The sequence below is a fragment of the Anolis sagrei genome, chromosome 7, assembly GCF_037176765.1.
Source record: "Anolis sagrei isolate rAnoSag1 chromosome 7, rAnoSag1.mat, whole genome shotgun sequence".
NCBI classification, from domain to species: Eukaryota; Metazoa; Chordata; class Lepidosauria; order Squamata; family Dactyloidae; genus Anolis; species Anolis sagrei.
In genome coordinates this window covers 43,471,379-43,597,811 of record NC_090027.1, presented here as the reverse complement: position 1 = coordinate 43,597,811, position 126,433 = coordinate 43,471,379, and the positions used below count along the sequence as shown (strand labels likewise).

General features: G+C 50.1%; 6 protein-coding genes across 9 annotated transcripts; 1 reads left to right on the top strand and 5 right to left on the bottom strand.

Annotated features, from left to right (window-relative positions):
* Positions 1–19,324: 19,324 nt before the first annotated feature.
* Positions 19,325–35,834, bottom strand: ARCN1 (archain 1). Its single transcript, XM_060787100.2, has 10 exons — positions 35,723–35,834; positions 31,256–31,519; positions 29,443–29,622; positions 29,109–29,314; positions 26,955–27,119; positions 26,651–26,816; positions 24,496–24,643; positions 24,283–24,391; positions 22,340–22,544; positions 19,325–20,274 (listed from the first exon to the last, which is right to left on the bottom strand). The coding sequence occupies exons 1-10, from the start codon at positions 35,723–35,725 to the stop codon at positions 20,185–20,187; spliced, it is 1,536 nt and encodes a 511-aa protein (XP_060643083.1). The 5' UTR covers positions 35,726–35,834; the 3' UTR covers positions 19,325–20,184.
* Positions 35,835–35,975: 141 nt separating this feature from the next.
* Positions 35,976–44,719, top strand: IFT46 (intraflagellar transport 46). The gene is made up of 11 exons (XM_060787502.2): positions 35,976–36,182; positions 39,020–39,111; positions 40,213–40,337; positions 40,830–40,904; positions 40,995–41,088; positions 41,939–42,067; positions 42,208–42,326; positions 42,417–42,483; positions 43,735–43,795; positions 44,215–44,300; positions 44,399–44,719. The coding sequence occupies exons 1-11, from the start codon at positions 36,035–36,037 to the stop codon at positions 44,492–44,494; spliced, it is 1,092 nt and encodes a 363-aa protein (XP_060643485.2). The 5' UTR covers positions 35,976–36,034; the 3' UTR covers positions 44,495–44,719.
* A 1,724-nt stretch (positions 44,720–46,443) lies between these two features.
* Positions 46,444–54,203, bottom strand: TMEM25 (transmembrane protein 25). Its single transcript, XM_060787563.2, has 8 exons — positions 54,071–54,203; positions 51,686–51,973; positions 48,932–49,231; positions 48,581–48,712; positions 48,458–48,494; positions 48,134–48,234; positions 47,985–48,056; positions 46,444–46,975 (listed from the first exon to the last, which is right to left on the bottom strand). Exons 1-8 carry the CDS (start codon positions 54,117–54,119, stop codon positions 46,902–46,904), a joined length of 1,053 nt encoding a protein of 350 aa, XP_060643546.2. The 5' UTR covers positions 54,120–54,203; the 3' UTR covers positions 46,444–46,901.
* A 2,760-nt stretch (positions 54,204–56,963) lies between these two features.
* On the bottom strand, positions 56,964–60,429 carry TTC36 (tetratricopeptide repeat domain 36). 2 transcript variants are annotated; one of them, XM_060787614.2, is made up of 3 exons: positions 60,256–60,429; positions 58,242–58,433; positions 56,964–57,303 (listed from the first exon to the last, which is right to left on the bottom strand). In XM_060787614.2, exons 1-3 carry the CDS (start codon positions 60,356–60,358, stop codon positions 56,984–56,986), a joined length of 615 nt encoding a protein of 204 aa, XP_060643597.2. In that variant the 5' UTR covers positions 60,359–60,429; the 3' UTR covers positions 56,964–56,983. The 2 variants fall into 2 exon arrangements, with proteins under 2 accessions (XP_060643597.2, XP_060643598.2); XM_060787615.2 differs by having other exon boundaries at positions 58,242–58,430; positions 60,256–60,423.
* A 10,265-nt stretch (positions 60,430–70,694) lies between these two features.
* Positions 70,695–74,033, bottom strand: LOC137097522 (histone-lysine N-methyltransferase 2B-like). Its single transcript, XM_067470829.1, has 4 exons — positions 73,898–74,033; positions 73,625–73,708; positions 71,816–71,945; positions 70,695–71,705 (listed from the first exon to the last, which is right to left on the bottom strand). Exons 1-4 carry the CDS (start codon positions 73,987–73,989, stop codon positions 71,430–71,432), a joined length of 582 nt encoding a protein of 193 aa, XP_067326930.1. The 5' UTR covers positions 73,990–74,033; the 3' UTR covers positions 70,695–71,429.
* An 18-nt stretch (positions 74,034–74,051) lies between these two features.
* KMT2A (lysine methyltransferase 2A) lies at positions 74,052–124,133 on the bottom strand. 3 transcript variants are annotated; one of them, XM_067470826.1, is made up of 32 exons: positions 123,742–124,133; positions 109,459–109,528; positions 106,592–109,335; positions 106,303–106,480; positions 105,967–106,201; positions 105,132–105,196; positions 103,373–103,750; positions 101,866–101,939; positions 101,646–101,780; positions 101,437–101,550; positions 101,068–101,217; positions 100,829–100,924; positions 98,562–98,682; positions 98,238–98,351; positions 97,957–98,141; positions 94,990–95,163; positions 94,781–94,891; positions 92,855–92,928; positions 92,426–92,619; positions 90,628–90,734; positions 90,367–90,504; positions 87,549–87,707; positions 87,349–87,466; positions 87,181–87,259; positions 84,732–84,892; positions 84,418–84,582; positions 78,337–82,441; positions 76,919–76,987; positions 76,615–76,679; positions 76,333–76,524; positions 76,054–76,128; positions 74,052–74,529 (listed from the first exon to the last, which is right to left on the bottom strand). In XM_067470826.1, the coding sequence occupies exons 1-32, from the start codon at positions 124,078–124,080 to the stop codon at positions 74,303–74,305; spliced, it is 11,211 nt and encodes a 3,736-aa protein (XP_067326927.1). In that variant the 5' UTR covers positions 124,081–124,133; the 3' UTR covers positions 74,052–74,302. The 3 variants fall into 3 exon arrangements, with proteins under 3 accessions (XP_067326927.1, XP_067326928.1, XP_067326929.1); XM_067470827.1 differs by having other exon boundaries at positions 101,071–101,217; positions 123,742–124,132; XM_067470828.1 differs by lacking the exon at positions 123,742–124,133 and adding an exon at positions 115,105–115,425.
* Positions 124,134–126,433: the final 2,300 nt, after the last annotated feature.

Here is a 126,433-nt window from a genome sequence, read left to right as displayed (position 1 = left end):
AGTACCTATTGACCTACTCACATTTGCTTGTTTTTGAACTGCTAGGTTGGCAGAAGCTGGGGCTAACATTGGGAGCTCACCCCACTCCCAAGGCAGTACCTATTGATCTACTCATATTTGTATGTTTTCAAACTACTAGGCTGGCAGTAGCTGGAGCTAACAGCGGGAGCTCGCCCCACTCCCAAGGCAGTACCTATTGATCTACTCACATTTGCATGTTTTCAAACTGCTAGACTGGCAGAATCTGGGGCTAACATTGGGAGCTCACCTCACTCGCAAGGCAGTACCTATTGATCTACTCACATTTACTTGTTTTTGAACTGCTAGGTTGGCAGAAACTGGGGCTAACACTGGGAGCTCACCCCACTCCCAAGGCAGTACCTATTGACCCACTCACATTTGCTTGTTTTCGAACTGCTAGGTTGGCAGGAGCTGGGGCTAAAATTGGGAGCTCACCTCACTCCCAAGGCAGTACCAATTGATCTACTCACATTTGCATGTTTTCGAACTGCTAGGTTGGCAGGAGCTAGGGCTAACAGTGGAAGCTCACCCCACTCCCCGGATTCGAACCTGCAATCTTTCAGTCAGTAAGTTCAGCAGCTCGGTGCTTTAACCCACCGTGCTACTGATCGAAAATCAAATTCTATCTAGTATGATATAATTTAATAAACTCCCAATGCATTGGGGATGTGTCTTTTAAATCCCCAAATTCCAAATGTACTCTGAGAGGAAGACAGCCTGGGCTGCAGGCGGGCATTGCAAGTAAAAACCAAGGTTACAACAACATCTATTATAGAACTCCAATATGCTGATGATAATGTTGTCTGTGCCTATTCAGAAGACCTACAAGCCACTTGAAATGCCTTCACAGAAGCATACGAGAAGCTCAGCCTCTCATTGAACATTGAAAAAACCAAAGTGCTCTTCCAGCAGTCACCAGCCAATCCCTCTCCAATGTCAGAAATACAGCTTAATGGTGTAATGCTAGAAAATGTGGACCATTTCCACTACCTTGGCAGCCACCTCTCCACCAAAGTCAACATTGACACTGAAATACAACACTGCCTGAGCTCTGCAAGTGCAGCATTTTTCCAAATGAAGCAGAGAGTGTTTGAGGATTGGGACATCCGTAGAGAGAACAAGGTGCTTGTTTGAAAAGCTATTGTCCTCCCAACCCTGCTATACGCCTGCAAGACATGGACTGTCTACAGACATCAACAGTAAGACTGAAATACAACACCGCCTGAGCTCTGCGACTGTAGCATTTTTCCAAATGAAGCACATAGCGTTTGAGGACCAGGACATCCGTAGGGAGACCAAGGGGCTTGTTTAAAAAGCTATTGTCCTCCAAACCCTGCTCTATGCCTGTGAAACGTGGACTGTCTACAGACATCAGCAGTAAGGCTGAAATACAACACTGCCTGAGCTCTGCGACTGTAGCATTTTTCCAAATGAAGCAGAGAGTGTTTGAGGACCGGGACATCCGTAGGAAGACCAAGGGGCTTGTTTATAAAGCTATTGTTCTCCCAACCCAGCTAAACGCCTGCGAGTCATGGACTGTCTACAGACATCAGCAGTAAGACTGAAATACAACACCGCCTGAGCTCTGCAAGTGCAGCATTTTCCAGAATGAAGCAGAGAGTGTTTGAGGACTGGAACATCCGTAGGGAGACCAAGGTGCTTGTCTATAAAGCTATTGTCCTCCCAACTCTGCTCTACTCCTGTGAGACGTGGACTGTCTACAGACATCAACAGTAAGACTGAAATTCAACACTGCCTGAGCTCTGCAAGTAGAGTATTTTTCCAAATGAAGCAGAGAGTGTTTGAGGACCAGGACATCTGTAGGGAGACCAAGGGGCTTGTTTATAAAGCCATTGCCCTTCCAACCCTGCTCTATGCCTGTGAAACGTGGACTGTCTACAGATATCAACAGTAAGACTGAAATACAACACCGCCTGAGCTCTGCAAGTGCAGCATTTTTCCAAATGAAGCAGAGAGTGTTTGAGGATCAGGACATCCGTAGGGAGACTAAGGGACTTGTCTATAAAGCTATTGTCCTCCCAACCCTGCTCTACTCCTGCGAGACGTGGACTGTCTACAGATGTCACACTCAATTCCTGGAACGATTCCATCAGCGCTGCCTCTGAAAAATCTCTTGAGAAGACAGGCAGAAAAATGTCAGCGTGCTGGAAGAAGCAAAGACCACCAGCACTGAAGCGATGGTCCTCCGCCACCAACTCCGCTGGACCAGCCACTTTGTCCGGATGCCTGACCATCGTCTCCCAAAGCAGTTGCTCTACTCCGCACTCAAGAACGGAAAACGGAATGTTGGAGGACAGGAAAAGAGATTGAAAGACGGGCTCAAAGCCAACCTTAAAAACTCTGGCATAGATACTGAGAACTGGAAAGCCCTGGCCCTTGACCACTCCACTTGGAGGTCAGCTGTGACCAGCAGTGCTGCGGAATTAAAAGAGGCACAAATGGAGGGTGAAAGGAAGAAACGTGCCAATTCCTACCAGCTGTTAGGAATTGTGGCAGTTGGAGTCCAAAACACAACCTCTGGGGATGCCTGCCCTAGATGTGGGCGAAACATCAGGAGAGAATGCTTCTGGAACACAGAATCATAGAATCATAGAATCAAAGAGTTGGAAGAGACCTCCTGGGCCATCCAGTCCAACCCCATTCTGCCAAGAAGCAGGAATATTGCATTCAAATCAGCCCTGACAGATGGCCATCCAGCCTCTGTTTCAAAGCTTCCAAAGAAGGAGCCTCCACCACACTCCCTCCGGGGCAGAGAGTTCCACTGCTGAACGGCTCTCACAATCAGGAAGTTCTTCCTCATGTTCATGGCCAGATAGTCTGGAAAACTCACAGCAACCATAGTGATTCTTCTGGCTCCTCCTTGGTCCCATCCATGCCCCTCACTTCTTGAAGATAGAAACCCCTTCTAAGTGGGGGTTGAAGGGGGGGGGGTCTCTCCTTCTCTCATTTCCTCCCTCCCTCTTTAGGGTTCACTCCTGCAACCGAAGACCCCAAAGGGACCCCCCCCCCCCTCTTTGGCAGGAGGAAGCAGGTGATAGAGACCCCAGAGGAAAGCTCATCGGCCAGGCAAAGAGGGGCTTCCTTCCCTTGGCAGGTGGATGGGGCTCCTTCTCTCCCCCCCCCCCATCCCTCCATCCCTCCCTCCTTCCAAGGCCCCCACCGAGCAGGGGACGGGACAGGACGGACTGCGGGGAGAACTATGCCCGGAATGCCAGGAATGTGCCACGTCCCGGGAGGAGGAAGAAGGAGGGAAGGAAGGAAGGAGGGAAAGAGAGAAGGAGGGATGGGAGGAAGGAAGAGAGGGAAGAAGGAAGGAAAGAAGGAAGGAAGGAAGGAAGGAAGGAAGGAAGGAAGGAAGGAGGTGGGAGGGAGGGAAAGAAGACAAGAAGACAGAAAGAAGGAAGGGAAGAAAGATGGAAGGAAGGAAAGAAGGAGGAAAGGATAAAAGAAAGAAAGAAATATGGAATGAAGGAGAAAGGAAAGAGGGAGAGAGGGGGGAGGTAAGAAGGAAGAAAAGAAGGAAGGATAGAAAGAAAGAAGGAGGGATGGGAGGAAGGGAGGGAGGGAAGAAGGAAAGAAAGAAGGAAGGAAGGGGATGGGAGGGAGAGAAAGAAGAAAAGAAGACAGAAAGAAGGAAGGAAAGAATAAAGGAAAGAAGGAGGAAAGTATGAAAAGAAAGAAAGAAATATGGAATGAAGGAGAAAGGAAAGAGGGAAGGAGGGAGAGAGGGGGGAGGTAAGAAGGAAGAAAAGAAGGAAGGATGGAAAGAAGGGTGGAAGGAAGGGATGGGAGGAAGGAGAGAGGGAGAGAAGAAGGAGGAAGGAAGCAAGGAAAGAAAGAAGGAAGGAAGGAAAGAGGGAGGGAAGGATGGAAAGAAAGAAAGAAAGAAAGAAAGAGGGAGGGAGGGAGGGAAGGAAGGATGGAAGGAAAGAGTGAAGGAAGGAGAGAGGGGGAGAGGGAAGAAGGAAGGAAGGATGAAAAGAAGAAAGGGGGAGGGAATAAGGAGGGAGAAAAGAAGGGAAGAAGACAGGAAAGAAAGAGGGGCGGAAAAAAGACAGAAAGAAGGAAGGAGGGAGAGATGGAAAAAATGGAAGAGAGGGGAAAGGAAGGAAGGAAGGAAGGAAGGAAGAAGGAAAAAAGAAGGAAGGGTGAAAAGAAAGAGGGAGAGCGGGAGGAAAGAAGGAAGGGAAGAGGAAAAGAAAGAAAGAGGGAGTGAAGGAAAGAATGAAAGAAGGAGGGAGTGAAGGGAAGTGAAAGAGGGAAGGAGTGAAGGAAAGGAAGGAAGGAGGGGGAGAGGGAGGGAAGGAAGGAGAGAAGGGGAAAAGGAAGGAAAGAGGGAAGGATGGAAAGAAAGGGAGGGAGGGAGGAGGGAGAAAAGAGAAGAAGGAAGGAAAGCTGGAAGTAAAGCGAAATGGAAAGAGGGAGAAAGGCAGGGAAGGGGGGAGGAAAGAGGGAAGGAAGGAAGGAAGGCAAGAAGGGGGAAAGGAAGGGTGGGAAGAAGGGAAGAAGGAAGGAAAGAGGGAAGGAAAGATAGGAGAGAAGGCAGATGCCGAAGATGCCTCTCCTCCGGCAGACAGCCGCCTTCAGGTGCCACCCGGGGACAGGGACGTGGACAGGGACAGGTGGGGTGGGGAGGGGAGGGAAGGAGGAGCTCTCGTGGCCCCTTCTCTTGGGGGGGGGGAATACCTGCCAATGCCCCGCGCTCCGTCCCCACTTGCCTTCCTTCCGAGCGGCGCCGGGAAGAAAAAGAAGAAGGGGATGATGAAGAAGAAGAAGTGTGGGGCGGAGGAGAGCCGCCCGCCCTTGGCCGGGGCCTGAGGCCAGGCGGAGGAGGAGCAGGAGCAGCAGCCCCGCCCACCGGACAGCCCCCCTCTCCCCGTCCCTGGAAAAGGGGGCGGGGCTCCGTGGCATTGTGGCCACTCTTTGGCGACCCGGGGAGAGAGATCAATAAGACAGGTGCAAAAGGAAAACATTGACTCCTAGCACGACTATGCTGGCTTGGATTGCATTGGTTGAGACTCTATCACAAGCCTGGGCCAACTTGGGCTTCCTTCTAGATGCTTTGGACTCCAATTCCCACCATTCCTCACAGTCTCAGGCTCTTTCCTGTTGGCCTCATGGGTGTCCTGGATTTGCAGCCTCAGTCCCTTTCCTTTTCCCCCTCAGCAGTCTTGGTCCCTTTCCTTTCCCCCCTCAGCAGCCTCGGTCCTTCGTTTCTCCCCTTAGCAGCCTCAGTCCCTTTCCTTTTCCCTCTCGGCAGCCTCGGTCCCTTTACTTTTCTCCTCGGCAGCCTCGGTCTCTTTCCTTTTCTCCGACAGCCTTGGTCCCTTTCCTTTCCCCCCTCGGCAGCCTCGGTCCCTTTACTTTTCCCTCTCGGCAGCCTCGGTCCCTTTACTTTTCCCTCTCGGCAGCCTCGGTCTCTTTCCTTTTCTCGGACAGCCTTGGTCCCTTTCCTTTCCCCCCTCGGCAGCCTCGGTCCCTTTACTTTTCCCTCTCGGCAGCCTCGGTCCCTTTACTTTTCCCTCTCGGCAGCCTCGGTCTCTTTCCTTTTCTCCGACAGCCTTGGTCCCTTTCCTTTCCCCCCTCGGCAGCCTCAGTCCCTTTCCTTTTCCCTCTCGGCAGCCTCGGTCCCTTTACTTTTCTCCTCGGCAGCCTCGGTCTCTTTCCTTTTCTCCGACAGCCTTGGTCCCTTTCCTTTCCCCCCTCGGCAGCCTCGGTCCCTTTACTTTTCTCCTCGGCAGCCTCGGTCTCTTTCCTTTTCCCTCTCGGCAGCCTCGGTCTCTTTCCTTTTCTCCAACAGCCTCAGTCCCTTTCTTTTCCCCCTCGGCAGCCTCAGTCCCTTTCCTTTTCCCTCTCGGGAGCCTCGGTCCCTTTCGTTTCTCCCCTTAGCAGCCTCAGTCCCTTTACTTTTCTCCTCGGCAGCCTCGGTCTCTTTCCTTTTCTCCCTCTTCTCCCTCGACAGCCTCAGTCCCTTTCCTTTCCCCCCTCGGCAGCCTCGGTCTCTTTCCTTTTCTCCCTCGACAGCCTCGGTCCCTTTCCTTTCCCCCCTCAGCAGCCTCAGTCTCTTTCGTTTCCCCCTCCACAGCCTCAGTCCCTTTCCTTTTCTCCCTCGACACCCTCGGTCCCTTTCCTTTCCCCCCTTCACAGCCTCAGTTCCTTTCCTTTCCTTCCTTGGCAGCCTGTGGGAGTTGGAGTCCAATACACCTGGAAGGAGGGCCCAAGTTTGCCCATACCTGCTGTAAACCCAATCCAGGGGACCCATGAGGCCAGAGGCCACACTCCACAGTCAGTCAAAAGAAAGGGGCCTGAGGCTGTGAGGAATGGTGGGAGTTAGAGTCCAAAGCACCTGGATGGAAGGCCCAAATTGGTCCATGCTTGCTCTATGAGGTATTCATTGAGAAACTAGAGCAAAATGTGCAAAGGCAGGATGTCATAGAAAACCCATCGAAAATGGTTTGGAATGCCTCATCATTTAAGGCGCCTTGCTCCTCTGTGACCCCCCACCCTACCCCACCCCCACCCAGAGGGTTTGGTGTTTTCCAGACCACTGGCCATCTGGGTCGCCTCGTGCCGGAGGCCTTCCAGGCCGCCAAAGCCCTCCTGACTCCGAGACGGGCGCCCCAAAGCAGACCAGAAAAGCCCTCCGGCTTCCCTTGACCCAGATACCATCCCAAAAGCCATCTGTTATTTACACGCCGTGTCAGCCTTGAGTGGTGGCCCTCTAACCAGGCAAGGCCATCGTTCCAGGCAAAGCCAAAGAGAGGTGTGCTCAGGATCATCAAGTTTGCAGACAACACCAAATGGGGAGGGAGAGCCAATAGTCCAGAGGACAGGAGCAGGATTCAAAACAATCTTGACAGATTAGAGGGATGATTGGCTAAAACTAACAAAATGAAGTTCAACAGGGACAAATGCAAGAGACTCCACTTTGGCAGGAAAAACGAAATGCGAAGAGACAGAATGGGGAATGCCTTGCTCGAGAGCAGTATGTGTGAAAAAGATTTTGGAGTCCTCATGGACAGCAAGTTAAACATGAGCCAGGAATGTGATGTGGCGGCAAAAAAAGCCAATGGGATTTTGGCCTGCATCAAGAGGAGCAGAGTGTCTAGATCCAGGGAAGTCCTGCTCCCCATGCTCGATTCCGCTTTGGTTACACCACTTTACCTGGAATATTGTGTCCAATTCTGGGCACCACAATTCAAGAGAGATCTTGACAAGCTGGAATGTATCCAGAGGAGGGCGACTCAAAGGATCCAGGGTCTGGAGAACAAGCCCTATGAGGAGCGGCTTAAGGAGCTGGGCATGCTTAGCCTGAAGAAGAGAAGGCTGAGAGGAGATATGATAGCCATGTATCAATATGTGAGAGGAAGCCACAGGGAGGAGGAGGGAGCAAGCTTGTTTTCTGCTTCCTTGGAGACTAGGATGCAATGGAACAATGGCTTCAAACTACAAGAGAGGAGATTCCATCTGAACACAAGGAAGAACTTCCTGACTGTGAGAGCCGTTCAGCAGTGGAACTCTCTGCCCCGGAGTGTGGTGGAGGCTCCTTCTTTGGAAGCTTTTCAACAGAGGCTGGATGGCCATTTTTCAGGGGTGCTTTGAATGCAATATTCCTGCTTCTTGGCAGAATGGGGTTGGACTAGATGGCCCAGGAGGTCTCTTCCAACTCTTTGATTCTAGGATTCTATGATTTAAGGTTTGCTGGAGGGAAGCTTTGCCATGGCTTGGGTGCCTCCCCGGCCTTATGAATCGGTGCCTGTCCCTTCCCAGAAGGATCTTCTCCCTCCCTGGGCCAGAACTAGGCAGAGCCACATCCACCTGGCACTCTTCACATGAGCAGGCGCCCGCTTCTCCCAGCCAAGGAACAGCCTGGCCGCGCTCCCAATCCCACGCAGGCCGTTTTCCAGCGGAAAGAAATGCGTCCCGTCACCTTGCTATAATGGGACATGACCTCACCCAAAGCGGATGTGTGTGTGTGCGGAGGGCGTCCACTGGCTGCTCTCCCCCTCCATGCGCCTTTTGCTGTGGAAGGAGAAGCCACACCGTCCAGCATCTTTGGAAGAGAAGTCTGAGAGGAGATATGATAGCCATGTATAAATATGTGAGAGGAAGCCACAGGGAGGAGGAGGGAGAAAGCTTGTTTTCTGCTTCCTTGGAGACTAGGACGCAATGGAACAATGGCTTCAAACTACAAGAGAGGAGATTCCATCTGAACATGAAGAAGAACTTCCTGATTGTGAGAGCCGTTCAGCAGTGGAACTCTCTGCCCCAGAGTGTGGTGGAGGCTCCTTCTTTGGAAGCTTTTAAACAGAGGCTGGATGGCCATCTGTCAGGAGTGATTTGAATGCAATATTCCTTCTTCTTGGCAGAATGGGGTTGGACTGGATGGCCCATGACTGTTAGAACCGTTCAGCAGTGGAACTCTCTGCCCCGGAGGGAGTGTGGTGGAGGCTCCTTCTTTGGAAGCTTTGAAACAGAGGCTGGATGGCCATCTGTCAGGGGTGCTTTGAATGCAATGTTCCTGCTTCTGGGCAGAATGGGGTTGGACTGGATGGCCCATGACTGTGAGAGAGAGTTCCACTGCTGAACGGCTCCCACAGTCAGGAAGTTCTTCCTCATGTTCAGGTGGAATCTCCTCTCTTGTAGTTTGAAGCCATTGCTCCATTGCGTCCTAGTCTCCAGGGAAGCAGAAAGGAAGCTTGCTCCCTCCTCCTCCCTGTGGCTTCCTCTCACATATTTATACATGGCTCTCATGGCTCCTCTCAGCCTTCTCTTCTTCAGGCTAAACATGCCCAGCTCCTTAAGCCGCTCCTCATAGGGCTTGTTCTCCAGACCCTTGATCTGCTCCCTCCTCCCTGTGGCTTCCTCTCACATATTTATGCATGGCTATCATATCTCCTCTCAGCCTTCTCTTCTTCAGGCTAAACATGCCCAGCTCCTTAAGCCGCTCCTCATAGGGCTTGTTCTCCAGACCCTTGATCTGCTCCCTCCTCCCTGTGGCTTCCTCTCACATATTTATGCATGGCTATCATATCTCCTCTCAGCCTTCTCTTCTTCAGGCTAAACATGCCCAGCTCCTTAAGCCGCTCCTCATAGGGCTTGTTCTCCAGACCCGATCTGCTCCCTCCTCCCTGTGGCTTCCTCTCACATATTTATGCATGGCTATCATATCTCCTCTCAGCCTTCTCTTCTTCAGGCTAAACATGCCCAGCTCCTTAAGCCGCTCCTCATAGGGCTTGTTCTCCAGACCCGATCTGCTCCCTCCTCCCTGTGGCTTCCTCTCACATATTTATACATGGCTATCATATCCCCTCTCGGCCTTCTCTTCTTCAGGCTAAACATGCCCAGCTCCTTAAGCCGCTCCTCATAGGGCTTGTTCTCCAGACCCTTGATCTGCTCCCTCCTCCCTGTGGCTTCCTCTCACACATTTATACATGGCTATCATATCTCCTCTCAGCCTTCTCTTCGTCAGGCTGAACATGCCCAGCTCCTTAAGCCGCTCCTCATAGGGCTTGTTCTCCAGACCCTTGATCATTTTAGTCGCCCTCCTCTGGACACATTCCAGCTTGTCAAATGTGGCCCTCTTAATTGGCCTCCCTTTGCCATGATGCCCTTGGGTGCCATGATGCCCCCCCCCCCCCACCCCACCCTGGCGAATTGACACCAAATTTGGACACAAGACACCTAACAACCCAATATATGTCCTTCACTCAAAAAATTGATTTTGTCTTTTGGGAGTTGTAGTTGCTGGGATTTATAGTTCACCAACAATCAAAGAACTTTCTGAACCCCACCAACAATGGAATTGAACCAAACTTGGCACACAGTTCTCCCATGACCAACAGAAAATATTGGAAGGGTTTGGTGGGCAGTGTCCTTTGGTTTTGGAATTGTAGTTCACCTACATCCAGAGATCACCGTGGACTCAAACAATGATGGATCTGGACCAAACTCTGCACGAATACTCAATATGCCCAAATGTGAACACTGGTGGAGTTTGGGGGGGGGGGGGGGAAGACCTTCACATTTGAGAGTTGTAGTTGATGGGATTTATAGTTCACCTACAATCAAAGAGCATTCTGAACTCCACCAACGATGGAATTGAACCAAACTTGGCACACAGACCTCCCATGACCAACAGAAAATATTGGAAGGGTTTGCTGGGCAGTGTCCTTTGGTTTTGGAGTTGTAGTTCACCTACATCCAGAGATCACTGTGGACTCAAACAATGACGGATCTGGACCAAACTCTACACAAACACTCAATATGCCCAAATGTGAACACTGGTGGAGTTTGGGGAAAATAGAATCTTGATATCCCAGCAACTACAACTCCCAAATCTTGACATTTGGGAGTTGTAGTTGCTAGGATTTCTAGTTCACCTACAATCTAAGAGCATTCTGAACCCCACCAATGATGGAATTGAACCAAACTTGGCACACATTTCTCCCATGAGCAACAGAAAATACTGGAAGGGTTTGGTGGGCAGTGTCCTTTGGTTTTGGAGTTGTAGTTCACCTACATCCAGAGATCACTGTGGACTCAAACAATGATGGATCTGGACCAAACCCTACACAAACACTCAATATGCCCAAATGTGAACACTGGTGGAGTTTGGGAAAAATAGAATCTTGACATTTGGGAGTTGTAGTTGCTGAGATTTCTAGTTCACCTACAATCAAAGAGCTTTCTGAACCCCACCAATGATGGAACTGAACCAAACTTGGCACACAGAACTCCCATGAGCAACAGTAAATACTGGAAGGGTGTGGTGGGCAGTGTCCTTTGGTTTTGGAGTTGTAGTTCACCTACATCCAGAGAGCACTGTGGACTCAAAAAATGATGGATCTGGACCAAACTCGGCACGAATACTCAATATGCCCAAAAGTGAACACTGGTGGAGTTTGGGGAAAATAGAATCTTGATATCCCAGCAACTACAACTCCCAAATCTTGACATTTGGGAGTTGTAGTTGCTAGGATTTCTAGTTCACCTACAATCAAAGAGCATTCTGAACCCCACCAACGATGGAATTGAACCAAACTTGGCACACAGACCTCCCATGACCAACAGAAAATACTGGAAGGGTTTGCTGGGCTGTGTCCTTTTGTTTTGGAATTGTAGTTCACCTACATCCAGAGAGCACTGTGGACTCAAACAATGATGGATCTGGACCAAACTTGCCATATTCCCAGCTTAAGTGGCTGGGAGGGAAAAGGAAGGGGCCAGAGGCTGTTAGGAATGGTGGGAGTTGAAGTCCAAAACATCTGGAAGCCTGAAGTTGGCCCAAGCCTCGTCTGAATGCAGTGCTTCCTCTGGCTGCTCTTCCCTTTCCTGGAAGAGGAACCAAGGACGCAACGGCCTTGTCCCATCTTCTCTGGTTTGGAAAGGAGTCACGGGGACACAGCTGCGCGGCCGCTTTGGGAACGTCAAAGGAGCGCTGATGGGCTCCAGATGTTGCGTCCGGTTGTGGGAAAAGGGGAAAGGCTAGGCTAGGCTGAACCTCTGCCCGGTCCTTGTGGGATCCCTGCTACTTCCGGGGACCAGATCCAGGCTTCAAGGCACTTGCTTCACCAGCAGGTAGGCACCAAACAGATGCCACAAAATGTTCTGTCCCTGGTATGAAAGTACGAGGGTTGAATGAAAAGTAATGCCTCCACCTTCGTAACTCCTCAACAGATGGCAGTACTGGTATGTGGCAGGTACTAGCTTGTTCTGTAGACTCTCCTCTACAGTTCCATTTTGGTGGGAAGCCTTAGCAGAAAAAGTAATGCCTCCACCTTCGTGACTCCTCAACAGATGGCAGTACTGGTATGTGGCATGTACTAGCTTGCTCTGTAGACTCTCCTCTACAGTTCCATCTTGGCAGGAAGCCTTAACAGAAAAAGTAATGCCTCCACCTTCGTAACTCCTCAACAGATGGCAGTACTGGTATGTGGCAGGTACTAGCTTGTTCAGTAGACTCTCCTCTACAGTTCCATTTTGGTGGGAAGCCTTAGCAGAAAAAGTAATGCCTCCACCTTCATAACTCCTCAACAGATGGCAGTACTGGTATGCAGGGGCGGCCCGTCCATTACTCGAAGTAAGCGGTGGCGGAATACTTTTTTTGCCAGGGGGCGCTGTTCTGTCCTTAGGCCACGCCTCCTCCTGCAGGCCCCATGCGCCCTCCACAGCCTTCTTCTAATGGAGAAGCGCAGGCCCCGCCCCCTAGGCGAGAGGGAAGTCCTCCCTCCCTCCACGTGCTGCCAGGAGGCAGCCATCCATCCAGGCTCTTTCTTTCGCTTTCGCTTTCCTTCCCTGCTGCAGCTGAGCCTGGACCCCTCTCAGGGCAGCAAGGAGGCCTGGTCAAAAGGTACTGCAAATGTCATCTTCTGTACATGCCTCCCCCAAACCCCTCTAGTATTTGGTAATAATGGAAGTCCTATATGCCAAGCTTGGTTCAATTCTATTGTTGGTGGAGCTCAGAATGTTCTTTGGTGCTTGGTAAACTGCAATTCCCAAATGTCAGGGTCTATTTTTCCCAACCCCCTCTCCAGTATTTTCTGTTAGTCATGAAAGTCCTGTATGCCAAGTTTGGTTCAGTTCTATTATTGGTGGAGTTCAGAATGCTCTTTGGTGCTTGGTGAAGCATTCTCACCTGATGTTTCACCCACATCTATGGCAGGCATCCTCAAGAGGCTGTGAGGTCTGTTTGTAACTAGGCAAGTGGGGTTTGTATATCTGTGGAATGTCCAGGGTGGGAAAAAGAACTCATGTCTGCTTGAGGTAAGTGTGAATGTTGCAATTGGTCATCTTGATGAGTATTTAATGGCCTTGCAGCTTCGAAGCCGAGCTAGTTGCTGCCCAGGAATCCTTTGTTGGGAGCGGTTAACTGGCCCTGATTGCTTCATGTCAGGAATTCCCCCCCTTTTTTAGTGTTGCTCTTTATTTATTGTTCTGATTTTAGAGGGTTATTTTAGAGGGTACTGGTAGCCAGATTTTGGGCGAGGGGCGAGCGAGGCATTCTCTCCTGACGTTTTGCCTGCATCTATGGCAAGCAGCATCCTCAGAGGTAGTGAAGTCTATATTTATAAGGATTTATATTTATGTGGAATAATGACCAGGGTGGGACAAAGGACTCTTGTCTGCTGGAGCGAGGTGTGAATGTTTCAACTGACCACCTTGATAAGCATTTGATGGCCTGGCAGTGCCTGGAGCAATCTTTTGTTGAGAGGTGATTAGATGTCCCTGATTGGGTTGTTGTAGGTTTTTTCAGGCCATATGGCCATGGCCTAGAGGCATTTTCTCCTGACTTTTCGCCTGCATCTATGGCGAGCGAGAGGGGCGAGCGAGGCATTCTCTCCTGACGTTTTGCCTGCATCTATGGCAAGCAGCATCCTCAGAGGTAGTGAAGTCTATATTTATAAGGGTTTATATTTATGTGGAATAATGACCAGGGTGGGACAAAGGACTCTTGTCTGCTGGAGCGAGGTGTGAATGTTTCAACTGACCACCTTGATAAGCATTTGATGGCCTGGCAGTGCCTGGAGCAATCTTTTGTTGAGAGGTGATTAGATGTCCCTGATTGGGTTGTTGTAGGTTTTTTCAGGCCATATGGCCATGGCCTAGAGGCATTTTCTCCTGACTTTTCGCCTGCATCTATGGCGAGCGAGAGGGGTGAGCGAGGCATTCTCTCCTGACGTTTTGCCTGCATCTATGGCAAGCAGCATCCTCAGAGGTAGTGAAGTCTATATTTATAAGGGTTTATATTTATGTGGAATAATGACCAGGGTGGGACAAAGGACTCTTGTCTGCTGGAGCGAGGTGTGAATGTTTCAACTGACCACCTTGATAAGCATTTGATGGCCTGGCAGTGCCTGGAGCAATCTTTTGTTGAGAGGTGATTAGATGTCCCTGATTGGGTTGTTGTAGGTTTTTTCAGGCCATATGGCCATGGCCTAGAGGCATTTTCTCCTGACTTTTCGCCTGCATCTATGGCGAGCGAGAGGGGCGAGCGAGGCATTCTCTCCTGACGTTTTGCCTGCATCTATGGCAAGCAGCATCCTCAGAGGTAGTGAAGTCTATATTTATAAGGGTTTATATTTATGTGGAATAATGACCAGGGTGGGACAAAGGACTCTTGTCTGCTGGAGCGAGGTGTGAATGTTTCAACTGACCACCTTGATTAGCATTTGATGGCCTGGCAGTGCCTGGAGCAATCTTTTGTTGAGAGGTGATTACAGATGTCCCTGATTGGGTTGTTGTAGGTTTTTTCAGGCCATATGGCCATGGCCTAGAGGCATTTTCTCCTGACTTTTCGCCTGCATCTATGGCGAGTGAGAGGGGGCGAGCGAGCGGCGAGCGAGAGGGGCGAGCGAGCGGCGAGCGAGAGGGGCGAGCGAGGCATTCTCTCCTGACGTTTTGCCTGCATCTATGGCAAGCATCCTGTACTAGTGAGGTCTGTTGGAAGTAGGAAAAAGGGTTTATATATTTATGTGGAATAATAACCAGGGTGGGACAAAGGACTCTTGTCTGCTGGAGCGAGGTGTGAATGTTTCAACTGACCACCTTGATTAGAGGGCCCGCCAGAGTGAGTGCCTGCCTTCCCTCCTTAATAATAATTTTAATTTCTCCTCCCTATTCTACTAAATTAATAATTAAATTTAAAAAATATTGAAAAAATATTGAAAAAAAAGGGCGCCATCTTTACAAAATGTTTTGTAAATATTTACGAAATTTCGTAAATACCGAACTTTTTTTTTGGAAAATTTTGTAATTATTTTAAATATCGAAACAAAAAAAACCCCCAATTACAAAATGATTTTAGAAACAAATTTTTGCGTTGTTACCCAGGCCTAATAGATAGATAGATAGATAGATAGATAGATAGATAGATAGATAGATAGATAGATAGTGATTGGTTTTGGGGGGGGGGGGGGGCGCCAAAATACTGTTTGCTTACCATTGAAAATTACCTAGGGCCGCCTCTGCTGGTATGTGGCAGGCACTGGTTTGTTCAGTAGACTCTCCTCTACAGTTCCATTTTGGCAGGAAGCCTTAGCAGAAAAAGGAATGCCTCCACCTTCGTAACTCCTCAACAGATGGCAGTACTGGTATGTGGCAGTAGACTCTCCTATACACTTCCATTTTGGCGGGAAGCCTTAGCATTGAACGGTTGTGTTGTTAAAGTGCAAAGTATGGAACCCTCCACAGATGGTCGGTCAGTGCGACTTAAGCAACGTATGTGGCAGGTACTGGCTTGTTCAGTAGACTCTCCTCTACAGTTCCATTTTGGCGGGAAGCCTTAGCATTGAACAGTTGTGTTGTTAAAGTGCAAAGTATGGAACCCTGCACAGACGCTTGGTCAATGCAACCGAATCAACGTATGCGGCATGTACTGGCTTGTTCAGTAGACTCTCCTCTACAGTTCCATTTTGGCAGGAAGCCTTAGCATTGACGGTTGTGTTGTTAAAGTGCAAAGTATGGAACCCTGCGCAGACAGTCGGTCAATGTACCTTAAGCAATGTATGCGGCAGGTACTGGCTTGTTCAGTAGACTCTCCTCTACAGTTCCATTTTGGCAGGAAGCCTTCACATTGAACGGTTGTATTGTTAAAGTGCAAACTATGGAACCCTGCACAGACAGTCGGTCAATGCGACTTAAGCAATGTGCAGTCATTGAAGGTGTCACCCAAAGAAGATTCATCAGAGAATGCAAGCTGTTTATGATGATTGATGTGAGTACTGTGCATCGTTGGGTGAGTAAGTTTAAAGATGGTGGGTATTGACCTTGAATTGTAGTTCACCTACTCAAACAATGATGGATCTGGACCAAACTTGGCACGAATAGTCAATATGCCCAAATGTAAAGACTGGCGAAGTTTGGGGAAAATAGACCTTGACATTTGGGAGTTGTGGTTGCTGGGATTTATAGATCACTTACAATCATATGAGCATTCTGAACTCCACCAATGATGGAATTGAACCAAACTTAGCACACAGAACTCCCATGAACAAGAGAAAATAATGGAAAGGTTTGGTGGGCATTGACCTTGAGTTTGGGAGTTGTAGTTCACCTATATCCAGAGATCACTGTGGACTCAAACAATGATAGATCTGGACCAAACTCTACAAGAATACTCAATATGTCCAAATGTGACATATTGAGTATTCTCAATATGGTGGAGCTTGAGGGAAATAGAATCTTGACATTTGGGAGTTGTGGTTGCTGGGATTTATAGTTCACCTACAATCACAGAGCATTCTGAACCCCACCAATGATAGAATTGGGCCAAACCTCCCACACAGAACCCCCATGTGGGCCACAGCCAGGGGTGGCGCAACTATTACGCAAAGTAAGCATTTGCAGTAGAGTTGATTTTGCCCAGGGGCGTTCTTGAGGCGCTCTTGGGGGAAAATAGACCTTGACATATGCGAGTTGTAGTTGCTGGGATGTATAGTTCACCTAGAATCATAGAATCCTAGAATCAAAGAGTTGGAAGAGACCTCCTGGGCCATCATCCAGTCCAACCCCATTCTGCCAAGAAGCAGGAATATTGCATTCAAATCACCCTCGACAGATGGCCGTCCAGCCTCTGTTTAAAAGCTTCCAAAGAAGGAGCCTCCACCACACTCCGGGAAGGCAGAGAGTTCCACTGCTGAACGGCTCTCACAGTCAGGAAGTTCTTCCTCATGTTCAGATGGATTCTCCTCTCTTGTAGTTTGAAGCCATTGTTCCATTGTGTCCTAGTCTCCAAGGAAGCAGAAAACAAGCTTGCTCCCTGTGGCTCCCTCTCACATATTTATACATGGCTATCATATCTCCTCTCAGCCTTCTCTTCTTCAGGCTAAACATGCCCAGCTCCTTAAGCCGCTCCTCATAGGGCTTGTCCTCCAGACCCTTGATCTGCTCCCTCCTCCCTGTGGCTTGCTCTCACATATTTATACATGGCCCTCATCATATCTCCTCTCAGCCTTCTCTTCTTCAGGCTAAACATGCCCAGGTCCTTAAGCCGCTCCTCATAGGGCTTGTTCTCCAGACCTAAAATCAAAGAGCATTCTGAACTCCACCAATGATGGAATTGAACCAAATGTGGCACACAGAACTCCCACGATGAACAGAAAATATATATCAGTGAATTGTTTGGGGGGGGGGGGGGCACCAAAATACTGTTTGCTTACCGTTGAAAATTACCTAGGGCTGCCTCAGCAATGTGTGGCAGGGGTTGGCTAGTATGGTAAATAAATAAATAAAATAAATTTATAGCTCACCTACAATCCAAGAGGTGAACCCCACTGATAAAATTGGGACAAACCTCCTAGACAGAACCCCCACGTCTTGAAGGCAGCCTCCCTCCAGCCTGGCATGCTCTCCCTCGCACACCATGCTGCCATGCGCTGAGCTTTCTCCCCTCCGTGCTTGGAGTCTCAGGCTGACCAATCACAGTGGAGGAGGATTCGCGGATGACTCCTCTTTTACCTTCTCTCATGCTGACCTTTCCCAGCCTTTCTGCAGTCCGTCCCTTCCTCATCCTGTTACCAAGCCAAGGTGCAACTCCAACTGGAAAGCCCAGGAGGGGATTTCCGCTCCGGTGTAAACACAAGATGTGCCCAGACCTGCAATGGGGGCTCCCAGCCTCACCTGCATTTGAAGACGCATCACTCCTGATGCCCCGGGGCATTACTCAAGCCTGTGACAGCAGTAGGGGAGACAGCCCTGGCCACTGCAGGCTACGGGATTGCTCAGATGGGGGCAAGGTTCACATCCCCCAAACTGGTGGGTCTGTTCCCAGCTACCAAATTCATAATGCATGGCTTCTCCAAGTGACCCGAAAACGAATGCTGGGTCCTTCTCCAGAGAGGCTGTTGCTGCTCAGCCTGAGTGGGCGCACATTTCCAGCCAGCGCAAAGGGAAGACGGGCCACTTGAATAAGGGAAGTGGGGCAGCCCCATAACAATCTCCTCGAAAGCAACAACTGAAGCAGGCCAGCTTTGCAGCTGCCTCATATCCATAGGCTGAGACCTCTGGGGAACAGAGTAAAGACAGCCATAGATTGCTTGATGTGGGCTGGTGCCCCCCCCCCCCAGGCCATCTTATAGATCTCACTTCTTATAGAAAAAAGCTGTGAGAAATATTAAATATTTACTAGGTATTTTTGATTACAAAAGTGTGAGTCAAGCACTGAAAGTTAGCAGGCCGAAGCCTGTTAGTCAGCGGGCGAAAGCTAGTGTCCTGAGGAGTGTGAGGGAAACCTCTGTGTGAGAGAAGCCTCGTGTGAGAAAGCTCCAGTGTGAAGGCTGCTGTGTCGTCCTGAGGAGTGAGGTAAACCTCTGTGTGAGAGAAGCCTTGTGTGAGAAAGCTCCAGTGTCATCCTTAGGACTGAGGTAAACGTCTGTGAGAGAAGCCTAGAGTGAGAAAGCTCCAGTGTGAAGGCTGCTGTGTCGTCCTGAGGACTGTGAGGTAAACCTCTGTGTGAGAGAAGTCTCATTTGAGAAAGCTCCAGTGTCGTCCTTAGGAGTGTGAGGTAAACCTTTGTGAGAGAAGCTTCGTGTGAGAAAGCTCCAGTGTGAAGGCTGCTGTGTTGTCCTGGGGAGTGTGAGGTAAACCTCTGTGTGAGAAGCCTCGTGTGAGAAAGCTCGTGTGAAGGCTGCCGTGTTATCCGGAGGAGGGTGAGGTAAACCTCTGTGTGAGAAGCCTCGTGTGAGAAAGCTCCAGTGTGAAGGCTGCTGTGTTGTCCTGAGGAGTGTGAGGTAAACTTTTGTGTGAGAAAAGCGTCATGTGAGAAAGCTCCAGTGTGAAGGCTGCTGTGTCGTCCTGAGGAGTGCGAAGTAAACCTCTGTGTGAGAAGCCTCGTGTGAGAAAGCTCCAGTGCGAAGGCTGCTGTGTTGTCCTGAGGAGTGTGAAGTAAACCTCTGTGTGAGAAAAGCATCATGTGAGAAAGCTCCATTGTGAAAGCTGCTGTGTATAAAACTACTGTGTATTTGTTTATTTGTGTTATGGAAGCTTAGTTCTTGTAAATAGTGCAACCATATTATTTTACTACAAAAATGCCTCCAAAGAAAGAGATAACCTTGGTCTGCGTGTCGTATGTTCTTTTTATCACTTTTTGTGCTCCTGCTTCTGGGTCACGCTGCAGCTAATAAGCTACTCTGATGTATATTTATGAGTAGGGTCTTTTGTGAATAAGCCCTCTCGCCCAACAAGAGCCCCCTTTGCGCTGGTGTTGCCAGCCCAACCTCCCTCCCCAATGAAGGAAACCAGCCCCCCCCCCCTTCCCGTCCTCGAGCCATGGACCGCTCCGTGCTTCTCCTTGCAGAATATTCTTTATTGGATTCAGGGGCAGGGACTCTCTCTCTGTGTGTACACTGGAATGTGTTATAAGGCCTAAACGCATTATTTGACAGGGTTACAAAATCTCCTTTAAATATCACCCCCACCCCCAAAGAAACAAGACCCCCTAAATTTGATGGTGGAACTATGCTTTTTAAAAATTCAGACAGACAGCTGGATCAGTAAGATTCACGGAGGCTACTCTCTGGGGCTGAGCGAGACCCCTTTTCCCCTTCCCCTTCCCCATCCCAGGACACTTTGGAAAGAGTCACTTGAGCAGCCAGGCAACGCGGGAGGAGAGGCCGGGACCCCCTTAGCCGGGGCACCAATGGGCCAGTGCCAAGCGTCACCGGCTGGCCCCTTCCCAGAATTATGGGGGGATCAGGTATGGGGCAATTTGGAGAGGACAAGGGAAGGGGGCCCTCAGAAGGTGGTGCCAGGATATCCCCACCACACCCACACACCCACCCACAAGAGCTCCATGGCACCCAGAAGAGGAGTGCCACTGCCCAGCGCTGGAAAGGGCCAGTTGCCACGTTGGTGCTTGCCGCAATCCCACACTAGCCAGTGAGGAGGGGGCCCTGGAGTTGGGGGCTGCTGGGAATGGAAGCACAGGAGGAGTGGGCTCAAGGATGGAGGAGGAAGGGAGGAAGGGGCAGAAGGGGCCGCGCCAGAGGAGCAAGCAGTCTCTCCCTGCCCTTGAGGCTGTGCCCTCGAGGAGGTCAGTGGGCAAAGCAACAGCTCCGTGTCTCCTGACAACGTGGAAAAGCCGCAGCCTGTCTCCCCCAACCCTGAAAGACTCCAGTCTTGGTCGCTCCTTCCCGGTGGCGAGGGCTACAGGATCTCGTACTTGTCCACCAGGAAAGTGGTCTCCGTGGAGAACCTCACGGGGCTGTTCCCATCCACCTGGGTCACTTTGGTAACCTGAGAGAGAGAGAGAGAGAGAGAGAGAGATGGGGGGGGGGATAAAGGTCAGCCAGGGAAGGCACTCCTCTCCCTACGGAAAGGGGGGGAATAATAATAATAATAATAATAATAATAATAATAAACCTTTATTTAAACCCCGCTACCATCTCCCGAAGGACTCGGTGCGGCTTACAAGAGGCCGAGCCCAAATACATCATTACACAACAACAACAACAACAATATAACAATAAATGAACTCAAAAACAAAACAATAATAACAAAGCAATACACATTTAACCAAACACCACGACGCGTTAAAACCTATGGCAGGGTCAAATGTAATGATTAAAATTGTTAAATATGCTGGGAATGACCAGGTAAAAAGGATAGGTATTTGGAGGGGAATGGGGCGTGCAGACATTCTGGATCTCTAGTAAAGTGCATTTGGGGACATATTGCTTGGAGTTTCTTTATTCTGGGAAGGCACACTGGAACAACCAGGTTTTCAAGCTCCTGGTATCCTTAGAGAGAGTTCCAGAGTCGAGGGGCCACCACCGAGAAGGCCCTGCCCTTTGCCTGTTGGAATTCAACCCCACACTGCCCAAGTCTCAAGTCCTCAACAAGGAGCAGTTAGTTAGTTAGTTTAGTATATTTATTTATTGTATTTGTATACTACCTTTCTCAGCCCGCAAGTACAGACCAGTGTTTCTCAACCTAGGGGTTGGGGCCTCGGGGGGGGGGGGGTCGCGACGGGGCTGTCAATTGGGTTTCCAAAGACTATCAGAAAACATGGTATTTTCTCTTGGTCATGGGATTTCTGTGTGGGAAGTCTGGCCCAATTCTATCATTGGAGGGGTTCAGAATGCTCTTTGATTGTAGGTGAACTATAAATCTCATCAACTACTGCTCCAAAATGTCAAGGTCTATGTCAGGTTTTCCAATTGTAATGTAATATAGCTGAGTTAATAGGCTAATAGGCTTCTATTGGAAATGCTGAGTCATGTATTAACTGTATATAGGGAATCATATGGGGAATGTGTTCTGGCCTAGTCCAAATGAGTGTTAATGATGCAAACCTGGGTTTGAGTTAAGTCAATGAGTTGGGAACCAATCAGAGATTGCTATGTGTAAATGTACAGAATTGTATATAAGGAAGTCCTGTACAGTGTATTCTTTCTCCTTGTGCTGTGATGCTGTTTGCCGAAGGCTCTGTGTAATTGATTAAAAGAACCTGTCTGCTAAGACAAGATATAACCGTGTGCTGTGGTAAGTTTGTGGTGTCATCTAGATTGGGGGGTAAAGCAATGGTAAAACTGACAATGGTCGGGCATGTGCTCAAGTGTCTGTAAAAGAGTTCCAGGGTGACTGCAGGCTGTGGGAGCAGTTGACTGAAAATACTGTGCAGGAAGAAGCTACTGGAAAGCACTGAAGTTGTGCAACTGATCTGCTGCTGAATTGTGAGATAAAACACGATAGTCTATTTTCCCCAAGCTTCAGCAGTGTTCACATTTGGGCATATTAAATATATGTGCCAAGTTTGGTCCAGATCCATCATTGTTTGAGTCCACAGTGCTCTCTGGATGTGGGTGAACTACAACTCCTAAACTCAAGGTCAATGCCCACCAAACCCTTTTAGTGTTTTCTGTTGGTCGTGGGAGTTCTGCGTGCCAAGTCTGGTTCAATTCCATCATTGATGGGAGTTCAGAATGCTCTATGACTGTAGGTGAACTATAAATCTCAGCAACTACAACTCCTTTCAAAATCAACCCCCCCCCCCAACCCTACCAGTATTCAAATTTGAGTCTATCGGGTATTTGTGCCAAATGTGGTCCAGTGAATAAAAATACATCCTGCATAATCAGATATTTACATGACGATTCAGAAGAGAAGTAAAATGACAGTTATGAAGTCGCAATGAAAGTAATGGTTCTGGGTGGGGGTCACCACAACATGAGGAACTGTATTAAGGGGTTGCGACATTAGGAAGGTTGAGAACCACTGGGTTTCCCTTCTTCCTGTCTCCTGAATGGTTTTGGGATGCCCTGCTGTAGATTCCTGGGCAGTTCCCCCTGCCCTTGCCCACCTGGATGTTGCAGTAGTTCTTCTTGGAGACGAAGGAGACGTGGACGGGGAAGAAGTCGTTGGGCTGCCCGGCGATGCTGAACTCCAGGCTGCCGCTCTTGGTTTTGGCATCGATGACCGGCAAGCACCACTCCAGCAGGTTCCTCCGCCCGTCGTGGCGGTACTCCCCGTCAATCTCCCCGATCACAGGGGCGCCCACCCCCGGCCTAGGCAGACAAACAGGAAGGCGGGCGGGCGGTCAGCACCACATTCCCTCCACCTCCCCATCTCTTACACACAAAACACATTCAAAACACAAGGCTAGAGATGGGAATTGAGATAGTTTGGGATGATACACATCAGACCTTTGTTATTGTTCTCATGTCACTGCTATTATACATTTAAAGAGCCAATATACGGAATAAGTTTTAATATTTATATTGGAAAGTGCTTATTGTATTTGTATAATATTTAATATGGGTCCCCCACTGGAGCAGCGGATTAAACCGCTGAACTGCTGAACTTGCTGACTGAAAGGTCAGTGGTTCGAATCTGGGGAGTGAGGTGAGCTCCTGTTGTTAGTCCCAGCTTCTGCCAATCGAGCAATTTATTTATTTATTACTATGCGTCCCATGCCATGCATTGCTGTGGCCTAGTCTGTATATATGTTTTGTGTGTGTGTGTATAACTCTATCTATCTATCTATCTATCTATCTATCTATCTATGCAAACACACATATATACACATATACACAAATATATATAGATAGATGGGTGTATATGTGTGTGTATATGTGTGTATATATTTGTGTATTTCTGTGTTTATATGTTTATTGTGTATATGTGTGTGCTTGTGTATATATGCGCTTGTGTATATATGTATGCATGTGTATACGTAAATATATGTGTATGTGTGCATGTCTATATGTATGTGTATATTTGTGTGTGCTTGTATACATATATGTGCGCATGTGTCTGTACGTATGTATGTGTGCATGTGTATATGAGTGTATGTGTATATGTATATACAGTTTATTTTGGGTGGATTTAAGTCCGTTCTGCTGGGGTTTTTAGGGGTGATGGTCACTCATTGGCCTGAGAGGTGTCTTGTGTCCAAGTTTGGTGTCAATTCATCCAGTGGTTTTTGAGTTATGTTAATCCCACAAACCAAAATTACAATTTTATTTATATAGATTTATTTTCCTCATGTGGACAGCCAGTGAATCACACATTTGGTATATTCCTGCGCTCGTGCAGGCAGCAACGGACACTCATGAGCTCACTTTAACTGACCGTTAGAGTAGCCCCGCCCCTTTCTCCCCACCCATATAAATAGCCCTGCCGCGGGGCTACCGGCCAGTTCTTCCGCCGCAAAAGCAGTCAGAAGTCCTGGGGCATGACCATACAAAGTGGGGAGGATGGGCGGGGATGTGTGAATTCACAGGTGACCACTCAGGAAATTATGTTTACAGGTAAGCAACCTATATTTACTTCATTTTTATCTCGCCTTTCTTGACTGAGAGGGGACTCAAGGCAGCTTACAAATTTGGCAGAAATCCAAACAATAAAACACATTTCAATCTAAGCATATGAGCAAAATATATAAGCATAACAATCTATCAAAATGATTAAAAACCACATATAAAATGCAGAGTCATGATCTCATGTCCAAATTGTTTTTCAAAATCCATAGTCCATTCAAGCTGTTCAAAAACATGCAAATGTGAGTAGATCAATAGGTACTGCTTCTGTGGGAATGTAACAGTGCTCCATGCAGTCATGCTGACCACACAACCTCTGAGGCGTCTACGGACAATGCCAGCTCTTCGGCTTAGAAATGGATGAGCATTAACCCGCAGAGCTGGACACGACTCTATTTAATGTCAGGGGAAACCTTTACCTTCTATGATTTAATGTCATGGCCTATGGTTGGTACAATAAACAACTCATTCACTCAAAACTCACGGCAGCGGGATGGTGATCACCACGTCGTTCAGCTCCAGGCCCTCCTCCTGCAACTCGTACTCGATGTTGACGTCGCAGCCGCTACCGCTCTCCGAGGGCCAGCAGTTAACTAAGGCAAGATGGGGCTTCAGTTAGCTACCTGGGAACTATGGAGGCCTTCAGGGGCCTTACTCTGTGACTCCGCCCCAACTCTCAGCCCGCCCTTGTACTCACTGGTCAGCGGGATGAAAGACTCCTCTGTCGTCTGCAGCCGCCACTTCAGCACTCCCACGTCGCTGTTGATGGGGAAAGATTTCTCCGGGTTCTTCAGGCCGATCAGAGACTCTGCTGTGAAAAGCTTCTTGTCCACATTGGGGTGGGTCTGGAGGGAGAGAACAGAGGCGGGAAGAGACTGGCTGCAAAGGTCCAGGAGCCACGCTTTCTTAGGCCCTCCCTCCCTTCGTCCCCACAAACCCTAGATGTCCAACCGATGTGTTGTGACTGATTGCGTTGGCTGCAGTGTGTAGGACGCAACAAGAAATCTGAGTTTATGTGAAGCCAAAACCCATGTATTTTTTTAAATAAAATATAGTTTTCAAAGTTCTGTTTTTACCACACTGTTACTATTTAATTGTTTTGGGGGAGATTACTTTTTTAATTTTGTATTTTTCTCCATGAAGAGAAAGGCAGGCTATAAATATAAATAAAGTAAAAAAAAAGTAAAGGTTTTCCCTCACATTAAGTCTAGTCATGTCCAATTTTGAGGGGTGGTGAAATATATATATATATATATATATATATATATATATATTATACTATATCATATTATAGCATATGATTATATTGTTATATCACTATATTGTCAGTATTGTATACTATATCATTATAGCACATTATATTATGTTATATTATGATATTGTTATTATACCATACTATATTATTATAGCAAATTATAATATTATGTTACATTGTTATATTATATTATATTGTATTATTCTTATACGATATCATACTATTTTATTATTCCCAAATATTGTGTTATTATTATGCTATATTACACTATTATTATTATTATTATTATTATCATTATTACAGCAGGTTATAATGTTACACTGTGTTATTATTATACTATACCACATAGTAAAATATAATATTATGATATTATATTATATTGTATTATTCTGATATGATATGGTAAAGGTTATCATATTATTATAGCATATAATTATATTGTTATATCACTATATTGTCAGTACTGTATACTATACTATATTATAGCAAATTATAATATTCTTACATTGTTATATTATATTATTATATTGTGTTATTCTTATATGTTATCATACTATTATATTACCAAATATTGTGTTACTATTAAGCTATATTACATTATTATTATTATTATTATTATAACAGCAGGTTATAATGTTACACTGTGTTACTATGATACTATACCACATAGCAAAATATAATGATATCAGAATAATACAGAATAATAATATAATATCATAATATTATTATATTGTATTATTCTGATATGATATGGTAAAGGTTTCCCCTTTACTTTAAGTCCAGTCATGTCTGACTCGGGGGGGGGGGGTGCTCATCTCCATTTCTAAGCTGAAGAGCCGGTGTTGTCCGTAGACGCCTCCAAGGTCAACCAGCATGACTGCATGGAGCGCTGTTATCTTCTCACCAAGGCAGTATCTACTGATCTACTCATATTTGCATGTTTTTGAACTGCTAGGTTGGCAGAAGCTGGGGCTAACAGCAGAAGCTAACCCTGCTCCCCAGATTCAAACTGCCAACCTTTCGTCAGCAAGTTTAGCAGCTCAGTGGTTTAACCTGCTGCACCACTGGGGGCTCCTGGGTTATAAATAAAAGATAATAATAAGATGTGTTGTGTTCCCATATACTTCCTTATTACAGTCTGTGTATGTGTCTATATCTCTCATAAGGGGAGAGATATTACTACTACTACTACTACTACTACTACTACTACTGCTACTACTACTACTACAGTAGGGCTTAACTTTTGGTTTGCTAAAAAAAACCCTGAATGACTGTGTTGCAAAATGATGCCAGCCTAAAATGTGTGTCACCAACATGAAATGTTTGGAAGGCTCCAGCCTGGAGTGATGGCTCGCTTCCATTTGGCCCTCTAGGCAAAAGCAGAGCCCTGGATCTTCCTCCCAAAGTGGGCAACCAATCCCTAAACGGATCCTCCGGCCACAGGCCAGTTTTAGCATCGAGTGAGAGCAAAGAGAAAGGCACCCTGCCCTCTTGACCCTAGAAAGAGAGGCTGGACTTTCCTGGGAGTGGAGCAGAGCTAGGAGGGCTCAGCCCTTGGAGGACGGACAACAGGCCAAAGCCTTGGGGATCCACCTACCTGGAGCTGCACCCCCTTCTTGTCCTCGTTGTCAACATGGATGCGAATCCGGGCAAACTTTTCATCCAGGATCCGCAGCATGATCATGCCGTGCAGCTCCATGTTCTGGAGGCCCCCGTCTCGGCCGCAGGTCAGGGAGATTTTCTCTTCTATTTTCATGTGCACGCTGAAGAGGGGAGCAGCAGGGTCACAGCAGCCCCATCAGTTTGGCCGCTGGACAGCAAGAAGGTGCCCCAGGCCTTCCTCCCATAAGCCACCCCAAAGGCCCTCCTTGTTTGGCCGCCCAGGGCTCCGCGCTCCTCACCTCTCCATGTTAACAGGCGGAGCAAGGACCGCGGCTGCGTCCGAGGAGCGTTTCCCGATCGAAGAGGCAATGATGTTCTCTCCTTCCGATTTCAGCTTGTCCACGAAATTGTCCACTTCCTTCCCTTTGGCACCAAGCTTGAGTGCCTTGTTAGAGCCAGAAGGCCTATGGAGCAGGACAATAGAGAGATCCTTTGCTGCCCAGCAAGGAGCCAAAAAGAGGCCCTTCTGTAACCCTCTCCTTCTCCCTACGCCGTATGGTGGGGGTCCCACCAAGCAAGAGTAACCCCACCAGCAAAGGATGCAGACCTGGCATCTTCCTTGGAAGCTTCTAAACAGAGTTGGATGGCCATCTGTCAGGGGGAGTTTGTGCTTTTCCTGCAAGGCAGGGGGTTGGGCTACATGGCCCACGTGGTCTCTTCCAACTCTATTATTCTATGACTTAGTTATTTATTATTATTTTACTGACACAAAAGCACAGTATGTCACAGTATGTCACATGCTGGATTTCGTATCACAAAATCACAAGTCGAACACTTCCCAAGCGTCTCAGACTGTGTGATGTATACATTATTATTATTATTATTATTATTATTATTATTATTATTATTATTATTATTTATAGAAAGGCACCATTTACTATGCCATTGTGTGCAATAGGATTATTATTATTATTATTATTATTATTATTATATTTTATATAAAGCACACCATTTACTATGTCATTCTGTGCAATGGGACTATTATTATTATTGACACAAAAGCACAGTATGTCACACCAAACGAGATCTATATGCTGGATTTCGTATCACAAAATCACAAGTTGAACACTTCCCAAGCGTCTCAGACTGTGTGATGTATACATTATTATTGTTGTTGTTGTTATTATTATTATTATATTTTATAGAAAGGCACCATTTACTATGTCATTGTGTGCAATAGGATTATTATTATTATTATTATTATTATTATTATTATTATATTTTATATAAAGCACACCATTTACTATGTCATTGTGTGCAATGGGACTATTATTATTATTGACACAAAAGCACAGTATGTCACACCAAACGAGATCTATATGCTGGATTTCGTATCACAAAATCACAAGTTGAACACTTCCCAAGCATCTCGGACTGTGTGATGTATACATTATTATTATTATTATTATTATTATTATTATTATTATTTATAGAAAGGCATCATTTACTATGCCATTGTGTGCAATAGGATTATTATTATTATTATTGTTATTATTATTATTATTGTTATATTTTATATAAAGCACACCATTTACTATGTCATTGTGTGCAATGGGATTATTATTATTGACACAAAAGCACAGTATGTCACAGCAAACGAGATCTATATGCTGGATTTCGTATCACAAAATCACAAGTTGAACACTTCCCAAGCATCTGGGACTGTGTGATGTATATTATTATTATTATTTACTTTATTTGTATACCATCCCTCTCAGCCTTGCGGAGACTCGAGGCGGTTTACAAGGCAAAATTCAATGCCACAGAATCCAAATACAATTTAAAACATTAACATCAATAAAATCATAGCAACAGCAGTAAAAACATAAATCGGTAAATCCTCAATAAAAACATTGTCCAATTTCATCGTAGAGTTGTTCCGTTTTCCTATGTCCATTACTCAATGTTTGCAAATGCTTGCTTGACCAGCCATGTCTCGAGTTTTTTTCGAAATGTTAGGAGCGAAGAAGCCGATCTAATCTCTTTGGGGAGGGCGTTCCATAGGCAAGGGGCCACCGCTGAGAAGGCCCTGTCTCTCGTCCCCGCCAAACATACTTGTGACGGAGGCAGGACCGAGAGCAGGGCCTCCCCAGATGATCTTAACGTCCTTGATGGTTTGTAAGGGGAGATACGTTCGGACAGGTAAGTTGGGCCAGAACTGTTTAGGGCTTTATAGGCCAAAGCCAGCACTTTGAATTGGGCTCGGTAGCAAACCGGTAGCCAGTGGAGCTGGCGCAACAGAGAAGTTGTGTGCTCCCTTAGAGCCACTCCTGTTAGCAACCTGTTGTTAATTTAAGCTTCGGGACTATCTTCAAAGGCAACCCCACCTAGACGCCCTGTTCAGCTCCCTCCAAAACCACTTTGCTTGTAGTAGGAATCTGGCACTTTCATACCTGGATGGGATCGGAGTCACTTTGGGCTTCTCGGTCTCAATGATGGTCTCTGTGATCATGGCGGCCGTGGTCCCTCCTGAGACGGCAGAGCTGCCAAACCCCCCGAATCCTGGTGCTTTGGTGCCTCGGCGCTCAGCGTCCCGGCGCGCCTGCTGCAGCTCCTTGGCTTTCCGCCGCATTTCGGCCTTGGCTTCACGCTCCTGTGTCTGAACATCAGAAAGAGACACTTAGTTGATTCCCAACATGCCCAGAACAAAGCAGTTCACCCATGCCAAACTTGATGTCAGGAAAGAAAATCAAAGGGGAGACACAGCGGAGGAAGCCTTGGGCTTACCTCCCGGACGGCTCTGAAGACCTTCTCCTCGTGGGAGTCCATCTCGGTAAAAGTGCGGATCTGGGCCAGGTTGACGTTCTCTCGGTAGCCGAGGGCCACGATCTCATCAAAGGCAAATATTAGGTCAAAGCAATGCTCCGAGATCTCGTTCTCTTCTAGCGCTCGGCAGTATTCTGGGATCTGAGTGGAAGCAGAGAAAAATCAAAACCCAGCTCTTTGAGCAAGCTTTTGCAAATGCAGCGTAATCGGTGATATGGAACTACAGAACGACTGGAAACTGAGTTTAGGAAGGAGACACTGATGATGTATCTTTTTTATTGGTTTTTGTATAGTTTTATATTATAAGCTAAATGCTTTTAAACTGTATTTTATGTTTAGTGGGGCATCAAATTGCTGCCAACTGTAAGCCACCTTGCGTAGCCTTCGGGCTGAGAAAGGCGGGATATATTTATTTTTATTATTTATTTACAACATTTGTATACCGCTTTTCGAACCCCGAAGGGGACTCAAAGCGGTTTCCACATAGGTAATGGCAAAATTCAATGCCAGCACAAACAATTACAATTATACAATTACAGTTAGACATAAATCAAATTAAAATACATCCATAAACAGTAGAATAATCATTAAAACAGTAAAACAGTCTCATCCGTCGAATTGCCATTCCAGTCATTGTCTTTCCGAAATGTTGCATAGATTTGTTTCTACTGCCCAAAGGCCTGGTCCCAAATCCATGTTTTAAAATACTGTAAATAAAATAAATAATACTATATAAAGAGACAGAGCATTCCTCCTTTTTAGGAACCTGTGTTCTAGAGAAACAATATTTATTTATTTATTTATGGCATTTCTATGTCGCCCTTCTCACCCCGAAGGGGACTCAGAGTGGCTTACAATATATAGTTTCATACAATATATTATTAGCATAGTACAATATCAGTATTATATATTACTATATTGCACTATACCATTATATTGCAATATTATTAGTAATATTACATGTATTATATTACTCGAGTAATATAATACATACATATAAATATATATGTATATATATTACTCGAGTATAAGCCAAAGGTGGGAAATGCAGATGCTACTGTTAAATTTCAAAATAAAAATAGATGCCAATAAAATTATATTAATTTAGGCATCAGTAGGTTAAACGTTTTTGAATATTTACATAAAACTGTAATTCAAGATAAGACTGTCCAACTCTGATTAAACCATTATTGTAACCTTCTTCAATGTAAATACGCTTACATATCCTTCCAATAATAATAAATAGAGTAAAATAATAACAATAATAATAATAATAGTGTAGAGTAGTAAATGTAATAACAGTAAAGTAAAATAATAAATGTAACAATAACAATAATAGAGTAAAATAATAAATGTAAAAATAACAACAATAATAAAATAATAAATGTAATAATAACAACAAAGTAAAATCATAAATAACCTTGACTCGAGTATAAGCCAGGGGAGATCTTTTCAGCATAAAAAAAGACTGAAAACCTAGGCTTATACTTGAGTATATACAGTAAGCAGCCACCATTTTCCTTTCCCTTCTATATCTCTCACTACAGCAATCAACATCATGTATGAATCCACAACAGAGTTTCCTCCCCATTAAACACAGGTGGAATGGCTGCCTTCTCCGCATCGCTTCCCTGCCAAGTCCCATAAACCCAGCAGATGCCAGCAAGGACTTCCTCTGGAGCAGAACGGTTTCAAGACCAGCCCCAGGGACATTGCTTCCTCCCTGCCATGTGAATGAGCCTGGGCCCGCCCCTCACGTCCCCACAACTCTCACCACTCGGGAGAAGAGCCGCAGCGTCTCCAGGTCCTCCAAGATGTTGCTGTTCTTGGTGGTGATGAGCACCATGTAGAGCTTCTCCATGGGCTGGTAGACGTAGCGCACACTCTCCGTCTCCACGAAGGTGTGCTGCTTCCCGGTGTTCATGAGTTTGGGGAAGGCCGCCAGCAGCCCCTCGATGCGCGTCCGGGTCATCTCCACAAACTGGCGTGAGACGATGGCCTTCCCGGCCTTGGTGCAGACGGCGGCGGCCAAGAGCACCTGCGGGAGGGAAGAGGAAGGAGAGGCTCCCATCACAGAATCATGGCATAATAATGAGAGTTGGAAGGGATCTCAAAGAGGGTCCTCCTTCTGCCAGGAAGGAAAAGCACAATCAAAGCATCCCCAACAGATGACCACCCTCTGCTTAAAAGCCTCCAAAGAAAGAAGAAACTTCCACCAGACTCCAAGGCGGAGAGTTCCACTATTGAATTTATTATTTATTTATGACATTTATATGTAGCCCTTCTCAGAGTAGCTTATAAGTAGTATGTAAATACAATATATTATATTGGGTTGTTGTAGTTTTTTCGGGTTATATGGCCATGGTCTAGAGGCATTCTCTCCTGACGTTTCGCTTGCATCTATGGCAAGCATCCTCAGAGGTAGTGAGGTCACCTCACTATCTCTGAGGATGCTTGCCATAGATGCAGGCGAAACGTCAGGAGAGAATGCCTCTAGACCATGGCCATATAGCCCGAAAAAACTACAACAACACAGTGATTCCAGCCATGAAAGCCTTTGACAATACATTAATATATTATATTCTTACCATAGCACAATATTAGTAGTATATATTACTATATCATACTATATGATTACACTGTAATATTATTAATAATATTACATGTAATATAAAATATTATTATATAATATATAAACTATATAATAATGAGCCCCCGGTGGTGCAGTGTGTTAAAGCACTGAGCTTGTTGACCGAAAGGTTGCACGTTCAATTCCAGGGAGCTGAGTGAACTTCCGCTGTCAGCCCTAGCTTCTGCCAACCTAGCAGTTCGAAAACATGCAAATGTGAGTAGATCAATGGGTACTGCTCCGGCGGGAAGGTAAGGGCGCTCCATGCAGTCATGCCGGCCCCATGACCTTGGAGGTGTCTATGGACAACACCGGCTCTTCGGCTTAGAAATAGAAATGAGCACCACACCCCAGAGTCAGACATGACTGGACTTAATGTCAGGGGGCAACCTTTACCTACTATATGATTATGCTGTAATATTATTAGTAATATTACATGTGATATAAAATATATAATTATACTATTGTATTATTATTAGTAGTATTATATTGTTTCACATTACAATATTATCAAACAGCTCTTCTTCTTAGTCAGGAAGTTCAGGTGAAATCTCCTTTCCTATCCTTTGAACCCATGGCTCCATTAAGTCCTAGTTTTTATTGGCAGCAGAAAACAAGACCTGCTTCATCTTTTTTATGGCCTCCTTTCCAATATTTATACGTGGCTAAGTCCCACCCTACTCCTTTCACAGAGGCCCCTCCCAAACAGCTGAATAAAACCCCACATTTTCTGCTTTGAACTGGAATGTATGGCAGTGTGGACTCATGGAACCCAGTTCAAAGCAGATATTGTGGGATTTTCTGCCTTGATATTTTGAGTGGAAGGCCCCAGAGTCACACGGTGTCTTTCAAAATACAGTTTCTGCCCAGAGGGGCCATGCAAGCAGGAACCAGTGGGAAATCGCCACCACTTACTCAACTAACATTACTCACAAAAGGACAAACACACAACACATGTAAACAGATCGTTTTGTTTAAAACCTAAGGGCGACACAAAAATCTATCCTCCTTTCTTCCAAATAAAAAACTATTGGCTGTTGAAAGCATCTAAATATCAATCAGGAAATTTGGTGGCAACAAGTATTAAGGATTTCAACATTAGAACAAAATTACGTTAGGATTTTAAATGGCTGCAGTTCTATATCTGTGTGTATTTATGTACATATGTATGCGGTGTATGTGTGTGTGTGTGTGTATATATATATATATATAAAATTTCATGCAAAAAATGTTAGCACTTAATAAAGTATAGTATATACAGAGAAACATGAAACTTGCATTCACACTATAATGGATATACCTGTTTCTTTCTATAAAGATGAATATACTCCTCTTTGGAAGAGGCTGTAATGTTCACAGATGAATAATGTTCTTTCTTGTTAAGGATTTAAACAGAGGCTGGATGGCCATCTGTCAGGGGTGATTTGAATGCAATATTCCTGCTTCTTGACTGGATGGCCCATGAGGTCTCAGGTTTATGTGAAGAGGAGTACATTCATCTGCTAAAAGAGCTAGATAGTGGAATTTCCTTTACAAGAAGAACAGAAGATGACCTCGTGGGCCATCCAGTCCTACCCCCTTCTGCCAAGAAGCAGGAAAATCACATTCAAAGGACACCTTGCAGATGGTCATCCAGCCTCTGTTTAAAATAACCCAGAATATCAAGGTAAATAATCCGCAGTATCTGCTTTGAACTAGATTATCTGAATCCACACTGCCATGTAATCCAGTTCAATGTGGATGTTATACAGCTGTGTGGAAGGGGCCAATATCTGTGACTTAGAACACAAATACAATAACATTACACAAGAGAAAAAAACATAAGATAAAAATATATTTAAAACACTGGATTAAATACAATAAAAACATTATTATTCATCATATAGCCAAGTCCAAATCTGATTTAGCAACTGACGACTCAGTCCAAAGCCTGTCATTGTCAGAGTTCAAGCACTGTAAATACTGCCAAACCAACTGTCCAAAGGCCTGGTCCCAAAACCATGTTTTGAGCTTCTTTCTAAAAGAGATAAACCAGTTCAAAGAAGAAGCCTTGATAATCTGGGTTATATGGCTGTGTGGAAGGGTTCAGAGTCCACATGGCCATAGGCGCTTCCGCACAGCTCTATATCACAAAATACCAAAGCAGAAAATCCCACATTATCTGACCGTGGACTCAGATAATTATTATTATTATTATTAAACTTTATTTGTACCCCGCTAGCATCTCCCAAAGGACTCGATGCGGCTTATAAAGGCCAAGGCCTCAATACACAACATAACAGTACACTTAAAGCAAATTAAAACAATTAAAGCAGTATTAAAACTACCGTGGTCAGTCATCATACTAAAATCGAATATACGCCGTCTTCCATCCAGATCATTGTCTCATTCTTTGAAAGCCTGTCCCCATAACCACGACTTCACCTGTTTCCTGAATGTCAGGATTGTTGGGGCGGTTCTAACCTCTGGCGGGAGAGAGTTCCAGAGTCGTGGGGCCACTACCGAGAAGGCCCTGTCCCTCGTCCCCACCAGCTGCGCTTGTGAGGCTGGCGGGACCGAGAGCAGGGCCCCTCCAGACGATCTTAGTAATCTTGATGGATACCAGGCAGGAAATCACACAATATCTGCTTTGGCCTGGGTTGTATGGCAGTGTGGACTCAGGGCCTTTCCACACAGCCATATAATGTGGGATTTCCTGCCTAATATCCTGGCTTATATGGCTGTGTGGAAGGGCCCCGAGTCCACACTGCCATATAACCCAGGCCAAAGCAGATATACCAGGATATCAGGGAGGAAATCCCACAGCCAATAGTGTTCTGTTAGAAATGTAATATAATTGACTGGTTGCCCCTGACACAACAAATAAATGCTTTGGCCTGGGTTATATGGCAGTGTGGACTCAGGGCCCTTCCACACAGCCATATAAACCAGGATGTCAGGCAGGAAATCCCACAATACCTCCTTTGGCCTGGGTTGTATGGCAGTGTGGACTCAGGGCCCTTCCGCACAGACATATAAACCAGGATACCAGGCTGAAATCCCACAATATCTGCTTTGGCCTGGGTTATATGGCAGTATGGACACAGGACCCTTCCACACAGCCATATAAACCAGGATATCAGGCAGGAAATCCCACAATATCTGCTCTGGCCTGGGTTATATGGCAGTGTGGACTCAGGGCCCTTCCACAAAGCAGTTCAATGTGGATTTTATAGAGCTGTATGGAAGGGGCCTCAGGGTTAAAGCCAGACCTTTGAATTTAGCCTGGAAGTTCCCATTTTGGGGAGCATGGGAGCTGTAATCCAAACACTGGTGCAGAATGGAACCCCAACTTCCCAATGACAGTTACTCAAGAGCTGCAGAGAAGCAACGCTCACTGGAATGGAGAAAATAGCAGCAACACAACTGTCTCCAAAAGCCTACAACTCCCAGAAGCCTCCTCCGCCTTGCCCAAGGGTCAGGGATTCTGGGAAATGGAGTCCAAAGCCTTGGAAGGCCCATTTCCTCACAGTGACTCCCCTAAAAGGCTTGAACGCCGGCCTAGGCCGAAGAGAAGCCTGGGGAAGAGTTAGGCGAGGCTCCCGGAGGCCTTGGCAGGCCGCCCCGGCTCACCATGGCGTCGGCGTCTCCCTCGTCGCCTTCCCTTCGAGCAACCGCTTCGTCCTCCTCACACAGAAGATGGCGGCCCCGAGCCACGTCGACCCAGGCGGAAGTGGCGTCACCGCGCAGTTAGACAGCGGAGGCCACGCCCCTTCCTCTTAGCGTCACTTCCTTGGCAACGGAGCCACTTCCGGGGAGACTTTTTTTTGTGTTTTGAAGGCAGGCGTCAAAAGCCCCGCCCCTTCCGCTCAGCACAGCTCTGGTGTCACTTCCTTGGCAACGGAGCCACTTCCGGGGAAGTTGTTTTTGAAGGCAGGCGTTGCTATGGCGGCGTCTGGGCCTAGTCAAGCTTCAGGGCCGGAGCCTGGGTTGCAGACGCGGTTGGTGGAGAACCAGCCTTACGATGAGAGCCTGGAAGTGCACGAGGCGGAGGATGTGGCCAGTATCTACGCTCCCAGCCCACCGCAGCCAGGTCTCACCGCAGTCAGGCTTGGGTCTACCCTCCAAGGGGTTTGGACTCCAACTCCCACCATTCCTAACAGCCTCAGGCCCTTTCCTTTTCACCCCCAGCCGCTTAAGAAGGGGCCTGAGGCTGTTAGGAATGGTGGGAGTTGGAGTCCAAACCCCTTGGAGGCTGGGGGAGAAAGGCCTGAGGCTGTCTCTCATTTATCATCAATTTCTGGGTTTGAGGCTGCCACTTTTGGACTCTCGCTTGCTGAGGTGTTCCGGCGAGTGTCTCTGTAGATCTTAGAAAACTATTTCTAGATTTGGACGCTTAAGCGGCTGGGGGTGAAAAGGAAGGGGCCTGAGGCTGTTAGGAATGGTGGGAGTTGGAGTCCAAACCCCTTGGAGGCTGGGGGAGAAAGGCCTGAGGCTGTCTCTCATTTATCATCAATTTCTGGGTTTGAGGCTGCCACTTTTGGACTCTCGCTTGCTGAGGTGTTCCGGCGAGTGTCTCTGTAGATCTTAGAAAACTATTTCTAGATTTAAGTCATTGACGTGCTGGCTGATACCCAAACAAGGGATGAGCTGGAGATATCTCTGCCTTGGTCCTTTCACTATTGGCTGCTACTTCCCGGTGGATGTCAGGTGGTGCAATACTGGCTAAGCAGTGTAATTTCTCCAGTAGTGTTGGGCTGGGTTTGAGCCTGCCACTTTTGGACTCTCGCTTGCTGGGGTGCTCCGGCGAGTGTCTATGTAGATCTTAGAAAACGATTTCTAGATTTAAGTCGTTGACGTGCTGGCTGATACCCAAACAAGGGATGAGCTGGAGATATCTCTGCCTTGGTCCTTTCACTATTGGCTGCTACTTCCCGGTGGATGTCAGGTGGTGCAATACCGGCTAAGCCTGCATCACAAGCACAGCTGGCGGGGACGAGGGACAGGGCCTTCTCTGTGGTGGCCTCTCGGCTGTGGAACGCCCTTCCCATGGACATTAGATCAGCCCCTTCGTTAATGGTGTTTCGAAGGAAACTAAAAACCTGGCTGTTTGAACAGGCGTTCGGATAAACAGTGCAATGTACACGATGAATATAGGAAACAGAATTATGGATGACGAATTGGATCACGATTTTAGTTACGAGACGTTAATGTGTTGTTATTAATGTGTCATTATTCTGTATATTATGCTGTTAATGGTTTTTAAATTTTGTATGTTGTTGGATTGACTTTTGCTCTTGTTGTGAACCGCGTTGAGTCGCCTACGGGCTGAGAAACTGCGGTATACAAGCAAAGTAAATAAATAAATAAATAAGCAGTGTGATTTCTCCAGTGGTGTAGGGCGCAGGCACCCTGTGATAATGCGGCATGTCTCATTCAGAGCCACATCTACTGTTTAAGCGTGGTGAGATGTGTTCCACACTGGGCGTGCGTACTCAGCAGCAGAGTAGCACAGCGCAAGGGCAGATGTCTTCACTGTGTCTGGTTGTGATCCCCAGGTTGTGCCAGTCAGCTTTCCAAGGAAGCAGAAAACAAGCTTGCTCCCTCCACATGTATAAATATGTGAGACGAAGCCACAGGGAGGAGGAGGGAGCAAGCTTTCCTTTCTGCTTCCTTGGAGACTAGGACGCGGAACAATGGCTTCAAACTACAAGAGAGGAGATTCCATCTGAACATGTGGAAGAACTTCCTGACTGTGAGAGCCGTTCAGCAGTGGAACTCTCTGCTCCGGAGTGTGGTGGAGGCTCCTTCTTTGGAAGCTTTTAAACAGAGGCTGGATGGCCATCTGTCAGGGGTGATTTGAATGCAATATTCCTGCTTCTTGGCAGGTGGTTGGACTGGATGGCCCAGGAGGTCTCTTCCAACTCTTTGATTCTTTGATTGTATGATATTGTTTCTAGCGCCCACTTTTTGCTTGATGTTCAGGCCGTGCTTCTTGTAGGTCAGAGCACGGTCCAGAGTGACTCCCAGGTATTTGGGTGCGCTGCAATGCTCCCATGAGATTCCTTCCTTCCCAGGTAGTCATCCTCAGAGCTCGGGATGCTTGTCTGTTCTTAAGGTGAAAGGCACATGTCTGTGTTTTAGATGGATTAGGGATCAGCTGGTTTTCCCTGTAATAGGCAGTAAGAGCACCTAGAGCTTCGGAGAGCTTCTGTTCTACCATTTCAAAGCTCCCTGCTTGAGTGGTGATGGCACGATCATCAGCATAGATGAAGCTCTCTGTCCCTTCTGGCAGTGGCTGGTCATTTGTGTAGATGTTGAACATGGATGGACCAAGCACGCTCCCCTGAAGCGGGCAGCTCTTCTGTTTCCGCCATCTGCTTCTCTGGCCCTGGAACTCAACAAAAAAGTTCCTGTTTTGTAGCAGGTTTCCTATGAGGCGGGTGAGGTGGTCATCCTTTGTGATACTAGACATTTTTCTCAGGAGGAGGCGGTGGTTGACAGTATCATAAGCCACTGACAGATCTATGAAGAGGGACATAAGAGAAGCCTCCTCGCAGGATTGCAAGACATCTGGGTGTCCCCTGGGCAACCTCTTCAGAGACGGCTGATTCTCTCACTCCAGAAGTGACCAGAAGCTATTTGCAGTATGCAAACTGAGGCTGTTAGGAATGGTGGGAGTTGGAGTCCAAAACATTTGGAGGCTAGTGGAGAAAAGGAAATGGCCTGAGGCTTTTAGGAATGGTGGGAGTTGGAGTCCAAAACATCTGGAGGCTGGGGGAGAAAAGGAAAAGGCCTGAGGCTGTTAGGAATAGTGGGAGTCAGAGTCCAAAACACCTGGAGGGGTGGCCTGAGTTGGCCCAGGTTGGTCCTAAAGGTTTCAAGGCCTTCCCCTTCCTCAGCCTCACTTGGGGCCCTTTCTGTTTCTAGGCCCACGCCCTGCTCGCCCCCCACACAAGGGCCTGGCCCCGGACAGCAGCGACGACGACGATGAGGAGGAGGTCCACAACGTGGCAGGCAAGGTCCGTCCTGGATGGCCATCTGTGTTGCAGCTTGGTCATCTCCTGGGTGCTCAAAGATGAGGGAAGGGGATGCTGGGGTAGGTTCAGACGGTGGGAAAGTTCCTCGCAGTGGCAGCAAGACTGAGAAAGAGCCTAGACTCTGACCAGGATACTACCTGACACTGTGTAGTATGTAACTGGATGGTCAATTTGTAATAATTTGATTCGGATGGCCCAGAGGAGGATAGAAGTGGCAGTTCCCACGAGGCTGGAGAAAGCAATACCAGTTCTCATGAGACCCTGCAAGAAGTGTAGGCTGAGAGAAATGTGGGAGATGAAGGTTTGTCTACATCAAGGAGCTTGGAATTTCAGAGACAGGGCATGCAACAAAGACACACTCACTTTCCCCAGAGAATTAGAGATAAGGAGGGGGAGAGCAGGTGCATGATAAATGATGTCATGGGAGGGATGGAGACCTTTTAAAGTTGTTCCTGCCGGTACAATCCTTTGTGAGAGCAAGGTTTTAATCAGGTGAACAGCTCTTGTTTACATTTTTGGTCCTATTTATTTATTTACAGTATTTGTATACCGTTTTTCTCACCCTGAAGGGGACTCCTATGTTCCTGGAATTCATGTTTGTTCTTGCTCCTAGTTCCTGTGTGGCATGGGTTGCCTGCTTTGGATTCATGTTATCTTGTTTATGGATTTCTCTGTGGATTGACTCTGTAAACTCTATTTGAGGGAATTTTGGGGACCTTCCACACAACCCTATAACCTAGAATATCAAGACAGAAAATCCCACAATATCTGCTTTGAACTGAGTTATCTGAGTCCACAGTGCCATATATTCAATTCAAAGCAGATATTGTGGGATTTTCTGCCCAGAGAGTCTTGGCTATCTTGGAAATAACCTTTTTGACTTTGATTCTCTATTTTGAATTTTATTCTCTTATTTTTTTTATATATATACTCTTTTTTAATAAACTGCTACTTGTTGGATTACCTGGGCAGAGTGTGGTTTGTGGTGAAAACGTGTTTCAAGGCTTGTAATTCAACAATCTGTTGGGAAGGTTTCACCCCAGAGCCTCCCTCCTCTTCTTCCCTCTTTATTCCTCCCCGCAGGAGAAGAAGGGCCCCCAGCGCCGCTTCAGCGGGAACGAGGTGGAGGACGAAGATGAGGACGACTCCGAGACTGACTCCGAGGATGAGGATGACGAAGACGAGGAGCACGGGGCGCCTCTGGAGGGGTACCATCCGCACGAAGGGCCCCCCCAAGGACAGCCAATCTAACTCCCTTATCTCTGCCAAGCAGGACGACATCCCAGAGTAACAAGACACCCCTAAGGCCACCCAGTCCAACCCCCTTCTCTCTACCAGGAAGGAAGGCACAATACAAGTCCTGACAGTTGGCCATCCAGCCTGTTGCAGAATCGTAAAGTTGGAAGGGCCCACAAAGGCCATCCTTGGCAAGCATCCTGACAGACAGCCATCAGGCCCTCTATCTCAGGATGTGATCCCAAGTTTTTGGTTTATCCCAGATTATCTTACAGTGCATACTCTATAATCTAATTTAAAGCCCTATATCCCAGGATCTGTCTGGAAATGTTTTTTTTCTGTGAAGAGAGCAATAGATTTGTGCAGGAGGTGGCTTTTGCTTGGCTCTTCTTCATCCCCCCCCCCCCCCCCCCCAATATCCAGGGGCTTCATGGCCCTTGTATCATGGCTACCTCTTTCCTCAGGGCTTACAACTCCGCAGACTACGACTACCTACCTGTCTCCCTGGAGGTCAAGGAGCTTTTCCAGTACATTCGGAGGTGAGCAGGAGCACAGGCAGGGGAGGATTGTGCTTGTTAGGGTCCCCTCCTTACTGGGCCCCCTCCTCACTGGGCCCTCTCCCTCCCCAGGTATTCCGCACAGATGATTGACCTGGAGCACAAGCTAAAGCCATTCATTCCTGACTTCATCCCTGCTGTCGGAGACATCGATGCCTTCTTAAAAGTACAGTGTCCCTTTCATTACTTCTGTCGGGGACATTGACACATACAGTGACCTTCAACCTGGGGCTTCCTTTCACCAAATCTTCTCACACCAGGACTTCTCACACTGAAGACCTTTCTAACACAGAGGCCTTTCTCACACTGAGGGCTCTCTCAGACAGACACCTCTCTCACACTGAGGCAAACTAACACTGAGGCCTTCTCATACTAAGGCCTTTCTAACACAGAGGCCTACCTCACACTGAGGCCTTTCTCCCACTGATGCCTTCTCACACTGAGGGCTGTCTAACACAGACCACTCTCTCACACTGAGGCAAACTTAACACTGAGGCCTTCTCATACTGAGGCCTTTCTCCCACTGATGCCTTCTCACACTGAGGGCTCTCTAAGACAGACACCTCTCTCACACTGAGGGCTGTCTAACACAGAACACTCTCTCACACTGAGGCCTTTCTAACACAGAGGCCTACCTCACACTGAGGCCTTTCTCCCACTGATGCCTTCTCACACTGAGGGCTCCCTAAGACAGACACCTCTCTCACACTGAGGCAAACTAACACCGAGGCCTTCTCACACTGAGGCCTACTAACACATTGAGGTCCATCTTCCACACAGATCTCTCACAGACTGAGGTCTCTCTTAAACTGAGGCCTATCATACTGAGGCCTCTCTCAGACTAAGGTTTGCTGACACTGAGGGCTACTAAGCTACAGGCACACCTGCTTACATTGAAGTGCAGCTTTGGCGGAGTGATTGCCTCCATTTAACCCTTTCAGTGCTTGACTCACATTTTTGTAATTAAGAACACCTAGTTACTTTTTAATATTTCTGCCTTGGGCTGCTGCTTTCAGGTCCCCCGCCCGGACGGGAAGCCAGACAACCTGGGCCTGCTGGTGCTGGATGAGCCCTCCACGAAGCAGTCCGACCCCACGGTGCTCTCCCTCTGGCTGACGGAGAACTCCAAGCAGCACAACGTGGCTGTAAGCCGGGCAAAGAGGGAGGGAGGGAGGGAGGGATGGAGGGGGCTGTTTGGGGGTGGCCCCACACAGCAGGGGAAGCAGGCAGGCAGGCTTCGGATTGCATCACAGCAGATATAGGGACCAGTGCCTGTTTCTAGCAGCAGGTCAAAGTGAAGAGCCTTGAGAACGCGGAGAAGAACCCCAAGGCCATCGACAACTGGATTGAGAGCATCAGTGAGCTCCACCGCTGCAAGCCCCCTGCCACTGTCCACTACACCAGGTGGGCAAGGGGGGGACGGATGAGGGGTGCAGCCCCCCACCTGGACCTGGAGCTTGGGACTCAGTCGCCGTGCTTCTTTCTCCCTTCCAGGCCCATGCCGGACATTGAGACGCTGATGCAGGAGTGGCCCCCTGAGTTTGAAGAGTTGCTGGGAAAGGTACGGCCACACATCCTTCCAGCTGACCCTGACTCCTCGGGAGGTGCATTTGCACATAACTTAAGCCATATATGTGCTGGTCTGAGTCCCTTTGCGGAGGTAGAGAAGATTGGGATATAAAAGCTTTAAATAAATAAATAATAATTAATAACCTCAAGGCCTGCGGGCCGAATCTAGCCCTCCACGTCGTTAGCCCTTTGGATCATCAGAAATTTCTGGGCCGTTTTCAAGGGCAGCCCCACATAGAGTGCATTGCAGTAATCCAGTCTAGAGGTGACTAAGGCGTGGACCACTTTGGCCAGATCCGCCTTCCCGAGGTACGGTCGCAGTTGGCGCACGAGTCTTAATTGTGCAAAGGCTCATATGCTTAGATACAAGGCTTGTGAATATGATGCCTGACTTTCAAATGCCTGTTAATCTTTCTCCAACCTCAGAGCCACAAGGGCTGTTGGGTTGCAATTTTTGTGTGTGCCAGGAGCGACTTCAGAAACTGCAAGTCGCTTCTGGTGTGAGAGAATTGGCCATCTGCGAGGACGTTGCCCAGGGGACGCCCGGATGTTTTACCATCCCACCCATTGTCATCCTTACTGTGATTGTGTTAATTGGAATATTTATTTTATGATTTTTTTTCTCTTTTAATGTCATTTTGATAATGTTGTTGTCTGTTATATATGTTTTGATTTTACCGCTTTGAGTCGCCCGAGGGCTGAGAAAAGTGGTATATAAATAAAGTAAATAAATAACAAATAAATTTATTTTCGCTGTAATATGTTGTCTGGGCTTGGCCCCATGTAAGCCGCTCCGAGTCCCCATCGGGGACATTGTGGCGGGGTAGAAATAAAGTTTATTATTATTTATTATTATCCTGTAGGAGGCTTGGGAGGCATGGGAAGCTGGTGCTGACAGATGGGAGCTCACCCAACTCCCCAGATTCGAACCTCCTACCTTTTGGTCAGCAGTCCTACTGGCACAAGTGGCCACTGAGGGCTCCGGCAATCCCTATTATCAAAAGTGATGGGAGTTGTCATTCAGTAATGTCTGGGGCAAATAACATTGGGTAAAACTAAAGAGCACCATGTAAACAAAATGAGAGTTGGCCGTTTCTCTGTCTCTGTCAATTCTCTGCCCATGGATACAGTGGTCCTTTGAGGGCAACCACGAGACTGAAGGGGCCCTCCATGGAAATGGGTTTGTCAGCCCTGACCTCAGAGGATCTGGTGAGTCCCTGAGTCTCTGTTTTCTGCCCTTCAGGTGAGCCTTCCCACGGCAGACATTGATGCCAGCCTCGCTGAATACACGGACATGGTTTGCGGTGAGTACTAAAGCCCAGCCTTTCTCACCAACCTGGCCAAGCAGCAGGCAGAGTTCCCCTGTTTGCCAGTAGCCAATCTGCCTTTGGTGGCACAGCGGGTTAAAATCCGAATCTGCAGAATTTGCTGACCAAAAGGTCGGCAGTTCGAATCCGGGGAGCAGTATGAGCTCCCACTGTTAGCCCCAGCTTCTCCCAACCTAGCAGTTCGAAAACATCTAAGTGTGAGTAGATACTGCCTTGGCGGGAAGGGAACCGTGCTCCGTGCAGTCATGCTGGCCACCTGACCTTGGAGGTGTCTACAGACAACGCTGGCTCTTCAGCTCACGCCCGACTAGACTTCTTGTCCGGGGAAAACCTTGACCTTAATCTTCCTTGGCTTGCCCCCAACTCAAAACGTCCTGTCCTGCCTGTTCCCTCAGCCGTACTGGACATTCCCGTCTACAAGAGCCGCATCCAGTCCTTGCACACGCTCTTCTCTCTCTACTCGGAGTTCAAGAATTCACAGGTAGGGGGGGCAACCCTAAAAGAAGCCGGGGGGGGGGGGGTAGGGGGCTTTTGGGGAGCGGGGAGACATCCTATCCTCCTGCTCCTCCTTCCCTTTAGCACTTCAAGGCCCTCGCGGAGGGCAAGAAGACGGCCAGCCCTCCCTCCAACCCGGCCTCCCAGGCTGGAGAGCCAGACGTCCTGAGCTTCACCTGAGAAGGGAAACACCTGGGGAAGGAAGAGGCCTTGCTTACTTGCTTGGGGAGTGACCAGAGAAACCATTCTCAGAGCGCAGCAGGCCCAGGATACCAGGTGGAAAGGAGGGGTCTCACCTCAAGGTCCTGAACATCTGGGTTTGGGGCTAGAAGACATTCCGCATCTCGTGTGCTTTCTGTGGCCTTTGAGGGAGGGGGCTGTTTTAATAAAGTTTTGCTTTTGGTACTGCTTTGTCCTTGAACTAGGGGGAATCCTTCCTCAATGACAGAAATACAGCTTAACGGTGTAATATTAGAAAAGGTTGGCCATTTCCGCTCCCTTGGCAGCCACCTCTCCACCAAAGTCAACATTGACACTGAAAGACAACACCGTCTGAGCTCTGCGAGTGCAGCATCTTCCGAATGAAGCAGAGAGTGTTTGAGGAACAGGACATCCAGAGGGAGACCAAGGGGCTTGTTTATAAAGCTGTTGTCCTCGCAACCCTGCTGTGGCAGCTACCTCTCCACAAAAGTCAACACTGACACTGAAATACATCACTGCCTGAGCTCTGCAAGTGCAGCATCCTTCCGAATGAAGCAGAGTGTTTGAGGACAAGGACATATGTAGGGAGACCAAGGGTCTTGTTTATAAAGCCATTGTCCTTCCAACCCTGCTGTGGCAGCCACCTCTCCACCAAAGTCAACACTGACACTGAAATACATCACCACCTGAGCTCTGCAAGTGCAACATCCTTCTGAATGAAGCAGAGAGTGTTTGAGGACCAGGACATCCGTAGGGAGACCAAGGGGCTTGTCTATAAAGCTATTGTCCTCCCAACCCTGCTGTGGCAGCCACCTCTCCACAAAAGTAAATAGTGACACTGAAATACAACACCACTTGAGCTCTGCAAGTGCAGCATCAGAGAGTATTTGAGGAACAGGACATCCGTAGAGATACCAAGGGGCTTGTTTATAAAGCTATTGTCCTCCCAACCCTGCTGTGGCAGCCACCTCTCCACCAAAGTCAATACTGACACTGAAATACATCACTGCTTGAGCTCTGCAAGTGCAGCATTTTTCCGAATGAAGCAGAGAGTGTTTGAGGACTGGGACATCCGCAGGGAGACCAAGGGGCTTGTCTATAAAGCCATTGTCCTCCCAACCCTGCTATACACTTGCGAGACATGGACTGTTTACAGATGTCACATGCAACTCCTGGAACGATTCCATCAGTGTTGTCTCTGAAAAATCCTGCAATGTCTTGGGAAGACAAGTGGACAAACGTCAGCGTGCTGGAAGAAGCAAAGACCACCAGCATTGAAGCGATGGTCCTCCGCCATCAACTCCACTGGACTAGCCACATTGTCCGGATGCCCAACCACCGTCTCCCAAAGCAGTTGCTCTACTCCAAAATCAAGAATGATGGAGGACAGGAAAAGAGATTGAAAGATGGGCTCAAAGCTAACCTTAAAAGCTCTGGCATAGACACTGAGAACCGGGAAGCCCTGGCCCTAGCTGGAAGTCAGCTGTGACTAGCAGTGCTGTAGAATATGAAGAGGCACGAGTGGAGGGCGAAAGGGAGAAATGTGCCAAGCCAACTCTAACCGGGACCATCTTCCACCTGGAAACCAATATCCTCATTGTGGGAGAACATACGGGTCAAGAATAGGGCTCCACAACCACCTTCGGACCCACCGCCGGGACACCAAACTTGGAGGACAATCTTGCTCGGAAAACGAGGGATCGCCTAAGTAAGTAATTAAGTGAACTAGGGGGTTACTGACCCAGCTCGGCTGCAGTTCTTTCTCACCTGAGGGGTCAAGGTTGTGTTTGGGGGAAACCAGAACCACTTTCCACATCTTAGGGATGATAACATCTCTCTTTCCTCAAAGCTGCAAAGGGTTGCGACTAGTGAAACCCGGCCTGGCTTTGCCTGTTGATATGCAACCAAACACGGCACACTCGCGGTCCTTCTGTCGGCCACATAATTTATTCATTGTGATGTATAAACACTATTAGACATCTGGTTGAATCCTGGCTCTCACCGTTGGCCCAGGCTGGAGTGAGGATGGAGCCCACCTGTTCAGCAAGAGCCCAGGATGTGCATAGAAGCAAAAGGGCAGCACTTGGCCACAGCCCTTCCTTGGGGGGCAAATCCTCATGCGCCAGAGGATGAGCAGCAGGGGGGGGCAGGGAGGGGAAGAAGCAGCCATGCGGAGGGAGAAAGGAAGGGGGCTACAATCGAGGTGCTGGTGCTGCCGTTGTGGCCCTCACCCACAGCCCACCGCAGCTCTGGCCCGGCCCTTCCTGCCCAGGACTCCCTGGAGCCCTTTGCAATGTCCTGCTCTGGAGGGACGAGCACCTTCTTGGTGCCCCGGTCAACGCCTTCGGCCTCGAGGGGCCTTTGCTCCCGCCAGCAAGGATGGGAGTCAGAGCCAGATCTCGTCACTGCTCATGCTGGAGGCTCGGTAGATGTACCCCACCATGGGGAAGTGGCCCAAACCTGCAAGGGCAGAGGAGTAGGGTCACGTTGCCGGCAGAACGGGAGGTTCCGGGACCCCTGCATTTGGCACCCCCTCCCCTCAGCACGGGGGAAGAGTCCTTGCAGAGAGGAGGGTGCCCCCTTCCCAATTCCCATACACTGCCCCAAGACTCAATTGAGAGCTCCCATCTCTAGAAAACGTTCATCCTTCCTTAGAAAGAGGAGCAGGGTCAAGTTGCCGGCAGAACGGGAGGTTCCGGGACCCCTGCCTTTGGCACAAAGAGGGGTCCAGGCACCCACCTCCCCTCAGCATGGGGGAGAGTCCTTGCAGAAAGGAGGGTGCCCTCTTCCTAATTCCCATACACTGCCCCAAGACTCGACAAAGAGTTCCCATCTCTAGAAAATGATCATCCTTCCTTTGAAAGAGGAGCAGGGTCAAGTTGCCGGCAGAACGGGAGGTTCCGGGACCCCTGCCTTTGGTACAAAGAAGGGTCCAGGCACCTACCTCCCCTCAGCATGGGGGAGAGTCCTTGCAGAAAGGAGGGTGCCCTCTTCCCAATTCCCATACACTGCCAAGACTCGACAAAGAGTTCCCATCTCTAGAAAATGATCATCCTTCCTTTGAAATAGGGGCCACCTTCACATGGCGAATAAGGCCACGTCCGAATGATACGCAAACTCGCGCCAACCCATTTCCCAGTGTGGCACCACATCTTGCAGCATGCAGTGCCGGGAAGAAGGCCCCAGTGGGCCAGCTTTTCCCACACTGCGCTACTAAAGCCACCCCACATTGTAACCCCCTCACCTCTCTCCAGCAGGACCAGGCGGTTCTCTGGCTCCTTAAAAAGAGGGGCCACCTTCACCTGGTGAATAAGGCCATGTCCGAATGATACGCAAACTCCCGCCAACCCATTTCCCAGTGTGGCAACACAATTTGCAGCATGCAGTGCCGGGAAGAAGGCCCCCAGTGGGCCAGCTTTTCCCACACTGCGCTATCAAAGCCCCCTCCCCCCCACTGTGGCCCCCTCACCTCTCTCCAGCAGGACCAGGCGGTTCTCTGGCTCCGAGACGGCCCGCTCCTCCTCCTCCAGGGGGGCTTCCCCTATGGAGAGAAAGAGGGGTGAGGTTGAGTATGGTCTGCGCCCCCATGCCCGCCCCAGAGCAGACCTCCCCACTCACCTGCCCTCCCGGCTGTGAGGTCGTTCAGCTGCAGGTTGGCTGGGAGAGAGACGTTTGCCCGCGGCATCCGGGGCACCTGGGGCTTGCAGTTGTTTGAGCCGCTGTGCGGAAAGAGCAGTGGCCATAAGCCACGGCAAGGGGTTATGGGGGATGTGCAAGTGTCCCTTGCATAAAGGTGTCCCTTGCATAAAGGGGTCCCCTGCCCACCACCCCTCTTGCGCAGTTCTGCTTGGAGATCCAGTCAGTACCCAGGCGCCCCAAGAGGACAACAGGTAGAGAGTGCTCCTCAGCCACAAACTAACCCACCACGGCTGAGAAGGTTACCTGGAAGGTAATGGAACGACCGCTGGGAGGGAGAGTCCTAGAGGGAGGAAAGAGGAGGAAGCAGGCTGTGTCAGGCCAGCCAGGTAGCAGGCAGGACCCCCATTCATTTAGTCCCGCCCTCACCTGCCTCCTTCTTCCCCTTGCGGCAGAGCAGGCAGCTGAGCAGCGCCCCCAGGCACAGGAAGGCCCCCAGGGCCAAGGCGGACCCCACCACCAGCGCCAGGAGCGGCAGCTCGATCCGCAGGTCCAGCAGACCTGGGGAAGAAGGAGAGACATAGGCCAGAGGCGCTCAAAAGGGAGCAAGCGGTCAGTGGCTGAAACAGGGTTGCATCAGGAGCTCAGCTGTTGTCGTCCAGCGAGTGTCTGCCCCTGGAGAGGCTTACTTGGGGGGCACCTGGAGGTCCACAGAGGCCCCAAAGCTTGGCTGGGGAATAGTCATAATCAGAGGGTGGGTCTCCTCTTCTTTGTCCTTACCAGTCTGCAGGACGGAGGCGTTGGCGACGCTGCCGGGCTCTTCCTCTGCCCAGAGGGAGCGGTTGCCCACCAGGCCGCGCAACTGGAGACGGAGGCCGCGGCCGTCGTCAGCATCGCTGGGCCAGGGGAAGGTCTTGGCCTCCACAATGAGGAAGTGGGAGGTGTTGACGGAGGTCTGCCCATCGGGGTCCACCCAGGTGATCTGGGCCGGTGGGTGAGCTTCAACTAGTACTAGCAGCACCAGAAGGAGTCCCGGGTTCTCGCTGTGGTGTGCCTCCAGCCGGACCAGCTCCGGATGGACTGCAGGTGGAGAGAGAAGCTGGGGTTGAACGAGATCAGGCATGGGCCAACTTTCCTCCAGGTGTTTTGGACTACAGTTCCCACCATTCCAAACAGCCTGAGGCTGCCGAGGGGGGAAAGGAAAGGGACCGAGGCTGCCGAGGGGGGAAAGGAAAGGGACCGAGGCTGCCAAGGGGTGAAAGGAAACGGACCGAGGATACCGAGGGGGGAAAGGAAAGGGACCGAGGCTGCCGAGGGGGGAAAGGAAACGGACCGAGAATACCGAGGGGGGAAAGGAAAGGGACCGAGGATACCGAGGGGGGGGGAAGGAAAGGGACCGAGGATACCGAGGGGGGAAAGGAAAGGGACCGAGGATACCGAGGGGGGAAAGGAAAGGGACCGAGGATACCGAGGGGGGGGGGGGGGAAGGAAAGGGACCGAGGATACCGAGGGGGGAAAGGAAAGGGACCGAGGATACCGAGGGGGGAAAGGAAAGGGACCGAGGATACCGAGGGGGGGGGGAAGGAAAGGGACCGAGGATACCGAGGGGGGAAAGGAAAGGGACCGAGGATACCGAGGGGGGGAAAGGAAAGGGACCGAGGATACCGAGGGGGGAAAGGAAAGGGACCGAGGATACCGAGGGGGGAAAGGAAAGGGACCGAGGATACCGAGGGGGGGGGGAAGGAAAGGGACCGAGGATACCGAGGGGGGAAAGGAAAGGGACCGAGGATACCGAGGGGGGGAAAGGAAAGGGACCGAGGATACCGAGGGGGGAAAGGAAAGGGACCGAGGATACCGAGGGGGGAAAGGAAAGGGACCGAGGATACCGAGGGGGGGGGGAAGGAAAGGGACCGAGGATACCGAGGGGGGAAAGGAAAGGGACCGAGGATACCGAGGGGGGAAAGGAAAGGGACCGAGGATACCGAGGGGGGGGGGAAGGAAAGGGACCAAGGATACCGAGGGGGAAAAGGAAAGGGACCGAGGATACCGAGGGGGGGAAAGGAAAGGGACCGAGGGTGCCGAGGGGGGAAAGGAAAGGGACCGAGGATACCGAGGGGGGGAAAGGAAAGGGACCGAGGGTGCCGAGGGGGGAAAGGAAAGGGACCGAGGATACCGAGGGGGGGAAAGGAAAGGGACCGAGGGTGCCGAGGGGGGAAAGGAAAGGGACCGAGGATGCCGAGGGGGGAAAGGAAAGGGACCGAGGATACCGAGGGGGGGAAAGGAAAGGGACCGAGGATACCGAGGGGGGAAAGGAAAGGGACCGAGGATACCGAGGGGGGAAAGGAAAGGGACCGAGGATGCCGAGGGGGGAAAGGAAAGGGACCGAGGATACCGAGGGGGGGAAAGGAAAGGGACCGAGGATACCGAGGGGGGGAAAGGAAAGGGACCGAGGGTGCCGAGGGGGGAAAGGAAAGGGACCGAGGATGCCGAGGGGGGAAAGGAAAGGGACCGAGGATACCGAGGGGGGGAAAGGAAAGGGACCGAGGATACCGAGGGGGGAAAGGAAAGGGACCGAGGATGCCGAGGGGGGAAAGGAAAGGGACCGAGGATACCGAGGGGGGGAAAGGAAAGGGACCGAGGATACCGAGGGGGGAAAGGAAAGGGACCGAGGATGCCGAGGGGGGAAAGGAAAGGGACCGAGGATACCGAGGGGGGGAAAGGAAAGGGACCGAGGATACCGAGGGGGGAAAGGAAAGGGACCGAGGATACCGAGGGGGGGGGGAAGGAAAGGGACCGAGGATACCGAGGGGGGAAAGGAAAGGGACCGAGGATACCGAGGGGGGAAAGGAAAGGGACCGAGGATACCGAGGGGGGGAAAGGAAAGGGACCGAGGGTGCCGAGGGGGGAAAGGAAAGGGACCGAGGATACCGAGGGGGGGAAAGGAAAGGGACCGAGGGTGCCGAGGGGGGAAAGGAAAGGGACCGAGGATACCGAGGGGGGGAAAGGAAAGGGACCGAGGGTGCCGAGGGGGGAAAGGAAAGGGACCGAGGGTGCCGAGGGGGGGAAAGGAAAGGGACCGAGGATACCGAGGGGGGAAAGGAAAGGGACCGAGGATACCGAGGGGGGGAAAGGAAAGGGACCGAGGGTGCCGAGGGGGGAAAGGAAAGGGACCGAGGGTGCCGAGGGGGGAAAGGAAAGGGACCGAGGCTGCTGAGGGGGCAAAGAAAGGGACCAAGGCTACAGAGGAGGAAAAGGAAAGGGACAGAGGCTGCCGAGGGGGGAAAGGAAAGGGACTGTGGCTGTTAGGAATGGTGGGAGTCAAAGTCCAAAACATCTGAAGAGAAGATCCAAGTTGCCCCATTTTGTTGTTGTTCATTCGTTCAGTCGTCTCCGACTCTTCGTGACCTCATGGACCAGCCCACGCCAGAGCTCCCTGTCGGCTGTTACCACCCCCAGCTCCCTCAAGGTCAGAGTTGCCCCATACTTGCACTAAATGGCCGAATTCTAGTATTCCGCATTTGGGACCAGACTCACACTGGACGTCGAGGAGGACAGCAGTGCTGGAGGCTTGTCCCGTGGCCAAGTCAATGGCGGAGCAGTTGAGCGGGCGCTCCACGCGCCGAGGCCTGGCTGCGAAGTGTCCGTGTCCGCCTTCCTCGAAGGCCCCACTGCCGCTGCCCTCGTCCCCGGGGTCAGAGGTGTCGAGGAGGCCGGACCCTCTGCCCTTGAGGTACCAGGAGAGGGAGGGTGCCGCCGCCAAGCAGGAGAGGCCCGTGCCCTTCGAACCCGGGGCCTCTCCGCTGTCGCTGGGTTCCGCCGCACCTGCAAAGGAGAGACACACGTGGCAGCCAAGGTCAAGACCGCATGGAGCAGGACATCGTGGTGGAGGCTTTATATGGTGGGCTGTCCCACTCAGCGAAAGCTGGGTGGCCATTTGGCTGGAGGGTTTGGATGGGATCAGACTGGATGCCCTTTGTGGGGGTCCCTTTCAAATCTAGCGGAATTTGGACTACCCTTCCCAGGCGGTTTCTAATCAGAGGCTGGATGGTCATCTGCCGGGAAAGTTTTGGTGGTGCTTGTCCTGTCTGGCAGAAAGGAGGGGGTTGGACTGGGTGGCCTTTTGGGCTCCCTTCCAAGTCTAGAACTTTGTAGTTCTATTACTACTACTACTACTACTACTAAGCAAAGTCCCGATGGCCATCTGTCAGGAGGGATTTGATGGCACTTGTCCTGCCAGGCAGTAAGAAGGAGGTTGGACGGGAAAGCTTTTGGGGCTCCCATTGAAATCTAGAACTCTGTAGTTCTATTATTATTATTATTATTATTATTACCACTAAGCAAGGGCTGGATGACCATCTGTCGGGAGGGATTTGGTGTTGCTTTTCCTTCTTGGCAGAAACAAGAAAGTTGGACTGGATGGCCTTTGGGGACCCTTTCAAATCTGGGACTCTGTAGTTCTATATTATTATTATTATTATTATTATTATTATTATTATTGATGCTGCTACTACTACTACTAAGCAAGGGCTGGATGGGCCTCTGTCAGGAGGGTTTTGGTGTTGCTTTTCCTTCCTGGCAGAAACAAGGAGGTCAGACTGGATGGTCTTTCAAGTCTAGGACTCTTCAGTTCTACTATTATTATTACTATTATTACCACAATTACTAAGCAAGGGCTGGATGGCCATCTGTCAGGAGGGTTTTGGTGGTGTTTGTCCTACCTGGCAGAAAGAAAGGGGTTGGACTGGATGGCCTTTGAGAGTCCCTTCCAAATCTGGGACTCTGTAGTTCTAGTATTATTAATTATTATTATTATTAATTATTATTATTATTGCTACTAGTACTACTAAGCAAGGGCTGGATGGCCATCCGTCGGGAGGGATTTGGTGTTGTTTTTCCTTCCTGGCAGAAACAAGGAGCTTGGACTGGATAGCCTTTGGGGGCTTCTTCCAAATCTAGGACTCTGTAGTTCTATTATTATTATTGCTACCAGTAATACCTGGATGGCCATCTGTCGGGAGGGTTTTGGTGGTTCTTGTCCTGCTTGGCAGAAAGCAGGGAGTTGGACTGGATGGTCTTTGGGGGTCCCTTCCAAATCTAGAACTCTGTAGTTCTATTACTACTACTACTACTACTACTACTACTAGCAAAGGCTGGATGGCCATCTGCCAGGAGGGATTTGGTGTTGCTTTTCCTTCCTGGCAGAAGCAAGGAGGTCAGACTGGATGGCCTTCGGGGGTCCCTTCCAAATCTAGGACCCTGTAGTTCTATTATTATTATTATTATTATTATTATTATTATTATTGCTACTTCTAATAAGCAAGTGCTGGATGGCCATCTGTCTGGAGGGATTTGGTGTTGTTTTTCCTTCCTGGCAGAAACAAGGAGGTTGGACTGGATGGCCTTTGGGGACCCTTCCAAATCTGGGACTCTGTAGTTCTATTATTATTATTATTATTATTATTATTGCTGCTTCTACTACTACTGAGCAAGGGCTGGATGGGCCTCTGTTGGGAAGGTTTTGGTGTTGCTTTTCCTTCCTGGCAGAAACAAGGAGGTCAGACTGGATGGCCTTTGGGGGTCCCTTCCAAATCTGGGACCCTGTAGTTCTATTATTATTATTATTGGTACTACTATTACTAAGCAAGTGCTGGATGGACATCTGTCGAGAGGGTTTTGGTGTTGTTTTTCCTTCCTAGCAGAAAGAAGGGGGTCAGACTGGATGGTCTTTGGGGGTCCCTTCCAAATCTGGAACTCTGTAATTCTATTATTAGTAGTAGTAGTAGTATTGCTACTTCTACTAAACAAGGGCTGGCTGGCCATCTGTCGGGAGGGTTTTGGTGGGGTGTTTGTCCTGCCTGGCAGACTGGATGTCCTTTGGGGTCCCCCTCCCACCCCCCACCCCCCCAAGCCCACCTTTACCTGGCGAGGCCGAGAGGAGCAGCATGGGGAGCAGAGGGAAGCCTGCCATCCTTCCTTCCTTCCTTTTTCCTCCTTCTTTTCCGGGAAATCAGCCCCCCGGGAAGGAGGCCATCCTCCTCTTCCTCCTCTTTGCTCTTCCTTCCTTCCTTCCTTCCTCTGCAGCAATGCGTGCTTCTGGCTCCGCCCACAGGCCCTTAGCCCCTCCCACATATTTCCATATGTATACACAAGGCTTGGCCAACTTGGACCCTCCCTCCCTCCCTCCAGGTGTTTTGGACTCCAACTCCCACCATTCCTAACAGCCGGTAGGCTGTTAGGAATGGTGGGAGTTGTAGTCCAAAACACCTGGATGGAGGGAGGGAGTGCGTATATATTCTGCCAATGTCCCTATATATTTTTAGCCTGTGTCCCAAATGCATGTCCAAGCTAGAGCTGACAGGCGGGAGCTCACACTGTCTCGTGGATTTGAATCGGCAAGCTTCAGGTCAGAAGCCCAACTTTCAGCTCTCATGTCTAAGCTAGAGCTGACAGGCGGGAGCTCACCCTGTCTCGTGGATTCGAATCAGTGACCTTCAGGCCAGCAGCCCAACTTTCAGCTCTCATGTCCAAGCTAGAGCTGACAGGCGGGAACTCAACCCTTCTCGTGGACTTGAATCGGCGACCTTCAGGTCAGCAGCCCAAGCTTTAGCACTCATGTCCAAGCTAGAGCTGACAGATGGGAACTCACCCTGTCTCGTGGATTGAAATCGGTGACCTTCAGGTCAGCCGCCCAAGCTTCACCTCTCATGTCCAAGCTAGAGCTGACAGATGGGAACTCACCCTGTCGCGTGGATTCAAATTGGTAACCTTTGGCTCAACAGCCCAACTTTCACCTCTCATGTCCAAGTTAGAGCTGACAGGTGGGAACTCACCCTGTCTCGTGGATTAAAATCGGTGACCTTCAGGTCAGCAGCCCAAGCTTTAGCACTCATGTCTAAGCTAGAGCTGACAGATAGGAGCTCACCCTGTCTTGTGGATTTGAATCGGCAAGCTTCAGGTCAGCAGCCCAACTTCCAGCTCTCATGTCCAAGCTAGAGCTGACAGATGGGAACTCACCCTGTCTTGTGGATTTGAATCTGTGACCTTCAGGTCAGCAACCCAAGCTTCAAATTTCATGTCCATGCAAGCTAGAGCTGACAGACAGGAGCTCATCTCATCTCTTGGATTTGAATTGGCGACCTTCAGGTCAGCAGTTCAGCCGGCACAAGGGGATTTAACCCATTGCACCACTGCGGCTCAATATAATGTACGTCCCTATATATTATAGGAATAGCCTTTGCCGGTGTACCAGTCTCTCTATACATTATTGGAGTGCCCTTGGCTTACGTGCCAATGGCCCCATACATTATAGGAGTAGCCTGTGCCTATGTGCCAATGCATGAATTTCCATGTGCACTATAGGATTGACTCCTGCCAATTGGCACATATATATTTGGAGTGCCCTTTGCCTATGTGCCATTGTCCCTATATATTATAGGAGTAGCCTGTGCCTATGTGCCAATGGCCCATATGTTATAGGAATTGCCTATGTGCCAATGCATGAATTTCCATTCCTATAGGATTGACTTCTGCCAATGTCCACATATATTATTAGAGTGGTCGTTGCCTATGTGCCATTGTCCCCTATGTATTATTGGACTGACTTCTGCTGACGTGCCAATGTTCCTATACATTATTGGAGTGCCCTTTGCCTATGTGCCATTGTCCCTATATATTATGGGAGTATCCTGTGCCTATGTGCCAATGCATTAATTTCCATGTGCACTATAGGATTGACTCCTGCCAATGTCCACATATATTATAGGAAGGATCGTTGCCTATGTGCCATTGTTCTTATACATTATTGGACTGACTTCTACTGACGTGCTAATGTCCCTATACATTATTGGAATGCCCTTTGCCTATGTCCCTATATATTATAGGAGTAGCCTTTGCTTACGTACCAATGGTTCCATACATTATTGGAGTGCCATTGGCCTATGTGCCAGTGCCCCTATATATTGGAATGCCATTTGCCTATATGCCCATGTCCCTATATATTATAGGAGTAGCCTGTGCCTATGTGCCAATGGCCCATACGTTACTGGAGTTGCCTTGGCCTATGTGCCAATGCATGAATTTCCATGTGCACTATAGGATTGACTCCTGCCAATGTGCACATATATTGGAGTGGGCTTTGCCTAAGTGCCATTGTTCCTATATATTGAAATGGCCTTTGCCTATGTGCCTCATACATTATTTTAGCGCCATTGGCCTATGTGCCAGTGTGCCTAGATATTGGGATGGCCTTTGCTTATGTGCCAATGTCCCTATATATTATAGGAGTAGCCTGTGCCTATGTGCCAATGGCCCATACGTTATTGGAGTGCCCTTGGCCTATGTGCCAATGCATGAATTTCCATTCTTATAGGATTGACTCCTGCCAATGTCCACATATATTTTTGGAGTGCCATTGGCCTATGTGCCAGTGTCCCTGTACATTATTGGTGTGCCCTTTCCCTACGTGCCAATGTCCATATATATTATAGGAGTAGCCTGTGCCTATGTGCCAATGGCTCCATACATTATAGGAGTTGCCTTTGCTTACGTGCCAATGAATGAATTTCCATGTGCACTATAGGATTGGACTCCTGCCAATGTCCACATGTATTTCTGGAGTGGTCTATGTGCCATTGTCCCTATATATGTGCCACTGCATCAATTTCCATGTGTGCTATTGGATTTTCCACATATATTATTGGAGTACCCTTGTCCTATGTGCCAGTGACCCCGACTCTCACTTGTGGAGCCCCCCCCCCCTATAAACAAGGAAAGAGGGTCTGCCATCATCGCACACAGCAGCCAACGAAGGACGTGGTGGAAGCCTCTGTTTATTCAGTCCAGGGTTCCATTGGGGAGGGGTCCTTCTCCCCCCGGGGGCCCCCCCTCCCCCCCTGGGGGTCCGAGGGGCCCCTGCAGCTGCTTCATGACCTCGGAGAGCATCTGGTTGCAGAGGGCGGCGTAGGGGTTCATGCGCACCAGCTGCTGCCGGGCAAAGGGGCTCCCCAGGCGGGACGCCTCCGCAAAGTCCCCGCGCGCCGCCTCCTCCTGGCCGCGCAAGAGCCGGATCATGCCCCGCTGCACAAATCCCTGCCGCGCCACCGGGCCCCTCCCTTGGCTCAGGCTCAGCGCCGTGTCCAGGTCTCGCAGGGCACCTGGAGGGGAGGAGAGAGACCCCGTGAGTGTGTGGCTTTAAGGGATTTCAATGTTTTTGTTTGGGGAGCAGGGTGAGCTCCTGCTGTTAGCCCCAGCTCCTGCCAACCTAGCAGTTCGAAAACATGCAAAAGTGAGTAGATCAATAGGTACCGCTCTGGCAGGAATGTAATGGTGCTCCATGCTGTCATGTCGGCGGCCACATGACCTTGGAGGTGTCTACGGACAACGCTGGCTCTTCAGCTTAGACATGGAGATGAGCACCAGAGTCCCAGAGTCGGATGCGCACGGGAAAACCTTTACTGAATACACGGCATTGTATTGTTGACTTTGTATAGCCAACCAGAGTCCCCTTCGGGGTTTCCCCTTGACGTTAAGTTTAGTCCTGTCCAACTCTGGGTGTTGGTGGTCATCTCCATTTCTAAGCTGAAGAGCCGGCGTTGTCCATAGACAAGGTTTTGTGGCCAGTATGACTGCACGGGATGCTGTTTACCTTCTCACTGAAGCAGTACCTATTGATCTACTCACATTTTCATGTTTTCGAACTGCTTAGTTGGCAGAAGCTGGGGCTAACAGTGGGAACTCGCCCCGCACCCTGGAAAATGAGGATACTTGCCATAGATGCAGGCAAAATATCAGGAGAGAATGCTTCCGGAACATGGCCATATAACCCGAAAAATGAGGATGCTTGCCATAAATGCAGGCGAAATATCAGGAGAGAATACTTTTGGAACATGGCCATATAGCCCAAAAATGAGGATGCTTGCCACAGATGCAGGCGAAATGTCAGGAGAGAATGCTTCTGGAACATGGCCAGACAGTCTGGAAAACCCACACCAACCCAAAGAAGGGGAGGATGGCGAAGGCGGGGGGGGGGGGGGCAATGCATAGGGCAGCCCTTGCAGGCTGTACCAAGGGACCTATGGCGTGACCCACTTACCCTCGGTGTTGCCCTTGAGCCGCAGAGCCTGGGCCCGGTTGTTGTAGGCGGAGGCTCGTTCGGGGAGCAGCAGAATGGCTTCTCTGAAGGCTTCCAAGGCCGCCTCCAGGTCTCCAGCTTCTGCCCAAGCCACGCCTTGGACCTCCAGGTCAGTGGCCCGCTTCAGAAGGTCGGCGTCGAAGGCGCCTTCTGCTGACCCAAGAGAAGAAAAGCTTGACCGAGGAGACCCAGAGCTGAGCATGGGGGGATCCAGAACCAGGTCCCAAACCACAGCAGCCTTCTTTTGGCCAGAGCAAGAAGCCTTTCTTCTCCCCGTTCCCTCGTGCCATGGCTCTGCTCCGTCTCCCTACTCTGCGTGGGGCTGCCCTTGAAGACTGTTCGTAAACTCCAACTAGTCCAGCGGGAGGTAGCCAGATTGCTCACCGGAGCGTCATACAGGGAGCACACCACTCCTCTGCTACGTCAGCTCCACTGGCTGCCGATCCAGTTCCAAGCACAATTCAAAGTGCTGGTTTTGACCTACAAAACCCTAGACCAGTGTTTCTCAACCTGGGGGTCGGGACCCCTGAAGGGGTTGTGAGGGGGTGTCAAAGGGGTCGCCAAAGACCATCAGAAAACATAGTATTTTCTGGTGGTCATTGGGATTCTGTGTGGGAAGTTTGACCCAATCCTATTGTTGAGTTCAGAATGCTCTTTGATTGTAGGTGAACTATAAATCCCAACAACTACAACTCCCAAATGTCAAGGTCTATTTTCCCCAGACTCTACCAGTGTTCACATTTGGGCATACTGAGTATTCGTGCCAAGTTTGGTCCAGATCCACCATTGCATGAATCCACAGTGCTCCTCTGGATATAGGTGAACTACAACTCCAAAGCTCAAGGTCAATGCCCACCAAACCCTTCCAGTATTTTCTGTTGGCCATGGGAGTTCTGTGTGCCTAGTTTGCTTCAATTCCATCGTTGGTGGAGTAAAGCGTGCTCTTTGATTGTAGGTGAACTATAAATCCCAGCAACTACAACTCCCAAATGTCAAGGTCTATTTTCCCCAGACTCTACCAGTGTTCACATTTGGGCATACTGAGTATTCGTGCCAAGTTTGGTCCAGATCCACCACTGCATGAATCCACAGTGCTCCTCTGGATATAGGTGAACTACAACTCCCAAACTCAAGGTCAATGCCCACCAAACCCTTCCAGTATTTTCTGTTGGCCATGGGAGTTCTGTGTGCCTAGTTTGCTTCAATTCCATCGTTGGTGGAGTAAAGCATGCTCTTTGATTGTAGGTGAACTATAAATCCCAGCAACTACAACTCCCAAATGTCAAGGTCTATTTTCCCCAGACTCTACCAGTGTTCACATTTGGGCATACTGAGTATTCGTGCCAAGTTTGGTCCAGATCCACCATTGCATGAATCCACAGTGCTCCTCTGGATATAGGTGAACTACAACTCCAAAGCTCAAGGTCAATGTCCACCAAACCCTTCCAGTATTTTCTGTTGGCCATGGGAGTTCTGTGTGCCTAGTTTGCTTCAATTCCATCGTTGGTGGAGTAAAGCATGCTCTTTGATTGTAGGTGAACTATAAATCCCAGCAACTACAACTCCCAAATGACAAAATGAATCCCCTCAACCCCCCCCCCCCCCCCAGTATTCAAATTTGGTCCAGTGATGAAAATACATCCTGCAATATCAGATATTTACATAATAACAGTAGCAAAGTTGCAGATATGAAGTAGCAATAACAATAGTTTTCTGCTTGGGGGTCACCACGACATGAGGAACTGGATTAAGGGGTCGCGGCATTAAGAAGGCCGAGAACCACTGGTTTACTATTATGTGATTGTATTGTTTGTACTGATGGTTTTAATAGGTCAACTGTTTTAAGTGCTTTTATGTACGTATGCGTATTGGATATAAGCATCGAATTGGGCCTTCCTTTGTAAGCCGCCCTGAGTCCCCCCCCTCGGGGGTGAGAAGGGCGGGGTAGAAGTACACAAAATAAATAAATACTCACCTTCCTCGGTGGCCTCGGTCTCCTCGTCCTCGGACTCCTCGTCAAAGGGGGTGTTGGGGTGGAGGATGCTCTGCAAGACGGCTCTGTCCTTGGCGCTGGCCATGGCGGAGTCCCAGGTGAGAACAGGTAGGGAGGAATTTTGGCAAACAAAGGGAGGAAGCCACCCCCGGAAGCAGCCAATGGCAGGAGGAGACCAGGACATGCCCCACGGAAGAAGAGGAGGAGGAGGAGTCGTCCCTTAGGCTGTCACATCCCATGGCTGCCCTGCACCCACTTTGCAGGCTCCGAGGGCCGGACTTTGGACCCTCCTCACCTCTCCAAAAAGTGGGGAAGAAGAGCCTTCCCTTTTGGAAGACCACGCAGGGACACAGGGATGGATTTTTTTCTTTTGTCATGTCAGGAGCAACTTGAGAAACTGCAAGTCGCTTCTGGTGTGAGAGAATTGGCCATCTGCAAGGACGTTGCCCAGGAGACGCCAGGATGACTTGATGTTTTTATCATCCATGTGGGAGGCTTCTCTCATGTCCCCGCATGAGGAGCTGGAGCTAATAGAGGGAGCTCATCCACCTCTCCCCAGATTCGAACCTGCGACCTGTCACTCTTCAGTCCTGCCGGCATAAGGGTTTAACACACTGCGCCACAGGGATGGATTACCTTGTTCCATGTTTTCAGGTGGCGCAATGACTCAATCCTTTCTGCCAGCAGGACTGAAGACCGACAGAGGCTGGATGGCCATCTGTCAGGGCTGCTTTGAATGCAATTTTCCTGCTTCTTGGCAGGAGGTTGGACTGGATGGCCCATGAGGTCTCTTCCAACTCTATGATTCTATGACAGGTCAGAGGTTCGAATCTGGAGAGAGCATGGAGGAGCTCCCTCTGTCAGCTCCAGCTCCCCATGCGGGGACAGCAGGGAAGCCTCCCACAAGGATTGGTAAAACATCAAAACATGGATTTTTTATTGTCGAAGGCTTTCATGGCTGGAATCACTAGGTTCTTGTGGGTTTTTTCGGGCTATAGGGCCATGCTCTAGAGGCATTCTCTCCTGACGTTTCGCCTGCATCTATGGCAAGCATCCTCAGAGGTAGTGAGGTCTGTTGGAATTAGGAAAATGGGTTTATATGTCTGTGGAATGGCTGGGGTGGGGCAAAGAGCTCTTCTCTGCTGGAGTTAGGTGTGAATATGTATTGTCGAAGGCTTTCATGGCTGGAATCACTAGGTTCTTGTGGTTTTTTCGGGCTATATGGCCATGTTCTGGAGGCAATTTTTCTCCTGACGTTTCGCCTGCATCTATGGCAAGCATCCTCAGAGGTAGTGAGGTCTGTTGGAATTAGGAGAATGGGTTCATATCTCTGTGGAATGGCTGGGGTGGGGCAAAGAGCTCTTGTCTGCTGGAGCTAGGTGTGAATATGTATTGTCGAAGGCTTTCATGGCTGGAATCACTAGGTTCTTGTGGGTTTTTTTGGGCTATAGAGCCATGTCCTAGAGGCATTTTCTCCTGACGTTTCGCCTGCATCGATGGCAAGCATCCTCAGAGGTAGTGAGGTCTGTTGGAATTAGGACAATTGGGTTTATATATCTGTGGAAGGACCAGGGTGGGACAAAGGACTCTTGTCTGCTGGAGTTAGGTGTGAATATGTATTGTCGAAGGCTTTCATGGCTGGAATCACTAGTTTCTTGTGGTTTTTCCGGGCTATAGGGCCATGTTCTAGAGGCATTCTCTCCTGACGTTTCGCCCGCATCTATGGCAAGCATCCTCAGAGGTAGTGAGGTCTGTTGGAATTAGGAGAATGGGTTCATATCTCTGTGGAATGGCTGGGGTGGGGCAAAGAGCTCTTGTCTGCTGGAGCTAGGTGTGAATATGTATTGTCGAAGGCTTTCATGGCTGGAATCACTAGGTTGTTGTGGGTTTTTTCGGGCTATATGGCCATGTTCTAGAGGCATTCTCTCCTGACGTTCATAGAGTTGGAAGAGCCAACCACAGAATCATAGAATCAAAGAGTTGGAAGAGACCTCCTGGGCCATCCAGTCCAACCCCATCCTGCCAAGAAGCAGGAATATTGCATTCAAATCACCCCTGACAGATGGCCATCCAGCCTCTGCTTAAAAGCTTCCAAAGAAGGAGCTTCCACCACACTCCCTCCGAGGCAGAGAGTTGAGCCATCTAGTCCAACCAGTGAGCCATCTAGTCCAACCTCCTGCCAAGAAGCAGGAAAATTGCAAAGCACCCCTGACAGATGGCCATCCAGCCTCTGTCGGTCTTCAGTCCTGCCGGCAGAAGGGATTGACTCATTGCGCCACCTGAAAACGTGGCACAAGGTAATCCATCCCTGTGGCGCAGTGGGTTAAACCCCTATGCCAGCAGGACTGAAGACCGACAGGTCGCAGGTTCGAATCCGGGGAGAGGCGGATGAGCTCCCTCTATCAGTTCCAGCTCCTCATGCAGGGGGACATGAGAGAAGCCTCCCACAAGGATGATAAAAACATCAAATCATCCGGGCATCCCCTGGGCAACGTCCTTGCAGATGGCCAATTCTCTCACACCAGAAGCGACTTGCAGTTTCTCAAGTTGCTCCTGACACAACAAAAAAAATCCCATCAGATTCTTGTGGGTTTTTTTCGGGCTATATGGCCATGTTCTAGAGGCATTCTCTTCTGACGTTTCGCCTGCATCTATGGCAAGCATCCTCAGAGGTAGTGAGGTCTGTTGGAATTAGGACAATGGGTTTATATATCTGTGGAAGGACCAGGGTGGGACAAAGAACTCTTGTCTGCTGGAGTTAGGTGTGAATATGTATTGTCGAAGGCTTTCATGGCTGGAATCACTAGGTTCTTGTGGGGTTTTTCGGGCTATAGGGCCATGTTCTAGAGGCATTCTCTCCTGATGTTTCGCCTGCATCTCTGGCAAGCATCCTCAGAGATAGTGAGGTCTATTGGAAATAGGAAAAAGGGTTTATATATCTGTGGAATAATGTCCAGGGTGAGACAAAGGACTCTTGTCTGCTGCAGCTAGGGGTGAATGTTTCAACTGACCACCTTGATTTGTATACAATGGGCTGACTAGGTTCTTGTGGGTTTTTTCGGGCTATAGGGCCATGTTCTAGAGGCATTCTCTCCTGACGTTTTGCCTGCATCTATGGCAAGCATCCTCAGAGGTAGTGAGGTCTGTTGGAACTAGGAAAAATGGGTTTATATATCTGTGGAAGGACCAGGGTGGGACAAAGGACTCTTGTCTGCTGGAGTTAGGTGTGATTATGTATTGTCGAAGGCTTTCATGGCTGGAATCACTAGGTTCTTGTGGGTTTTTTCGGGCTATAGGGCCATGTTCTAGAGGCATTTTCTCCTGATGTTTCGCCTGCATCTATGGCAAGCATCCTCAGAGGGAGTGAGGTCTGTTGGAATTAGGACAATGGGTTTATATATATCTGTGGAAGGACCAGGGTGGGACAAAGAGCTCTTCTCTGCTGGAGCTAAGTGTGAATGTTTCAGCTGACCACCTTGATTAGCATTTGAAGGCCTGGCTGAGCCTGGGGAAATCTTTTGTTGAGAGGTGTGATGAGGAAACACAACATACAAACAATCTACAAACCAAACCAAGAAAATCCAACAAATGCTTCGTTCAGCAAAGGACAAGAGGGATCCTCTCACCTCTGCAGGAGTCTACCGTATACCATGCAGCTGTGGACAAGTCTACAGAGAGACCACCAAATGCAGCATTGCCCAGACACAAATCTAGGAACATGAAAGGCACTGCAGACTACTTCAACCAGAGAAGTCAGCCATAGCAGAGCACCTGATGAACCAGCCTGGACACAGCATATTATTTGAGAACATAGAAATGCTGGATCACTCCAACAACCACCATGTCAGGCCACACAGAGAAGCCATTGAAATACACAAGAAGCATGTGGGGAATTTCAACAGAAAGGAAGAGACCATGAAAATGAACAAAATCTGGCTACCAGTATTAAAATACTCTAAAATCACAACAGCAAAACAACAGAGAGGAAACAACCAGGCACATCTTAACACCTCTCAACAAAAGATTGCTCCAGGCACTGCCAGGCAATCAAATGCTAATGAAGGTGGTCAGTTGATACATTCACACCTAGCTCCAGCAGAAAAGAGCTCTTTGCCCCACCCTGGTCCTTCCACAGATATATAAACCCATTGTCCTAATTCCAACAGACCTCACTACCTCTGAGGATGCTTGCCATAGATGCAGGCGAAACGTCAGGAGAAATGCCTCTAGAACATGGCCCTATAGCCCGAAAAAACCCACAAGAACCTGATGGATTTTTTTTTAGTCATGTCAGGAGCAACTTGAGAAACTGCAAGTCGCTTCTGGTGTGAGAGAATTGGCCGTCTGCAAGGACGTTGCCCAGGGGACGCCAGGATGATTTGATGTTTTTATCATCCTTGTGGGAGGCTTCTCTCATGTCCCCGCATGAGGAGCTGGAACTGATAGAGGGAGCTCATCCGCCTCTCCCCAGATTCGAACCTGCGACCTGTCGGTCTTCAGTCCTGCCGGCATAAGGGTTTAACACACTGAGCCACAGGGATGGATTACCTTGTGCCACGTTTTCAGGTGGCGCAATGAGTCAATCCCTCCTGCCGGCAGGACTGAAGACCGACAGAGGCTGGATGGCCATCTGTCGGGGGTGCTTTGAATGCAATTTTCCTGCTTCTGGGCAGGAGGTTGGACTGGATGGCTCACGTGATGTCTCTTCCAACTCTATGATTCTATGACAGGTTGGAGGTTCGAACCTGAAACATGGAGGAGCTCCTTCTGTCAGCTCCAGCTCCCCATGCGGGGACAGGAGAGAAGCCTCCCACAAGATTGGTAAAACATCAAAACATCCAGGTAACAACAGGCTTGGACTGGATGGCCCACTGGATGGCTCTTCCAACTCTATGGTAGGTCGGAGGTTCGAATCTGGAGAGCATGGAGGAGCTCCTTCTGTCAGCTCCAGCTCCCCATGCGGAAACAGGAGGGAAGCCTCCCACAAGGATTGGTAAAACATCAAAACATCCAGGTAACAACAGGGTTGGATTGGATGGCCCACTGGATGGCTCTTCCAACTCTATGGTAGGTCGGAGGTTCGAATCTGGAGAGAGCATGGAGGAGCTCCCTCTGTCAGCTCCAGCTCCCCATGCGGGGACAGCAGGGAAGCCTCCCACAAGGATTGGTAAAACATCAAAACATCCAGGTAACAACAGGGTTGGACTGGACGGCCCACTGGATGGCTCTTCCAACTCTATGATAGGTCGGAGGTTCGAATCTGGAGAGAGCATGGAGGAGCTCCTTCTGTCAGCTCCAGCTCCCCATGCGGGAACAGGAGGGAAGCCTCCCACAAGGATTGGTAAAACATCAAAACATCCAGGTAACAACATCCTTGCAGATGGCCAATTCTCTCACACCAGAAGCGACTTGTAGTTTCTCGAGTCGCTCCTGACATGCAAAAAAATGCTTTCAGGTGCTTCCTAAACCCCCAAAATCTACCTTTTTTGAAAGCATCTGTGGCTATTATCTCTTGAAGATGCAGATGAAACGTCATGAGAAAATGCTGCTAGGACACAGCAATACAGCCCAGAAATCACACAACACCCCAGTGATTCCAGCCGTGAAAACCATCTTGCAATTCAGCTCTGCACAGAAGGACCTCTTTTGCCCCATTTTGAGGGTGGAAAGTAGTGCCCCTAAAGCAGGCATGGGACAACTTTGGCCCTCCAGGTGTTTTGGACTTCAACTCCCACCATTTCCAACGGCTTCAGGCCCCTTCCTTTCCTCTCTCGGCTGCTTAAGCAGGCCGAGGGGGAACAGGAAAGGGACCAAGGCCGCTGAGGGAAAAAGGAAAGGGACTGCGGCTGCCAAGGGGGAAAACGAAAGGGACCGAGCCGAGGCTTCCGAGGGGAAAAGGAAAGGGACTGAGGCTGCCGAGGAGAAAAAGGAAAGGGACTGAGGCTGTCGAAGGGAGGAAAGGAAAGGGACCGAGGCTGCCGAGGGGGAAAAGGAACTGAGGCTGTCGAAGGGGGAAAAGGAAAAGGACTGAGGCTGCCAAGGGGGGAAAGGAAAAGGACCGAGGCTGCCGAGGGGGGAAAGGAAAGGGACTGAGGCTGCCGAGGGGGGAAAGGAAAGGGACTGAGGCTGCCAAGGGGGGAAAGGAAAGGGACTGAGGCTGCCGAGGGGGGAAAGGAAAGGGACTGAGGCTGCCGAGAGGGGAAAGGAAAGGGACCGAGGCTGCCGAGGGGGGAAAGGAAAGGGACTGAGGCTGCCGAGGGGGGAAAGGAAAGGGACTGAGGCTGCCAAGGGGGGAAAGGAAAGGGACTGAGGCTGCCGAGGGGGGAAAGGAAAGGGACTGAGGCTGCCGAGAGGGGAAAGGAAAGGGACCGAGGCTGCCGAGGGGGGAAAGGAAAGGGACTGAGGCTGCCGAGGAGGGAAAGGAAAGGGACCGAGGCTGCCGAGGGGGAAAAGGAACTGAGGCTGTCGAAGGGGGAAAAGGAAAAGGACTGAGGCTGCCAAGGGGGGAAAGGAAAAGGACCGAGGCTGCCGAGGGGGGAAAGGAAAGGGACTGAGGCTGCCGAGGGGGGAAAGGAAAGGGACTGAGGCTGCCAAGGGGGGAAAGGAAAGGGACTGAGGCTGCCGAGGGGGGAAAGGAAAGGGACTGAGGCTGCCGAGAGGGGAAAGGAAAGGGACCGAGGCTGCCGAGGGGGGAAAGGAAAGGGACTGAGGCTGCCGAGGGGGGAAAGGAAAGGGACTGAGGCTGCCAAGGGGGGAAAGGAAAGGGACTGAGGCTGCCGAGGGGGGAAAGGAAAGGGACTGAGGCTGCCAAGGGGGGAAAGGAAAGGGACTGAGGCTGCCGAGGGGGAAAAGGAAAGGGACTGAGGCTGCCGAGGGGAGAAAGGAAAGGGACTGAGGCTGCCAAGGGGGGAAAGGAAAGGGACTGAGGCTGCCGAGGGGGAAAAGGAAAGGGACTGAGGCTGCCGAGGGGAGAAAGGAAAGGGACTGAGGCTGCCAAGGGGGGAAAGGAAAGGGACTGAGGCTGCCGAGGGGGGAAAGGAAAAGGACTGAGGCTGCCGAGGGGGGAAAGGAAAGGGACCGAGGCTGCCGAGGGGAGAAAGGAAAGGGACTGAGGCTGCCAAGGGGGGAAAGGAAAGGGACTGAGGCTGCCAAGGGGGGAAAGGAAAGGGACCGAGGCTGCCAAGGGGGGAAAGGAAAGGGACTGAGGCTGCCGAGGGGGGAAAGGAAAGGGACTGAGGCTGCCAAGGGGGGAAAGGAAAGGGACTGAGGCTGCCGAGGGGGGAAAGGAAAGGGACTGAGGCTGCCAAGGGGGGAAAGGAAAGGGACTGAGGCTGCCGAGGGGGGAAAGGAAAGGGACTGAGGCTGCCAAGGGGGGAAAGGAAAGGGACTGAGGCTGCCAAGGGGGGAAAGGAAAGGGACTGAGGCTGCCAAGGGGGGAAAGGAAAGGGACTGAGGCTGCCGAGGGGGGAAAGGAAAGGGACTGAGGCTGCCGAGGGGGGAAAGGAAAGGGACTGAGGCTGCCGAGGGGGGAAAGGAAAGGGACTGAGGCTGCCAAGGGGGGAAAGGAAAGGGACTGAGGCTGCCGAGGGGGGAAAGGAAAGGGACTGAGGCTGCCAAGGGGGGAAAGGAAAGGGACTGAGGCTGCCGAGGGGGGAAAGGAAAGGGACTGAGGCTGCCGAGGGTGGAAAGTAAAGGGACCGAGGCTGCCGAGGGGGGAAAGGAAAGGGACTGAGGCTTCCGAGGGGGGAAAGGAAAGGGACCGAGGCTGCCGAGGGGAGAAAGGAAAGGGACTGAGGCTGCCGAGGGGGGAAAGGAAAGGGACTGAGGCTGCCAAGGGGGGAAAGGAAAGGGACTGAGGCTGCCGAGGGGGGAAAGGAAAGGGACTGAGGCTGCCGAGGGGGGAAAGGAAAGGGACTGAGGCTGCCGAGGGAGAAAAGGAAAGGGACTGAGGCTGCCAAGGGGGGAAAGGAAAGGGACTGAGGCTGCCGAGGGGGGAAAGGAAAGGGACTGAGGCTGCCGAGGGGGGAAAGGAAAGGGACTGAGGCTGTCGAGGGGGGAAAGGAAAGGGACTGAGGCTGCCCAGGGGGGAAAGAAAAGGGACTGAGGCTGCCGAGGGGGAAAAGGAAAGGGACTGAGGCTGCCGAGGGGGGAAAGGAAAGGGACTGAGGCTGCCGAGGGGGGAAAGGAAAGGGACTGAGGCTGCCGAGGGGGGAAAGGAAAGGGACTGAGGCTGCCGAGGGGGAAAAGAAAGGGACTGAGGCTGTCGAAGGGGGAAAAGGACTGAGGCTGTCGAGGGGGGAAAGGAAGGGGACTGAGGCTGTCGAAGGGGGAAAGGAAAGGGACCGAGGCTGCTGAGGAGAAAAGGAAAGGGACCGAGGCTGCCGAGGGGCAAAAGGAAAGGGACTGAGGTTGCTGAGGGGGGAAAGGAAAGAGACCGAGGCTGCCGAGGGGCAAAAGGAAAGGGACCGAGGCTTCCGAGGGGGGAAAGGAACCGAGGCTGCAGAGAGGGGAAAGGAAGGGGACTGAGGCTGCCGAGGGGGGAAAGGAAAGGGACTGAGGCTGCAGAGGAGAAAGAGAAAAGGGACCGAGGCTGCCGGGGGGGGGGGGGGGAGAAAGGGACCAAGGCTGCCAAGGAGAGAAAGAAAAGGGACTGAGGTTGCTGAGGGGGGAAAGGAAAGGGACTGAGGCTGTTGGGAATGCTGGGAGTTGGGAGTCCAAAACAGTTGGAAGGAAGGCAAAAGTATTCCCATCCTTCATCCCAGTGTGGACCGCAGCCGTCTCCCCATCAATAAATGCAAAGACCAGTCTCTGAAGCAATAAACTTGACATGTTTATTTAATTAAACTATCACTTAAATAAAAAAGTGCATAGAAAATAAACATGTTTAAAAACTCCTTTTTTTGTACAACTATATACACTTTTGTTTTGTTTTGTTATTTTATTTTTTACATTCAGTCTTTCAGTCATTCCTCAAAAACTATTTTGAAAGTACTTCCTTCCTTCCCTGTGCACGAGGAGCAGGGAATTAACACTGATGCAGCACGAGACGCGTTTCCTCTTTTTGAAAAAAAAAAGAAAAACCCCAAAAAGTCCCCCCCCCCCGCAAAAAAAAAACAAAAAAAAAAAAAACAGAAACCCAAAACGGTTTGGAAGAACACAAGTTGAGAAGAAGAGAGAGAAGAGAGAGAGCGATTGCTTGTACATGATAAGTTGTATTTGTCTCAGAACGGAACCCTGTGATGCGTACGTAGCGTCGGCGCGGCGGGAGACGAGAACGATTCACGACCGGCGGCTATTGAGAGACGGAACCAAAGGGACACCACGAGCGCCGAGGTTGCCGGCGGCGGCGACGGGCAAAGCTGCGGGGACACGGCACGGTTGTTTCACGAAACCCAAGGGACGGAAGGAGAAGCCAAGGCGGCAAGGAGACCCCCGTCTCTCCGCGTGAGGGGCCAAAAGAGCCCCCTTCGCCCCCCACTGACCTCCCCGGAGCCCTTGCCGCCTGCCTTCGGAGACACCGGGACACAGAGCTGTTGTTACTAAAGAGTTAAAGAGAATTCAAAGCCAGGCTTCAAGACACGGCAGAAGCGGCGGCGGCGGCAGAGGATGATGATGAGTATTTATTTCCTATATATACCATTATTTATAACTGCAAGGGTTGCAAGTGAGTGAGAAGAGGAGGAAGAAGAAGAAGAAGGGCTGCTGCAGAAGAGAGCCCAACGGTCAGTCCATGATTCTGCGCAAGAGAGGAGGAACCCGGTATTGCTTTGCCACAAACGGAGGAGAGGAGGCGGCCAAGGAGGAGATTTCAGCCCAGCCCTTTTGCAGCAGCGAGGGACCCGCTTGACCTTTGGGAAAGTAAACCCTGCGAGAGGTGGACTCTGAGGAGCCTCGGGCATCGGCATCATGATTGCGGTCAGTTCTGAGAAGGAACATCCCTACGGACCCACCGGTTGAATCTCAGTCAGAACTTGGGGGGTGGTGGGGACCCTTCCCAAAGGAGCTGCTCAGTGTTTCGCTAACTAATCGGTCACCCAAGCGTTGGACACTCAGGGCAGACACAGCCCAGGAAGGAGGAGCAGCAGGAGGAGTGGTCACTCTGGGCCAGTTTGGCCAAAGCAGAGGCCATGGAAGAAGAGGAAGCCCAGGAGCAACTGTTGGGAAGTGGCTCCTCTTTCTCCTGAAATGGAAGGCCTGGGCCACTCAAGCTGTGAAACCAAGATGGAGGCCAGGAGGAGGAAGAGGAGGAGGAAGGCTTTTGCCTTGAGCCAGGGCCAGATCTTGGCCCTGAAGGACCCTACATCTAGCATGAGGCATTTGAGAGGGACCCTGATATCCAGAAGTAGAGCCGCGCTGGAAGGGTGGAAGAGGCAGCCCTGCTCCCCCCCCCCAAATCCCAGAGACCCCCCAAAAGCCCCTGACTCCGCTGCCCCCTCCGCCCCTCCAATTCTGAGGAAGAGGTCTCGAGCATCGGATCTCGTAGACGCCACAATCGGGGGGGAAAGGAAAGAAAAAATAGTCTCATTTAAGTGCTCTTCCCTACGAAGTGCTGCTTTCTCATAGAAAAATATACAAAATATATTTACATTTACAAAAAACCTTAAATACGCAAGCTGTAAACAGAACCGAGTGAGATCCAATGACGCGTGGGGGGGGGGAGGGAGGGAGAGGGTGCAACTCAAAGGAAGTTGTGCTGCTGCGTTGGTTTCAGAACGGGATATAAAGGGGAGGGGGCGCCTCTTCCTCTCCCTCCCCCCAGTGCAAACCCACAGCACCCCCACTCCCTCCCTCCCCTCCCCCCCACAAGTGCTGGGCGAGACCCTCGGAGGGCCCCCCATTTTCAATTTTGGAAGCAGTGGTTTCCTAGAAGGCTTTGCCTCCAACATGGCTGCCCTGGGGTCACCTTTGGAAGCAGGGCGGAAGACCCTCCCTCTGAGTCCCCCTCCCCAAAAAGCGCCGGGCGCCCTCCCCCTGCCAGACACAGAGCGGACCCTGAATTCATGGAAGCTGCCCTGCAATCTATCTCTCTTTTCTGGCCTGAGGAAGCAATGGAGGAGTGGAAGGGACCCCTTCCCTCTTTCCGTGAAGCCCACCCCTCCCTCTGCAGCCAAAAGGGAGGGGTGTGGGTGGGTGGGTGGGTCCCTTGGGCGGGAAGCTCAGTTGAGGAACCGCCGGCACTTCTTGGCGCCGCAGTTGCAGGGCAGCTTGTTGCTGGCGTCCTCGATGGGGAACTTGTAGTCGTAGGTCAGCTCCTCCCCGCGGAAGATCTTGCGCATGGCGAAGATGACGATGTGCTTCTGCCCATCGATGTTGATCACCCGGGAGAAGCAGTTGGGCTCGCAGGAGTGGTTGATGAAGCGGGCCGCGTTCCCGTGCATGGTGGCGTCCACCACCTCCGCGTCATCAATGCGGAACATGTAGCAGCCGATGTCCTGGAAGAGAAGGGGGGGGGGGGGGGAAGAGACAGGAGGGGAGGGGTCAGCTCCCAAGGAGCAGCCAAGCGGTGAAGGCCAAACCGAGATGCCCACTGAGAAGGCCTCACCTTGCCATCGTAGTACTTCTCCCGCTTGTCAGTGAGAATGGAGCGGATGACGTTGCCGGCGTATTCGATCACCATCTCGCCGGCGTCGATGTTCCTCTTGCAGAACAGGCCTCGCCCGTGGATGGGGGACCTGTGACAAAAGGGTGGGCCAAAGGGGATGGGCCCACGGGTGCCACCCATCAGTCCAATTTGCTGGCCAACTTGCTTCTTACCACCCAATTAACTGACTTCAGACACAGTTGTTTCTGCTTCAGTAGCGGCTCTAATCTTTATTTACATTTCATTCCTTGCAATGACACTTATTCATTAGCATGGTCAGATGCAAGGGAGAAGAGCCAAGAGAAAGAACACAATGGCCTCTGCTCTATTTATACCCCTCTGTTATCAGCTCATTCATTCAGTGCCCAGCCTGATAGTCTATTGCAACATCTTGTCTGTTCCATGCATGCTTCTTAATGCTCCACAACTTATCTGTTTCACAGTTAGCAGTATGGAGATTTTAAACTTGTAATCTCTACCTACCTACCTACCTACCTACTAGCTGTCACGCGTTGATGGGCCAACCTTCTTTCCCTCTTTCTTTCTCTCTCTCTTTCTTCCTCCTTTATCCTTCCATTACTTTTTCTCTCCTTTCTTCTTTACCTCTTCCTTCCTTTACTTTGCGCTTTGCTTCCATCCTTACTTCTCTTTCCCTCCCTTTTCCTTTCTCTTTCTTCCTTCTCTACCCTTCCTTCCTTCACTCTTTGCTTCCATCCTTCTTTCTTTTCATCCATTCTTTCTGTTTCTTCCCCCCTTTATCCTTCCATTTCTTTCTCTCTCCTTTCTTCCTTCTCTACCTCTTCCTTCCTTCCTTCCCTCTTTGCTTCCATCCTTCCTTCTCTTTCCTCCCTCTTCCTTTCTTCCTTCTCTACCTCTTCCTTCCTTCCTTTGCTTCTATCATTCCTTCTCTCTTTCCTCCTTCCTTTCCCCTCTTCTTTCTCTCCTTTCTTCCCCCCTTATCCTTCCATTCCCTTTTCTCTCCTTTCTTCCTTCTCTACCTCTTCCTTCCTTGGCTCTTTGCTTCCATCCTTCCTTCTCTTTCCCTCCCTCTTCCTTTCTCTCCTTTCTTTCCTTCCTTTGCTCTTTGCTTCCATCCTTTCTTCTTTCCCTCCCTCTTCCTTTCTCTCCTTTCTTTCCTTCCTTTGCTCTTTGCTTCCATCCTTCTTTCTCTTTCCCTCCCTCTTCCTTTCTCTCCTTCCTTCCTTTCCTCTTTGCTTCCATCCTTCTTTTTCTTTCCCTCCCTCCCTCTTCTTTTCTCTCCTTTCTTCCTTCTCTACCTTTCCTTCCTTCCTTCTCTCTTTTTTTCTTCTTCTCCCTTTCTTTCTCTCCTTCCTTGCCTTTTTTTTTCTTTCCTTCTCTACCTCTTGCCTGGGTGCTGGCGGGAAGAGAGATGGGGAGCCCTCGAATCATGGGCCTGGGGAAGCCGAGGGTCTGCCTGCCCAGCCCACCGGAGCCTTCCACACTTCCTGCAGAGGCTTGTGTTTTTCCCCTCATGCAGGAAGGGGACAGGGGCCAGAGCAATCATTTTTGCACATGCGCTGTACCTTGTTTTATCATTTTTGGGTTTTAAAGTCCTTTTTGCTGTTTTTTGTTTGGTTTTCTGGGTGATGGTCATTCATTGGGTTGTGAGGTGTCTTGTGTCCAAATTTGGTGTCAATTCGTCCAGTGGTTTTTGAGTTATGTTAATCCTCCAGACAAACATTACACTGATGCCACCCACGCAGGGGACCCCAGCCCTCTCCCACCCTTCCTCCCTCCTGCCCCACTGACCTGTAGACCCCGACGGCCTCCTTGGAGGTCTTCTTCAGGTGCCGGAAGCGCATGGGCATGGGGAGGTCCATGCTGGTGGCTCTCCTGCAGAAGGAAGGGGAGGGAGAAGGCTGCTTGAGCGGCCCCTGCAGCAGAGCCCCTCACCAGGGGCCCAAGGGAGGGCCAGGCAGCTCTTCTTGGTCCCTGGCACACCCCCCCCCCCCGCACAGACAAGGTCAAGAAGGTGCAGCCTTTGAGCCCCCCCACCAACTCGCCTCCGCACCCGCTATGTACCGGGCAGACTTCAGCTGCACCTCCTCCTCCTCCTCTTCATTGGGGTGGTACTCGGGCGGCTGGCGGTGCTTGGAGGCCAGGAAGTTGAACATGTCAAAGGCGGACTTCCTGCAAGGCAAGCCGGGGGGGGGGGGGGGGAGGGAGGGGAGAGGGGGTGTTGGGTCAGGAAGCTAACCTTTGACCCCTGCCACCTCAGGTGAACTCCTGGAGCCCCTTCTTGCACCCCCATCCCCACCAGTGTTCCCAGAAAGGGCTCTGCAATGGTTCCCACAGGTTTAGGGTCATCTCTTGTGCGCTTCTCAACTCCCAGCAAGGAAATGGGCCCAGCACCGATCCAGCTGGTGTTGCAATGGGTGCTGAGCAAAAGGCAGGGCTTGGAGAGCAGAGTGCAGCAGTGCTTCCATCTCAACGAGGTCCTGCACTGCCCCAGCCCCTCCAGGTCCTGGGTGCCACTTGCCTGAGGTGCACTTCGGCCCTGGCGGAGCCGTGGGGGTTGACGGGGGGCTCCTTGGCCTCCTCTGGTTTGTGGAAGCGGAACTTGTAGTTGTGGCAGTGCTTGGCGCCGTAGAGCTGCTCCACCAGGAAGACCACGGCATCGTGGAGAAGGCCCAGCATCCGCAGCCCACTCACACCTGCGGCGGGAGGAAGAGGAGGAGGAGGGAGGGAGAACCAGGAATGAATAATAATAAACATTTATTACGGTCAATGACCAGCATCAAAAAAGTACAAGTGACAGGGTGTGCAAGTGTCAGAGTACGCACACATGTACAAGCACAAGTACAGAAGTATACAAGCATCAGGTTACACACACATCTGGATATCAGGAAACAATGTTAAACCAGGGCAGGAAGTGTGCGCCCCCAACTCTGCTCAACTTTGAGCTCCACTTTTGTATCCTGTTTAGTTTGTGGATGCTCTGCTATATATTTCAGGGTGGTTTTTCCCTAACTGTCTTCTCCCCATTTCTTTTCAGGGACGGTTGTCATTTTCGCTCAGACCCAGTTCTTTACCACCAAGAAACATAGCTAGTTCTTTATTAAATTGTAAATAACCCTTTTGTGATGTTTTTAAAGATTTGATTCTGCATGTTTGCCTCCTAAGCTCTGAATTCTTTACAGCCACATCACACGGTACTTCACGCTCTGCTCACTAATGAGCTGATGCTCAAGTTTTGTATCCTGTTTGTTTGTGGATGCTCTGCTATATATTTCAGGGTCGTTTTTCCCTAACTGTCTTCTCCCCATTTCTTTTCAGGGACGGTTGTCATTTTCGCTCAGAGAGGAGTGTTGGAATTCAACCTCACACTGCCCAAGTCTCAAGTCCTCAATGAGGAACAGTTTATTTATTTATTTACTTTGTTTATATACCACTTTTCTCAGCCCTCAGGCGACTCAAAGCAGTGAACAACATCGATATAAAACATCACAAGACAAGTATAGGGCAGTTAAAAACAATTGTAACATAAACAATTAAACATCAGTATAACAATCTTTAGCGCCTCAACAGTAAAATCAGAATCCAGTTTAGTTAGCTCAGAATTGTTTGAAGGTTTTCCTTCCCTCATGTTTCCTGTATGACAGTTGGGAATGCATCTAATTTCTTCTCTCCTCTGTTTCCGCTCTCATTCCGATTGTTTAAAATGGGTACTTTTCTACTGCAAGCCTTTCTGAATCTGACTTCTGCCTTCTTATATTTTTTAGTCTGGAGAGTATGTGCTGTGTGCTTTGAGATCTCTCTCTCTTGTGTGTCAGGAGGGATGTCGTGATTGAGTTTTCCCTCTCTTGAAACCTTAAAAGAGATGGGTGTGAGAGGCGCCCAGGCCCAGCTCTTGATTATTAAGTGCAGTTATTTCTTATTGTAAATAAACCTTTCATGATTTTTTAAAAGACGGGACTCTCCATCTTTGGTCATAAGCTAATGCTCCACTTTTTGTATCCTGTTTGATTTTTGGATGCTCTGCTTTACTTTAGGTTAGTTTTCCCAAACAAGGAGGTGAGACCAGGGGTCACAGCAATGGCTCTTTGGCCCCAGGCTGCCAGTAATGACGCAGGGCAACCCAAGCGCCACTTCTGGGGCTCCAGCCGGCAAGGAGGTGTGCACCCAGGAGATTGTCCCAAAGGAAGACATGCACTTCGGGCAAACCCAAGACGACCCACCTGCAAAGGAGAGCTGCTTCAAGCGGGCGTTGGACCGCGCCTCCTGGACTTTGTCAGTCAGGGATTTCCAGGCCTCTGAGATTGAGAGAAGAGAAAGAATGATCAAGTAGAAGGGGGACGACGAAAGGTCCCCCAAATCCACACCCCTGGATGCTCCTGGGACTTTAAATCCCAGCACGCCTCAGCCAGGCCTCTCCTGTGGTCTGTGGGCAGCTGATATCGGATACAAGACACCGTGTGGGCACTGCAAGACCCCGCCTCCCGCTGCCCCCTGCCCACCTTCAATACTTTCTGCACAGATCTGAAAGCCGTCATCGCTGGAGATCTCAAAGACCAGCCCCTTCTTGGGCTTCCTCTCCACAATGCCTTCCTTCCTCTTCTGCTCCTGCTGCAGCCAGAACATGAGCGGGGAGCTGAAGGTGCCCCCTTCCTCCTCCTCTTCCTCTTCTTCCTGCTCGGGAGCCTTGGGGTCTGGAAGGAAAAGAGGAGGCGCTTGTCTCCCGCACGACAAACATGAGGAAAGCAGGGCACCCAGGACCTCCCTGTTTGCATTCTGCTCACCTGCTGGCTCTGGTTCGCTTGGGGTGCTCTGCGCCAACTGAGCTTCAGGGAGAGAGGCAGGGTGCCTGGGGAGAGAAAGGCAGTCAGTGCCCACAGGGAATGCCACTCCTCTCTGGCAGCCCTCTTCCCTCAAGCCATGGGCACTCTGGACAGACAGGCTGGTCAGTGGGTGGCCCAAGAGAGCGCTGCCCCCCACTGGCTACTGGGTCGGCCGGCACAAGAGTTGAGGCAGGAAGCCTCCCAAGAGTCTACCAGAGCCCAAAAGACAGAATTCAGGCACAACGAAGAGGCTGGGCTGACTTACCCTGCCGCCTTTGGGGCTGGGGGCTCTAGGCTTGCGGCCTCCTCCGGCTGCACCTTTGGGGCAGGGATCCTAGGACAGGGGGACAGAGGGGAGGGGGTGTCAGAAATATTAAATATTAAACAGGAATATTTTAATTACAAAAGTGTGAGGCAAGCACTGAAAGAGTTAGTAGGCCGAAGACTGTTAAGAGTTAGTGGGCCTGAAGACTGTGAGGTAAACCTCTGTGTGAGAGAAGCCTTGTATCAGAAACCTCTGTGTGAGAGAAGCTTCGTATCAGAAACCTCTGTGAGAGAAGCCTTGTGTCAGAAACCTCTGTGTGAGAGAAGCCTTGTGTCAGAAACCTCTGTGAGAGAAGCCTCGTGTCAAAAACCTCTGTGTGAGAGGAGCCTCGTGTCAGAAACCTCTGTGTGAGAAGCCTCGTGTCAGAAACCTCTGTGTGAGAGAAGCCTCATGTCAGAAACCTCTGTGTGAGAGGAGCCTCATGTCAGAAACCTCTGTGTGAGAGGAGCCTCATGTCAGAAACCTCTGTGTGAGAGGAGCCTCATGTCAGAAACCTCTGTGTGAGAGGAGCCTCGTGTCAGAAACCTCTGTGTGAGAGGAGCCTCGTGTCAGAAACCTCTGTATGAGAGAAGCCTCGTGTCAGAAACCTCTGTGTGTGAGAAGCCTCATGTCAGAAACCTGTGTGAGGAGCCTCGTGTCAGAAACCTCTGTGTGAGAGGAGCCTCATGTCAGAAACCTCTGTGTGAGAGAAGCCTCATGTCAGAAACCTCTGTGAGAGGAGCCTCGTGTCAGAAACCTCTGTGTGAGAGAAGCCTCGTGTCAGAAACCTCTGTGTGAGAGGAGCCTCGTGTCAGAAACCTCTGTGTGAGAGAAGCCTCGTGTCAAAAACCTCTGTGTGAGAGGAGCCTCGTGCCAGAAACCTCTGTGTGAGAGAAGCCTGTCAGAAATGTCTGAGAGAAGCCTCGTGCCAGAAACCTCTGTGTGAGAGCCTCGTGTCAGAAACCTCTGTGTGAGAGAAGCCTCATGTCAGAAACCTGTGTGAGAGAAGCCTCATGTCAGAAACGTCTGTGTGAGGGGAGCCTCGTGTCAGAAACCTCTGTGTGAGAGAAGCCTCATGTCAGAAACCTCTGTGTGAGAGAAGCCTCATGCCAGAAAGCTCCAGTATGAAGGCTGCTGCATGTAAAGCCACTATGTATTTGTTTATTTGTGTTATTTGTGTTCTTGCAAATAGTGCAACTATATTATTTTACTACAAAGAAAAGCCTCCTAAGGAAGAAATAGCATTGTGTTTTTGGTTTTTTTTTATCACTTTGGGATCCTAGTGCTGGCTCACACTGCTGCTGATTTATGGGGAGGGTCTTTTGTTAATATGCCCACTTGCCCAGGAAAAGCAGACCACCCAGCAGGCCATCTCTTACCGGCCGCCTGCCTCCTGGGCTGATGCCCCCCTTGTGCTTCGCTGGGGAGCCTCCTTCTCCAGGGAACCGGTCCAGAGCGGAGTGGTCTTGTGCTTCTTTGCAGGTGCCTTGCTGTCCAAGGAGGGCTGGAGACGCTTGGCTTTGAGCTTGGCCTTCATGGCGCTTGTGGGGCCCTGCTCTGCAGGTAGGGCCCCCCCAGGAGAAGCAGCAGCAGTGGAGGTGGTGCGCACAGCGGGGGTGGAAACAGAAGGCTTGCTTTGCTCCAAGACTGAGGCGGCAGCTGGATCTGTTGCATCCACTGCCGGAGGGAAGCGGGATAGCGGAGGGGCTTCTGGTTGGGGTGCCATGGCCCCACTTTTGCTGGACAAAAGCTGGGTCAGGGGGGGCCCTGGTTGGTAGGGGTCGTCCGATTCAGGGGCCAAGCCTAGTGTCTGGGGAGAGGGCAAGGCGCACATGCCGGGCGATGCCACAGAGGGCGTGCCCTGAGCCGTTGGGGGGGCCTCGGCCAGCGGGGCATACATCCCAGAGGGGGCAGAGGGCGGAGGGGCAGCTGGGTGGGGGTCAGGGAGTGCCAGGCCCTGCTGGGAGGCCTTAATGAGGAGGCTTCCCAATGGACCCAAGTCTGAGGAGGCGCTGGGCATCGCGTGGCCCCTCCCCATTGCGTGTCCAGGGACCGATGGAGCTGGGCCGGACAGGGGCTGCATGGGCACCACGTTCAGCACGGGGGGAGGGGAGGCCGGGCCAGGGGCAAGGCGGGCCGCCTCAGGCCCAGCCCCGCTGGACGGCGTTCCAATGGCCGACCCTGGGGACAAGAGAGGCGGCTGTTCGAAGTACATCACCCCTCCAGCCTTGGAGCGCTTGATGATGTTGGGGAGGGACCTGTGGGAAGTTGAAGTGCCCACCGCTCCACCCAGGTCCAGGAGGCCAGGGTGGGAGGGCAGTTGGGACGGAGCGAAGTTGACCAGAGCCATGCCGGAGGAAGCCATGTCCGATGGGGTGAGCTTCTTGCTCTTCCGCGACTGAAGCCGCGCAATGGGGCGTTTCTTGTTGAGGGCAGACGGCGGGGTCCCGGGTGAAGGGGAGGGTCCCAGCTCACCCCTCTGGCCAGCCTCAGGGTCTGGTGGCTGCTGGACGCCGATCAGGAGGCCTGAGGACGGCCCGGGGCTGGCCAGGGCGGGCGGGAAGCCACTCTGAGGGCCGGCAGAGAAGGGGTGCAGGTGTTGGTGGTGAGCCATGGGCAGCAGCCCTTTGCCGGAGGAAGGGAAGAGTGGCTGGGAGGACGCGGGCAGGCCGGGGCTGAGTCCTGCGGCCAGTGCCAGCTCCGCCGTGCCCATTGGCCCCATGGTCTCCATGACCCCAGGGGCGGATCCGACGGAAGAGGTCAGCTGGATCTTCTGCGTGACACCATTGGGCAGCGTCTGCAGGACGTACAGGGGCTGCATGTTCTGGTTCACCACCAAGAGCTTCTCGGCACCGGCCTTGAGGTGGAGGGGGGCGGTCTGCACTGCCGCGTTGGTGATTTGGGAGGGGCCGGGGTTCTCCACAGCGTTGGGCCCGTATTTGGCACCCTGGAGCGGGAGGGTGGGCGAGACGGGGACCTGGAGGCCGGGGGTCCCGCTGCTCCGGGCCAGGTCCTGCTCCGGGGGTCCGCAGGAGGGGCTGGTGATGTGCTCCGGCTCCATGTGGCCCTGGATGAAGGGGTCCGGGGTGAGGGGTCCGTCGGGGCTGGGGTCCACTTGGGGGCTCAAGAGGGGCGGCTCCCCTTCGCTGGGCGCAGGCTTTTCCGTGACGGTGACCCTCTTCTCGGCAGACTCGGCGGAAGGCAAGGCCAGCATGGCTCTCTCCCTGGAGGAGGAGAGGGTGGCCTCGGAAATGGTGGCAAGCCGGCCATGGTTCTGGCTGGGCACCGTGGGGCTGCGAGTGGTCAAGACGGAGAGGTCCGACGGGAGCTCTAAGGGCAGCTCAAACTGTTCCTCGGCCGAGATGGAGGATGAGACGCTGCTGTCCACTGGCTCAGCGCTGGGCAGCTGCTGCGAGAAGACCTCGAAGAGGCCCATGTCCTTGCCCCGGTTGCTGTCCAGGCCCAGGCCATCCCCCAGGGTCAGCAGCTCCGAGGAGGAGGACTCGGGGCTCTCCCCCAGCGCTTGCATCGAGGGAGTGTTCTTCAGCACAAAGTCCATTATGTCCGAAGGGAGGATATTTCCGCAGTCGTCGCTGTTGTTGTTGTCGGAGTCGGACTTGAGCAGCTCGGTGCTGAAGGTGTCCAGGAGGTTCTTTTCCGGAGGTTCTGCAGAAGCCCGGGTTCGTCGTCCGGCGGCCTCCAAAGAGCTCAGCTGGGCCTCCAAGGGATCCTGGCTCTGAGCCTTGACCCGGCAGTTCTCCATCTTGGACTCGGCCGCTTTGTGCCCCGCCGAGCCCTTGGTCACTTGGGCCTTCTCCCCGCTGCTCTCCTTCAGGCTCTCGGTCCCGTTCTCCTTGCTGCTGCTCCTCTTGGCCACCGGGTTGCCCTTCCGGGTGGTCACGGTGATGCTGGTGTCACTCTCCGTCCCGTCGTCGATGCCGTCCAGCTGGGAGATCTTTGGAGGGAGGCTGATGTTCTCCTCTTCGCGGAACAAGCTGTGAGGGGCCAGGTGCTCCTCTCCGCTGGAGACCACCGTCCGGGTGAAGTTGTAGTAGTAGAGGTCATCCTCGTCGGAGGTGCTGAGGTCATCCGCTCCGTCCACCTGCCCTTCGGCCGACCTCTTCCCGCGCTTCTTGCCCGTGGAGTTGCTGTAGAAGGGGATGTCCTCCTCGCCGTAGGACCTCACTCCGTACAAGGGGGTCAGCCCAAAGAACATGTTGGACCTGGCTCTGGCGCTGCGCCGGGGGTACCGCCGCTTGTACGCCCCGTCCTCCTGCGGCTTGGCCCCGTCCTGGATCATCAAGCCGCTCCCCTGCACGGGGAGGCTGGGGTAGCCCTCCCCGGGGGCCTCGGAAGAAGAAGCAGCGCTCTGGCCCTCTGGAAGGACGCAGCCGTTGCCGGGCTGAGCCCTGGAGGAGGAGTCCGGCTTGCTCTCCTTGCCCTGCGGCTCCGAGTCGCTCTCCCTCTGGACACTCTTGCTCTCCCCTTCCATTTTGAGAGGCGTCAGGGTGACCTTCACGGTGCGCTTCTGGGAAGCCTGCATCTCCTTCAACGGGGCGGTGTCCCCCTGGAAGGGAGCCTTGGGTGACCTCTGGCTCTGCAGGCCGCTCTCGTCCGGAGCCTTCTCTGGGGCCGAAGTGCTGTTGCAGAGCCTCGGGGAAACCGGCTCAGGTGTCGCGTCGCGGAGAACCAACTCCGTGCTTTCTTGGTTGCCAGCCGGGAGGAGACTCGCGAGAGGCTTGCTGGGGTGCCTCTCCTTGGCTCCCCTCCTGGCCTTCTGCCGCCTCTCTCTGCCCACGGAAGGCGCTGCCAAGGGGTCGCTGGCGGACGGGGGCGGAAGACTTTCTCCCGGAGGCTTGGAGGCCTTGGCTTCGAGATCCTGGAGAGAGCCGCTCTTTTCCGCCTGGGGGAGCTCCACCTGCTGGTCCTGCTCCTTCTTCGGCACTCTCTGATGCACTGGCTCTTTGGGGGGAAAGGGCTCCGGAGGGGCTTCGGGGGGCTTTCCTGCTCGGCCGGGGTTTGCCTCCACTCCAGGCAGGCTCTGTCCCGGATTCCCAGGGGAAGAGAGGAAGTCCTTGGGGCCCAGCAGCTTGCCCTTCTCTCCTGCCGAGGCTGCTTCCGATGACAGGCCGGTTCCCTCAGAGGGGGGAGTGCCTCTGCCTCCGCCGCCCACCGCTTGCTTTGGGGAAATGGGAGGCGGGGGGCTGTTCTGGGCAGAGAGGACTGGGGCTCCTGGGTGGTCTGGGGGCTTGGTGCTGGAAGACTCCTGCTCAGGGGCAGGAGAGAGGCTGGGTCCTGAAGAGAGGCTGGGCCTGGGGCCGTGGTGGGGGGCTCCTGCCCGGGTGGGAGGCACCGCCCAGGACCTCAGCTGCTGGGGAGACAGCGGAGAGGCGCTGGGCCGGCGGGAGCCAATGCTCCTCAGTCCGGAAGAGAGCAGCGGGTCCCCCACCGTCACGATTTCGTGCGTCACAGGAGTCGGGCTCCCTAGAGAGGAAGAGAAAAAGAGACAATAAAATAATTTTATTTATTTACCATATTTATAAAGTTATTATTATTAAGCTAAAAATAAAATAATATTTTATTTTATTTATTTACCATATTTATAAAGTTATTATTATTATTAAGCTAATAATAATAATAAAAAAATGGGTTGTTGTAGGTTTTTTCGGGCTATATGGCCATGTTCTAGAGGCATTCTCTCCTGACGTTTCTCCTGCATTTACGGCAAGCATCCTCAGAGGTAGTGAGGTCTGTTGGAACTAGGGAAAAGGGTTTATATATCTGTGGAAAGACCAAGGTGGGACAAAGGACTCTTTTCCGTTGGAGCTAGGTGTGAATGTTTCAACTGACCACCTTGATGAGCATTTGATGACCTGGCAGTGCTTGGGGGAATCTTTTGTTGAGAGGTGATTAGATGTGCCTGATTGTTTACTCTTGGTAGCCAGATTTTGTTCATTTTCATGGTTTCCTCCTACAACAACCCAGTGATTCCGGCCATGAAAGCCTTTGATAATACAATAAACGTAATAATAAAAATAACAATAGAGTGAAAATAATAAATATAATAACAATACTGAATAGAGTAAAAAATAAATGTAATAATAGAGTAAAATAATAAGTATAATAACAACAGAGCATAATAATAGAGTAAAATAATATATGTAATAATAAAAATAACAATAGAGTGAAAATAATAAATATAATAACAATACTAAATAGAGTAAAATAATAAATGTAATAATAGAGTAAAATAATAAGTATAATAACAACAGAGCATAATAGTGTAAAATAATAAATGTAATAATAATAATAATAATAATAGAGTGAAAATAATAAATATAATAATACTGAATAGAGTAAAAAATAAATGTAATAATAGAGTAAAATAATAAGTATAATAACAACAGAGCATAATAATAGAGTAAAATAATAAATGTAATAATAAAAATAACAATACAGTAAAATAATAAATACAATAACAATACTAAACAGAGTAAAATAATAAATGTAATAATAGAGTAAAATAATAACTATAATAACAATTGTGTATAATAATAGAGTAAAATAATAAATGTAATAAAAAAAATAAAAATAGGGTAAAATAATAAATATAATAACAATACTGAATAGAGTAAAATAATAAATATAATAAAAATAATAATAGAATAAAATAATGTAAGTTTAATAATAATAATAAATCCAATAAAGATAATATTAATTACAGAGTAAAAGAATAACATTGACTTCATTATAAGCCGAGGGGGGCTTTTTCAGGCTAAAAAAGGGGCTGAAAAACTAGGCTTATACTTGAGTATATACAATATTATTATTATTATTATTATTATTATTATTATTAGGTAAAGGTAGTCCCCTGACATTAAGTCCAGTCATGTCTGACTCTGGGGTGTGCTGCTCATCTCCATTTCTAAGCCGAAGAGCCAGCGTTGTCTGTAGACACCTCCAAGGTCATGTGGCCGGCATGACTGCATGGAGCAGTACCTATTGATCTACTCACATTTGCGTGTTTTTGAACTGCTAGGTTGGCAGAAGCTAGGGCTGACAGTGGTAGCTCACGCCGCTCCCCGGAATCGAACCTGTGACCTTTCGATCAACAAGCTCAGCAGCTCAGTGCTTTAACCCACTGCGCCACCGGGGGCATAATAATAATAACAATACTTTATTTATTTATATTTATTTATATTTATTTATTTATATTCCGCTCTCTCTCCCCAAAGGGACTCAGGGCGGATTCCAAACATAAAAGGTAAACATTCAATGCCTGAATACATCAACAATACATCCAAACTAACAAAATGTATCCCACCCAACAGATAAATATGAATTATAACTCAACACAAGCCACTGAAGGGAGCTCGGACAAAACACCGGGCACAGAAAAGAAGCCAAGTCACACGATGCAGGCGGAAAGCAGGAGGGGACAGACAGACAGACAGACAGACCTGCGGAGGGCAAGGGGCGCGAACCGGGCGACCTCTGGGCAGGGGGAAAGCCCGGTGTCCTGATGCGCAGGGCCTTGCAGTGCGGAGGGTGCAGAGGAAGAAGGTCGGCGGAGGGGGCTCTCAGGACGGGCGGCAACCCCCGGCCCTCCCTGGCTGGGATTTCCGCTGCGGGAGAAAAAGAGAAGCCGGGGGCTCTTGCTGGGTGCAGACCAAAGAAGGGGGGCAGCAAGGAGACACTCCCAATGGGGCAACCCAGGGCACGGGCGCAGCCTTGGCCGAGGCGGGGGACGCGCCGGAGGGAGGGAGAGACTCACCGGGAAGCAGGGCCAAGCCGTGAGCCACCGTCCTGTTGTCGCCGTGCTCCACCGTGCTGTTGATGTCTGGCTCCAGGGCCGGAGGGCGGCACTCCATGATCTTGCAGGTGTAGACGCAGCGCTTCCGGGCGTCCATCGTGCTCCAGTACACCCGGGAGCACCTGGGGAGACACCCCAAAGGCGTGGCAAAGAGGGCAGCGGACACAGGACGTGGTCCTGCTGGGATAACACCTGTCCAGGCTTTGTTTGTTGGAAAGAGCAGCCTCCCAAGCCTTTCCCTATTGATTTCTTAATGTATATATTTGCTTAAGTGACCATACAATAGCCAGCTGCGTCCGTACCTTGGGAAGGCTGACTTAGCCACGGTAGTACACGCTTTGCTTACAGCCCGTTTAGATTCCTGCAACGCTCTCTACTAAATGCTCAATGCTAAGTTGCCTCTGAAGACTGCCCGGAAGCTGCAGCAAGTACAACGCGCGGCAGCCAGACTACTAACGGGTGCTGGGTACAGGGAGCACACCACTCCGTTGTTACTCGAGCTCCACTGGCTGCCGATTAGCTTCCGAGCACAATTCAAAGTGCTTGTGTTAACCTATAAAGCCCTAAACGACTCCGGCCCTGTTTACCTCTCCGAACGTATTCTTCCCTATGAACCATCAAAACCATTAAGATCGTCTGGACGGGCCCTACTCTCGGTCCCACCGCCTGCACAAGCACGGCTGGTGGGGACGAGGGACAGGGCCTTCTCGGTGGTGGCCCCTCGACTTTGGAACTCCCTGCTATTAGAGATCAGAAGTGTCCCCTCCCTCATGACGTTCAGGAAATTAACAAAGACCTGGTTGTGGAACGCGGCATTTGACAACTGATTTAATTCTTTGCCCACATGAAAGGAGGATGATGAATGGTAGTTTGGGATTGTAATTGTGTGGACGATTTGGCTCTTATAACTGTGATTATAATGTTTTTAATGTTTATGGTGCTTATATTTTAATCGTGTAATGATGTTGCATTGTGTTGTTATTGTATATTTTTGTATGTTAACACATGTTGTGAACCGGTCCGATTTCCTCTTTGAAGGTGAGAGGGTTGGTATATAAAACCTTCGAAATAAATAAATAATAAATAAATTACCTGTACTCTATGTGTATGTTGATTTGCCAGTTTGACTTACCTCTTTTGGCGTAGGAGGGGTTATTGACATTTATTTAGAACCATAGAATCAAAGAGTTGGAAGAGACCTCATGGGCCATCCAGTCCAACCCCATTCTGCCAAAAAGCAGGAATATTGCATTCAAATCACCCCTGACAGATGGCCATCCAGCCATGTAGTAAGTAAATAATTAGCATTATTTACTTACTACATTATTATACTGCTCTTCTCAGCCCTCGGGGCAACTCAGAGCGGTTCACAACAGCAAATACAATACTTAAAACATGATAAAAACAGTTGAGAACAATTTAAAAGAATGACAATTATAACAATCAATAAGCATCAAACATCTCGTATCGACTCATGGTTAAAATCAAGATCATACTGAGCATGTTCAGGTGGATTTATTTATGTATTTTTTTTTGTCGTGTCAGGAGCGACCTGAGAAACTGCAAGTCGCTTCTGGTGTGAGAGAATTGGCCGTCTGCAAGGACGTTGCCCAGGGGACGCCTGGATGATTTGATGTTTTATCATCCTTGTGGGAGACTTCTCTCATGTCCCCACATGAGGAGCTGGAGCTGATAGAGGGAGCTCACCCGCCTCTCCCCGGATTCGACCTGCGACCTGTCGGTCTTCAGTCCACATTTATGTATTGATTTACGACATTTATATGCCGCCCTTCTCACCCAGAAGGGGAGTCCAAGCGCCTTACAAGAGATATATAAAATGATCAAAGCTCTGGAGAACAAGCCCTATGAGGAGCGGCTTAAGGAGCTGGGCATGTTTAGCCTGAAGAAGAGAAGGCTGAGAGGAGATATGATAGCCATGTATAAATATGTGAGAGGAAGCCACAGGGAGGAGGAGGGAGCAAGCTTGTTTTCTGCTTCCCTGGAGACTAGGATGCGGAATAATGGCTTCAAACTACAAGAGAGGAGATTCCATCTGAACATGAGGAAGAACTTCCTGACTGAGAGAGCCGTTTAGCAGTGGAACTCTCTGCCCCGGAGTGTGGTGGAGGCTCCTTCTTTGGAAGCTTTTAAACAGAGGCTGGATGGGCATCTGTCAGGGGTGATTTGAATGCAATATTCCTGCTTCTTGGCAGAATGGGGCTGGAATGGATGATGGCCCAGGAGGTCTCTTCCAACTCTAGGATTCTATATATATATTATATTATTAGCATAGTACAGTAGCAGTATTAAATATTACTATATTGTACTATACCAGTATATTGCATTATTAATAATATTACACGTAATATAAATATGGAATGCACTTTCTTGGGGACGAGCCTGTACTTACTGGTAGCCAATGGGGAAGAGCTTGTCTTCACAATCCGAGAGGTCGTTCAGGATCCCGAGGCAGTCGATGGTCATGGAGCCTGCACGGAAAAGGCCCCGGAGCGGTTACGTCAGGGGTGGGGAAGGGGCCTGGTGCCCCCACAGCCCTCACCAGGGACTAAGGCCTTACCGATCATCATGTGGATGTTCTCTGGCTGCAGGCCGTTCAGAAACCGTCGCCTTAAACTGATCCCTTCAAAATCCACAAAGACTCTTCTCAGGACCTCGAACCCATTCTCTGGCACCACCTACAGCAGAGAAGAGTGGACAGTTCAAGAGAAGGCTGTGCAAAGGGCCCCAGACGGAGCGTGGAAGGGGGTGTCCACTCACCTCCCCCTTGATGAGGTCCCGGTGGCGCTGGCAGTAGACTTTCTTGTCCTCCAGGAAGATGCAGTTCTTGGCCCGGGAGCACATGAAGTGGAAGTTGCTGGTGCAGGAGGTCAGGCAGCAGCCCACCGTGGCCCCCGGCCTCTGGCAGAACTCACACCTCTGCAAGACAGGGGGGAAGGTCAAGGCCACCACGGGGAAAAGATATGCTCCGATGCAGCGTTTCTCCACCTTCCTAATGCTGCAACCTCTTAGTACAGATCCTCATGTTGTGCTGACCCCCAACCAGAACATTACTTTGATGAACAGATTTACATCCTCATACTAGTGCTTAGTTTTAACTGTTTCTGTTATTGGAGTGCATTCCCCCCATAGGAAAGTTTTGCTCCACGACCTCCACTAAAACCTCTGCAAATAATCTGTCCTTGTTTATCTCGTGTTTAGCTCACCTGAGTTTTTAATTCTGTTTCTACCCATTACATGTAGCTAGCCCATGTTATTGTGATTGTGTTTATTGTAATTTTATATTGCTATGTTGCCTTTTGTTTTATGTAATTGCGTTATTATTGTTTATTATTTGCATTTTCGGTTTTCTTTTATTTCATGTAATTGTTGTTTTGGGCTTGGCCTCATGTAAGCCGCACCGAGTCCCCATTGGGGAGATGGAGCGGGGTACAAATAAAGTTTTTATTATTATTATTATTATTATTATTATTATTACTTTCATTGTGACTTTATCATTGTAGTTTTGCTAAATGCTCAATGCTAAGTGTTCCCACCAAAATGGAATTGTAGAGGAGAGTCTACTGAACAAGCCAGTACCTGCCACATACCAGTACTGCCATCTATTGAGGAGTTACGAAAGTGGAGGCATTACTTTTCATTCAATCCTCTTAAACCAGTGTTTCTCAACCTGGGACTCGGGGGGTGGGTGGGTCATGAGGAGGGTTTCAGAGGGGTCACCAAAGACCATCAGAAAACTCATATTTCTGATGGTCTTTGGAACCCTTTGGACAGAGAAGACTGAAGATCTCTCCGCATCTTGGTGTCACTTTAACTGTCATGGTTTGATGTAATGGAATTCTAGGAACTGGAGTTTAACAAGCCTTCTCTATCAAAGCGGGCTGGTGCCTCCTGAAACTACAAATCCTTGGATTCCATAGCATTCAACCATCTCCATTAAAGTGATGCCAAACTGGATTTATTCAACCACGTAGATGTAGCCTTAGTGCAGCGTTTCTCTGCCTTCCTAATGCCGCAACCCCTTGGTCCAGTTCCTCGTGTTGTGCTGACCCCCAACCATAACATTACTTTCATTGCGACTTCATTACCGTAGCTTTGCTTCGGATACAAATCATAAGGTAAATATCAGATACGCAGGATGTATTTTCATTCACTGGACCAAATACCCAATGCACCCACATTTGAATACTGGTGGGGTTGGAGGGGGGTTGGTTTTTTCAATTAGGAGTTGTAGTTGCTGGGATTTATAGTTCACCTACAATCAAAGAGCATTCTGAACTCCACAAGCTAACTTGGTACACAGAACTCCCATGACCAACAGAAAATACTGGAAGGATTTGATAGGCATTGACCTTGAGTTTTGGAGTTGTAGTTCACCTACACCCAGGAAGCACTGTGGACTCAAACAATGATTGATCTGGACCAAACTTGACACGAATCCTCAATATGCCCAAATGTGAACACTGGTGGAGTTTGGGCAAAATAGGCCTTCACATTTGGGAGTTGTAGTTGCTGGGATTTATAATTCACCTACAATGAAAGAGAACTCTGAACTCCACCAGCGATGGAATTGAACCAAACTAGGCACACAGAACTCCCATAACCAACAGAAAATACTGGAAGGATTTGGTGGGCATTGAGTTTTGGATTTGTAGTTCACCTCCATCCAGAGAGCAGTGTGGAATCAAACAATGATGGATCTGGACCAAACTCTACACGAATACTCAATATGCCCAAATGTGAAAACTGGTGGAGTTTGGGGGAAATAGACCTTGACATTTGGGAGTTGTAGTTGCTGGGATTTATAGTTCACCACCAATGATGGACCTGAACCAAACTTGGCATGAATACTCAGCATGCCCCAATGATAGAATTGGGCCAACCTTCCCACACAGAACCTTCACGAACAACAGAAAATATTGTGTTTTCTGATGGTCTTTGGTGGCCCCTCTGACACTCCCCAGGTTGAGAAACTCTGCTCTGGTGGAAAGCACATAGTGAGCAAAAGAAGCGGGCAGTACGACCATCTGTTCCAAAGGGCTTCCTGTCTGTGTCATTGCAACAAAGGAGTCAGCCAACGGTCAAGCGAGAGAAGGGCTACTGCACACAGGAGTCTGGGGATCCCTTCCCATTTAGCATGCAGAGATCTGACATTTGGAGACTCAGGCCGGAATCACTCAGTTCTTGTGGGTTTTTTCGGGCTATATGGCCATGTTCTAGAGGCATTTCTCCTGACGTTTCGCCTGCATCTATGGCAGGCTTCCTCAGAGGTCTGCTGGAGCTGGGAAAAAGGGGTTTATATATCTGTGGACTGACCAGGGTGAGACAAAAGGCTTTTGTAAGTTGGGCTATGTGTGAATCTTTTCACCTGACCACCTTGATTAGCATACAATGGGCTGACTGTGCCTGGAGCAAACTCTTAATGAAAGGCGGTATAGAAATAAAGATTATTATTATTATTATTATTATTATTATTATTATTATTATTATTACTATTACTACTACTACTACTACTATTGCTGCTTTGGAAATTCAGGCCCTGTGTGGCCATTATTCCCACAAACCCTCCTCCACCCACCAGCTGCTTCCCGCGGATCAGGGCCATGTGCACGTTCTTCAAGGAGCCGCCGTCATCCTCAAACACCTCTGCTGACCACAGGGCGCAGTTCACGTGGGCCCACTCGTTCTGGCCGACGTAGAGGAGGCGCCCAGCGTCCTGAAGGAGACAGAGAAGAGCTTGGGTCAGCTGGGCAGCGAAGGCCAGTCTCATGACATCTTGGCCCCTTCCAAAAAGAGGGCTGCCCCACCCTTTGCCCCAGACTCCTTTCCTGGCACTTACGTTTCCCCCGTCATCGCCATACTTCAAGCAAAGCGCACACTGCCGGTTGTCTTCCACGTCCGGAGGAGGGACAAGGTCTGGGCCGTCCTCCTGCGTTCTGTCGGGATCTACAGAGGAAACATCACAAAAAGGGGAATGTGTGCCAGAAATATTAAAAATTAGATGTGTTTTTAATTACAAAAATGTGAGTCAAGCACTGAAAGAGTTAAATGGATGCAATGACTGCAAAATCCACAGTTCAATATAAGCAGGTGTGCCTGTAGTTTAGTACGCCTCAGTGTTAGTTGCCCTCAGTATGAAGACGCTTCAGTCTGAGAGAGGCCTCAGTGTGAGATAAACCTCAGTAGGCATCAGTGTGAGGTAGGCCTGAGTGCGTGAGAGGCCTGTTGTGAGAAGGCTTCAGTGAGAGAAGCCTCAGATTGGCCTCATGTGTAAAGCTCCAGTGTTATGTAAAAAGCTACTGTGTGAAGTTCTTGTGTAAGTTCGATGTGAGAGGAAGCCTCAGTGAGAGAGAAGCTGTTTATCTGCATACAAAAGAAGCTCAGCGTGGAAGCAAAGAAGGAAGTAGCCCGGATTTTTAATTGTGTTATGGAAATCTTGTTGTTGTAAATACAGCAACCATGTTATTTTACTAAAAAGAAAAGCCTCCTATGGAAGAGATCACATTGGTTTGTGTGTTTTTGTTCTTTTTACCACTTTGGGCTACTGGTGCTGCTAATAAGTTACTCTACTGAAGGTTTATGAGGAGGGTCTTTTGTTAATGAGCCCACTCACCCAACAATAATGCAATATAATACTAATGCAATATTATTGAGTTGCCTACGGGCTGAGAAAGGCGGTATACAAATACAGTAAATAAATAAAATAAATAAAAAATAATATATTACTATTATATATTTATATTGCATGTAATATTACTAATAATATTACAATATAATGTTATAGTACAATATAGTAATATTTAATACTGATATTTATTTATTTACAGTATTTATATTCCGTCCTTCTCACCCCGCAGGGGACTCAGGGCAGATTACAATGTACACATATATGGCAAACATTCAATGCCAATTTGACATGCAATGTATACAGACAGACAGTCAGAGGCTATTTAACTTTTTCTGGCCGCCAGGGGAGCTGTCGTTTCATCATCCATCTGCAACACTGATGAAGTACTTCCGCATTCCCCGCATGCTTTGCTGGAGTCTTTTTTATGGCCTCATAAATTAGTTAAATTAGCCTCCCCACACATAGGTGGTACCTAATTTTCCTACTTGACAGATGCAACTGTCTTTCGGGCTGCAAAGGTCGACAACTAGCTACACAATTGGTCAGAAGCTCACTCCGACCCGAGCTGGCTTCGAACTCATGACCTTTTGGTCAGAAGTGATCTTAATGCAGCTGACACTCAGCAAGCTGCGCCACAGTCCCGGTGCTATTGTACTGTGCTAATAATATAATATATTGTATGTATATATAGCTTTTAAGCCGCTCTGAATCCTCTTCAGGGTGAGAAGGGCAGCATATAAATGCCATAAATAAATAAACAATTTGCCCATCCTGACCAGGGAAGAAGAGAAAAAGGAGGAGGAGAGCTGGGAACTGGATGCTGAAGGAAGCAATAGCCAAAACAGGAAGGCGAAATGCAACCACTGTTACAGCAGCAGAGGGAGGGAAGCCCCCTTCAGCCAGACCCCTGGGCAGCAGGTGGAGTAAGTCATAAGCCCTCAGACAGGACTTGATTCTGAACAGATTCTCAGCCACCCCACTTCTGCCCTTGGACACCCTTATTGCTTACTGGCAGAAGGCGGTGTTGGTGGAGGCATCGGGGTTGGGGAGTCGGGCTCTCCAGGCCCCTTGGGCCGTGGGGCTGGAATGATCTTCTTCATCAAGGGAGGCTGCTGGGCACAGCTGTTCTCCTCGCGCTCCTGCCACTGAGCGTAGTTGTGGTCGAGCGACGGGGGCAAGACGGCGTTGGGCAGCATCCCACTGCTGAAAGGCACCCAGAGGAGGAAGAACCCGGGTCAGGCGTGCCTTTACTCACTCCGGAGAGGGCAGCCCCTTAAATGCCCACCCAAGGGATCTTGCAAAGGGGAGCATCCCAGAATGACCCTTGTAATCCCCTCTCTGACCTCCGAGAAGGGAAAGACCACCTCTCAAAAGCCAGATCTTGCCTTCAAAGCACAAGAGTGGAGGCACCCCACAGGCCCACGACAAAGTGACTTACTTTGGTGTAACTTTATTAGGTTCCCAAAATCTTGATTTCTTCACGCTGAACCATGGAAATACACGCTCCATTTGCTAAATAGGGAAGGAAAACAGTCCTTGACAAGATGCGCTTTCACTCCGAGGAAGATGCAAATTTACATCCAGGCCAATTTATTAGGGGCAAAGTTAGGCCTTAGACTTGTCAGTTTTTCTGGGCTATATGGCCATGTTCTAGAAGCATTCTCTCCTGATCTTTCGCCTGAATCTATGGCAAGCATCCTCAGAGGTTGTGAAGTCTGTTGGAACTAGGAAAAAGGGTTTATATATCTGTGGAATGATCAGGGTGGGAGAAAGAACTCTTGTCTGTTGGAGCTAGGTGTGAATGTTTCAACTGACCACCTTGATTAGCATATAATGGCTTGATAGTGCCTAGAGCAAACTTTTGTGGAGAGGTGATTAGATGTTCTTGTTTGTTTCCTCTCTGTTATTGTGCTGTTGTAATTTTAGAGTTTTTTAATACTGGTAGCCAGATTTTGTTCATTTTCATGGTTTCCTCCAACAGCAAGCAAAAAGCCCACGATATGGTTCAGATATGTGGATGACACTTTCACCCTTTGGAGCCATGGAGAAGAAGAACTCAACAGGTTCCTGGAACATCTCAACAGCATCCACCCAAACATCCAGTTCACCATGGAAAAAGAAAATGAAGGAAGATGGCCTTTTCTAGATGTCCTCGTCATCCGCAAACCAGATCAACAATTGGGACACACCATTTACAGAAAACCCACACAGACAGATAGAGATCTACATCAATACTCCAACCATCACCCAAGTCAAAAAAGAAGCACCATTAAAGCCTTGGCAGACCGTGCAAAAAGAATCTGCGAAGCCCACCTCCTCCATGATGGACTGAACCCCCTCAACTGGGCTCTCCAGGCCAATGGAGACTCCACCTCAGACATCAGAAGAGCTGCAAGACCACTGAGAAGAAGCCACGAGAGTCAAGACCAAGACCCACCCAGAGGAAAAGTGTTCTTGCCATACATCAAGGGAACCACTGACCGCAGAGGGAAACTGATGAGGAAACACAACATACAAACAATCTACAAACCAAACCAAGAAAATCCAACGAATGCTACGTTCAGCAAAGGACAAGAGGGATCCTCTCACTTCTGCCGGAGTCTACCATAGACCATGCAGCTGTGGACAAGAAGTCTCCACAGGGACCACTAAACACAGCAGCGTTGCCCAGACACAAATCAAGGAACATGAAAGGTACTGCAGGCTACTTCAACCAGAGAAATCAGCCATAGCAGAGCACCTGATGAACCAACCTGGACACAGAATATTATTTGAGAACACAGAAATGCTGGACCACTCTCACAACCATCGTCAGACTACACAGAGAAGCCATGGAAATCCACAAGAAGCATGTGGACAATTTCAACAGAAAGGAGGAAACCATGAAAATGAACAAAATCTGGCTACCAGTATTAAAAAACTCTAAAATTACAACAGCAAAACAACAGAGAGGAAACAATCTGGGACATTTAATCACCTCTCAACAAAAGATTCCCCCAGGCACTGCCAGGCCATCAATACTAATCAAGGTGGTCAGTTGAAACATTCCCACCTAGCTCCAGGAGACAAGAGTTCTTTGGCCCACCCTGGTCATTTCACGGATATATAAACCTCTTTTCCTAGTTCCGACAGACCTCACTACCTCTGAGGATGCTTGCCATAGATGCAGGCGAAACGTCAGGAGAGAATGCCTCTAGAACAAGGCCAGAGAGCCCGAAAAACCTACAACATCCCAGTGATTCCGGCCATGAAAGCCTTCGACAAGGCCTTAGACTGCTTCCCAGGCAGCCAAGGAGTGACTTGTACAGAACTAAGAGCCCCCTGGGGAATGTGGAAGCTGGAGGAAGCGTTGAACCCGCCTCACCCGGATAAAGAAGGACTTCACCATGCCGTTGGCCTTCTTCAGCTCCGGCTGCCCTCCATCTGCGTTGATGGCGGCTTGGACGATCTTGACCATGTCGTCGCTGAAGTCCAGCTGAGCGGGAGAAACAAGCTGGTCATGCCAAGAACAAACCACACGAAGAGAGGCCGAGGGAGCTGGGCGCGTTCCGCCTGGCAAAGAGACAGACGTACCACTGAAGTGTAGCCTCCTTGGTCCATTTTCCTCTTCATGCTCTCCAGGTCCCGCAGCGGCTGCTCCTCCTGCTTGCTGACCTCGGTGAGCACCGGTGGATCTGGGCCTTCAGGAGAACTGCGGGACGGGACGCTCTCCTCCGTCTCCGGGTTCAAGTCGGGGGGTTTGGCCGCCTGGAGACGGGACAGAGAAGGGGCAGGAGCAGGGCTGAATCTCTCACCCAGCACTATTATTATTATTATTATTATTATTATTATTATAACTTTATTTGTACCCCGCTAGCATCTCCCAAGGGATTCGATGCGGCTTACAGCAGGCCGGAGCCCAACACAATACAACAATACAATAAATAGCAAATAAAACAATTAAAGCAGAAAACAATAGTAATAACAATACAACAGAACATTATTGAAAACTGAACCGGCCGGAGTAGGGTACAGGATTAAAAGTGCTGAAAGTGTCGGAGGGATATGGGGTTAAAATATAGGTGCAGTGTGCATTGAGGGTGATCTTGACTCTGGGCTTTGGTGGTGGGGTTCCTAATCTGAGAAGTGCATCTGGGCTTTGGTGGTGGGGTTCCTAATCTGAGAAGGCACGTTGGAACAGCCAGGTTTTCAGGTTCTTTCTGAAAACCGCCAAGGTAGGAGCCTGTCTGAGATCTTTCGGGAAGGCATTCCAGAGGCGGGGGGGCCACCACAGAGAAGGCCCTGTCCCGCGTCCCCACCAAACGCGCCTGCGAGGCGGGCGGGATCACGAGCAGGGCCTCTCCTGATGACCGGAGTGAGCGTGTGGGTTCGTAGACTGTGATGTGGTCTCGCAGGTAGGGTGGTCCCACTTCTCTCTATTTGCTTGTTCCAGGCATAACGCTCCTGGCAGCCACCAGAGAGACCACTCAGGACGAGCCACGGAAGAGAAGGGCTGGCGTGGGACAGGGCGTAGCTCCCTTCACCCCACACAATCTTTGCAGAGGACACTGATTCCCCCAAGAGGTGAAGGGGTGTCCTCCTCTAGGGATGTTTCAGTTGGAAATCCTGCATTGAGTGGATTGAGGGGCCCTTTTCAGTTTTAAATTCCCAGCAGATCCTACTAAAGACAGGCAGGCAGGCAGGTCCCTGTTTCTTCTGAACTGTTGCTCTATGACAGACATGTCGCTTATTCTACAAATTCAAGAGGAACGATCCACCCGAAGCCCTCCACCTCACTCTGGGGCCTCCTCTCCCAGCAGCCCCACAGAAGTGTCAGAAATATTACACATTATCTAGGTATTTTTGATGACAAAAGTGTGAGTCAAGCACTGAAAGAGTTAGTAGGCCAAAGCCTGTGAAGAGTCAGTAGCTCGCGTTGTCCTGAGGAGTGTGAGGTAAACCTCAGTGTGAGAGAAGCCTCGTGTGAGAAAACTCCAGTGTGAAGGCTGCTGTGTATAAAGGTACTGTGTATTTGTTTATTTGTGTTATGGAAACCTCGTTGTAAATAATGCAACCATATTATTTTACTACGAAGAAAAGCCTCCAAAGGAAAGATGGGATTGGTCTCTGTGTTTTTGCTCTTATCACTTTGGGCCTACTGGTGCTGGGTCACGCTGCTGCTAAGTTACTCTGCTCTGCATTTATGGGGAGGGTCTTTTGTTAATAAGCCAACTTGCCAAACAGACAGGTGGGCCCCTGTTTTTCCGGATAAGCAACATGTCTACAGCAGACATGTTGCTTATTCTACAAATTTGAAGAAGGATGCTCCACCCGAAGCCCTCCACCTCACTCTGGGGCCTCCTCTCCCAGCAGCCCCACAGAAGTATCAGAAATATTACACATTATCTAGGTATTTTTGATGACAAAAGTGTGAGTCAAGCACTGAAAGAATTAATAGGCCGAAGCCTGTTAAGAGTCAGTAGCTCGCGTTGTCCCGAGGAGTGTGAGGTAAACCTCAGTGTGAGAGAAGCCTCGTGTGAGAAAGCTCCAGTGCAGTGTTTCTCAACCTGGGGGTCGGGACCCTTGGAGGGGTCGCCAGAGGGGTCACCAAAGACCATAAGAAAACACAGTATTTTCTGTTGGTCCTGGGGGTTCTGTATGGGAAGTTTGGCCCAATGCTATCATTGGTGGGGTTCAGAATGCTTTTTGATTTTAGGTTTACTATAAATCCCAGCAACTACAACTCCCAAATGCCAAGGCCTATATTCCCCAAATTCCACCAGTGTTCACATTTAGCATACTGAGTATTCGTGCCAAGTTTCGTCCAGATCCATCATTGTTTGAGTCCATAGTGTTCTGTAGGTGAACTACAAGTCCCAAACTCAAGGTCAATGCCCACCAAACCTTTCTAGTGTTTTCTGTTGGTCGTGGGCATTCTTTGTGCAAAGTTTGGTTCAATTCCATCGTTGGTGGAGTTCAGAATACTCTGATTGTAGGTGAACCATAAATCCCAACAACTACAACTCCCAAATTATGTTTCATAACAGGAGCAAACTTACAGTTATGAAGTAGCAAAAGAATGTCATGGTTGGGGGTCACCACAACATGAGGAACTGTATTAAGGGGTCGTGGCATTAGGAAGGTTGAGAAACACTGCTCCAGTGTGAAGGCTGCTGTGTATAAAGCTATTGTGTATTTATTCATTTGTGTTATGGTAACCTGTTGTTGTAAATAGTGCAACCATATTATTTTACTACGAAGAAAAGTCTCCAAAGGAAGAGATAACATTGGTCTCTGTGTTTTTGTTCTTCTTATCACTTTGGGCTCCTGTTGCTGGGTCACGATGCCGCTAATAAGCTATTCTGCTCCACATTTATGGGGAGGGTCTTTTGTTAATAAGCCCACTTTCCAAATAGACAGCTGGGTCCCTGTTTCTCCTGATCTGTTGCTCTACGGCAGACATGTTGTTTATTCTACAAATCCCCCCCCCCCCACCAATACCTCCACCTCACTCTGGGGCCTCCTTTCCCAGCAGCCCCACAGGAGGAGGGTCTGGCCCACCTGTCGGTAGCGCAGCAAGTGGCTGGTGGTCCTGGAGTTGAAGAGGGCCGCCAAGACCTGCTTCAGGGAGAGCTGCAGCTCCTTCTCCAGCGCCAGCCGCCATTCCGCCGGGTGCTGCTCCGTGCAGTTGATGCAGGTGTAGGCCACGCTCTCGGGCAGGTTGGAGAGGATCTCGTACATCTCGTCTGAAGGGGAGCGGGACAAGCGTTACGTGACGGGCACCAAGGGAGAGGAGCCCCAATGCCACGGTCAAGGGGTGGGCAGGCAGTGGATGGCCTCACCAGAGAGGTTTTCACACTTGGAGTGGACCCAGCGGTCACACTTCCCGCACTGCATCATCTTGCTCTCGTAGTCGTCGTCATCGTAGCATTTGTCGCACAGAGGGCAGAAGTTCCCTGCAAGGGAGGCAAAGGGCTGAGCTCGCTACCATGAAGAGATGCCAACTAAAAGGCCAGGCTGGCTGCCTCCTGGTTTCACCACAGAGAGAATCAAATGGAAGGCTGCTGCCTGGGCAGGCCGGGGACACTTTGCCCACCCTCCTCCCCTCCTGGGCAGAAGGTGTGTCGCCTTTCCTTCCCTGGGCAACCGGGCCCGCCTCTCCTCACCTTTAGCGAAGAGTTTGGCACAGTCGTGACACAGGGAGAAGTCATGGGACCACTGGGCATCCCAGCCCTTGCCCGGCGTTGTTGCCCCACAACTCTTGCAGCGGACACACTTGGTGCAGATCTGGAAAGAACGATAAAGAGCGTTCTGTGCTCACAACAAATAAATCATAGCATTTATTCATTCATTTCTATAAAGCGCTGGTGGGCTTGTTCCCTGCCTCTCCTCAAAGCTCCAAATGGTAGAAAGAAGTAATTTGATAAATGCACAAAATAACATGGAGGTTGTCAGAAATATTAAAAACCAACTAGGTATTTGTAATTACAATAATAATAATAATATAATAAAACTTTATTTATATACTGCTCTATCTCCCCAAGGGGACTCGAAGCGGTTTCCAAGTAACATCATCAATACATACAAAGTAAACAACATAAACATAAAATTAACAAGACAATATAAGCATAAAAAATCACAATAGCACATATATATTTATAATAATAATAATAATAATAATAATAATAATAATAATCTTTATTTATATACCGCTCCATCTCCCCGAGGGGACTCAGAGCGGCTCCCAGGTAACATCACAAAACATACAAAGTAAAAAACAACATAACCATAAGATTAACAAAACAAAATATAAGCATACAAATTGTCCCCATAACACACATACATTAAAAGTAATCCTGCCTGTTCAAGGCAATTAAAAAATCTAAAAGGCCGGGCCAAGATTTGTGCAAGCCCCAAAAATTTTAGTCAAGCACTGAAATGGATGCAATGACCCAGCAAAAGTTGCAGTTCTATATAAGCAGGTGTGCCTGTAGCTTAGTAGCAGCCAGTTTGAGGTAAACCTCAGTGGGAAAAAGGTTTCCGTCTGTGAGGTAGGTCTTAGTCTATGAGAAGGCCGAGTGTGAGAAGGCTTGCTGCGCGAAGCCTTGGTGAAAGAAGCCCCAGGCCTTATGTGTAAAACTCCAGTATAAAGGCTGCCGTGTGTAAAAAGCTGTTGTGTGACGCTCCAGTATCAGTTCCTTGTGAGAAAATGTTCTGTGAGAGTGAAGCTGTTTATCTGCATGAGAAAGAAGCCCAGCGTGGAAGCAAAGAAGGAAGTATAAAGAATTTTATTTGTGTTACGGAAACCTTGCTCTTGTAAATAATGGAACCATATCATTTTGCTATAAAGAAAAGCTATTTGCGTCTACTAAATAAAAACATTATCCATCCTCCTGAGAAGAGAGGAAGCAAGGAAATGCGGCTCAGGGACACTCACCCATCCTCTGTATTTTTCTGTGATGTTGTTTATTTTATTGCAACTTGTATCTTATTTTATTATAATTTGCTATATGGGCTTGGCCTCATGTAAGCTGCCCCAAGTCCCCTTTGAGGAGACGGTGGCGGGGTATAAATAAATAATAATAATAATAATAATAATAATAATTGTTGTTTTGTTGTTGTTGTTGTTGTTAATAATAAGAGTGTTCTGCGCTCACAACAAATAGCATTTATTCATTCATTTCTAAAAAGCACCAATGGGTTTGTTCCCAGCCCCCCTCAAAGCTGAGAACAGTAGAAAGAAGTAATTTGATAAATGCACAAAATACCATGGAGGCTGCCAGAAATATTAAAAACCAACTAGGTATTTGTAATTACAAAAATGAGAGTCCAGCAGTGAAATGGATGCAACGATTCAGCAAAAGCTGCAGTTCTATATAAGCAGGAGTGCCTGTAGCTTAGTAGCAGTCAGTTTGAGGTAAACCTCAGTGGGAGATAGCTTTCTGTCTGTGAGGTAGGCCTTAGTCTATGAGAAGGTCGAGTGTGAGAAGGCTTGCTGTGAGAAGCTTTGGTGAAAGAAGCCCCAGGCTTATGTGTAAAACTCCAATATAAAGGCTGCTGTGTGTAAAAAGCTGTTGTGTGACGCTCCAGTATCAGTTCGTTGTGAGAGGAGGTTCTGTGAGAGTGAAGCTGCATGAGAAAGAAGCCCAGCGTGGAAGCAAAGAAGGAAGTATAAAGAATTTTATTTGTGTTATGGAAACCTTGCTCTTGTAAATAATGCAACCATATTATTTTGCTATAAAGAAAAGCCTCCTATGGAAAAGAAAACATTGGTCTGTGTGGTTTTGTTCTTTGGGCTCCTGGTGCTGGGTCACGCTGCTGCTTGTAAGTTTTTAAGGAGGGTCTTTTGCTAATAAGCCCACTCACCCAACAGAGGCGACTACAGCCTCCTGAGAAGGGAGGAAGCAAGGGAATGCGGCTCAGGGACACTCACCCAGACCTTCTTCTTCTTGGTGGGCTTTGTGGGGTAGTTTGGTCCCAGGCACTCCGGGTGATAGCTGTTTCGGCACTTGTTGCACTCCAGAAGTTGCTGAGGGAAGCAACGGAGGCGGACGTTACCCGACTGGACCAAGAGCCAGATCCCCGGTGCCAGCCAAGGCATCTCACACCACCAAGAAACAGGGAGCCTCCCAAACACTCCATTCCCAGAAGCCCCCCAGGAAGCCCTGCCACTACCTTGGTGGCCTGGTGCTGCCTCCCACAGACGTGGCAGAACTTGCAACGACGGCAGCACCAGTTCTCCAGCTGATCCTCCAAGGGCCGCTCGCCGTCCTCCAAGCAGAACTTGTGGAAGGGCTCACAACACACCTGGCAATACACAAACTGCAGGCCAAAGGGAGGGGGTGGTGGTCAGCGGGTCAGCTGCATACACAGGCTTCCCTTCAGCCTCAGGGCCATTTCTGTCAGCATCTGACCCAGCTCCCCCAGACTGAAGAGCCAAGCAAAGTGCCCTGAGAGTCTTCACAAAGGGCTCCAACCTGCTTTGAAGCTCATAAGTCTGGAACGATCCCCCTGGAAGTGGGCGGTCAGCAGGACTCTTACCTCCACATGCCCACTGCTGGCACACAGGAAGCAGACCACACGAGGCGTGATGGGGACAGAGGTCAGGATGCTCAAGCCGCCCATTTCCCAAATGCTCTCAACCTCACAGTCCTCCTAAGGGAAAGCAAGGCAAGACGACTATGAGAGGAAGAAGGGGAGAAGAGGCCCCAGGGCAAAGACCCTGCGGATGTCTCCCCCAGATGTGTTACCTTGAAGTCCACTCGGATGGTGTGGACGCGGTCGGCCAGGGGCTTCTGCTTCGAGATGCTGCCGCTGGGCAAAGCGCTCAGGGCGCCGCTGGGGATGGTACTTTCTGGCCGAGCAGCTGGAGGAGGAGGCTTTTCCTGGAGGGAAGGACGAAGAGAGAGAGAGAGAGGTCAGCCCGCCTGCCATTGGTTCATTTCAGGTCAAAGCAGAACAGCAGCTCACCTTTTCCTTCGGCTTCTGTTTTGCCGGTAAAGTTGGACGAGGAGTGATTTTCTTCTGTTTGCTTTGCTCTGCGGCTACAAAGGGAGGGGGGAGAACAGTGGGTTACAAGCAAAGTTCAGGGGAACGAGATCCAAGGAAGCCAAGCAAGCATGGCTCTGTTTTGGATGGCTGCCCGCTTGTGCCCACTGCCCACCAGGCGGAGGGTGCGACACCAGCTTTGAGATGGTTGAACAGAAGCTCTCCAAAGCTCTAGGTGCCCTTACTGCCTATTACAGGGAAAACCAGCTGATCCCTAATCCATCTAAAACACAGACATGTGCCTTTCACCTTAAGAACAGACAAGCATCCCAAGCTCTGAGGATTATCACCTGGGAAGGAAGGCATCCCACTGGAGCATTGCAGCGCACCCAAATACCTGGGAGTCACTCTGGACCGTGCTCTGACCTACAAGAAGCACTGCCTGAACATCAAACAAAAAGTGGGCGCTAGAAACAATATCATACGAAAACTGACTGGCACAACCTGGGGATCACAACCAGATACAGTGAAGACATCTGCCCTTGTGCTATGCTATGCTACTCTGCTGCTGAGTACACATGCCCAGTGTGGAACACATCTCACCACGCTAAAACAGTAAATGTGGCTCTTAATGAGACATGCCACATTATCACGGGGTGTCTGCGCCCTACACCACTGGAGAAATTACACTGCCAGTATTGCACCACCTGACATCCGCCGGGAAGTGGCAGCCAATAGTGAAAGGACCAAGGCAGAGACATCTCCAGCTCATCCCTTGTTTGGGTATCAGCCAGCACGTCAACGACTTAAATCTAGACATAGTTTTCTAAGATCTACAGAGACACTCACTGGAACACCCCAGCAAGCGAGAGTCCAAAAGTGGCAGGCTCAAACTCCGAACCTGATACCAAATGAGAGACTCCTTCCTGGGCACACAGAAGACTGGGCGACTTGGAAGGCGCTGAACAGACTGAGCTCTGGTACCTACTACAGGGAAAACCAGCTGATTCCTAATCCATCTAAAACAGACATATGCCTTTCACCTTAAGAACAGACAAGCATCCTGAGCTCTGAGGAATCCCACTGGAGCATTGCAGCACACCCAAATACCTGGGAGTCACTCTGGACCGTGCAGAGCTGCAGAGCCAACCTCAAGAAATGGGGCCACAAAGTGGAATCCACGGCATGTGAGTGCGGAGAAGAGCAAACCACTGACCACCTGCTGCGATGCAACCTGAGCCCTGCCACATGATGCACAATGGAGGACCTTCTTGCGGCAACACCAGAGGCACTCCAAGGGGCCAGATACTGGTCAAAGGACATTGAATCAACTACCAAGTTTGCAAAATTTGTGTTTTTTCATCTGTTTGTTTGTTTTGTTCTGTTAGAAATGTAATACAATAGTCTGCTTGCCCCTGACACGATAAATAAATAAAATCTTCCCAGTTTGGATCCCTGCGCCCTGGTCAAACTGGCAGGAAGGCCTTACCTGCGTCTTGCGGTGGGGCGGCCTTCTTCTTGGGCTCCGCAGGGACCACAGCTTTGGGGGCTTCCTTCTTCGGTGGGGCTAGGGCTGGGGCGGGGGCTCCCGGAGCGGAGGGTGCCGCCTGCTTGCCGGACTTCCTGGTGACGACGGGAGGCGGGGCCGGCTTGGGGTCCGGGACGGTCGGGGGAGGCCCCTCCTCGCCCTTCTCCTCGGTGGGCTTCCGGGCCGCAGGTTCACTGGCCCTCCTGGGGGCCGGCGGGCCCTCTTTCGGCAGTGGGGGCGGAGCGGGGGCCGCTTTCTGCCCAGGCTCCGACTGGCCCTTCCCCGCCTGGCTCTCCTTCTTCTCGCCGGGCCTGGGCTTCTTCTCCTTCCTCTTGGCGGCTGCAGGGCAAGGAGGCGGCTCAGGTGCAATTGATAGGTAAGAGCAGTGGTTCTCAACCTTCCTAATGCTCCAACCCCTTCGCACAGTCCCTCATGTTGTGGTGAACTCCCCAATCGTAAAATTACTTTCGTTGCTACTTCATAACTGCAATTTTGCTACTGTTATGAATCGTAATGTACATATTCGAAGAGGGACGCTCCACCCCAAGTTATGAATTGTATACACCCTACATCAGTGGTTCTCAACCTGGGGTCCCCAGAAGTTTATGGCCTACAACTCCCAGAAACCCCAGCCTGTTTACCAGCTGTTAGGATTTCTGGGAGTTGAAGGCCAAAAACATCTGGGGACCCCAGGTTGACAACCACTGCCCTACATATTCGATATGCAGGATGTATTCTCATGCACTGCACAAAAACACCCGACACTCCCAAATCTGAATACTGGTGGGGTTGATTTTGTCACTTGGGAGTTGTAGTTGCTGGGATTTATAGTTCACCTACAATCAAAGACCATTCTGAACTCCATCAACGATGGAATTGGGCCAAACATGGCACACAGGACTCCCATGACCAACATGGGCATTGATGGGCATTGACCTTGAGTTTGGGAGTTGTAGTTCACCTACAGCCAGAGAGCACTGTGGACTCAAACTATGAAAGATCCAGTCCAAACTTCGCATGAATATTCCATATGCCCAAATATGCACACAGATGGAGTTTGGGGGAACTAGACCTTGACATTTGGGAGTTGTAGTTGCTGCGATTTATAGTTCACCTACAATCAAAGAGCATTCTGAACTCCACCAATGATGGAATTGAACCAAACGTGGCATACAGGACTCCCTTGACCAACAGAAAATACTAAAGGGATTGGTGGGTATTGACCTTGAGTTTTGGAGTTCTAGTTCACCTACATCTAGAGAGCATTGTGGACTCAAACAAGGATGGATCTGGACCAAACTTGGCACAAACACTCAATATGCCCAAATGTGAACACTGGTGGAGTTTGGGGAAAATAGACTTTGACATTTGGGAGTTGCTGTTGCTGGGATTTATAGTTCACCTACAATCAAAAAGCCCCTTGAACCCTACCAATGATAGAATTGGGGTAAACCTCCCACACACAATCCCCATGACCATCAGAAAATACTGGAGGGATTTGGGGGAATTGACAGTGATGTAGGAGAGATGTAGTTCACCTACCTCCTGTGAACTACATCTCTCCTAAATGTGTTCCTATGTGTTTTCTGATGGTCTTTGGCAACCTGTCCGACACCCCTCTCACAACCCCCGAGGGGTCCCAACCCCCAGTTTGACCATTGCTGGGGAAGAGGGAGCAGTGCCTTCCTTCCCCGGCCTCCACGACCACAGTCATCCCTACCTTTGGCTTGCTTCTGAAGGTAGGCTTTGGAGGGCATCCACTGCAGGTTCTGACACTTCCTCATCCTGGGAAGGAAGGAAGGAGGGAGGTGATTTGGAGCACATGCTGGGGCCTCTCTTAGAACCTTCTGTGTCCTCTCACAGAAACCCCAGGGCCACCAATGCAGGAAGGAGGCAGTTGTGAAGCACTTGGGGGTGCAAAGCAACCCTGATGGCTGGCCAAGAAGCTCAAGAAAGTCCCTTTCCCAAAGGCCCTTCATTTCTCTGGTTTGGCGAATTAAAACCCAAACTGGGAGGGCTGCAGCCGAACTGCTATTTCCAAATATATTCCGCCCTCCACTCCTCGTAGAAGCAATTCTATCCCAACTTTTTATGCACCTGCCACTTTGTTTACATCACTGATTCTCAACCTGTGTCACCCCAGATGTTTTGGCCTTCAACTCCCAGAAATCCTAAGAGAAATCCTGGGATTTCTGGGAGTTGGAGGACAAAACACCGGGACCCACACACTGAGAACCACTGCTGGGTTACATCCTCAGGATAGGATGCAAGTGGCTTTTGCAGGAACCTGAGCTGGGCAAAGGCTGAGCCCAAGGCATGGCAAAGGCCTGTATTTTGCAGTCATTGTGTCTCCTTTTGCAGGCGATGTTTGCAGGAACCTGAGCTGGGCAAAGGCCGAGCCCAGAGAATGGCAAAGGCGTCTATTTTGCAGTCATTGCATCTCCTTTTGGGGGAGTCTCTCATCCTGAGAGACATCTACAAGAAAGGGATGGATAGGGAAGCCCACCCCTCACACACACACACACACACACACACACACACACACAGAAACTTACTTGCAACACTGCTTCTTTATGTTGCGGCCACCAAACTTTGGCTTGTCCAGGCAGTTTGTGCAGACGCCGCAGTCCTCGGGGACCTGGCACCCTGGACACTGCCCGCAGCGCCTCGAGCGCCTGCCCTTTTTCACGGGGGGCTCCTGGGGGGCCTTGTTCCTGGTGACTGGCTTGATGGGCTTGATGGGCGGCGCGAGGGGCTCGGCCTCTTCGGAACCAGCAATGGAGGACTTGTCTGCCCAAAGAAAAGCCCACCGCGATTCAGCCCCTGAGACTGGAGTGGTGAGTGGCCCTCAACCTGCAGCTCCTGCCCCTCGTGCCCTACTACTTCCTTACCGTCGTTCCCCATGGAAGACAGAATCTTCTCCCGCTCCTCCCACGGCAAGGCACTCAGGGTGGGCATGTCGTCCGGGAAGACCGCTCGCTTGCGGCCCAGCGCGACAGCCGCCCTCCTGCAGACGTGCTTGATGCGCGGCCCTCGCACGGAGGTCTCCGAGGAGTCGCTTTCCTGGCCCTGGGAGCAAAGGACAGGCAGTGGTCAGAAGGGGCCCCCCATTGACTCTCTTGGCCCCCTCCCTTCCCTGGCCAGCTCTGCTTCCAAGCCAGCCCTCTTTGGGGCCAATACCTTGGGCTGCTCCGCTTGCTTGAGGGACTTGCTCTTCTCGATCTTGTACAGCTGGGCTTTGGCTTTCTTCAGGAGGCTGGCCACCCTCTTGTCCGTCACGGGGATTTTGTCCGCGTGCGCCAACACGGAGCTGATGGAGGCGTGTTTCACGAGGCCGGTGGAGGCGGAGGAGAGGCGCAGGGACTCCTCCTTCTCAGCCAACGTAGCCGCTAGGCTGAGGTCCAGGCCGGGCTTCTCTAAGGCCCCTCGGCCCTTCTTGGGCGCTTTGCTCTTGGCCACGGCAGAGGCGGAGTCGACCAGAACCACGGCAGGGGCGTCTGCTGCCAAATCGGGGGCTGCCGGGGCCGCCTTTTTCCGCCCCACAGGCCTCTTTGCGGAAGAGGAGACAACCACTTCTTCATGGACGGTGGGCTTCCCCTTGGCCACACGCGCCAGCGGGAACAGAGCCGAGCCACCCTGGGCCTCTGGGGCCTTCTTCCGCTTCTCCTTCCGGGACTCCCGCTTGTTCTCCTTCTCCCTCTCTCGGTCTCTCTCTCGGCTCCTCTCCTTCTCCAGACCTCGCTCGCCGTCTTTCTCTTTGGATGGATCACTGATGGTTTTGTCCTTGTTCTTCCCCCTCTCGGTTTGGGAAACCGGGGTGAACCACGGGAAGAGGGGAGCGGAGCTGCCGGAGAACGGCTCGGAGGAGGCGCCCGTTTGCTTCCGTGGCCGCTGGCTCTTCTCCGCTGGCTCTCCCGGCTGCGAGAGCGAATGGGAAGGGAACGCGAAGGTGGAGTTTAAGGCACTGGTGGCGAGGGACCCCACGGAGATGTTCGTCAACGAGGAAGAAGAGGACGGAGGAGGGAGAGAGGACAGCTCCGAGGCGCTGAGCCGCCCGCTCCTCGTCCTCATGGAGTGCGACGGAGACCGGGGTTCGGACCGAATGGGGCTGAAGACCCTCCGCTTCCGCCTCCTTGAAGAGCTGCCCACCACCCCGCCTCCGGACACACTGCGGCCAACGGAGGAAGGCAAGGTCACGGACTCGAAGATGCGGGAATGGGCCTCGCTGGGGGTGAAGCGGGGGGCGCGGAGGAGGGGGCTCCTCTTGTGCAGGTCGAACCGGGATCCGGAATGAAGGGGGGAGAACAAGTGGGCCGGGGCTGCGGCTCCGGAGAAGCCGGAGGCAAAGCCGACGTCCTCGGGAGTCAGCGGCGGAGGCCGGAAGTTGTCGAAGATGGGCTTGCGGATGAGGCCTTCTTTGGCATACTTGGCTGAGGAGAAGTACTGGGGCTCGGCCCGCGAGTGCTTCAAGGAGGTCCAGCGGAAGGTGGGCTCCCGCAGGATGGACTTCCGCTTCTCGTGCATGGAGCCGGAGACAGCGCCGGGGGGCAGGAAGGCGGGGGCCAAGGGGATGGTGGGGGGCATGAGCCACGGGGGGGCGTGGTCCGAGAGGCCGGCCGGGGGTTGGAGGGGCGGGGGAGGGGAGAGGAGCGGCGGGGGAGGGGAGGAGGACGACGAGGGGGGCTGTGAGGGTGGCAATGGAGGAGGAGGCTGCGGAGGAGGAGGCTGCTGCTGCGAGGGTACCATGCCTTGGAGACCGGGCAGCTTCTTGCCCGCTTTGGGTCCGAAGCCCCCTTCGGCGAGGGAGAACCTCCTCCTCCGCCTCCGCCGCCTCCTCCTCTCCCCGCTCTCGTTCTCCAGGGAAGGGGAGACAGGCAGCGAGGGCTGGGCCTCTTCCGGAGTGTGGCCCCCGTCTTCGGAGGGGGCCCCTTGCGCCTCCTCGGAGGCCTGGGAGTCAGAGGAAGTGTCCACGCTGGGACTGCTGGAGCGCGAGGAGGACCCCGAGGAGCCCTGGGAGGAGTGCTGGGAGGCGCCGCTGGACTTCTCGCTGGACTCGCAGGAGGTGGCGCTGAAGCGGCTGTTCGGGGTGGACTCCAGGCGCGCGATCTTGATGGGCGGGTCGTAGTCCTCGTCCTCGATGAAGCGCTTGGGGGTCTTGATGATGCGCGAGGAGATGGCGCTCACCACCGGCATGATGAACTGCCGGATGTTCTTCAGCTGGGTCCGGCCCTTGCGCCCCTGGAGCTTGGCCGCCTCCTTCTCGATCTTCTTCTGGGCCCCCTTCTTGGCCCGCTGCAGGAGCTGCTTGGCAATGGCGGCATCCGTCCGCTTGGAGGAGGGGATGATCCTCACCGGGCGGCGGGGGCTCTGCCGGACGGCCTTCTCGTTCTTGGGCAGCGGGAGCGGCTCCTCCTTCTCCTTCCGTGCCCGTTGGCCCTTCTCCAGCGGGGAGCCCGTCTCGGGGGCCGCCGGCGGAGCTTTCGGGGCCCTCTCGGAAGAGGGCGGCCTTCCCCTCCGCCGCACAATTTGGACCCCTTTCCTCCCGATCTGCAGCTTTCCGGCTTTGAACTGAGACTTCAACGGGGAGAGTTTGCCTGCCCTCAGCTTCTTGATTTTCGCCGCATGTTGGAATGCCGCGGATGGGGTCCGCTTGATTTTCTTCAGGTTCTCTTTCTCTTCGTGGCCTCCCTTCAGCTCCTCTGGGAGCCCTTCTTTGTGAGAGAGCTTGAACTTCACGCTGGTGAGGGCCGGGGGCCTCCCTCGCCGCTTTTCGGCGCCTTTCAGCTCCTTCTTCGCTTTCTCCGCCAAGGTGGGCTCTGGTTTGCTCAAAGGCGAGTATGCCGGCAAAGGCTCTGGCAGCGCAACGGAATTGCGATCAGAGGTGCTCCGGGGCCTCCCTCGAGGTTTGCGGGTGCCGGCCTTGGCTGCAATTGCAGAAAGGAATAAAAAGAGGAAAAATACTTGTTTGTGCATTCATTGGAAATAGTGGCTGGCAGAGAAGTAGCTATATATGTGAAGGTGGCAACATGGCAGGAGGCGCAACGTACCTGTGGGAGACTTGGCGGGACTCTGCCCTTTGGCTTCATCGTCTGATCCAAAGCCTAGGAACTGCTCATCCTGCAAAGAGAGAACAAGGCGACCCAAAGTTAAATTGGATGAGAAAGTAAAGCACAGGCTGGAAAATCCGACAGCTGTACACAAATTAGGGGAAGTTGGAGGGGCCAAGTTATTTATTATTTTTATGTACTACATTTATATACCGTTTTCTACCCCCTGTGGGAACTCAAAGCAGTTTCCAACATAACAAAGGCAAAATTCAATGCCATATATACAAGTATACATGTGAAAACCAAAACGTAATAGCTAATGACATCTATATAAATAGAAATATAATGTTCGTTTGTGGGATTAACAGAACTCAAAAACCACTGGGCAAATTGACACTAAATTTGAACACAATACCCCTATCAGGCCAACGAGTGACCATCACTCATAAAAACACTGGAAAACACAGTGGAAGAGACTTAAAAATCCAAAAAAATAAAATAAAAATAAAATAAAAATACATTATATGTGTGGGCCAACACACATAGGTAAAGGTTTCCCCCTAACATTAAGTCTAGTTGTGTCCGACTCTGGGTTGTGGTGCTCATTTCCATTTCTAAGCCGAAGAGCCGCCGTTGTTCATAGACACCTCCAAGGTCATGTGGCCAGCATGACTGTATGGAGTGTCATTATACACACACACACACACATATACACAATATATACATACACACATATACACAGACTGGGCCACAGCAACGCGTGGCAGGGAAAGGCTAGTATAACTATAAATTAAAAACTTATCCAAATTAAAACATAAAATAACATTTAGACATAAAACATGAAAATTAAAGAATCAATAATACAATAACATTTATATTAAAACCCACCCGTAAATGACATGATTTAAAAGTTATTAAAATCACGACATCCAAAGTCAAATTTATAGTTGTTCCATTGGTCCGTTCACTATTCCTTATTCTCTTGTTTTACTAAGAACCTTGCTGTCCGAAAGCTTGGTCACATAACCATAATGTTTTTACTTTCTTCCTGAAGGTCAGGAGGGAGGGGGATGCTCTAATTTCACTACGGAGGGAGTTCTATAGCCGAGGGACCACCACTGAGAAGGCTCTATCTCTGGCTCCCACCAGTTGCGCTTGTGAGGGGAGTGGGACCGAGAGCAGGGCGTCCTGATGATCTCAGCTTCAAAGGTGGATCATAGAGGGAGATACATTCCGACAGGTAAGCTGGGCCGAAACTATTTAGGACAGTAGTTCCCAACCATTATTTGTCCAGGGACCACTCCCCAACATTAGTACCAAAAGGGTTACCAATCAGTTTTTGGTCATCTTCAGATTCAATTTAGTTATCGGGGGTGCCGATTCAGAACACTGAATTGGATAGACCACATCAGCTCTAGTTTCTGATACAGAACATATGTATAGATGATATCTCAACTACAGAAAACCATATTTAATAATCTAGAGCTGATGTGGTATTAGTAATCTTTCATGGGTAGTCAGCCTCTCCCTTCCTGACATACCTGTTGCCTTGGCACTAGAAGAGGGTTTCACGAGACCAGTCACTCTTGTTGCAACGGTGTAGTAATGGTGAGGCCGTGGACCACATTTTTGTTCTGGTGATCCACGGATCACACGTAGGGAACCACTAGTTGAGGGCTTTATAGGCTAAAGAGAGCAGATTGAATTACAGGGATCCCCAAGTGCAAGGTCCCCTCTGGAGAGCCCACTGGGCCAAATCCAAGAGATTGAAAGATGGGCTCAAAGCCAACCTCAAAAACTCTGGCAGAGACACTGAGAACTGGGAAGACCTGGCCCTTGAGCGCTCCAGCTGGAGGTCCGCTCTGACCAGCAGTGCTGCAGAATGTGAAGAGGCACGAATGGAAGGTGAAAGAGAGTAAAGTACCAAGAGGAAGGCGCGTCAAGCCAGCCCCGACCAAGACCGCCTTCCACCTGGAAACCGAAAAGAGATTTGAAGATGGGCTGAAAGCCAACCTTAAAAACTCTGGCACAGACACTGAGAACTGGGAAGCCCTGGCCCTTGACCGCTCCAGTTGGAGGTCAACTGTGACCAGCAGTGCTGCAGAATTTGAAGAGGCACGAATGGAGGGTGAAAGAGTGCAAAGTGCCAAGAGGAAGGCGCATCAAGCCAACCTCAACCGGGACCGCCTCCCACCTGGAAAGCGATGCCCTCACTGCGGAAGGGAGAAGATGCAGGTCAAGAATAGGCTCCACAGTCACCTACGGACCCCACCGCCAGGATACTACACTTGGAGGACCATCATCCTCGTACTACGAGGGATAGCCTAAGTAAGCTATTAAGAAAAGAGCAGATTTCCTGAAAGAAGAACCGGGAAAATAATATTTTGACTATAAATAGAAGGTCGGCTGCTGTCTTCACCTTGTTGCCTTGTTTTTTACTTGTGTTCTATTTTGAAATGGTCATATGATCGATCAAATAAATAAATAAATAAATAAATATTATTATTATTATTATTATTATTATTATTATTATTAAAAGTAAGTAAGTGAATGGATATTTGCAAGTGCTGCTGCAAATATCTGAGGCCATTGTCCTGATGTAGTCGGTTTAAATGTTTTTTTCCCCCTTTTGGCATTGAATGTTTGCGATACGTGTTGGAAATCGCCCTGACAGGAGGTGGGTGGTCTACAAATAAAGTGTTGTAGTAGTAGTAGTTGTAGCTGAGCAAATAGCTGACTGAGGTGGGCTGGGTGTTGTTTTGTGCGAGTATACATGGAAAAATACTTGAGCAAAATCTATTTATTTTGGGGAAAAGGTTCCATGCTGAGGGCTACAGAGAGGCAAGAGTCAGAGCTGGCAGAGCAGCATGGAAGAAGACCTGCCTTCCTCCAACCTTTGTAACCATCTGGAAGTCCCTGAGGAGGGAGCTAGGAGATGACTTATTTGTCATTGTGATGTCAAGAAGTAGCCCACTGTCTGTCCCGTGATGGGTCCAGAGAGGAAGCGCAGAGAGTCTGCAAAGCCACCTCACAGAAGACAAACTCAGCTGTGGGCTCTGTGTCCAAGCTGGAACTAGACGGACGGAAAGAGGAGGAAAGCTGTGGAAGAGTGAGACTCTAAGGGCCTGGCTTTGCACACAAGAGACCAGCAGTAGCACCACATTTGCCTCCGCCCTCCTCCTCCTCCTTTCTCTGATTTCTCCTATCTTTCCCTGTCAGTCACTTGTCTTGGATGGGCATGTGGAGCTCTCTGCCAAAGGTAAAGAGGAAGGATGGATCTAAGGCTGGCTGGATGGGGCAGCGGTCCAGTCATCAGTCAGTTGGGAGCTCAGCAAAGTGCAAGAGTGGCCTCCACAACTCTGTCCTGGAGCAGAAAAGGTAATGCCACCAGCCAGGAAAGCCTTGCTCCTCACAGGGCAAGTCCCACTTCCTAGAAAGCCATGCACGCTAAAGCCAGGGGTCCTGGAAGAAAGCGCATGGAGGACCAAGCAGGTGGGAAAGGCCAAGCTGGGCACTAGTCAGCTCCCAGGGCAACGGTCCATCCTGCTCAAAGGCCATAAGCCCCAACACTTCGACAGCCCTTGGGATGGCAGCACCTCCTTGACTTTTGGAAACCCAGCTTAAGAAGGACAGAGAGACATCCCACAATTCACCAAGACCAGAAGTGGACTGCACCTTCCATAAGGTGCCCTGCCACTGCTTTGGGTGCATCGAATAAATATCACAAGTCAGTGGTCTCCCTTCTGTCTCCCTGATGCAGGTTCAAGAGCATTCCCGGTGGCTTGGAGGACTCCTTTGACACGGGCCTGCATAATTCTACCATTCACACTGGAAAAACACTCTCCAAGACCCACAGGGATCTTGGTGGGTCATGTCAGGAGCGACTTGAGAAACTGCGAGTTGCTTCTGGTGTGAGAGAATTGGCCGTCTGCAAGGACGTTGCCCAGGGGACGCCCGGATGATTTTTGATGTTTTTATCATCCTTCTGGGAGGCTTCTCTCATGTCCCCGCATGAGGAGCTGGAGCTGATAGAGGGAGTTCATCCGCCTCTCCCTGGATTTGAACCTGCGACCTGTGGGTCTTTAGTCCTGCTGGCACAGGGGTTTAATCCAATGTCGTCTGTGCGCATTCAGAAGAAGATCTATAAGCCACTCTAAACACCTTCGCAGAAGCATACACGAAGCTTGGCCTGTCACTGAACATCGAGAAAACCAAAATGCTGTTCCAGCAGACACCAGCCATCCCCTTCCCAATGCCAGAGATACAGCTTAATGGTGTCACATTAGAAAATGTGGACCATTTCCGCTCCCTTGGCAGCCACCTCTCCACCAAAGTCAACATCGACACCGAAATACAACACCGCCTGAGCTCTGCGAGTGCAGCATTTTCCCGAATGAAGCAGAGAGTGTTTGAGGACTGGGACATCCATAGGGATACCAAGGTGCTTGTCTATAAAGCTATTGTCCTCCCAACCCTGCTCTATGCCTGCGAAACGTGGACTGTCTATAGATGTCACATGCAACTCTTGGAACGATTCCGCTGCCTCCGGAAAATCCTGCAAATCTCTTGGGAAGACAAGCGGACAAACGTCAGCATGCTGGAAGAAACAAAGACCACCAGCATTGAAGCGATGGTTCTCTGCCATCAACTCCGCTGGACCGGCCACGTTGTCTGGATGTCTGACCGCTGTCTCTCAAAGCTGTTGCTCTACTCTGAACGGAACGGAAAACAGAATGTTGGTGGGCAGGAAAAGAGATTTAAAGATGGCCTCGAAGCCAACCTTAAAAAACTCTGGCACAGACACTGAGAACTGGGAAGCCCTGGTCCTTGAGCGCTCCACGTGGAGGTCAGCTGTGACCAGCAGTGCTGCAGAATTCAAGGAGGCACGAGTGGAGGGTGAAAGAGAGAAACGTGCCAGGAGGAAGGCACGTCAAGCCAACCCCGACCGGGACTGCCTTCCACCTGGAAACCAATGCCCTCACTGCGGAAGAAGATGCAGAGCAAGAATAGGACTCCACAGCCACCTACAAACCCACAAAAATAGTCATCAAGGAAGACCATCTTACTCGTCCAACGAGGGACCGTCTAAGTAAGTAAGTAAGTAAGTAAGTAATCCACTGTGCCACTGGGGGCTCCACAGCGTTGCAGGGTGGTCCCTGTTAATGGGCCCCTTTGTCCCTGCCAAGGCAAACCTAAGCCCCACCAAAGGGTAAGCTGCCCAAGGCAACAGAACCACGGACAGTTCCTCCACTCCTGGATTATGCTCACTCCAGCCGTGGTGGGAAGCAAGGCTTTGTAGGACGGATTGGATTACATGTGCAGCAGCACAGGTGGTAGGAAAAGGATTGCAGGTGGTCTCTGATACTTTTGATAGACATCCCATGAATCAAAAATATGTGAGTACCTGGCGGAATGTTCCTGGCCCGGCCTGTTCGTACAGGTTTCTTTTTCTCAACGCCAAAGATGACAATTCCCGCACGCAGGGTGAAGTGGAGGGGAAACTCACCTGGGCACCTCTGCAGTTTCTGCCCTGTGTTGCAGCTGGGACTATTGCCCCCACTGAAGGGTTGAGCAAGGCCCTTGGTTCAGGGCAAGACCTAGGGACTAATGGCATGGCTTGGCGGGAAGGGAGCCTGGAAAGCTTACCTGGAAATGATCCTGACTGTCCCTGAGATCCATGGAGAGGCTGTGACAAGGGCCAGAGGTGGCCTTGGAGGAGGAGGAGAAGGAGGAGGCACAGTGTATGTAGGGGAGGCACAGTGCCCAGGACTGGGAACCAAAGGACAAGCCTTCCAGCTGTGGCACATGGGGGGCTCCTGCCCCAATCTGCACTCCCACCTTAAGGGCAACCCTTGTGCCGTTCCTCCAGTCTGCAGCACTGGCCAGCGACCCTCGGCAGAGACCCCAAAGCCCTGGCTCCTCCGGCCTGGTGCCTCTGCCGGACCAGGACCCTCCTCCTCCTCCCCCCAGGATTCCAGCTGCCTTTGCAGCCTATCCTTGCCCGGCACGAGCCCCACGTGCAAATCAGCTGACAGAGGGAGGGAGGGGCTGGAGCAGAGGCATCCCCTGCCCAGGAGGAAGCCAAGGGGGAAGAAGGAAGGGGGCATCCCCTGAAGCCCCCACTCAGGAGCCCAGCAGAGCCTCCCTGCAGAGCACAAGGCCAAAGGACCCCCACATTCAGATACATAACTTCCTCCTACACCCCACCTGACAAGCATTCACGCAAAAGAAGCCACTGGTATTGCAGTTTGAAATGTAGATGAACAGGAAACAAAGCAAAACTGAATCAATAAGGCATTCTTATTGCAGGTGACACAACAAACAGACTGAACGTCAGAAAGGAAGAACAGATGCAACAAAGGAATATGCTATCGTCTGTCCTGAAGTGTCCAGAGAGAGCAAAACCGTCTGGCTCTGGCATGGCCAAGTGGGCACCAAGCAGACCCCTCTGCTATGCCCCTCGACAACCAGGCTGCAACCAACAGGAAAGCCTTCACCCCAAAGGCCTCAGAAGGAGGGACGCCAGCACCAGGGGTCCCCAACTGGGAGGGCAGCTTCAACACAAGGCCAGAGGACGCGGAAACCTGTTTGCAAGGCTCAGGCCGCAGAACACAAGGTAAGTTATGGTGACATCCATGGGGACAGAGGGCTGCCGGGAGTCCAGAGACCAGCCTAAGTGGAGATCCCCCAGTGGGCAAACAGCAGCCCCCCATCAGTCCAAACCAAAAAGAGACAGGGCCGCCCCTCATTCAGGGTAAACGGCAACAAAAGCATGAAGTTATCCCTCAAAAATGATTGCCAAAATATTGAAATGGGTAACAAAAAGGAATAGACAGAAGCTCGCCTTCCAAGCACAATTTCCATTTAAAAATGGCTGCACTAGAAGACATTAATATGGCGATCATGAGATGCACAGAGGTTGACTTATCAGGTCTGCGGTGCTGCCCTGGCATCACTGCCCTGAAGGAAGACTTGCAACTAAACCACAGAAGCATTTGCATTGAGACCCCCACCCTCCTCCCAGAGCAGGGTTCTGCATCATGCAAAGCATTGTGCTGACAACATTGAGCCCCAAACAATGTCCCATTCTGATTCTCTAGAAACAGAAGAGGTTTCCTGTGTATTTATTTATTTAACAACAACAACGACAACAACACACAGTGTGGTATACAAGTGCCGAGTTCTGCCCCACCTTGATACAAGCAGCCCTCCTCTAGAAGGACAGCTATTGGAACAAGGCTTTCACAGAAACAACCCCCTGGAAGAGGGGCGGCAGCAAGAACCCCTTCCTCAAAAGCTCCTTCTCAACAGGGACCCCGACTTGGGGATAATAAAACCCAGGCCCCAATGATGCCTCCTGACTGAATGGCCTCAAATAATAATAATAATAATAATTATTATTATTATTATTATTATTATTATTGAATAATTGCTGTTTGGATGGTGCAGGGCAGCATGAGTGCAAAACAGACTTCTCCCTGCCCCCCCCCCAGCGTCTTGTTTTAACTGTGTGTTGTCTTATTGTTAATGTTGCATTATGTTATTATCCATGTTTTTATTTTAATTGCTTGTATTGTTGTTATTATTGTATTGTTGTTAGTATTGCTTGTATTGTTGTATTTGGGCTCGGCCTCATGTAAGCCGCAACGAGTCCTTTGGGGAGATGGTAGCGGGGTACAAATAAAGTGTTGTTATTATTATTATGGATCCAAATGTCTCCTGTGCTATGCTAATAATATAATATAATATATTGTATATACGTATATTTATAATATTATAATGTAATAAAATATAATACCACTACTAACAATATAATATTATAATTATATATCTTGTATTACATGTAATATTACTAATATTAAAATATAATTGTATTGTACAATATAGTAATATGATACTATTGTACTATGCTAATAATATAATATAACGTATGTATATATATCTTGTAAGCTGCTTTGAGTGCCCTTTGGGGTGAGAAGGGTGGCATATAAATGTCAATAGATAAATAAATAAATAATGCCAAGAAGCAAAAGGTAAACAAGTGGAAGGCAGTCCATTGATCTCAGCGTGGTTGCAACTATGGCAGCAGCCAAGCGTTCTGCAAGGATGGGAGTTCATTAGGATGCAAATGGATGAGTCCATGGTGCCACTGCACCCCAAGGCTGAGCTGGGATTCCAGGAGGATAAACCAGAAACACCGCTGTTTATTATTGCTATTATTAGTACTGCTGCATCCAGGTGAGGGGGGGGGGGGGGGGCATCTCCCTCTGCAAGGATAGCAACCCACATCTTATCCTCTCACAGTTCCAGGAAGCAGGAGACGCAGCAGGAAGCAGTCTTTTGGCTTCCAGCAGGATTAACAACAACAACAACAACAATCACAACCTGGACTAAAGAAGGCACCTTTTTGAAACAGCTGGCCTCCTACAAATAATAACAATATTTTATTTCTAACTCGCCATCTCTCCTCGAAGGGACTCAGGGTGGTTAACACATACAAAAAGTGATGTCGTATACAATGATAAAAACAGAAGTAAATTCACATAAAATGTAACACAATATAATGATAAAATACAGATATAATTAAAAGCACATAGAGCATAAGCCCCATGGGAGCGGTGATGTTTTGACGATTTCTTGACTGATCCCTTGACTGAAGTGTCCAGAGGGTTGGGGGCCCCTCCAGGCCAGGACCATGGAGAGGGGGAAGACGTTTCTGACAGCTTCCTCCCCACAGAATCAGAGTTGGATGAGACCATGTGAGTCATCCAGTTAAACCCTATTCTGCCAGGGAGGGAAAGCACAATCAAAACACTCTCAATAGATGGCAATCCAGGCTCTGTTTAAAAGCTTTCAAGGAAGGAGCTTTGGCCCTTCCTCCAGGTGTTTTGGACTGCAACTACCACAATTCCTAACAGCCTAGTGGGAGTCACAGTCCAAAACACCTGGAGGGGAGGGAGGGCCAAAGTTGGCCCAGGCCTGCTCTGTGCAGAGAGTGGAGGGCATCTGTGGGCCCCCCTTCAGGCCAGGACCACGGAGAGGGAGAGGGGAGGGCTCTTCTGACAGCTTCCTCCTCTCTTTGCTCCCTTCTCTTTGTGTCTGTTTTCTCTGCACTTTGCTTTCTGTCTTTGCTGCCTTCCCATTTGCATGTGTTTTCTGTGCACCTTGTTTTCTGTCTTTGCTGCCTTCCCATTTGCATGTTTTCTCTGCACCTTGCTTTCTCCCCTTTGCATGTGTTTTCTCCACACCTTGCCCTCTTCCCTTTGGGTGTTTTCTCTGCACCTTGCTGTCTCTTGTTGCTCCCTTCCCTTTGCATGCCATTTCTCCGTGCACCTTTTATCTTGTGTTCTTCCCTTTGTATTTGTTTTCTGCGCACTTTGTTTTTATCTTTGCTCTCTTCCCTTTGCATGTTTTTCTGCACCTTACTTTCTCCCCTTTGCATGTCTTTTCTGTGCACCTTGTTTTCTCCCTTTTGCGTGGCTTTTCTGAGCACCTTGCTTTTTCTCTTTCCTCCCTTCCCTTTGCATGTCTTTTCTGTACACCTTGTTTTCTCTTTGCTGCCTTCCTTTTGCATTTGTTTTCTGTGCACCTTGCTTTCTCCCCTTTGCATGTAATTTCCGTGCACTTTGCTTCCACTTGTTGCTCTCTTCCTTTTGCATGTCTTTCTGTGCACCTTGTGTTCTTCCCTTGGTATGTTTTCTATGCACCTTGCTTTTTCTTTTTGCACTCTTCTCTTTGCATCTGTTCTTTGCATATTGCTTTCTCCCCGTTGCACATCTTTTCTGTGCACCTTGCTTTCTCTCTTTGCTCCCTTCCCTTACATGTTTTCTCTGCATCCTGCTTTCTCCCCTTTATTTATGTATGTATTTGCTTCATTTATACCCTGCCTTTTTCACCCCCGAAGGCAACTTAACAACTCTGGCAAGATTCAAAGCCATTTAAAACATAACCATAAAACAGATCCCATTAATTGAACAATTTGAACAATTAAGCAAATAAAACACACAGAATAACAACCAATTAAAAAGATATGAAGTACATTATATCATTTATCCATAATCCTTGCTCATAATCGTTATGCAGCTTATGTCAAAATCCATAATAACTTATCCTTCAAACACTCATGTGCAAAGCCAGGTCTTTAATTCCCCCCCCCCCCCCGGAAAACCAGAAGAGAAGGGGCCTGCCTGATGTCACTGGGGATGAGTTCCACAGTTGAGGTGGGGGGGGGGCGCCACTGAGAAGGCCCTGTCTGTCATCCCCACCAATTGCACCTGTGATGGTGGTGGGACTGAGAGCAGGGCCTTCCCAGCAGATCTTAAAGCTCTTGTTGACTCATAGGAGGAGATGCATTCGGACAGGTAAGTTGGACCAGAATCATTTAGGGCTTTATAGGCCAAGACCAGCACTTTGAATTGGTCTCGGTAGCAAACTGACAGTCAGTGAAGCTGGCGTAACAGAGTAGTATGATCCCTAAATGCTGCCCCAGTGAGGCATCTGGCTGCTGCCCACTGGACTGACTGGAGCTTCCAGAGGGTCTTCACAGACAGCCCTACGTAGAAAACATTTGAGTAGTCTATATGGGAGGTAACAAGAGCATAGACCACCATGGCCAAGTCTGTCTTCTCAAGGTATGGGCGCATCTGGCACACAAGTTTAAATTATACAAAAGCTCCTTTGACCACCACTGAGACCTGGGGTTCCAGGCTCAGGGACAAATCCAGGATCACTGTTGGGAGCTCCAGAGAGGGAGGCCCCACTGGGCTCCCAGGCAGTCTATATTCAATGAGAATTGGCTTTCTGTGCTGCTGCACCACACTCTTGGCTCATGCTCAACTTGTTCTCCACCAAGACTCCCAAGATCTTTCTCACATGGACCGTTGTCAAGCCAGGCGTCACCAATCCTGGATCTCTGCATTTCATTTTCTGGCTAAAAGGCATCTGCCAAGAGGGCTTGGGCAGTGTCTTCCTGCTTGGCAGAATGGGGGTTGGCTGGATGGCCAATTCTCATTGAATATAGACTGCCTCGGAGTCCAGTGGAGTCTCCTTCTCTGCAGCTCCTTTGCAAGAGTTTTTGTGCATCTTGCTTGCTCTTTGCTGCCTTCCCTTTGCATGTCTTTTCTGTGCCCCTTGCTTTCTGTCATTGCTCCCTTCTCTGCATGTGTTCTCTGCACCTTGCTTTCTCCCCTTTGCATGTTTTCTCTAAACCTTGCCTTTTCTCTTTGCATGTTTTCTCTGCTCTTTGGATGAGTTTTCTCTGCACCTTGCTTTCTGTTTTTGCTCCCTTCCTTTTGCATGTGTTTTCTCTGCATCTTGCTTTCTCCCCTTTGTGTTTTCTGTGCCCCTTGCTTTTTGTCTTTGCTCCCTTCCTTTGCATGTTTTCTCTGCACTTTCTTTGCTCCCTTCCTTTTGCATGTTTTCTGTGCACCTTCCTCTCCCCTTTGTATGTTTTCTGTGCACCTTGTTTTCTGCCATTGCTCCCTTTCCTTTGCATGTGTTCTCTGTGCCCCTTGCTTTTTGTCTTTGCTCCCTTCCTTTGCATGTTTTCTCTGCACTTTGTTTTCTCTCTTTGCTCCCTTCCTTCTACATGTTTTCTGTGCACCTTCCTTTCTCCCATTTGTAGTATTTTCTTTGCACCTTGCTTTCTCTCTTTGCTCCCTTCCCTTTGCATGTGTTTTCTCTGCACTTTTCTTTCTCCCTTGTATGTTTTCTCTGCACCTTGCTTTCTCCTTGCATTTTTTCTGTGTACCTTGCATTCTTTTGCTCCCTTCCCTTTACATGTATTTGCTGTGCACCTTGCTTTCTCTCTTTGCATGTTTTCTGTGCACCTTGCCTTTTCTCTTTGCATGTTTTTCCTGCTCTTTGCATGTGTTCAGTGCACCTTGCTTTCTCTTTGCTCCCTTCCTTTTGAATGTTTTCTCTGCACTTTGCTTTCTCTCCTGTGTTTTCAGTGCACCTTGCTTTTTCTCTTTGCGCCTGTGTTCTCTGCACCTTGCTTTCTGTCTTTGCTTCCTTCCTTTTGCATCTGTTTTCTGTGCCCCTTGCTTTCTCTCCTTTGCATGTTTTCTCTGCCCCTTGCAGGTGTAGCCCTGGCCCTTCCCCTGGCATGTATTTGCTGTGCACCTTCCTTTCTTCCCTTTGTGTGTTTTCTCTGCACCTTCCTTTCTCCCCTTTGCATGGTTTCTGTGCACCTTGCTTTCTCTTTGCTCCCTTCCCCCGGCATGTATTTGCTGTGCACCTTGCTTTTTCTCTTTACATGTTTTCTGTGCTCTTCGCATCTGCGTTCTCTGCCCCTTGCTGCCTTTGCTCCTTTCCTTTCGCATCTGTTTTCTGTGCTCCTTCCTTTCTCTCCTTTGTATATGTTTTGTGTGCACCTTGCTTTCTGTCTTTGCTCCCTTCCCTTTGCTTATTTTTTCTCTGCCCCTTGCTTTCTGTCACTGCTCCCTTCCTTTTGCATGTGTTTTCTGTGCCCCTTCCTTTCTCCCCTTTGCACCTGTGTCCTCTGCCCCTTGCTTCCTCCCTTTGCAGCTGTAACCCGGGCCCTTCCCCTTCCTTTTCCCTTCCTTCCCTCCAGGCTCTTCCTCCCCCTCACTTTCTCTCTTTGCTCCCTTCCTTTTGCATCTGTTTTCTGTGCACCTTGCTTTCTGTTTTTGCTCCCTTCCCTTTGCATGTATTTGCTGTGCACCTTGCTTCCTCTCCTGCATGTTTTCTCTGCCCCTTGCTGTATTTGCTCCCTTCCTTTTGCATCTGTTTTCTGTGCCCCTTTTTTTCACCCCTTTGCATCTGCGTTCTCTGCCCCTTGCTTTCTCCCTTTGCAGGTGTAGCTCAGGCCCTTCCCCTTGCATGTATTTGCTGTGCACCTTGCTTTCTCTCTTCCCATGTTTTCTGCTCTTTACGTGTGTTATCTCTGCACCTTGCTTTCTCCCTTTTGCATCTGTTTTCTGTGCACCTTCCTTTCTCCCCTTTGGATGTTTTCTGTGCACCTTGCTTTCTGTCATTGCTCCGTTTCCTTTGCATGTTTTCTCTGCACTTTCTTTGCTCCCTTCCTTTTGCATTTCTTCTGTGCACCTTTCTTTCTCCTCTTTGTATGTCTTCTGTGCACCTTGTTTTCTGTAATTGGTCCCATTTTCTTTGCATGTGTTCTCTGCACTGTTTACTCTTTGCTCCCTTCCTTCTGCACCTGTTTTCTGTACACCTTCCTTTCTCCCCTTTGTATGTTTTCTCTGCCTCTTGCTTTCTGTCTTTCCTTATTTTTTCTCTGCCTCTTGCTTGCTCCCCTTTGTATATGTTTTCTCTGCCCCCTGCTTTCTGTCAGTGCTTCCTTCCTTTTACATGTGTTTTCTCTGCCCCTTGCAACTGTAACCCTAACCCTTCCCCTTGCATGTATTTACTGTGCACCTTGCTTTCTCTCTTGTATGTTTTCTGTGCACCTTGCTTTCTGTCTTTCCTCCCTTCCCTTTGCACGTATTTGCTGTGCACCTTACTTCCTCTCACTTCTCCCTTCCCTTTGCATGTGTTTTCTGTGCCCCTTCCTTTCTCCCCTTTGCATCTGTGTTCCCTGCCCTTTCCTTCTCCCCTTCTTCCCTCTCCTCTCCATCATCCTCATCAGCAGAGAGAGAAGGAGGGGAGGGGGGCGTGCCTGCCTTTCCTTTTGCTCCCTTTCCTTTTGCATATTTTTTCTGTGCACCATGTTTTCTCCCTTTTGCATGTGTCCTCCGCACCTTGCTTTCTCTTTGCATGTGTTTTCTGTGCCTCTTCCTTTCACCCCTTTGCATCTGTGTTCTCTGCCCCTTGCTCCCTTCCTTTGCAGCTGTAACCCGGGCCTTTCCCCTTCCTTCCCTCCGGGCTCTTCCTTTTCTATGCACCTTGTTTTCTGTCATTGCTTCCTTCGTTTTGCATATTTTTTCTGTGCACCATGCTTTCTCCCCTTTGCAAGGTTCCTCCGCACCTTGCTTTCTCTTTGCTGCCTTCCCTTTGCATCTGTTTTCTGTGCCCCTTCCTTCTCCCCTTCTTCCCTCTCCTCTCCATCATCCTCATCATCAGAGAGAGGGGGGGAGGGGAAGGAGGGGGGCGTGCCTGGGATGCTGCTCCCTCCCTCTCTCTCCCCCTCCCTTCCAGAGGCGCCTTTCCCGCCGAGGGAGGCCGGGCGCGGGCACGCGAGGGAGGAAGGAGCCGGGCACGCCCCCTGCTTCCCTCCCTCCCTCCTTCCCTCTCTCTCAAGGCAGGCGTGCGCGCTCCCGCGTCCTCTCCCCCCCCTTTCCCCCCCAATTCCCATTCTCTCACCTCAGGGCCTTCTTCGTCGTGGCCCCCCCCTCCGCAGGCAGCCCGGAAGCGCCTCAGGTTGATGCCGATGGCGGCGGAGACTTGGAGCGCGGCGTCGAACCCGGGAGCGAGGAGGCAGGAGGAGGACAGGCCGAGAGGAAGATGGGGATGAGGCTGAGGCAGCGCGGGCCCGCCCCCTTCTGCTCCTGAGGAGGCTGAGGAGGCGGATGAGGAGGCTGAGGGAGGGCGCGGCCCCCGCCAGGCCGCCACCCGGAGCCGCCCCCCGCCGCCCAGCGCCCGCCTCCCGCCGCCCCCGCTGCCGGGCCGGGCCGGGAAGCGCCACCGACCGCTGTGCGCCATCTTCGCTGCCAGGCGGGCGGGAGGCGAACGAGCGGGCGGGCGGAGAGGGAGTGTCGAGGCACCCCGCCCGGGAACCAGCCTGCGCCACGCCGACGCCCTCCGCGCCCTGCACTCCCGCCAACACTATCCACGTTCCGGGGCCCACGCCACCGCCGCGCAGGCGCCCCGGCACCCGCATGCGCCCAGCCGCGCCAATAGCAAGCAGGCATAACCAAGGAGCGCATTCAGGGTCCCGGGACTGTGCAGCGGAGCCGCCCCGGAATCGGAATATGATAAACGGAGCCAGTTAGAGGAAAGCATAATCACAGAGTGTATTCAGGATACGGGGTGAGTGCCGCGGAGAAACCCCGGCACGCGCATACCTCGAACAGCGCCAATAGGAGACAAGCATAACCAGGGTGGGGATTCAGGATCCGGGGTTACAGCCCGGCATTGGTATATGACGAGCGGAGAACGCAGGAGACAAGCATAACTAGGGAGCGGATTCAGGGTCCGGGGCCAGCGCCGCGGAGGCGCCCCGGCACATGCATATCTAGAGCTGCGCCGATAGGAGGCAAGTATAATGAGGTAATGTATTCAGGTTCCGGAAAAACCCCGGCACTCGCATACGCTGAACAACGCCAATAGGAGGCAGGCATAACCAGGAAAGATATTCAGTGCTCGGGGCGAGTGCCGCGGAGAAACCCCGGCACGCGCATACGCCGAGCAACGCCGATAGGAGACAGGCATAACTAGGGAGTGGATTCAGCGTCCGGTGTTACCGCCGCGGAGGAGCCCCGGCAGCAGTATACGACGAGGAGAGCCAACAGAAGGCAAGCATAACTTTGAGGCAAATTCAGAGTCCGGGGCCAGCGCCGCGGAGGCGCCCCGGAACATGCATTGCTAGGCTGTACCGACTAAAGTCAAATATATCCAGGGACTGTATTCATGTTCCGGAGAAACCCCCGACACTCGCATACGCCGAAAAACTTCAATAGGAGGCAGGCATAACCAGGAAAGGTATACATTGCCCGGGGCGAGTGCCGCGGAGAAACCCCGGCACGCGCATACCTCGAGCAACGCCGATAGCAGACAGGTATAACTAGGGAGCGGATTCAGGGTGCGGGGTTACAGCCGCGGAGGAGCCCCGGCATCGGCATATAACGAGCAGACCTGGCAGAAGGAAAGCATAACTTAGAGGCAAATTCAGAGTCCGGGGCCAGCGTCGCGGAGGAGCCCCAGCACAAGCATTTCTTGAGCAGCGCTGACAGGAGGCAAAGCATAATCAGGGAGAGTATTCAGGTTGCGGTGTGGTGAGTGAATTAGAGCGAGACATCCCGAGGAGTGAGGTGGAATGGGCCTTAAGAAGCATTGCTAACAACAAGGCAGCAGGAGACGACGGGATCCCAGCTGAACTGTTAAAATCTTAAAAGATGATGCTGTCAAGGTGATGCATGCCATTTGCCAGCAAATATGGAAAACACAAGAATGGCCATCAGACTGGAAAAAATCAACTTATATCCCCATACCAAAAAAGGGAAATGCGAAAGACTGCTCAAACTTCCGTACAGTGGCCCTTATTTCTCATGCCAGTAAGGTAATGCTCAAGATCCTGCAAGGAAGACTCCAGCAAGACATGGAGCGAGAGTTGCCAGATGTTCAAGCTGGGTTCAGAAAAAGCAGAGGAACCAGAGACCAGATTGCCAATATCCGGATGCTGGAGAATGGAGAAAGGCAGGGAGTTTCAGAAAAACATCTCTTTCTGCTTCATTGACTACTCTAAAGCCTTTGACTGTGTGGATCATCATAAATGGTGGCAAGTTCTGGGTGGGATGGGCATCCCAAGCCCCCTTCCCTCTCTCCTGAGGAATCTGTACAAGGACCAAGGAGCCACAGTCAGAACTGACCACGAAACAACAGACTGGTTCAAGATTGGGAAAGACGTCCGGCAAGGCTGCATCCTCTCACCCAACCTTTTTAACTTGTATGCAGAACACATCATGCGAGGATGTGCGGGGCTTGAGGAATGCAAAGCAGGGGTAAAAATTGCCGGAAGAAACATTAACAACCTCAGATACGCAGATGACACCACTCTGATGGCCAAAAGTGAGAAGGAGCTGAGGAGCCTTCTAATCAAGGGGAAAGAAGAAAGCGCAAAAGCCGGGTTGCAGCTAAACATCAAAAAAACCAAGATTATGGCAACAAGAATGATTGACAACTGGGAAATAGAGGGAGAAAATGTGGAGGCCATGACAGGGTTTGTATTTTTAGGAGCAAAGATTACTTGCAGATGCAGACTGTGGCCAGGAAATCAGGAGACCCTTCCTTCTTGGGAGGAGAGCAATGTCCAGTCTCGATAAAATAGTGAAGAGTA

Bases quoted from the DNA above. Each gene is read 5' to 3' on its own strand.
- IFT46 (XM_060787502.2), top strand. From the start codon at position 36,035: ATGGCGGCGTCTGGGCCTAGTCAAGCTTCAGGGCCGGAGCCTGGGTTG. The intron at 40,338-40,829 runs GTACCATCCGCA...CTCTTTCCTCAG, and splicing joins CACGGGGCGCCTCTGGAGGG to GGCTTACAACTCCGCAGACT. The intron at 42,484-43,734 runs GTACGGCCACAC...TCTGCCCTTCAG, and splicing joins TTGAAGAGTTGCTGGGAAAG to GTGAGCCTTCCCACGGCAGA.
- LOC137097522 (XM_067470829.1), bottom strand. From the start codon at position 73,989: ATGTTCAACTTCCTGGCCTCCAAGCACCGCCAGCCGCCCGAGTACCAC. The intron at 71,946-73,624 runs GTCAGTGGGGCA...CTTTTGTCACAG, and splicing joins GAGGCCGTCGGGGTCTACAG to GTCCCCCATCCACGGGCGAG. The intron at 71,706-71,815 runs GTGAGGCCTTCT...CTTCTCTTCCAG, and splicing joins AGAAGTACTACGATGGCAAG to GACATCGGCTGCTACATGTT.
- TMEM25 (XM_060787563.2), bottom strand. From the start codon at position 54,119: ATGGCAGGCTTCCCTCTGCTCCCCATGCTGCTCCTCTCGGCCTCGCCA. The intron at 48,235-48,457 runs GTAACCTTCTCA...CTTTCCGCACAG, and splicing joins GTCGTTCCATTACCTTCCAG to CGGCTCAAACAACTGCAAGC. The intron at 46,976-47,984 runs GTGAGGGGGCCA...CTGCCCTTGCAG, and splicing joins CCTGGTCCTGCTGGAGAGAG to GTTTGGGCCACTTCCCCATG.
- KMT2A (XM_067470826.1), bottom strand. From the start codon at position 124,080: ATGGCGCACAGCGGTCGGTGGCGCTTCCCGGCCCGGCCCGGCAGCGGG. The intron at 109,336-109,458 runs GTACGTTGCGCC...CTGCAATTGCAG, and splicing joins TCCCGCCAAGTCTCCCACAG to CCAAGGCCGGCACCCGCAAA. The intron at 76,129-76,332 runs GTGGGCAGGGGG...TCTCAATCTCAG, and splicing joins CTGTGCAGAAAGTATTGAAG to AGGCCTGGAAATCCCTGACT.
- TTC36 (XM_060787614.2), bottom strand. From the start codon at position 60,358: ATGGCCAGCGCCAAGGACAGAGCCGTCTTGCAGAGCATCCTCCACCCC. The intron at 58,434-60,255 runs GTGAGTATTTAT...CTCTTGGGTCAG, and splicing joins GACCGAGGCCACCGAGGAAG to CAGAAGGCGCCTTCGACGCC. The intron at 57,304-58,241 runs GTAAGTGGGTCA...CCTCCCCTCCAG, and splicing joins GCTCAAGGGCAACACCGAGG to GTGCCCTGCGAGACCTGGAC.
- ARCN1 (XM_060787100.2), bottom strand. The intron at 29,315-29,442 runs GTAAGCCCAAGG...TCTGATGTTCAG, and splicing joins TCTTCAGAGCCGTCCGGGAG to ACACAGGAGCGTGAAGCCAA. The intron at 24,392-24,495 runs GTGAGTACAAGG...ATCTTGCCTTAG, and splicing joins GTCTTTCATCCCGCTGACCA to TTAACTGCTGGCCCTCGGAG.